The sequence below is a fragment of the Vigna unguiculata genome, chromosome 2, assembly GCF_004118075.2.
Source record: "Vigna unguiculata cultivar IT97K-499-35 chromosome 2, ASM411807v1, whole genome shotgun sequence".
In the NCBI taxonomy this organism is placed as follows: domain Eukaryota; kingdom Viridiplantae; phylum Streptophyta; class Magnoliopsida; order Fabales; family Fabaceae; genus Vigna; species Vigna unguiculata.
In genome coordinates this window covers 23,349,242-23,454,784 of record NC_040280.1, presented here as the reverse complement: position 1 = coordinate 23,454,784, position 105,543 = coordinate 23,349,242, and the positions used below count along the sequence as shown (strand labels likewise).

At 29.9% G+C, this 105,543-nt stretch overlaps 8 protein-coding genes, 1 long non-coding RNA gene and 5 other non-coding genes across 18 annotated transcripts; 8 read left to right on the top strand and 6 right to left on the bottom strand.

The window, feature by feature from the left end:
* Positions 1 to 9,875: 9,875 nt before the first annotated feature.
* LOC114174216 (ABC transporter B family member 26, chloroplastic) lies at positions 9,876 to 17,167 on the bottom strand. Of its 2 annotated transcripts, none has more exons than XM_028059007.1 (18): positions 16,588 to 17,167; positions 16,350 to 16,477; positions 15,925 to 15,967; positions 15,667 to 15,711; positions 15,448 to 15,570; positions 15,260 to 15,363; positions 14,805 to 14,859; positions 14,654 to 14,724; positions 14,458 to 14,560; positions 14,057 to 14,267; positions 13,386 to 13,459; positions 12,935 to 12,991; positions 12,772 to 12,846; positions 12,255 to 12,329; positions 11,903 to 12,181; positions 11,747 to 11,808; positions 11,602 to 11,662; positions 9,876 to 10,388 (listed from the first exon to the last, which is right to left on the bottom strand). In XM_028059007.1, exons 1-18 carry the CDS (start codon positions 17,113 to 17,115, stop codon positions 10,308 to 10,310), a joined length of 2,175 nt encoding a protein of 724 aa, XP_027914808.1. In that variant the 5' UTR covers positions 17,116 to 17,167; the 3' UTR covers positions 9,876 to 10,307. The 2 variants fall into 2 exon arrangements, with proteins under 2 accessions (XP_027914808.1, XP_027914809.1); XM_028059008.1 differs by having other exon boundaries at positions 16,339 to 16,477; positions 16,588 to 17,088.
* A 2,758-nt stretch (positions 17,168 to 19,925) lies between these two features.
* LOC114173332 (60S ribosomal protein L27a-3) lies at positions 19,926 to 20,600 on the top strand. The gene has a single exon (XM_028057642.1). The coding sequence runs from the start codon at positions 19,986 to 19,988 to the stop codon at positions 20,430 to 20,432; it is 447 nt and encodes a 148-aa protein (XP_027913443.1). The 5' UTR covers positions 19,926 to 19,985; the 3' UTR covers positions 20,433 to 20,600.
* A 769-nt stretch (positions 20,601 to 21,369) lies between these two features.
* On the bottom strand, positions 21,370 to 29,873 carry LOC114173331 (protein DETOXIFICATION 29-like). 2 transcript variants are annotated; one of them, XM_028057641.1, is made up of 9 exons: positions 29,427 to 29,873; positions 27,623 to 28,164; positions 25,104 to 25,190; positions 23,197 to 23,253; positions 22,775 to 23,013; positions 22,580 to 22,698; positions 22,387 to 22,473; positions 21,870 to 21,987; positions 21,370 to 21,749 (listed from the first exon to the last, which is right to left on the bottom strand). In XM_028057641.1, exons 1-8 carry the CDS (start codon positions 29,739 to 29,741, stop codon positions 21,904 to 21,906), a joined length of 1,530 nt encoding a protein of 509 aa, XP_027913442.1. In that variant the 5' UTR covers positions 29,742 to 29,873; the 3' UTR covers positions 21,370 to 21,749; positions 21,870 to 21,903. The 2 variants fall into 2 exon arrangements, 1 of the variants encoding a protein (XP_027913442.1); XR_003602493.1 differs by having other exon boundaries at positions 21,466 to 21,749; positions 21,833 to 21,987; positions 29,427 to 29,872.
* A 9,269-nt stretch (positions 29,874 to 39,142) lies between these two features.
* LOC114173439 (copper methylamine oxidase-like) lies at positions 39,143 to 45,492 on the top strand. The gene is made up of 12 exons (XM_028057842.1): positions 39,143 to 39,835; positions 41,563 to 41,672; positions 41,889 to 42,194; positions 42,306 to 42,418; positions 42,507 to 42,837; positions 42,935 to 43,150; positions 43,242 to 43,478; positions 43,669 to 43,854; positions 44,226 to 44,366; positions 44,445 to 44,713; positions 44,842 to 44,923; positions 45,033 to 45,492. The coding sequence occupies exons 1-12, from the start codon at positions 39,640 to 39,642 to the stop codon at positions 45,153 to 45,155; spliced, it is 2,310 nt and encodes a 769-aa protein (XP_027913643.1). The 5' UTR covers positions 39,143 to 39,639; the 3' UTR covers positions 45,156 to 45,492.
* Positions 45,493 to 49,541: 4,049 nt separating this feature from the next.
* On the top strand, positions 49,542 to 49,613 carry TRNAR-UCU. The gene has a single exon. It is a non-coding gene; the product is annotated as a tRNA-Arg (tRNA).
* A 1,212-nt stretch (positions 49,614 to 50,825) lies between these two features.
* TRNAC-GCA lies at positions 50,826 to 50,897 on the top strand. Its single transcript has one exon. It is a non-coding gene; the product is annotated as a tRNA-Cys (tRNA).
* A 2,086-nt stretch (positions 50,898 to 52,983) lies between these two features.
* Positions 52,984 to 53,055, top strand: TRNAC-GCA. Its single transcript has one exon. It is a non-coding gene; the product is annotated as a tRNA-Cys (tRNA).
* A 1,341-nt stretch (positions 53,056 to 54,396) lies between these two features.
* Positions 54,397 to 56,128, top strand: LOC114174321. Of its 2 annotated transcripts, none has more exons than XR_003602679.1 (3): positions 54,397 to 54,493; positions 54,594 to 54,650; positions 54,732 to 56,128. It is a non-coding gene; the product is annotated as an uncharacterized LOC114174321 (long non-coding RNA). The 2 variants fall into 2 exon arrangements; XR_003602678.1 differs by having other exon boundaries at positions 54,403 to 54,493; positions 54,610 to 54,650.
* A 1,524-nt stretch (positions 56,129 to 57,652) lies between these two features.
* TRNAC-GCA lies at positions 57,653 to 57,724 on the top strand. Its single transcript has one exon. It is a non-coding gene; the product is annotated as a tRNA-Cys (tRNA).
* A 1,583-nt stretch (positions 57,725 to 59,307) lies between these two features.
* Positions 59,308 to 61,793, top strand: LOC114166827. The gene has a single exon (XM_028051683.1). It carries the CDS (start codon positions 59,572 to 59,574, stop codon positions 61,402 to 61,404), a length of 1,833 nt encoding a protein of 610 aa, XP_027907484.1. The 5' UTR covers positions 59,308 to 59,571; the 3' UTR covers positions 61,405 to 61,793.
* A 1,370-nt stretch (positions 61,794 to 63,163) lies between these two features.
* Positions 63,164 to 66,278, bottom strand: LOC114166831 (F-box protein At1g70590). Its single transcript, XM_028051695.1, has 4 exons — positions 65,645 to 66,278; positions 65,147 to 65,283; positions 64,784 to 64,966; positions 63,164 to 63,759 (listed from the first exon to the last, which is right to left on the bottom strand). Exons 1-4 carry the CDS (start codon positions 66,159 to 66,161, stop codon positions 63,595 to 63,597), a joined length of 1,002 nt encoding a protein of 333 aa, XP_027907496.1. The 5' UTR covers positions 66,162 to 66,278; the 3' UTR covers positions 63,164 to 63,594.
* Positions 66,279 to 82,735: 16,457 nt separating this feature from the next.
* LOC114173034 (cyclin-dependent protein kinase inhibitor SMR6-like) lies at positions 82,736 to 83,613 on the bottom strand. Its single transcript, XM_028057229.1, has one exon. It carries the CDS (start codon positions 83,282 to 83,284, stop codon positions 82,955 to 82,957), a length of 330 nt encoding a protein of 109 aa, XP_027913030.1. The 5' UTR covers positions 83,285 to 83,613; the 3' UTR covers positions 82,736 to 82,954.
* Positions 83,614 to 90,000: 6,387 nt separating this feature from the next.
* LOC114173720 (glutamate--glyoxylate aminotransferase 2) lies at positions 90,001 to 97,342 on the bottom strand. Of its 2 annotated transcripts, none has more exons than XM_028058283.1 (14): positions 96,898 to 97,342; positions 96,150 to 96,293; positions 95,190 to 95,255; positions 94,934 to 95,051; positions 93,557 to 93,638; positions 93,356 to 93,443; positions 93,105 to 93,263; positions 92,452 to 92,625; positions 92,232 to 92,363; positions 91,428 to 91,493; positions 91,220 to 91,284; positions 90,945 to 91,036; positions 90,681 to 90,837; positions 90,001 to 90,388 (listed from the first exon to the last, which is right to left on the bottom strand). In XM_028058283.1, the coding sequence occupies exons 2-14, from the start codon at positions 96,264 to 96,266 to the stop codon at positions 90,259 to 90,261; spliced, it is 1,446 nt and encodes a 481-aa protein (XP_027914084.1). In that variant the 5' UTR covers positions 96,267 to 96,293; positions 96,898 to 97,342; the 3' UTR covers positions 90,001 to 90,258. The 2 variants fall into 2 exon arrangements, with proteins under 2 accessions (XP_027914084.1, XP_027914085.1); XM_028058284.1 differs by lacking the exon at positions 96,898 to 97,342 and adding an exon at positions 96,442 to 96,569.
* Positions 97,343 to 103,386: 6,044 nt separating this feature from the next.
* On the bottom strand, positions 103,387 to 103,460 carry TRNAI-AAU. The gene has a single exon. It is a non-coding gene; the product is annotated as a tRNA-Ile (tRNA).
* Between the last annotated feature and the right edge of the window lie 2,083 nt (positions 103,461 to 105,543).

The window sequence follows — 105,543 nt, the reverse complement described above, 5'->3', positions numbered from 1 at the left end:
GCGGCTCAACAGACCGAAAATGCTTTAAGAACACCAAACCCTCCTTAGTCACATAGGATGTTGTATTTATACCTAGGAACAACACAAACACAATAATGTCACATCATTAGAATCATTGATCAACATATACTCATATTGATGATTAAAAAGATACATGCAAGTAGAAGAAGAATCACATGCAACAAAAAATAGAAATACACCGAGAAAAAATGGTTGAAACTCAACTTATGCGAACAAAGAAACTGAAGTCCAATTTGAAAAGTTCGCTGTGAGGATGACTTTTACGGTCTTGGATCTTCGATCAAACGAACAAAGGATTAAACTCTTAGAAAATAATTAGATAACTCTAAAAAGGTGATTTCTAGAGAGATCATATATTTTTAAATAATGTAAATAATTTATAACAAATTATTTATACTAAAAAATTTTAATATTAAAATAATTTAGTCTTATTATTTTTAAACCAATATCGTTTATAAAATGTCATTTTGAAGATCTTGAAAATCTAATTCTAGATCATGATTTCTTTGATAAAAAAAATACACAAATATTTAAATTTTCATTTAAACCTTAAAAGAATTATAATAGAACAACCTGCATTTATTGTGAGGATATATAAAGTTTTCAATGTTATAATAATCATAATATGTCAGTTAGTTATTACAAAAAAAGTTAATAAATTTACAATTAGGTGACAGTAAAACAAATTATATATTACACAACTATTTTCTAAAATGTTTCCCTAACAAAAGTTTTGTCAACTTTGATTCGCAAAATTTATTTTGTCATCAAGTTTTAATGATATATACACACAAACCAGCACAAAAGTTTATTAAAAATATTCTTTGGAACAACCTAATATATATTAGGTAAACCAATGATAAACATTGTCTAGTTTATCGCTCACTCCAACGGATAAGCCTCCCATAAATATAAATATAAACATGATTATGTTTAAATTTGTTTTTATGGATAAGTGTGGATGTAAAGATAATATATTATAATTGTTTGGTTTTCTTCTTCTTTTCTTTTTTCTCGTTCGATTACTTTGTCTTGGCATGCGATCGTACGGGACGCGCGATCCTTGTAATTAGTTTTTAAGTAGAAGGTTTAGCTTTTAAACTAAATGTTGTTATAATTTTCTTATATTATAATCTACCACTATTTTAAATTTCAATTCATACTTAATTTCATAGTTAGGAGCTCAAATAAAATATGGTTAAAAAGTTAATAGTTTGATTAATATTAAAGCTTCTTATTTTATAAATACGAATATTCGCTAAAAAATTATTAAATATTTAAAATTTTATATTTTTTTAATTGAATTTTGGTTATTTATTTTTTCCGTCAATTGAGATGATTCATCCGTTACAAATGCATCGTCATTACTTACATGTATTTGTATGAAAAATTAAAAAACAACTTAATTAAATTTGAAGTCTTTTATAAATTTGATTATTTTTAATTGAATTTCTATTAAATATTTTTTCATTGAATGTTCATAAAATTTGAATACCCTTATTTGAGCGCACTATATCGGTTAAATGGTGGAACCAATAATATTATTCCTATATAACTATTGTCGTATGTCAACGAAAAATATGATTGTTGTAATTGGCATCGTATAGTTTAACTTTTAACTATTACTAAATGATAAACAATTCTAAAGCTTTTCTGTTTTATAATTTTTGGAGTCTATTTTAGTTGGTGTAGAGACTTTTATAGTCTACAAAGTAGTAATCTATATCTTCACAGTAAATCATGTGTATATTCATGAAGATAATAAAATATTTGTAATATCTAATTATATTATAATTTACATATAAAATAAAAATAAAAATAAAAAGCTTTGGGGCTAAAGTCCCCTATGAACTTTTAAGCTGGATCATTATTGGGTTATTTGTTTAGAGTTTTCTTGCACAACTTTTTCTTCACATTTAAAAAAAAAATTATAACTCTTGAATATGTCATGTTTAGAAGAAAAGAGGTAATAATTCAATACATATTTCTTAATTGTTTATTAATAGGAAAATTTTGAAATATGTGTGAAAAATGGACATAAATTGTCACAATATATTATAATATATCAAAAATTCACTTTCAACAATTTAGATTACATGGGTTAACCGATAAAAGTAACAATTTGTGGGTGTATATGTAGGTTAGTTTGGGCAATTTCAGTAAATAGGAATAATTTCATTTCTAGGTCCTCTATGAAGGATCTAGAGGAGATATTTAACTTAAGTAAAAACTTGAATTTAGATTACACATAAAGTCTTAAAAGCAAGATTTTTATACTCTGATTGATGTTTATGTCTAACTTTATGCATAAAATTTTTGGGTTGTTTTGTATGAAGGTAAATATATCAGTTATTTAAATTTAATCAAGTACTACAAATCGGCCTAATCGTTCTTTGATCGAAAGTCAAGGACTCTGATATTATAGGTTGGAGTGTTCGTTCTACACATTTTTTTTTTCTTCTTATGCATATTGTGAGAGAGAATTCATATGTATTAATATGACTAGCAACAGTTATGATATTGTTTTGTATTGAAAAGTAACTTGTTCTTATATTGAAAAGTTTTAGCGCCTATTCGTTTGCATACATTGTACTGTAGACGAGGATTTGTGAAGAGAGATTTTAAAATTTTTTATGTTCTTATTGCATGATTTGAAAAGAAAAGGGAGAGTTGATTTGCAAGTATGTTCTCAAAAATCATCTCTTCATTTTGTAAAGATTTGAGAAGATAATAAATCATTTTACATTTATACCCTCTTTAAATTTTATATAAATATATATTTATTAATTTAATTATTAATTACAATACATTATTATTATTTTATTAATTATTATATATATATATATATTATTTATTATATATATAATAAATAATAATATATATATATATATAATTAATAATAATTAAAATATTATTTAAAATATAATAATTAATATATTAATATATAATAACTAATAATATATATAATTATATATATAATTTTTTAATTTTAAAATTTTATATAATTTAAATATTTTTTTTAATTTGTATTAATTAATTATAATTATTTTTATAACATCAAATTATAAAATCATTTTCTTTTTTTATCAAGGGTATTTTGGTAACTTCTTAATTCTATCTATTTTTACAATCAATTTTATCTATCACATCAATCAAATCTTTCACTAACTTTTATAAAACTTATCTCCAAATCTACTCACTTTACTCTCTAAATCCACTCAAAAAAACACAACAAATCATCTATCCAAATCTACACAAATCCATCTTCACACTCTCCTCCATATCCACCCCTCTAAGTGAACACACTCTTAGGGCCTGTTCGCTTGCATTGATTACACTGTTCAAACAAATTAGCGAGCGTGGATTGATGAACATTGAAGTGTTCGATTGCATGGATTTAAACGGATAAGCGAGTGCGGATTTGAGGGATACCCAATTTTTTTCATCCACCATAGAATGAGCAGATTAGAGAGTGATACGAGCACATTTCCGTATTTGCCCTCGCTTTTCATTTCACATGTGGAGGATGGGAAGGCACCGGTGTTGTGAGTGGTGTTGCAAGGGGCATGGCAGGTGTTAGGGTGGTGAGTGGATGACACTGGCAGGTGAGGGTGGTGAGCGAGGCACGGTGTCTTGCAGTGGTGGTGAGGTGCTCTGGTGTTGGATGGCACCGGTGTTGAGGTGAGTGAGAGAGTGATGGCACTGGTTACGTAACCGGTGCCTTGTTTTTCAAAGGGGCGACACCGGTTACGACACTGGTGTCGTTGGTTTTTTTTTTTTTTTTTGATCTTTTTCTTAACTTCTTTTGACTTTTTTTTTAAAATTTTTTTAACTTTTTTTAACATTATTTAACTTTAGTTTAAAATTTAATTATATAATTTTTTAAAAAGTTTAATTATATATTTTTTTTACATTCATAAAAATTTAATTTTTTTTATTTTAAAATTTTATATAATTTTAATATTTTTTTAATTCGTATTAATTAATTAAAATTATTTTTATAACATCAAATTACAAAATCATTCTCCTTTTTACACAAGGGTATTATGGTAACTTAATAAATATATCTATTTTAACATATAATTTTATCTATCACATCAATCAAATCTTTCACTAACTTTCATAAAAATTATCTCCAAATTCACTCACTTTACTCTCTAAATCCACTCAAAAAAACACAAATATCCATCCACTTAAATCTACACAAATTCATCTTCACACTCTCTCCCATATCCATCTACACAAAAGAACATGCCCTTAGAGATTAGAAAAGTAGAAATTATATTGTTGTGCCTTTTATTTCTATTTTCATGTGTATACAAACTTTTTAAATGAAACATTTTATTTGTTCTAATAATATATTTTTTATTTATAATAAAAAAAATTGGTCATATTTTGAGTCACTTATTACAACAATATCTAGAAATAAATATCATGTGTGAAGGCATGAAACAGAGAAAAAGGAAGATATGACACGTTAGAAATATTGTAAGAGGAGTCCGGCAATGAAGGGAAAAGAAAACCTATGAAAAATATTGTAAGAATTTTGACCAATAATTCAGGGACGTTATTAACTTTATGAATTTTGGAGTATATAAAGGAATAATGGCACAATAATTTAGAAATAAATAAATAAATAATGCCACAATGTAAGAAGATGGGTCCCAATGCTTAACAGGTATAGTCTAAAGTTCTATTTTGTCTTATCTTTTGATCTGTGGTGGCCAAAACAAGCTCGATATGTTAAAATGAGTAATTGAGCAGGATTATGTTAAAAATTTTAACAATAACTATAAGTCTGAAGAAATGAAAAATAATGTTAAACATTAAATTTAACTTGCATAATGTAATTGTTACTACTAATTAAATGTGCTTTATGGACTACCCTAGTGATGTAGATTATAAAATGAAAATTGAATGACATTAATTTCATTTCACTTTTATCATTTTCGTGCAATTAATCGTAGATGATGATGATGATGTCCCCGGGCGCTGATAATTTTCGTCCCATCAACTCCAACATATCTTCATGGGGTCACACTGTTACGTTCCCTCACTCTCCCAATTTCTTTTTTATTTTTTATTTTATTTTCAAACGGATAATGCTTGCTATCCAGATAATTTAGAAATAAATGTTCCCTTTATTTTTGCCTAGTTCACATTGCATTAAAACAATTGTTTTATATTTCAAAATGTTAACATTTCAGAATATTCTAAACAATATGGCTAAATTTTTAATACTTCTTTTTAGAGTTAATTTTTAAGGAAAATGCGGTATATAAATTATTTGTAGAGACACAACTTTGTACGCTTGAAATAGTAATATTATTGATTTTGCAGTTACAGAGAATATGGAAACTTAAACAGTAACAAAACTTAATTGAAATTTTTTGAAGAATTAAAAGTGTCAAATTGAAAATTGAAAATATTTATTATAAAGTTAAAATTAATTAAAAAAAAATGAAATCTAACCCAAATTCTAAACTAAACATGTTATTGAGTCTGTATCCAGCTCTATATATGAATAGAATTTGTTGCAATGAAGACCACCATGTGCTTCCAGGTCTATGGGTCATCCACCCATGCACATGTGACAAATAAACTTCAATCATGCCTATCTATTCTTCCACTCCTATCTCTTTCCACATATCACCATATATATTGAAAAAAATTTCAGAAAAATCATTTTTTCCGATTATTATAAAAATCCAGAAAAGAAACTCTCAATTATAGGAGTTACAATTTACAAAATAAATGGAGTCTAATAGAAACCAATTAACCCCATTAAATAATAGTTTAACCAAAGTGATGATTAATTAAGAATATAATTAAATACGTTTCCAGATTAAAACATTAAGCGATCGATTTATTCTTTCTAATCTAACTGCAATAGAAAAAATGATGTGTTAACCGTAGTATTTTAGGACGACAAGTGATTTGTCTAAACTATGTTTCAGACTAAATTAACAAATGCAACAAAATTAAAATTATTAAATTAAAAAGATTATATTAATTTAAATATAGACAAATTTTAATTTTACTTAGTTTAAAAATTAAAATCATATTAACACTTAATAATATTTTTATACTAATAATTAATTTCAAAGACGAGGAGCCTCACTTTTATTCACTTACACTTATTGCAATGCTGACGGAGGAATGAACGTGACATTCACCATCTACTCCTACAATATTCCTCATCCTCACATATTTCAGACCACCATATCTCACAAACACATTCATTCTTCAAATCTGAACAAAGGAATGTTTCAGACTCAGACACAGTCACATAAATTGTATCTAAAAACTTTTAAGTCTCATATATATATATATATATATATATATATATATATATATATATATATTCTGGAATATACCTTGGATCTTCCTGTTGCACCACTTGGTGATCACATATGCTGCAATCCAAAAAGGATTCAATAATATTGGAATGGGATATGGATACATGCACAACTCAAACGGTATTTCAAATATATTTTTATATTTTTACAATTAAAATTTGAGTTTTATTGTATTAATACAAATTAATATTTATTAAATTATTTTATTATGTATAGTATCGAAATAAAAGTATAATTTTCAGTTTAGAAGTATTATTTAGTATATGTTTCTAGGTTGTCCTGTGATATGGGCTGTGTGATGGTCTGGGCCACACCCCTGTGGTTCGGATCCTTGATGACGTAAATGAGTGAAGTTCTTGTCTTGTGAATTGGGATCAACTTGAAGGAACGAAAGAAGATAATTTAATTTAATTAATGAGTGGAAAGAAATTATTTAGAGAAAAAAAAGATTGTGGTGGTCCAATGAGATTTGTCACATGCATAACATATATCTCTTTATATGATTGGCTTTACCTAGTCTATATAATTGTATCTCTCTTTTTATGATTGGTTTTCTGGCTTTTCATAATTTCTAAGCAATAAGTTTTTATGTTTTTATGGTATAACGTTAAATATTAAAAATTAAATATCGAAAAATATGAATAGAAAATTATTTTTATGGAGAAAAATAAATAAATATGATTTAGAAAAAATAAATATAAATTATATAAATATTAACGATATCGAAATTTCATTGGGTTGATCGAGGCTCTCAATGCTATGTGGACCACCATTCAAGCATATTATTAAATGAACCAATTGCTTGCACCATTTTAACTCCTTAGGAAGTTGCTCTTAATCTCTTACTTGAATCGTATAATATATACCAGCACGTCGTATGTTTATGTGTTTTCTAAATATATGATGGTATTATATTAGTAGGTGATAATAAGATAATGTTGTTAAGTTAATATATAAAGTAAAATTATATTTATTAAAGATAGAATAAAATGTATTAATAAAAATGAGAGAATAACTATTAATAATTAAAAAAAAAGATAATAACAGAAATAGACGATTTTACAAAAAAACTTATAAAAGTAATGGTTAATTTTTAAAAGTTTAATAAATAATTATATTTTAAAAAATAAAATTGATATTTAAAAGTATAAACAAAAAATAAAAAAACTCTTTATATATTATTATAAATAACTTCTGTTATTTACTTATTCCATTGAAAGTGCATGCTACCTAGATGGAAAGCATCAACGTTACATTCAATGTTTGTTCCTTTTACTTCACCATATGTCAACTTTGAGTTAATTAGGTGTATGGTTTATGGATACATGTATGATGTATCTAACATTATTATATACGACAATAGAATTAATCTAAAATATATTGAATGTAATAAGTACAATATCAAAAAATTAAAAAAAAAATCATAAAGTATAAAAAATGTATAAATTTAAATTTAAACTTAAAAATTAAAATTAAAAGTTTATTTCTTCAATATTATTAAAAATGAATAAATTATAAATCTTGCTCATCATAAATTTCTCTTGATTATTAAAAAATCGGTGTTAATTTCATTACTTTCTTAATCATCAAAGAATAATGGATTCTTGAAGGATTATAAAGTTTTTTTTTATAACTTTAGATATAATTTTTGGTAAAAAAAACCTTAAAACTTTATTATTTTATTCTTGTAACTTCCATAAAAAAAATAAAAAATTACTCTATTTAATAACTTTGTCAATTTTGTCAACATAATATTTATAAAAAAAAAAAAATCATTTTCTGTAACAACACTATACCAGAGGACAGAAGATGTGTTGGAATATAACATATGATGGCAACGGGAAACTACTTTTGGTCTCTGATATAACGCATAGTATTTTGATGTTCAAAATCATTTTGCATTCTTAATGTAAAATACATGCATGAAATTAACTTGGTACCAAAGTCACCATCAAAATCGTGAAATGGAGACTATTACACTACACATGTCAGTATCTCGAAGGTAAACCACAAACAACATAAGAAAAAGAAAAAAACACATTGTAGATGGCATCAATATACACGTTATTTACTTTGAGGATCTAAAATAATATCCTCTAGCATAAACCTAGGCCTATAGTCCACCAAATATCCAATGTATAAATTAGCAACATTAAAAAATGGTAAGCCTGCATAATACCTGATCACAACAGCAACAGAAGTTGTATGAGAGGAGCCATAAAAATATCACGGAGAGAGCTCTTGCACTGTGGAAAGGCTGGGTTGCCATCCCAAACTCCACTGTGATCTTCTCTTAGGAAGAGGTGGAGAAAATGGTTTCTTCATTATTATTCCTTTTTTTCTTGAATAGTTTGTTGACTTAACCTTTGCAACATAAAAATCCTTTGCAAAGCAATGAACTTCCTCCACATCCCCTCCACATAGAGACACATTCATCTCTACATCCACTTTCTTTCCTCCTTGCCCATTAGCCTCTTTAACTTCATCATTCTCATGGCCTGCTACAACATTTTTGTCATTCTCTTTCCTAATGATGTTTGGTTCCAATGTTACCACCCCATTGTGCTCTTTGGTTTCGGCTTGCTGATGACGTTTACGCTTCAGCTTCTCCACCTTTCTACATGAGATTATGACATACTTCTGACCAGGTAGTAAATGCTCTTCAGGCCTTAGAACTGAATGATGAGGAGCAGTGAAGACTTGTGCTCTTGCAACACACATTCCGGGGTATTTAGTCATCAACACAGATGCTGGAAATGCATGATGATATATCTCTTGTTGTCCACCCTCATGAACTATCCTCACATATGGATCCTTTGTTTGCAAATCAACCTCAAGAAATGTCTTGGTTCCTCTCGCTTTGTTCTTTGTTGGATTTTTATCAGTGTTCTCCACTAGGCCTAACGAATGCACAACACGCTTCAGCATAGCGTGGTGCAACTGAATGTTGTGCAGTCAAAATGCTTCATCCTCGCCACAGTATGTGGAATTATATTATGGCTTGAATGAATGAGAATAAGTGAAATACCCTTTAAATATTATGTACTATTGGCGACTTTTGTTTCTTATGGCCGGCTGTGTATTATTACTTGATATTTTCACCACACGAGAGTGATGAAAACGAGGCTTTGTATGTTCGAAATTAACTCCTGACTTGATGCTGCACTAGGCACATTCTTGTATTAGGAACTTGCTGCTGAAAACCTGGCTACCTCGACATTTTCTCATGACATAATATTCTGAGGGAGGAAGCAACATTTGAAAGTAAATAAAATAAATATCTGTCACAGAAAGACGATGCCAAGTTTGTTCAAGGTTGTTCCACAGATAAGAAATCACCAAGCTGTTGGACTCGTCGTATATATATGTAAAGGAATTTTTGTTGCTTAGATCAGCCTGAAGATTCTGCTGCCTTGTTGATTTCTCCACAGGAGACATGAAAAGCTAAAAATTGTTGCAATAATCTCTTAACATGAAAAGTTCTCCATTTTTTGAAAACTCAAATTTTATAGATTTCAATATATTATGAGTACAAAGTGTCATGAAACAGGGGCAGGTGGTATTTTTCAAAGAAAATGTCATCAAGAGTTAAATAATTAAATTACATGTATAAAATGAACAATCTATATGGTTATCGGCAGTGTCATCTGACGATTCTCAGCATCTTGACTATGAATGCCGCCAATAACATAGTTACGTTTGCCTTTGAATCTGCCTTGGAACCTGATAGGGTGAAATCTTTCAGAAGCCGCTATGGATTTTCAATAAACTTCTGCAGCTTTCTTCTTTGCTGAACTTTTCCAATTTTCTTGTATGGTACTATAAATACATTGATCAGCAACAAGGAAAAAAATAGTTGCTGTCTCACTGTACTGGCTCTAAATTGAAGCCAGAAGAAAGATAAAATATCTGCTTTTGAAACCCAAATCATGCCATGGCGTCAGCCTGTTTCCTAGTTAACCGTGCATACAAACCATCTCTTAAGAGAAGTTCCCTGTGACTTCCAATCTGCATGGACAGATGTCAATGAAAAATTCTGCTTCCAATAATGGCAAATAAAGGTTGTGAAAAAAAGAAGCATCGGCTATTATTCAAACACTTAAGTCCTAACAGTTTCAATAATGCACGGGATGTTTAAGAAGTCTTATTCTATGAATTTACAAAGAGAAACGCTGCCTATGTAAGCCATAGTACCGACAGCTGTGCCACCCTTCAGTTCAGATCATTTACCAACCAATGATGATCATCCAACACAGATCCATAATTATGAACAAATTGGTCGAAATCAGGTGATGGATCATTATTATAATTAAGATAAAAAGAAAACTTCACATCACAAAAATAAGATAATCCTTTCACTCTATGCATTTGCATCTTAGCAGGACTAACTTTTTTTACATTACCATTTCTTAGTGGTTGTTCAAAAGGAGTAGGTAGCAAGGGTGGTAACATTAATTTAACAACTTGATTGGACTGATTCTGGGAAGGAGTAAGACAGAGATGATATTGGGGAATAACATCGAATAGGTTTAACAGCAGGCGTATGTCTATCCTTGTATAATTTTGCTGAAGCCATTGCTCTCAATATTGAAGGCCACTGAAAAAGCAATTTTACGAGGCCTCATCCGTCAACCTATTTGATCTATTTAGCTAATGACATGAATTTAAGATAATACTCAGAGATTGTATCAATTTGTAGTAGTTTAAACAACTTAGTCATCAGGCAATTACAAGGGGAGGGTTTCTAAAGCTCACATTAACTTTGTCCACGAACAAACTACAAGGAGTTGTTAGGGCATCTAAAACCAAGAGAAAATGTCCTTCTCAAAATGAATTGCAACAATGTCGCTCTCTCATCATTGGGCGTATGTTGTGAATCGAAAAACTTCTCTAACTTGAAAATCCACTCTAGTCTAGGAGGTTCCGATCAAGTGGAGGCTAGGAATGGTAGATAAACAGTCTTGTCCCTATAAATGGTCTTTTTCCAGTCTTGGAAACAACCTTTCTGACAAACAATGGCTCAGCCTAAGCTAAAAAGAAGTATGGGAACAATTACTGCTTCATGGTCCTAGCCTACGATGATATCCATCACGATCTCGCACAAGAGTTTGAAGAATCAAATTCATAATCACAGTACATAACTTTCCAACCTAACCTTTTGTATGAGTTTTTCAATGTTAGAAATTTTAGAGCATTCAAAATGAATCAGTAGTTTACCAACCTCAACAATTTGACCACCATCCATCACCACAATCCTGTCAGCTGCTTGTATGGTAGAAAGCCTGTAAGGCAGTCCATACACTTCAAAACTAATAGTCGGAACACCACTTAATTCAGTTAATTGACACTGACAAGAAAATTATCACCTGTGTGCAATGACTATGACACTCCTGGTTGCAGAATCACTTCTCACAGATCGAAGTACACCCTACATATTATGGAAACTGAAGGATCAATATCTTTGCAATCTTTAGTTAAATATTTAGCATGGAATCTGGCTTCTAGTAATTTCAGTGGCCCACCTTGACATTATGCTCACTTTCAGCATCAAGTGCACTGGTGGCTTCATCAAGGATCAATATTTTTGGGTCCCTAAGAAGGGCCCTAGCAATAGCAATTCGCTGCTTTTGTCCTCCACTTAACAGATCATCATCAACAAGTGTCTCATAACCATTGGGAAGTGCTGAGATAAAGTCATGGGCATAGGCTTGCTTTGCAGCCCATTCAATATCCTCATGCTTTACATCTCTACATCCATATTTGATGTTTGAACTAATATCCATTCGGAAGAGTTTGGGTTCCTGTACAAACAAATTTTGGTAAGAGAAAGGAAATATATATTCTCTGAATTTTAACTAGGCTGGAGACATAAACCTGGCCCACAAATCCAATTTTCTCTCTCCACCACATGATGTCCAAGTCTTTAATAGGGGTATCATCTACCAAAATCTGCAACAAAACTTTGTGTCATGATTATATTAAAGGAACGTACTATCAGCTCTAAAAACACTGCCAGGCAGCCTAACTGGTAATAGGTGCTACATATATAATTCTAATTCTATGAAAGAAATCTCTAGTCAATATCCATTCTCAGAAAGCAGGAAATGAAAAAACAGTAGTTCTCTCAGAACTTCTTGTTGTCTAGAGATTAATCAAATTATGTCATGTGAACTATCAAATGAAGAGATGGTCATCTTACTAGGGCAGAGAGATAATTTCCTTTTAGCCAAATGAATAGAGGTAGAAAAAACAAAAACAGTCCCTCTTCTCTTCCATTAATAATAAAATTCAGTATCCTTTTTTCTTTTTCATATCAATTTCTGTAAATCCAATAATTTTTTAAGCCAACCATATAAGTCCACTCGATTCTAATGAGATAAACGAACTCTACCTGACCACTTGTAGGCTCATAGAGACGGAGCAAAAGATTCACCAATGTGCTTTTTCCACTACCGCTAAGTCCAACCTATGACACAAGTCAAAGGAAACGGCAGATTATCTCATCCATAGTGCATGGAAAGAATGAATTGAAGAGATGAGATGCGGTTTCTTACTATTGCAACCACCTCACCAGGATGGACTGCAAAGCTAACATGTTGCACTACAGATACCTGTTACAATATCTGCCATTACTTAAGCCAGTATACCTCACAAATAACATTGACAATCTTAATCCCACATAGATGCACAGTCAGATTAAATAATTTCAGTTTATTTTTAAAATTCAATCAGCATATTTTTCTATTGAACATGATTTTCTTAAATGTAAGTCGCTGTACAACTTCATTGCATACATGCACAAGTTCCAGTCATACACTACTATAAAGAGAACAGTTTATGCACCCACTTTGTTTAGGGGAGGGGTGTGCCTAAAATCTCAGCAGTGAACTTTTTTATTCCTATTGTAGCAGGATTCATCCTTCAGTGAAGTAACTGAGGAACACTGACGGAATCAAATAGCTTCAACTCTAAAGTAAAGTGAAGGTGTGAGAAATAAAGATCTACCGTTGGCCTCGAAGGATAGTGAAAAGATACATTTAGAAACTCAATACGCCCCATTAACCTCTGCAACTTTATACCTGAAACAAAGTTACACCCAAACTTCAATATAGTCAAATTAAAACAAACAAAAAGTTATGCAGGAATTCATTATGTTTCACTTTCTCTAGTTATTTATTCATCGATGTAATGTTGTTGGTAGAGGAATAACAATAGATGCACATGCTGTAGTTGAATAATAAATTGGGAGCGGCACATGACATAACTGCAGGAAACTGCATTTGATGACCCAGTCAGTTCACTACAGGCGTAGCTAGTTTTTCTTAACACAAAAATCCTATATTGCTTACGATGACCACCATTGTCAAGTAAGTATCACTGCAAGTATCTACAGTTTTAAAACAATTATAGTTGGTATAAGGGTGAGCATCCTTATTCCTCAGAGTAAACTACAAAGTTTGCTTATTGCATAGTTTGATGAAATCATAATTTATCTCTCACATTTCTAAGGAAAATATCCATGCTCAGTGTACAAGTAGAATAAGAATTGAACATGCAAGGACTAGCCAGTCTCTGGATAGGTGATGACTTGAAAAAACAAAAAGAAGCACAAAAAGGACTAAGCTAATATGAAAGGTGTTTATTCAAATGAAATATTTGAGTCCAAAAACACTTGCCTCTTTCCGTGAATTGGCTGCTAGGGGAGAGATCCATTAAATGGAATACTTTTTCACTAGCTCCAACTGATTGCATCAAATTGGATATATTGTCTCCTACCCACCAGGTAGAGTAGATTAACCATTCACTGTATAGAATAAACTTGGTAAGTTTCTCAGCTGTGATATGACCCGCAAGAATAGACATTCCTCCAAATAGCACAGCAATGACCTATAAGATTTTATGTTTCAATAAGAGAACAAGTCAATTATAAAGGTTAACTAAACTTCAAACGTTTATTGATTACTAATTCTAGCAAGCTTTCTTCCAACAACAAGATTGCAGGCTTAAAAGGAAAAAATAAAAATAAATAAATAAATAAAATGGATAAATATATGATTTTAGAAAACCTTAGCTATACCTGAGTTGAATGATAAAGGATGTTAAAGTTAAAATTCCAAACTCCATAAGCAGCACTTTGACGCAAGCTGATGTCAGCTAATTTCTCTAGCCACCAATTATACCTGTAGATAGAAATGGACAGCATGTGTGTGTTATGGCAGAGAAATAACTGGAATACAAAATAATAAATGACATAATTGTGATAGGATCATCACCTTCCATATTCTTCTTCTTCGGTTCCATAAACTCGTACAGTTCTAATAAGAGAGAATGTCTCTTGAGCTACCTATGAGAAAAGTTGTTACTACAATTGAATTTAGGAAATATAAAGCAAATTATAGTATAATACAAGATATCTTATTCTACATCATTTGCCGAAGCAGTGACTTCTTGGATCAACCTTGCTGCCTTTTTCTGGTAACTACACAAAAAAAAAATATGACCAAATCAATACCAGTAGGATAAAGGAAACACGAGGAGAGCGGAAGAAGCCTGCAAGGGATCTTAAAAGCATTGAAATTTCGCTTTTACAAATTTATAAATATATCAAATCCTCAATAACACCATTGTAGCAGATTTTGGGGAGAAGGCAGAGCCCTTTAGCTTTTACAGAGACATTTCTTGAGATGAGAATTATTTATTTAGAGTCTACTAATTGATTTAATTAAGAAAAATTCAACATGATTAACATTGATCCACATTCTGGTTGATATTTTCATCATCAAGCATGCTGCCTGAACTAGTCAATGGCAGGAAACTACAAATGAAAAATAAAGTGTTTTTGAAAGGATGAATTTGAAGAAAATTAACCATAAGTTTACCTTCCATAGCGTAACATAACTGCTGCTAATATGGAGCATATCACCAATGTACATAAACCAAGTGGCCAAGATAAAATCAACAAGTAGATTAATGAACCTCCACCCTAACAAGATGAGAAAAAACAATTAAAGCTTCTAATATGTGAGGTGAGTTTTACTTGCATTACATCTATCAAAACTAAATCAACCTGAAGAAAGTTGCGCAATATCAAGTTAAGATCATTTCCAATAACTCTTGACACTTGTTGACAATCAGCCCCAAGCCTACTTGTCAAATCACCTACCGTTTCATTGTCAAAAAACGATATATCCTACAATAAGGAAACTGCTGAATGAGTTAAATCATATACCAAACAAAGGAAATAAATGAATGCAGCAAGAGAATCAGTTACTAAGTGCAGGCAAACCTGCAGTAGAAGAGAAGAGTATAGAGTTTCTCTCATTCTCTTAACCTGCACATATTTCCAAGTTTGAAAGGTCACTTACACTCAAGAGTTGAAGAAAACAAAAAAGTCAAAGCATCAGGAACGGGGAAGCTACAGCATGGCCACTGCTGAAGCACATGGTCTTAATTTGATAACTGCAGTTCTTATTCCATTATGCTCTAAAGGATTTTACATGGACCACAGAATCCCCATCCCCAAATATCAGACAGATAAACTCACCAGAATCATGTTTGCAATGCCAAAACAGCAACCTCGTATCCCACTGAAGCACAGGAAAATGCTTGTTACGAATACTCATATATCGCCGGTAACATAACAAGTTTCAAATGACACAGAACTAAGAGCATCATTGAACGTAACAAAAAAAATTTCAATTTTAATAGCATGCTGTACAAGTTTATAACTACTAGCTTCTCGGTAAACCGTGAAAAGCCACTCGAATGTGGAACCAACCACACAAGCTTAAAGTCAAACATCAGCTTTATGATTGGGTTAACGATAAAAGGATTAAAGAGCAAATCCATTGCGTTTTCTTATGGAAGGTTCTTTCAGCACCAGCAGTTAAGACTCACAAATGAAAGAAAAAGAAAAATCATATCACTTTCAGCAAGTAGAAGGGAGATTCGACCATACAAGATTTTGACCTGCATATTCCCGAAGTCACGCACAACAGAACCAACAAGCGCACATTCCGATGAAAAACAGCAAGGTCCGCACCCTGTGCCGAGAAGATGGACGCCGTTAAGAAATGCGGAATAGAAATCTCCGAAACCTGAAACCCACGTAGAAAAAGCTCACAACTTTGACCCCACCTTGGAACCACGCAAAATGGGCACAAAACCGAATAAAAAAAACAGCAAAGAAAAAAAAAAAGGTACTCACAGCAGCAACAATGAGAGCAGAGAAAGCAGCGATGATGACCCATCTGTCACGCGCGACAAGCTCCCACATTTTGCCTAGCGCGCGCCACACGGTCACGGGCTGCGCCACCAGCTGAACGTCGACGTCATGAGAGAAGTCCCACCACCGCCCGCCGGGAAGTATCGACGGTAAAAAGTCGAGCCATTTACGAATCCTCTGAAGTAACTCGCCGGCGTAGACTTGTTCTGTGGAAGCTTCTGGAGTGTTATGAACGGAGACTCCGTTGATGGAGGCGCACTTGAGAGTCGGTGATGCTAGAATGCGCCGGGGAAGAAGAATTGGCCCTGCAGTGAGAGAGGCGCGCTTCTGAGAGGGTGCGATTAGAAGGTTGTTGTTGTTGTTGTAGTGGTGGCGAAGGATTGGAGGAAGTGAAGATGGTGGGGTGCGAGCGAGTAGAAGAGGCATGGTGGTGAAGAGCGTGGGAAGAGGAAGATGGGGTTGGGATAACGGTGGGAGCTTGAGAGGAGTGTGTATATTGTTGTGGACCATGTATGGAGAACAGAGAAGAGGGAAATCAAATGGTTACGGTTGCTTCAGCTTCAGTCTTGAATATACTTGTTCCTTAGCTTCACCACAAACGCACGCCATCAAACGACGCCGTTTACCATCGTGATTTTTTTTTTTTCTTGCTATGCATACAACAGTGTTTTATTCACATTTTTCTTTGATTCCTTGTTCCTGTTTTAACTGTATACGTTAAAGATGTGCACATTTTTTTATTATTATTGTTTAACATTGAAATGCAAGAAATTAGTCAAAAGAAGTGTCTACAAATAATGTTTTTACTAGCGTTCTTTGTGTTAATGAGGCGTGCACAATTCCATACCTGGTGGAGTTACCTTTGGGATTCCTTAAACATCATTCAATGGCTTACGTTACTCGGAAACAAATCACAAATCACAAGTCTCCACTTTTCTGACCATTTGGAAGTCAACAAGATCTTCTTGTCTCATTGGATTGCAATTGAGTTATATGTTATGTAATTCTTAACATTTTTATTTGGTTTAATTGTAGAGAAATTTTTTGTTTTCGTTATAAAATTTCAATTAAATCTTTAATTTCTAAATTATTTTAATTGAATCCTAATTTTTTAAAATCCCTTCTAATCTTGGAAAAGACACTTGCTCCCGCACAACACCTTGGTCTTCTTGCCTTTCACAACAATGTATCTATTCAACACTCACAATTTTCAGAGTTTACCTTTTGAATTGTTCTTGTTCTAGATACCATATAAAATCATAGAGTTGCTACACGTGGGATACAGAAAAGTTCCCCTATCTCATTGGTCGAAACCAACAAAAATACAAAGCATTTATATGAAAACATAAATTGAAAAAACTAATGAAACAACACATAACTGTCATAACAGACAACATACATTTTGACTTAACTTTAACAACTATAACCTTTTTATTTTACTTCTTTTCATGCTTTGTAATTTTCTTTTCTTTTAAATTTTATATTGATTAATTAAATTTCAAATTTATGAAAAACAACAATCGAATCTCTATTAAACATTTTTTAATATTAATTTTTTTATGATATACTACTAAGCTAAAAAATATATCTTCAATGGAGTTTTTATTATTTAAGTTTAAATATTATTTTAGTCTAATTTGTTCAATTTGATCCCCATTTTTTTATGCGTTTAATTTGGTTTTTGATTTGCTAAATTACGTTCAATTTCATCATTTTCGTTGACACCATTTTAATTGATAATGACAAAGTGCACAAGGCTGACATGATTCACGTTAAGCGAACTGCTTATAGTTGTTTGTGTTTTGTTCAAATTAGTCCAAATTTTAGTTAAATTTGTTCAATTTAATCATATCTTCCACTTCATTACCCTCAACACTACCACCACCACCATTATTGTTGTTGCCACCACCACCAACACCAAACTAAATCCACCTCTACCAGCCTACAATCACCGTCACCACAACTACAACCACCTGCACACTAGAAACAATGTCACTACCAAACCAAACCCACAACTACCACATTAAAATAACATCCATCACCACAACTACCATGCAACTACCAACACAATCACCACCACCACTACCATCACTATCGAACTTAAATCACATTCACCACTATTACACTAAACCCACTAACAATAACACTCACGGTGGTAGGGTTTTACTGTGATGGTGGTGAATGTAATTTTAGTGTGGTGATGTGGTTGTGTTGGTGGTGGTGATTGTTTTTATGTGGTGATGGTTGTAATAGTTTTAGTGTGGTGGTGGTTGTGGTTGTAAGGTAGTAGTGATGATTTTAGTTTGGTGGTGGCGATGGTGGCAACGATAATGGTGGTGGCAGTGGTAAAAGGTCATGGAGGGTGAGGGTAACGAAGGAGTGATGGTGAGGTGGTAAAGGTTGAGGATAATGAAGTGGAGGACATCACTAAATTGGATAAACTTAACTAAAATTGGAACTTATTTTAACCAAACACAAACAATCATAATTAAAGCAGTACATGTAATATGAATAGTGTCAGTCTGTACACTATGTCATTCTCAATTTAAATTACGTGAATGAAAAAAACGAAATTATACATAATTTAGTAAATCAGGGACAAATTGAAAGAAAAATTTTATCAAATTGAATAAATTAGATAATAACATAAACCAAAATAATATTTAAACCTATTATTTAATTATTTTAATATAATGTCGTGACACTTAATTTTTTGACGTGGTTATTACCGAAGCATTCGACAAATACATTACAAATTAGTTAAGAAAAATTTAAATGAAAAATACACAATTAAAAATATATATGTTGTTAGGATTTAATAAAATGTAAAAATTTAATAAAAACTCAATGAAAAATTATTAAATTTATCGGAATCTTGAAACTTAATTAAATCTTTCATATTTTACCATTTTGTTTACCTCTTTTATCTACCATTTTATTAAATTTTTAAAAAATAGCACGGCAAAAACTTATTTCTTAAGATTCTGATGTAGGTTTTTTTTTTTTTTTGTTTACATAGATAAATTGCCAAAAAACGAATAATGAGATGAACAAGAATTTTTTTTGTTAACTACAATAATACGTATTTCGTGTACTGATGTTCCACGAGCAAGGGCTAGGGCTACGATGACACATGCATTCGACAAGTTCACAGACTTATAAAACGAAAAGGGCAAAAAAATAATATTTGAAAATAAGGGGGTGAGAGTAAAATATGGCTGTAGAATGTAATAATAGCCTATTTTGTAAGGCCCACTAAGTCTTAGTAACAAAAGCCCAACAAACTCCAAACCCTAGGAGTAAAGATGTAAAGCTCCACTCAATAAATCTTGCCTATCACCAAACCCTAGCTCGTGCGGCCGAAGACAGAGAGCAGAGCAATGACGACCAGATTCAAGAAGAACAGGAAGAAGCGCGGCCACGTGAGCGCCGGTCACGGTCGTATCGGAAAGCACCGTAAGCACCCTGGTGGTCGGGGAAACGCCGGTGGCATGCACCACCATCGGATCCTGTTCGACAAGTACCATCCTGGTTACTTCGGGAAGGTGGGAATGCGATACTTCCACAAGCTCCGCAACAAGTTCCACTGCCCCATCGTCAACATTGACAAACTCTGGTCTCTCCTGCCCCAGGAGGCAAAGGAAAAAGCTCTAAAATCCAAGGACACTGCCCCTCTCATCGACGTCACACAGCATGGATACTTTAAGGTCCTTGGGAAAGGCGTCCTACCCGAAAACCAGCCCTTCGTTGTGAAAGCCAAGCTTATTTCGAAGATCGCCGAGAAGAAGATCAAGGAAGCTGGTGGCGCTGTTGTTCTCACCGCTTAGGTCTAATCAGTTTTTTAATTTTGTCATACATTGCAAGTTAATGTGTTATTTTCGTTATGTTTCGGATATTTATTTACATTATATATTGCAAGTGATATATTGTGCTTTTAATTTGGTGTTTTCGGATTTAGGTTAATTAAAGATTTGTGCCAAAAGTTTGACCTAAAATCTTATGAACTTGCTTTAGCTAATTAGAACATTTATAGAATTAATTATAGCTTGCTTTGTGGAGTTGTGATATCTGGTCTTGTTTTATCAATTGGGCTGCTCGGTTACTGTGTTCTACGTGCATAATGATTGATGGGATGAATTGCAATGTCGTTGAGCGAGTTATTTTTGTTTTATGATGTGGGATTCTGAATCGGTGTAAATGTTTGTGATACATTACTGCAGCGTGGTTAAATTTGTAATTGAATATAGTTAGTACCACTATTGTGGGCAAGGCTTTAGAGGGGTAGCAGTTGCAGTCTCTTGAATGCTGTGTGATACGGCATGCATGTGTTTGCAGAATTTGATTTTTGCAATGCTGTGATACAGATTAATTTCGCAGTTTTAGATTTAGGTTTTTGAAGTCATAGGTTTTATTCCCGTGTTTTCCAGAAACCCTTTGTAGACATTCTTTTGGTGAGGAAAACATCATTGAGAAGTCCCCCAACAAAATTGTTTAACATGTTGCAGATTTTCTGCTGGAATTGGGGTTGAAAATATGATATTTAGAAGTCCAATTTCCTTATTTTGATGAGACCTGTCCTATGTTGGTTTAGACTTCAAAATATTGGTACTGTATTGGAAGTCCAACGTTTATGAGTAATCTATCATACTCAGTCCTTTTAATAATTAATTAATTTTAGAGCTATTACAAGCATCTATCAATTTATTTTGGTTGGTTGGATCTTATGTCACTAAACCATTGTGTAGGGCAGTGTAATTCATAAACTTTGGTCAATTTGGACAGTCTTTACTAAGGAGATCATCCTCACAATTTTCCAAATGAATGATCTTTTCACTTTTCATGTCTACACATTGTTGGTTGTACTCTCGAAAGCAAACATTGAAAACATCTTCATTAACTAAATATAGTACAACCTAATAAGATAACACATATTATTGTTTTTCACATTAAAACAATATCCTTGATACTGTAATTAAATTAACTTTTAACCATACGAGAATCTTCTGCAGTGACCTCCATTCTGTTCTTGAAAGATCTTCTCCAGAATTTTTCTCCTCATAATCAACCACACGACACAAAGACGTCACTTCACTAACAGCACGTTCAAACACACTCCATATTTTGACGAAAACATAGTATTTTATCTAAATAAAACATTTGAAGAGTAAATTAATTAGAAATGCAAGAAATTCAAATTCCTAAAAGTTTGTGAATACCCTATACAAACCGGTAAATCTTTTTTGAGCCGAGTTGAAATGTCATACTTCATCTTATGGTACCAATTCTCGACTGCAATGTTCATGTTTCTTCTTCTGTGTTTTCTTTGTCGTCCCCTACTTTTTGTCCACCCCATGTCTGAACCCTATCTTCGGCACGAGAGGCCTATAATTTTGTGTTACTTCAAATTAATAACTAATTGTTTATATGCTCAAAAGCAATTTTTCATATATAATAAAAAATATTTGAATACTATGGGTTAAATATGTTTTTATCCTTCAACTTGTAGTGAAAATTGGAATTAGTCTTTTGTTAAAAACCTTGAATCAATTTAGTTACTCAATTCGTGAATATAGTCTTTTTAATTAATTTGTATTAGGTTTATTTAATGTTTCAAACACATTTTATTATAATATTTTAGTTTGTTTATAATGTTTAACACATATTCATGCATTTCTAGAAATAAAAATCTGAATTGATTAAATTTTTTTAAGAGGAACTAATTCCAATTTTCACTAAAAATATTAAAGGACAAAAATATATTTAATTGGAATAATATTTTACCTCTCTATTCCAGTTAGTTTTGTAAATCATCACCAAAATAACAATCGTTTGCAGCACAGTCCCTGATATCATTCCTTGCCAGATTCCCTAAAATCCATTCATTCACAACAATAAACAACTCAATACGATAAAAAAAATCACGCAATTATTTCAAAAAATAAATGAGTTTAATACACATAATCTCATTGTTTACCCTAATCCCTCGGTGAAACTTATAACCCAACACGAGACCAAGAGGGATTCCGAAAAGGTAGTAGCATCCGATGTTTACATAAGCAACAAAAGCTTGCCACCCTGCTCCAATGGCAACTCCTGCAAAAAATTGAAAATGTGAGACATGCAATAATCGAAAGGAAAATGGATGGTTCTGTGTTTGAACACATGTTACCTGAAAGAACAGGTTGAACATTGTTAATGACGATGCAAAAACTCAACAATGGTGTGAGCTCCTTCACTAAGTTTTGGACTTCTATGTCGTTTGAAAACAGAGAAGGATACACATCTCGTGTGACCATCAAAACAAAAGCCAGAAAAAGTCCAATCATAATGGAAGTGATCACAGCAACCACCAGAGAAAATAACGCTGTTCTTGGATGATGTGCCCCTAGTTCATTCGATATTCTCACACTGCATTAACCAATTGCATAAATCATGAAATGCATATTTATTTGAGAATTATATATATATAATTCTCAAATATAGAAATATATACTTTAATTTTATATTCACTGGAATAAACGATGAATAAATACCTCTTTAACGGAGAATAATATTTTGACTTAGTATAAAGTAAGTAGTGCGGAGTCAAACCTTGTGGAAGCGTTCATTCCGAAAGAAACCATGATGGTCCACCCTAATATATTCATGCTGCGAAATACAATATAATTAGCTCATTTACTTGGAGATTTAATCTCGTTGTTGATTTTTATAGTTATTTAGTTAAATAAAAAAAAAAATGTCATTCAAAGTAAACGAGAAGACAAGAAAATAGAACAAGCTACAAAGTCAATACATCTAATACCTTGAAAGTATAGCTAATGTTGTAGTAATTGAAAAAAAAAACTATTTAATTTGTTTTTTTTTCAATGTATTTATTTAAGTGTAATTTAATTATTATTTTTTTCAATGGAGGAATGTTATATATTTTTTAAATTCTACAAATTAAGATGCTGAAGAGTATTGATTTTTTTAAACATTTTTCTCTCTTAAGAAATTTTAAAAGTCTCCATCTTCACCAATGACATTCCATTTTCTTTTTCCTTTCATTCTACTTTGGATTGGATCTATAATCTAAAAAAGTTTATGTTTTAAAAAAATATATTTTATTTACTCTACAATAATTATTTTTGTGCATGTAATTCAATGATACACTCTTTTATTTTTTTTTTCTTTTTTTGAATTAACTCATTTTTTCACAAGTAACGATCTTAATCCATTTCTTCTTATTCTTCTTCTTCTTTATTTATGATTTCTTTTCAATGATATTATCTCTTTCGTTATTCAGATAAAATCATTTCAAAAAGTTTTGTAAGTTCTTCTTTCAATTAAAGATGGAAGATTTCTACCATGGGAAAATTTTCAATGTATATAAATGAAAATGCAGAAAATTATATATTTTACATTTTTCATTTCATTTTTAAAAGCAATGATATTTTTTTCCTATATTTTTATAGCATTTATTGCACATGATGGTTTGATTGTATGTTTATCCAACATTAAGTAGGAAAATAAGGTACTACAAAATCATACGAATAAAGAGATAGAAAAAGAAAATGACAATTATAGTTAGTGGGAAATTATCTAGTACAAAACCCTATGAATAAAGAGACAAAAAAAAAAAAAGGTGATAGTTCTATGGAAAAAAGTGATAATTGCAGTTAGTGGCAAATTATCCATTACAAAATCACATTAATAAAGAGATAGAAAAAGTGATGATTGATTATAGAAAGAGTGATAAGTATGGTTAGTGGTTCTGCCACTACTCATTAAAGTTGATAAGCTATAAAGTTTTTGTTTCAATGTTGGATTCAGAATTTGAAGTTTTCTTAATCCCATACCCTTATTTCATTTATTAACTATTCTTAACATTTGTGAAGACAGTGAGTAGGATGGCATAAAATAAAACAAAAGCCTCTTAACCATTTTGAATTAAGTTATTTTTAACATAAGTGTTATTCCAGTTTTATTTTACTTTATATGAGATGAATTATAATATTGTGTTATTTTTTAAGTATTCTGTCAAAAAAATTTATATTATTATAAACTTCATATTTTAACAAATTTTTACTTTTTATCTTATATTTTAAAATGCAAACAAAATATTTTTGTAAACTTTCATGTCACATGCTTTAATGAATATTTTGTAAATACATTTTCAATTTTAAGATTCCAACCGTACAAAATATCTTTATCGAAAATTATTGCATTTTATAAAAGTTAAGACCACTATGAATATTATTGACACCTTTAATTTTAAAAAATTTATTAATAGACTTTAAACAAATCAAATATAAATTTATAATATCATTGTCTTAAAAATTGATTAGAAAATCTTTTAACAATAACATAAAAACCAAATAAAATCAAAGAAAACCCTATAATATAATTATATTAATGATTATTATTATTATTATATTTAAAATAACCTAAAACTCATTTATTAAACTTATAATTTTAGATATAATTGTTAGACATATCCTTAATTTATAGTGACTCACCAGATAGAGAAGGCCCCTAAGTAGATTTTTGCATTTTTGAGGTATCCAGCGAACAAAAGCAGAGCCATAAAGTACCATGTTTCCAAGCTGCATGCATAAGACAAAATATACATAAAAGTAAATATATATTTTTTATAGCAAATATTTTATAACTCAAATTAAATTCTGATGTATTTGACAAAATATAGAGTTTCAGAGATTTTAAATCTATATTGTTTCATTCTCTTAAGTAAATAAAGAAAATACGAACTGAAACTCTTCTTATTGCCAACTTTACTTTTTATTAGTTTCATATCTTTCCAATTTATTTTTATTGGTTTAATATTTATATTTTTTTTAAATGAATTTTTTTTCACCTTGTATGATAAGAAAAAGTATAAAAACAATAAATAATATGATAACAAAATATAAGAGATATTGTAAATGAAATGTTATGTGCTATGATACTTTAAAATTTTCCTCTATGACATGTTTGCTTTTTAAGTTAAAACAGTATGTAGTTTGTTCGGATTAGCGACGAAGACATAATTGTGTCTTCAATTCAATTTAAGTTTAAACTTTTGCAACTAAAAATGAATATGTCTTAATCAACTTTTGTTTTGTCCGTTGTCATATCAAAACCCTTTTTTTCAATTATTCCATAGCATAAATAATAAGAGTAGTGGCATATTGAGAATCTTAATGAAGTATAAAATTATTCGACAATTTATAATGTGATATATATATATATATATATATATATATATAATAGATATTTTTTTTATTTTAATATAATCTTAATTCTCTAAATTTAGAGAATAGTCAAAATGTTATTATGCTATCAATTAGTAAGGTAAGAATTAAGTGTATCTCATTAAATTTCAGGTTAGTAGTTCAATTTTAACTAAGGATTTTATCTATTTTTTTCTCCTTTTTCAATGTTTTGTAAATGAGAGATGTTGTTAGTGCAATAGTTGATATTTAGAGTCTTATTTGAAGTTTTGTTGTTGTATTTTTTTAAGGACACAAGGAAGAAGGTTTTACTATATATGAATATTACATTTAAGTAAGAAAAGTTAGAAAAGTTCATGTTAAAATCTAATTAAGAGTATAATTGTCTAGGTTTGTAAATAATATTGTTATCAAATTAGTAATTATATAGGGGTGGATTTTCTAGTTTAGGATATAAAGTTTTTTATAAAGTTACTAGATGGTAAAGATTTTATGATCATGTAATTATATAAATAATTGAGGAACTCATATTGTTGTAGATGACATCAATGATCTTATAACAAAGGTGATGTAAATCAAGTCACAATTAAATCATGGTATCTAGATAAGTACACTCTTAAAAACAAATAATTGCATCATAACTATCGAGTATAACTCTTACTCTAACAAAAAGCGGTGTGGATAGCTTATGCTTCTATGCTTCTAAAAATACATAACATATATTTCATTGATAATCTAATCAAATAAATAGGACTTTATGGGAAACTAAAGAAAGTTTTTATTATAGCAAACTATTACAAGTGTTATGCGTTTTAATTTTGATAGACTTATTCTATATGATATTTTAAGAACTTAATGCTTAAAGTGTTTTCTATCTAAAGTATATACTTTATACACTTAGTACGTTATGTTGTATATTATTATAATATTATCATTTGGGACAGGTATAAAGTAGTATAAATGAAAAGTTGTATCATCTCTTTCGTTGTCTTATCGGTTTTTTTTTTTCATTTATTTATTAATTTAGGTTAAAACAAATAAAAATATTAAAACTAAATATAATATTATTAAAGTTGTATTTTTATATTGTTTCAGTTTCAATATAATAATAGTAGTTATAATTAATAACAACAATAATATTTTATTATTCTTACAATATTATTTTTCTTTTTTATAAATAATATTATAATTAATATATTATTATTATTACTATGAAATAGAAATGACGAAAAGAATATAATGACTTAAAAAAAGAAAAATAAAATAAATATAAAATGATTTTTCTTTTAAAATATAATATAGTATTATTATATTTGTAATAATAAAACTATTTTGTATTAAAATTTTATAATAATAATTTTTTAGATTAAATATGTTTTTAGTCTCTTAATTTTTAGTCAAAATTGAAATTAGTTATTTTTTAAAGTTTTGATGCAATTAAGTCTTTACACTTTAGAGATGTGTGAATTTAGTCCTTTCAACAATATTGCTTTTAGGTTTATTTAACATGTCAAACACATGAGTGTTTGTATTATTTACATCTTTGATATTTTTGTTAGGATAAAAAATATATTTTGTGCTTATTTATATTATTTTGTTAGAAATAGTTATTATTACAAATAATATTATTATAATACAATTAAAACAGTATGATCAAAGACTTCAATACTTACAATTAAAGTTTTAATTTACATTTTTTTAAACCTTGCTACTTTTAGTATTATGAATAAAAAAAGAAAGATAAAAAAACAAAAAAGGAAAGTGAAAGAGACAAAAGAAACAAAGGGGAAGGTTCAGGTGAGACTCACCACAACATGACAGCAGAGGCAAGAGATAGACGAAAGAATCCCCAAAGATTGCCAAAAGCTTCCCATGAAAACCCCTTCCACGCCGCCCCACACCGGCCACTCAGCACATACCCCAACTGAGCCACCACTATGAACCACCACGACCCATTCAGCACCACCGCCGCACCCACCAGACCCCACTCCGCCTTCATAATCAGTAACCAGCTCAGCAGCGGGTGCACCGCCATGGCCACCCCCGATATCGCCGCGATCACGATCACCTTGCTCTGCGTCTGCAGGAACTTCGCCACCGGAAAATTCAGCGCGTACGCAAACAGCTGCGGAAGCATCCATATGGCGAATTTTCCCGCCGCTCGAGATATCTCTGGGTCTTGCCCTATTAGAATCAGAAAAGGTCCTGCGAAGATGTACAGAAAACATAGAACACACGCCGTCATCGAGAGTAGCACCCACGATCTTTGCATGTAAACGCCTAACATGTTAAGCTTTCCTGCGCCCACCGCTTGTCCACACAGCGTTTCCAACGCGCTTCCCATCCCTAGCTGCTCCGATAAAGCGTTTTCATGTAACGTTATACTCTTTTTTCAAACACGTTATAGCATGTAATTGTAACCTAATACCTAACCAACGTAAAAGATTAAAGAGAAAAACACTACAATTTTTACTCTTACTTTTTCACTCAACATTTTTTATACAAGAGTATATACAAGTCACTGAGGTGCCTCCTTCCTTAATCATCCACCACCCAGTAAAGCAAAAGCAAAAGTTGCCCTGTGACTCAGGTTGCTCTCTTTTTATTTTTATTATTTTTTCGTTTTAATGGAAGTTGTGCATGCATGCAAACCTTCCTTTTTTGTGTTACTTTTATTTTTATTATTATGCTTTCTACTTTATTTAATCATTTTTTATTCAGATTTTTTAGATCATTTGTTAAAATATAATATATATATTTATTTTAAGAGTTGGTGCAGGTAAAATTTGACCGGTCTCATTAGAATTTTCAATTCATTAGGTTGTTCTAGTTTGTTGTATTTGTCAATTAGATATTAATTATTAATTAAAAGCTTAAAAACAAAAGTAAAACAAAAAAATCCATGAATTTTTATTTGGTTTAATATATTTCTAATTCATGAATTTTAACGTTAAATTAAAATTCATTTTTGTCTTAAATTTTGATATATTTTTATTATAAATTTTAAAAATGAATAAATATAATTTTTTTAACCCAAATAAGTTAAATTTCTTTTTTATATCAAACACATTTTTAACTAACGTTACAAAAAAACATTAAAATAGTACTCAAATATTAATATAACAACGCGTTTAACATGTTAATTGACTATATTCAAATTTATTTAAAATTTAAAAATAAAAATATATCAAAGTTGTTGGGCAGAACCAATTCCAAGTTTTACGTCGAATCCAAGATACTTACTTAATTCTTTATATTTTTTTTTCATAAAAAATGAAAGTTCAGCACAGTTCTAAAAAAAGTATTACATAAATAATGGTTTAAATTATAATTATCAGTTAAATTATTTAAAGAACATCTCAAAATCAAAATATTCTCATCTGAAGATAAACAAAGAGAAAACATAACAAAATAAGAAGTTTTGAGAGAAAGTGATGCATGCATGCACTTCCATAAGAAACAAAAAAAAAATAATTATAAACAAAGAGAGAAGTCTGTTTGAATATGCAACTTCTGAAAAGCCTTGTTATCCATTTGCCGTAAGTTTTTATTAGTAATTATTATGACTAAAACATGTAGCAGTTTGATATATATATATCTGCAGGACTTTACCAGTATGCCGTAGGAGAAGCCGGCGATGAGGGAGTTCTCGACGGAGACCGCCGTGAGGTCGATCGTGCCGATATGGCCGGCAAAAATTTGAGTGAAGGCGCCGAGGGAGTACTTTGACACAAAGGAGAAGATGGCAGGACCAGCGAGGAACCAGAGCTTCTTGGATTCCAACACGAACTCCCTATAGAAGTCGCCGGGGCCGGTTATAGGAGCCATGTCGGCGGAACCGGCTGTGAAAACGGCGGCGTTTCTTTGTTGTGAACGTGTTTGGGATTCATCGGCAGCGTGTGGTTCAGTGCCATTTGAGTGCTCCATCAATGGGGGGGAGAGAGAGAGAGAGAGAGAGAGAGAAGAGAAGAGAGAGAGATTGTTAAGGTGAAATGGAATGGTCGATAAGTGAATTAGAAAGAGATATAAAGGAAGACAAAGATATCATGTTAGGTTATGCCTATGCATGTAGCAGTGAAGGAAAGTTGTTGCAATAAGATATGATAATAGAATGCATGGAAACACTGTCAAGTCCATGAAATTCTTTTAGATATTGCTAAAACTTTATAACTCTTAATTATATAATTTATTTAAACATTTGGTGAAATAGTTCTAGATTTTTGTACTCCTGTTCCATTTAAATACATACTTCTTTTTATAAAGTTACATCTATAACAATAGTGTTGTTAACACAACTTATTATATATCGAGACGAAAGTATATATAATATCACTAAGAAATTCAAATAAATATATCATATACTAATTTCTTTTTCAACATAAATTATTTCATATTTAAAATTAGTATAATATAAACTTTTTGAACCACTTGGTGATAAAAGGTTTATATATGGTCATCCTTATCCTTATAATGAAGAACTTTTTCCGTAAAGGCAGATGATATTTATGATCACGATTTTTCTAATTAAAAGAATAAATTGCTTAGAATTACTAAATCTTTAAAATGAAACAAAAAAAGTATGTCATATCATTTTAGTCACAATTGTACAGTTGTCCAAATGTCGCCTCTCCCACTAGCTTCCAAACCTAAAACTTTAATGCCACATTTTTCCCATGAATTTCATTTTCAATTTTATTCCAATTTTACAACAATGTTAACTTCAATTTTATTCCTTCATTTTTTAATTATAGTTTAAATATTTAGAGTATTTAGCATATATCCGTTTTTACATTTATTGGAATTAAAAAGTGTGTGTATATATAAAGAGTTATTTTATATTATTAACTTGTTAAAAGCTAATTGATATACGATACAAGAAATTTTTTAAATAATAATCAATTTTAATGATAAAAAATTCTATAGTCATCAATTTACAAAATAAAAAATAATTAGTTACTAAAACAGTTATTATTATGAATAAAAAATTATAATTAATCACTAAATTGGTCACTAATTAATTAAAGACTAATTTAGTAACTAATTTTTTTGTTAGTCAAAACTTTGATAACTAATGTTTAGTGACTAATTTATAAACTAATTTCTTTAGTAGCCAAAATTATGGTAACTAAATTTAAAGAATAATTATAATTTTTTATTTGTAATATTGATTATTTTAGTAACATATAATTTTTTATTTTATGAATTGATATATAAATTTGTCACTATAATGACTAACATTTTCTGTCACTATAATGACTAACGATTTCTTGTCACTAATTAATTATTAACGAGGAATTTTTTTGTAATGTATAATATTTAAGCATATAATAAATCATTGCATTGCCATGTATATGTTTGTACGGTTTAATTGGATTCTGGTTTGTTCAATTTCTTATAAATAATATTGTTTGAAAAAAAGTGAAGTTTCGTTGATTTTATTTAGTTACTGATTAGGTGATTAAGAGAATTTGTTTGACATCAATTAATTTTGTTAATTTTGTTATAACCAAAATGAAAATTTTTTATCCATATAAAATTATGAATTTCCATATTCATTATTTATTCTGTTGGTCCTGGTATTTGTTTCAAAATCTTAGTTCGATCCTCAATTTTGATTGATTTTAATTGGGTTCCTATTGTTGAAAATGTGTAATAATTAGGTTATTTCTGGTAGTGATGTACTAACAACGTTAAATATGTGTCACATGTCAATTCATGATTATTCTGATTTTCTTTTTTAATTGTTTTGTAAATATATTGCTATGTGTCAAGTCAGCATTATGCCATGTGGCAGTGCAGTGTGACATGGTAGTGGTAGTGCCATACATCACTATAAGCACTATGTCATTAACTTAATCTCAATTTAGTCCAAATATTTGTTATTTTAATATCAATTTATTCTCTATATTTGTTATTAACTTAATCTCAATTGAGTCTCATATCTTATTAAAATGAATCAGTTTTGTTCATCTCCAAATTGAAAACAAATTTAACTTTTATATAAATATTATACTGATATTTTTATTACAATTGATACTTTTATTAAATAAGACTAAATTTATATTTTGTATTGAATTTTATTTAATTTTTGTTTTAAAATTATAAATTTAAATTTATTTGAAGTTCATTTGAAATAAATTTATTATATTATAATTTAATATTGTTTTTTATTTGAATTTTTATTTCAAATAATTCTAAATAAAATTATTTTAAATATAAATGTTTTGAAATATAAATTTCAAATATTGTTGAAATAAATATATTTGAAATAAATTTAAATTTATAATTTTAAAATAAAATTTAAATAAAGCTAAATTTAAAGTATCAATTCTAACAAAATTAATCTTGTTAGAAATGCTTTCAAATGGAGTTGGGTTATAAATAATTTCAGAGAATAATATTTATATAAAAATATTAAGTTTAATAAAAATATCAGTAAAACATTTATATAAAAATTAACTTTGTCATCAACTTGGAGAGGGACAAAATTAGTTAATTTTTTAAAAGAAATTGGCACTAATTGAGATTAACTCAATGGTAAATATAAGGACTAAGTTAAGATTAAAATAACAAGTATATGGACTAATTTGGGATTAAGTCAATGACATGGTGCTAACCGTCATAGTTGACTCTACCACTTTCACATCACACTAACATTGTTACGTGGCACAACATTGACTTGACAGATAACAACTTTTGTTTTTTTTCTTTTAAAAAAATTTAAAAATAAACAAAAATAAAATAAAAATCAGAAAAAACCACGAATTTACACATGACACATATCTAACGTTGTTAGTACAACACTAATAGAAAAGACCTAATTGTTACACATTTTTAAAAAGGGACCCAATTGAGATCAATCAAAACCTGAGAACCAAATTGAGATTTTCAAACAAATATAATGACTAACAAAATATTTTAACCTTGATAATGAGATGTCGGTCAAAATAGTAAAAATATAATTTCATATGGGGCCTAACATATTTATGTTGATGCATATTAGATTTTTCTTTAGTATTTCAGTTTACCCATTATAAAATTAACTTAATAAAATTATATAAATATAATAAAAGAAACCCACCTGTGAAGAACCTCTATGGCTGAGCACCTAAAGTCGGGTTGAGCACCACCCAATAATTCTTATAAATAAAGACCTCATGTCTTCATTCTAGGCATTGAGTGGAGAGTTAGAAATGTAGCAATAGGGTAGAAACTGGTATGTGAGACTTGAGAGAAATGCTCTTATTGTAAATCTATGTGTAGATGATGTTGGAATTACATTGTAATATTCTATGAGTAGTTGAATAATCAACTTTAATTATCTATACTCCTACTTCTTGGGTATTTAACTATACATTCATTCAATAGTTTATGATTTGATTTATGCTTAATGATGAATTGACAACTCATCTTATTTCACTAGTTTGGATTTACTTGAAAGACTAGTCTCAAACTGAGGTCCAATCAAACCATCACACTTTTTCTAGAGGCTTCCACAAGATCTAGAGGATGTGTTGGGCAAAAGAGTCTTGCATAGTAAAACAATGATATTCATTCAACCAGAAATGAAGAAATTAAACTAACTAGGTTTGAAGCTTTTTCTATGCTGCATAAATGGTCCTAGATTTATATAGAAATAGTACTCCCAAGACATTGAATGATTTGTATATTAAGTAGACAAGATAGTAGTGGTACACTAAAAGAAGATGAGATGAAATCTAAACATAGTCTCTACTCCACTCAATCTATATAATTACTCAATCAATATTTACATGTACTATTTATCAAAATCCAAAAAAATCCAAAAACTAACTATCAATATATTTACTAAATCTTTGGAAATACAACACTTATTAATACCGATACACTCACCGAAAAATGATTGTTAAGAAACAATCATAGTAGGTCAATATGCAACTTTAATTTAATCTTTTCGATTTATCTAAACTTGAGTTAGAATTGTTGCCTTCAGCTAGAGACTTGTTATGTAGAGTCTTTTGCACGTAGTAAGGGTCTTTGTTTATTGTTCGAATTTGTATTTAAATTAAAAAGTAAATTTTCTCCAAAAGTTAAATCATAGGAGTTAACATCTTTTTGTGTTGTCTGGAAGCAATAATTTAGGACAACTTTTACAGGGACTCTACCTATCATGGTCTTCCTGTTTGGTTCTCCCAGTTGAAACACTTTCGTGTTTTTACTATTTTACTATTTTTTTTCCACAACTTTTTATTGTATATAATATAATATATTATATAATGTTTGGTATTTTATATCTTCTATAACATAAATATATCAAGTTAAGATAAAAATATATTAAAAAAATTAGCTTAAAAGAAAAATAGTTCTTTTATAAAATAATTTGATCCGCTCATTACTATTATATTATAGTATTTCAAGACATTCTTAGGACAGAAATCATAATTCTTCCTTAAAGTTGCTTCAAACAACTTCATTGAAGTTTTACACAAAAAAAAAAAAAAAAAAAACTTGAGTTCATTGTTAAAGGTAAAAATTGATTCAAACTAAAACTTGCTATTTTAGTTTTCTTATGAGAAATCACGTTTTAAAACTAAAAAAAAAATAATCATTAAGAATAAGATACTATAAAACATTACAACGTAGGAAGATATTAAAAAAGAAATATAACATATAAGACGTATGAGAATATGGAAACACAAAACCCTAATGAAATGAAAATTATAAAACAAAATCATGTGGCTGTGATCTCGTCGTTAATCTCGTGCCGATGTTGTTCAAGTTTAGTGTTATTTTTAGATGACATATTTTTTTTACTCATGAGTGATGTCCCTCTTCAGCAATGTTTTTATGGAGCCACATTCATCTTAAGTAGACTCACTATTGAGAGGTACGCAGGAGGGAGAAAGGAAAGAACAAAGGTTGGGCTGACGAGAGAGAAAAGAAAATGAGAAAGGAGAAGGTTGAGTTGCACGAAGGAGCGGGGAGCGGAAGGTGATGAGAAGGGGAAAAAGGTTAGGTTGAAGAGGAGATAGGGAAGTTACAAAGAACATTTAAACAAATTGTATTTTGGGAGGAAGAACTAATGCATTTTAGACTTTTGGATTGGAAACATGTGTCGAAAAGATTGAAATAAAAGAGGTTAAATATTTCTTTCGGACCCTCAACATTAATAAAATATCGTAAATGATCACTAATCGAAACTTTGTTTATTGGTCTCCTTAACTTTTAAAGTAGTGAATTTAATATCTCTTTTTCAACGATATTAAATTTTGTCTTTATCCCACGTGATAAACAATGTTCTATGTAGGTATTTGCATTACTTATACGTAGGTGATAATACATATGTATCACGTGTTGAATTATGTTTTGTTAGTTAAAATTAAATAATTTATAATTTAACACGACATTTCTTTTTATTAAATTATTTTTTTCGTTAGGGTTTCACTTCCCCATCTCCTCATTTGTCTCTACCAAAGACTCTCATGTAGTGACCTTCATTCATTCTAATTCTATATTTATTTTTTACTCAATTTAGTCTCAATATTTATTAAATAGAGTTATCTATTTCGTTAAATTTGCATTAACATCATTTGGAAACTGAGTACGTGTCAATCCAATAAAGGTTTAATTAATAATTTGGTCTCTATATTTTTGTTTTAACTTAATTGAGTCCCTATAATTTTTACAAGGAGACAATGTTGTTCATTTTCCATTAGTGTCATCCTCCACGAATCCTAAGAAAGAACCCAAAAGTCACAACTGGATTCATGTCTCCATCCTGACAATACAGTAAACAAAAAAAAAAAAGATTGTGCATCTAAAGGAGGTGATCTCAGTGGGACTGTGTTGCTGGAGAAGAAGGGGTTGGAGAAAGAGAAGAGGGTTTGGACTCATACGTGATCAACTCCTAACGATGTTAATGTTAATTTAATGGAAGAGACCACATTGTCTCTATTTAAACAATATAGGGATTCAGTAGAGTGAGAGAAAAAATATACGAACAAAAATGAATTACAGGTCTTAATATAAGGACAAACACTACAAGAAAATTCTTGATTAATGACTAATTTTAGTGAAAAAAATAATTAGTCACTATAGTGACCAATTTATAAACTAAAAATTATTGGTAACTAAAATAATTTCAAAAAATTATAATTTGTCTCTAAATTGGTAACTAAAATAATTTCTATTATGAAATTGTCTCTAAATCAGTCACTAACATTAGCTACTTAGGTTCTTAGGTTCTGACTACCAAAAGAATTGTCTCTAAATTAGTCTCTAGTTAGGAACTTGATTTCGAAATTGATCTCTAAACTTGTTTTTTTTTTGTCATAATTAAAATTAGTCGAGGCTTAATAATTTTCTTGTAGTGCAAATTACTAATTAATCTTTCTATTAAAGTTACATGTGGTCACTTTTCAAATGATGTTAACATCAATTTAATTGGACCGACCATATTGACTTTTGTTTAACATATAGGAAACAGATTATTAATTATGCCTATTTTAAATATATCAAAATCACTATATTTTGAAGACACAACTTTAAAATGATACCCAAAGTTGACTAAAGAATCTGAACTCTTACCTTACCTCATTATAGCTTACGAGTCACTATTTAAAAATAATAAATATGTCATTAAGTTTTAAATCTCTCATAAATTTAGATATTTTTAATTGACCCTTCTTAAAATTTTAGTTATGTTAAGTGTCCAAAATATTTATGTTTTTCTGAATTGGATTATGAGACATTTGATTTTGCAATATCCTAGACAACATCACAAACTTAGACGATAATATAAAATGTTTAAAACCCTAATTATTTTTTAAAAACGATAATGTTTCATTTTAAAAAAATTAAAGATTAAAATCAATCCAACCATGTTGAGTTATTAAGATTTTTGTTTGTATTGCTCAAGTTTGAGATGTTGTGCTTGACATTTCAAAACTAAACGGTTAGATCATCTAAGTTGATCATAAAATTAATTATTAAGAACTAAATTGAAAAAATATAAAATTTTCGAATACTAAATAAAATATGAAAATTTATAATAATAACTTAATTAAAAATATTCAAAGTTAGAATGATTCTAAAACTTAATCATAACAATTTCTTTATTTTGATATAAAAATAGGTAAAGAATGATAAAATAAAAATCATATCATTTACCTGACTATGAAATTAAATAATAAAACTCAATTGAGTAATATGAAAATATTGGCTATCATATTTGTTCCTACCTAAGCTGGAACGGAGTTCACGAGACACTAAATTCAAGTTACCCTCTCCTTTTTCCTGTATTTCCTAAATTAAGCTTAAATGACGAGTACGGACCATTAATAAAATAAAAATATTAAGAACTCAATTCAAAATATAAAATTTTTTAAATACTTAGAATGAACATTTATAGTAATAAATTAAAAATTATCAAAGTTAGAACTATTTTAAAACTTAATCATAACTATTTTTTTTTCATATAAAAAATAGGTAAAGAATGATAAAATATCATTTAATTAACTAGGAAATTAAATAATAAAAAGAAATATAAAATATTGACTATCATATTAAATAATTTTTATAATAAAAACATTTAATATTTAATAAAAACTTATTATAATTTATTGAAAAATCAATCCTCCAGTATTAAATGTTCTTAAGTATTATATAAATATTTTTATTTTTTAAGATATGATCGATGAACATTAAATTTTGTAAAAAATCATAAATAATTAGAATATTAAATTAATTATAATCTTAATAATTATTAATGTATTTTTTTATTTAGGGAATAAAAGTATAGACAAAAGTATTCATCAATGTTATACATATATAATTGATAATTTATTTGATGTAAAAAAAATAGTTACAAAATAATTATATTTTAATGTTACTAAAAATTAAAATATAATTAAACTTAAAAAAATTAATTAAAAGAATAAAATATTGTTTTTTTTCTAAATAAACAATTTTAATTCAGATAATAGTATGGTAATTATTTTTTATTTTTTTTTGAAAAATATATTTTATTTTTTGTTAATTTAAATCTTTTTACATTTAGTTATATTTTAAATTTTAAAAATATTAAAATATAATTATTTTATCATTTAATATTTTTTTTTGGTGTAACAAACAAATTGTTACATAATACTTACAATCAATTCTATCCTCTCAATAAATCAAATTTATGTTAATAATTACTAAAGTCAAAATTCATTTAATATTATAAGAAGAATGTTAACTGGTGCCCTTGGGACACTGATTAAGAAATCATTAATGTGCATTGGTACTATTATTTTTACATTAAAAATTGAAATAATTAAATATATTAATTAAAATAGTATAAATGGATATTACAAATTTTTTAAACCTTTTAATTTTTAGACAATAAATTTTTGATATAAAACAAATATTTTGGAATTTTTAAAGTCTTTATTCAAATTGATAATTTAATTGTTTTTTTTATAATTTTAGATGTTCAACACAATTTTTTTTCCTGATTTTTCTGTTAATTTAAACTTTTTATGTTTACTTATATTTAATTTTTAACAACATTAAAATATATTTATTTTATTATTTTTTAATTTTTATTGATGAATATTAAATAAAATATTAAACACACATGTACCACACTTATGAGTATGTTTGTTCTTTAATTAAAATAAAATTGCATTAATTATTGTTAGGTAATATTTTAATTAATATCACAATTAATTATGTACTTTTGTAGGATTCTATATATATTAACTATCCTTAAACCAATGCTCTTAGAACACTGGTTAACAAAACCCGTATTATAGTTATTTATATATTTTTACAAATTCAATATTCATTAATTACGCACTTATTATTAAACATATACCTTTAAGTAGTTAGAGTTAACAAGGATCCATCATTTATTTAATTACTACTTTAACTTTTTAAAGTTAAGATTCTTTGAATAAATTCAGTCTTTAAAAAGATATATAAGTATTGAACCTAGGATAATAGTAAGTTATGCAAGAGTGAAATAAGAGATCACATAATAGAGTTGCAAATTTTAGAACTAAGTCAATATAATAACTTTCGATTAGTGGATTTTAAACAAGATTCTCAATTATACAAATCATTATTTTTTCTATTTTAGAAGTATTTTATCTCCAACAAGTTTAGAATAATATTAAAATAGTATCTAAATATAATAATTAAATCAAATAAATAAAGATAAAAAACTTATGTGACAGAAAAGGAAAACCTTATATTAGTATCCTTTTCATTTCTAATAAAAGGGAAAAAAAAAATAGTTGGGACATAACATAACATAATCCACATCCAGCTGTCACTGGAACTCAACTTGCACCTCATTGTTGTATGTTCCGCTTCCCTATGTTGGAGTCTGATGTGTTGGCTCACATTTGCTGGTTGCTGAATGGCCATATTGTCTGAAACAACAAACACCAGAAACGGCGAAGAGAAGGAAAAAACAATTAACTTTATCTACCAACCGCACTTTCGGCTACTTTCAATCTTCGTGGAAAAAAGCACCACCACTGGTGACCAATCTCCATACGTTCAATTACTTTCAATTTCCATGGAAAAGCAACAGTGATTCATCTCCATAATCTTCAGGGAAAAGCAACACTGCTGACGTATCCCCTTCCACATTTGTTCAATTACTTTCAATCTTCACCCAAAAGTAGCACTAGTGACGCATCCTCATACGTTCTTCAATCAATCATTCAACCACAACACCGGTGCCCACAGTTTTGAGGTTCTTATTCTTTCTGCTGCTGTCGTGTGGCCGTTGCTGTATGTCACTGGAATATTACTGCGGTGGAGTTTTCTACGCTGAGCTCGCTAACCCTTTACAATGGCCACAGCTCAGGAAAAAGCGACGCCAGATAATCTCAGTAACAACCCCACTGCTTCTAATTCCTCCGCAGTTCCCTCCTCCTGGACCCACCCCGCCGCCGATCCCTTCCGAAACAGACCCCCCGTCTCCGCCCTCATGTCCGCCGTCGATTCCTTCCCCGATCCTCCTCCCAAAACCACCTCCACCACCAAAGGTATTTATTCGCCCCTACACCTTTTTATTTCTTTTTTTTTTCTTCAAAAAATGGAGTTTCTAGGACTGTTAACATTTCAGAAAGTATTGTTTGGAAGCCAATTTATAAAAGAAGTTAACAGTTCACTCACTTTCCCTGTTCCTTGAGGAAAAATCGTTTATTTAGTGTGCCAGTTAGTCATGTCATGTCATCATCGTAGACGATTCAACTATCTCTGTTCCTTGTGGATGCAATAGTTGTCTCAATGACACCAACAGTGTGGTTTGGTTTCATTGTGAAAGAGGGTGTTTGCCTCTTTCGACATTTTTATTGCTAGTTTCCTCGCATTTCTCTTGATGGTCTTAGGTTTCCACAACTCCTGTCTGTCTCCGCATCTCCAACATTGTCCAACAACACTGTACCCTCTACATTCCTTCCTGTTGCAAGCATAGGATTCTCCCTACCAATTGCCTCTAATCCTCCCTCTTCACTATAACATCTTTCTCTTCTAAAAATTGGCTTCTGAAAATTGCTCGGAATGTGTTAAATTTTAACACTTCCGGTAAATTCCTTTATGTATTAAAGATATTTTTAGAAAAAAAAAAAAAAATTGGAAGATATGTTATTGAAAATGGAAGGGGAGTAAATAACAGTTTCCAATTTTAAAGAAAAACAAAATTTATATGTAATTCTTTTAGAAATTGGCTTGGTAAGTCTTTTATTATACGGATTACTAAGCTGAAATTTCAATGAAAATTGGAAAACAGTAGGTAAGAAAGTCTATCTATGTTCACTTGAAATCATCATTAAGTCTTGGGATGTAAGAGTGTGTAACATAACAAGGATAAATCAATGTGTAAGAATGAAAAATAAAGCATTGCATATAACATTAAATAAAAAAAGAAAGAAAGGCATTCATCGTGATTTAAATTTTTTTTATTTTAAATATTTTTTTCCTACCATTTATGCTTTTGATTGATATTGAGACATTTGCTATAATCAACCTATTAATATTGTGAGGCTTAAATGATGGGTATCTTAAAAGGTATAAAGATACGTACACAACTCAATCTGGTAGAGTAGTTTGGACTAAAATCAATTTGACTCATTTGGTGAGTCAAAGATTTCAATATTGGTTGACTATTTAAATATTTGATATTATTATGTATATAAATAAATAAAAGATCATTAATAAAAAAATAGTTAATTTTTATAATCCTTTTAAAATTTAATGAGTCAATTAATTCACTTAATCTACTGTGTGGACTTGGGTTGAAAATTTTCTAATTTCTATAAAGTAAGTAGAGGTAAATTGACTTGTTTAACACTAACTGATGTAGTGCTAACTTATATGAGCCGGATTCCCTCACTCCCACGAAAATGTGCATTGCGTGGTTTATGTATTCCCTTAGTGGGTGTAGTTGGAGAGGAACACTTTTTAAGGATGTTTCTTTGCCAAATTTTTTATCTGTGATTGAAGTCTTCGGCTTCTTTGAAATAAAAGTGTCGCTCGTATAAAACCATTCTTGTTCATTCATCTAAAAATTTAAGCTGGTAGTGTTAGGTGAAGACATGTGATTAGTTTTATATGTTGCATTCTTACTCGTTTATTTCCCCTGTTTTTCTCGGATTTTTTGTATTAGTGTTTAGTATTTTTTGATTCAAAGGATTCAGTATACTCCCTCCCTAGTTGTTCTCTTTTGTCTTCTCCTATCAAAAATATCTTCTTTGCTTACTTCCTGGCATAGGTATTCCAGTCATGATGAGAGCTCAAACCTGCCACCCTTTGGATCCACTGTCAGCTGCTGAAATATCAGTGGCTGTAGCTACAGTTCGGGCTGCTGGGGCAACCCCTGAGGTAGGTTGCTTCATATTTTTCTCTTTCGTTTTAGATTTAGCTTAAACTATTACCTAGTATGACTATGATATGTTTGACATTATGTAACTTCTCCAAACGCTCGTGTTGGAATGTTTATATTGAGAAATCATCGCTTACTTTTGCCAGCTTAATAATAACATTTGAAAGATAAACGATTGTTTCTCCAGATTTACCATTATTTGATTATTCTCTTAGGTGAGGGATAGCATGCGCTTTGTTGAAGTAGTGTTGGTAGAACCAGATAAGCAAGTTGTTGCATTAGCAGATGCATATTTCTTCCCTCCGTTCCAGCCTTCATTGCTTCCCAGGACTAAAGGAGGACCTGTGATTCCTTCTAAACTTCCCCCAAGGAAAGCACGATTGGTTGTTTACAACAAAAGGTCAAATGAGACTAGCATATGGATTGTTGAACTCAGGGAAGTGCATGCAGCAACTCGAGGTGGTCACCATAGGGGCAAAGTTATTTCTTCCAAAGTCGTTCCAAATGTTCAGCCACCAATGGTAAATAAGTTTACTTGATAAAGTTTTTCTCCTTATTAAAATTTATAGTCTTCCTTATCTCTATTAGTTTCAAAGCAGAATAGCACTGTGTAATTCATTCTATATGTACAGGATGCTGTGGAGTATGCTGAATGTGAAGCTGTTGTGAAGGACTTCCCTCCATTTCGAGAAGCAATGAAGAGAAGAGGGATTGACGACATGGATCTTGTGATGGTGGATGCATGGTTAGTTGCTAATTTGAGATGATTTCACCACACTTTATATGATGGTATTTCATTCATTTGTTCTTTCTAATGGTGCTGAAACTTTCAGGTGTGTTGGATATCATAGCGAAACAGATGCCCCTAGCCGCAGGCTTGCTAAACCACTAATCTTTTGTAGAACTGAAAGTGACTGCCCCATGGAAAATGGCTATGCTCGTCCAGTTGAAGGAATCCATATACTTGTTGACATGCAAAATATGGAAATTCTTGAGTTTGAAGATCGAAAACTGATCCCTCTTCCACCTGCTGATCCATTGAGAAATTATACTTCTGGTGAAACCAGGGGAGGAGTTGATAGAAGTGATGTAAAGCCATTACAGATTATTCAGCCTGAAGGTCCAAGTTTTCGTGTCAATGGGCACTTCATTCAATGGCAGAAGGTGATTGTCTTGTCTGTATCTTTACTTTCTCTACCGGCTAATTGATACAAACGATGTTGTAAACTTGTAAAAGTACTTGTTTTTCTTGTGTGTGCAGTGGAACTTTCGTATTGGTTTTACTCCTAGAGAGGGTTTGGTTATTTATTCTGTGGCCTATATTGATGGAAGTCGAGGAAGAAGGCCAGTGGCCCACAGATTGAGTTTTGTTGAGATGGTGGTTCCTTATGGAGATCCAAACGATCCTCACTACAGGAAGAATGCTTTTGATGCAGGAGAAGATGGTCTGGGTAAAAATGCTCATTCTCTCAAGAAGGTCAAGGCATTTTCTTCTAATCGAGTCAAATTAATCTCCTTTCTCAATGTAGATGAAATTAAAATTTGTTTTGCAAGAGGCATTATTGCAGGGTTGTGATTGTTTAGGCTATGTCAAATATTTCGATGCCCACTTCACAAACTTTACTGGAGGTGTTGAAACAATAGAGAATTGTGTCTGCTTGCATGAAGAGGATCATGGTATTTTGTGGAAGCATCAAGACTGGAGAACAGGTTTGGCTGAAGTTCGACGGTCTAGAAGGCTGACAGTATCTTTTATATGCACTGTGGCTAACTATGAGTATGGATTTTTCTGGCACTTCTATCAGGCAAGTTGTTAACTACATTCTCGTATATCATATGAGTTTGTCTGATAAGATTGGCAGAGTTTCAACCATGGTCGAGGCTTGGTGATATACACAGCATTCATATGTTTTTGTGGTGGATTTCAATATTCAAACATTCATATGAATGAATTGATTGTCTCTCTGATTTTGTATTTCTGTTTCCTTCGTTCAGGATGGAAAAATAGAAGCTGAGGTCAAGCTCACGGGAATTCTCAGTTTAGGAGCATTGCAACCGGGTGAAACTCGAAAATATGGCACAACCATTGCACCTGGATTATATGCACCTGTCCACCAACACTTTTTTGTTGCTCGTTTGGACATGGCTGTTGATTGCAAGCCTGGTGAAGCATTTAATCAGGTCAGTGTTCAACTAAAATTTTCATGGGCAAGATCTTCAATGCTGAAAGGAATATTTTTTATTTTTGAGCCAGTGTATTTCAATTATTAAATGGTGTTTTGCATGAAAATCGTCAATCATTTAGGTTGCAATCGGTAGCAGGAAAAGCATAAGAGTGAATGGTGTTCTAAATAATACCAAATATTAATAGTACATATTAGTATCCTTTTGATAATGTCACATTAACCAACCAAGTAACATGATCTTTGATATAGCCGCTCGTGTCTGTGTGAAGTTTCTGTCGTTTTTTTCTTACTTTCCTTCCTTTTCCTGTGATTGTATCATGTTTCACAAATAATACGAGTGACAAAGTTCTACTTCTCCCTCTCTAGGTTGTTGAGGTGGATGTGAAAGTTGAACAGCCAGGAGAGAATAATGTTCACAACAACGCATTTTATGCAGAGGAAAAACTGCTTAAATCAGAATTGGAAGCAATGCGTGATTGTAACCCTTTATCTGCTCGACATTGGATTGTAAGTTCCTTCCACTTGAAAGAAAAAACGAAACAAAAGATTCTACCCCATGTTGCTGACTTGAATTCCCTGTTTTAGGTGAGAAACACCAGGACCGTAAACCGAACCGGGCAGCTAACAGGATACAAGTTGGTACCAGGTTCAAATTGTTCACCCTTGGCTGGTTCAGAGGCCAAGTTTCTTAGAAGAGCAGCTTTCTTGAAGCACAATCTCTGGGTCACTCCTTATGTTCCCGAAGAAATGCAGCCTGGAGGAGAGTTCCCCAATCAGAATCCACGTGTTGGAGAGGGTTTAGCTACTTGGGTTCAGCAAAATAGATCACTGGAAGAAGCTGATATAGTTCTTTGGTGAGTTCACTTGTTTTTGTTTCACATATGATACGGAATGTTGAATGGATCAAGACATGTTTAATGTTTAGACTATGTTCTTATTCATTCTCTGTAGATGTTTTTTCTGACATGGTGAAATATTGCAGGTACGTGTTTGGAATGACACACATTCCTCGATTGGAAGACTGGCCAGTTATGCCAGTGGAACGCATTGGCTTTTTGCTTATGGTATTACACTCAAAAATAGCTTATTTTCTTGCCATTCTTTCTGTGAAAAAGAAGAATATTCTGTATTGATAGTTTTGGCATTAATTTTATTGTGCTATTGATGGTGCAGCCACATGGGTTTTTCAATTGTTCCCCAGCAGTAGATGTTCCCCCAAGTGCAAGTGATTTGGATGATAAAGATAATGGGATATCTGCCAAGCAGATTCAAAATGGGGTTATTGCCAAGCTTTAAAAGGACAAAAGCTACAAACATATGACTGTGTTTATCATCACCTAAGTGAGTGCGTCAATAAAATTTACAAATCGTCAATAACAAAGTTTATTGTGTGGTCCACTTCGATATTTAAGAATAGGAATTTTGGTGATGCATGCAATGATGTAATTAGAAAATGATCCTGCTTTATTGGTTTGTTTCTCTGGTATCTAAATTGATGCGACCCTCCCTGCGTCAGAAAGTGCTTTGGATTAAAGTAAATTCGCATATACCATACACTGTTGTACTTGGTAAGGTTCAGTTTCATATGTTTATACAAGGATAACAAAAGTATGATATGTACATTTCTTTGTCCTTTATATGTGTCACTCATGGATTCGTGTAACTTCGGTAGTACAGATTACCAAAACTCTTCACATAATTTAGTACTAAACCGTGGACCATAACACTTTAAATGGCTAACATCACTAACCTGTAAATAAAAGTAATAACAAAGATAATGGTCAGATTAAATAATACTCGTTGAAAATGACTTTACTGTTTGGAGAGATATATAAAGGATTATAATAAAAAAACAGTCTTAAAAATATTTTTTATTAAATTATTACAATATTATATTTAAGAAAAAAAGTCTGAAATTTTTTTTAATACTAATATACCTCTTTTAAATTAATTATAAAATTATGTTTAAGAATAAATACCTCAAAAAGAATGTTTTAAAACTAATATAGCTATATTAAATTAATTATAAGTTTATGTATGGAAATAAAATTTAATTAAATTATTATTAGTGTATATTAATTTTTATTGGTATTAAAATAATATTTAATGAGTTAAAAAAATTTGGTAAATTATAATCTTGTTTACGAATAAAAGAATGATTAGTTATCTTTACTTTCTTATGATGAATCTTCATTTTATTATTTTATTTTATCTCTTTTTGACTTCTCTTGTCTCTCTTTATTTTCTTCTATCCTAGAGTTTTTTTTTAACATTTTGGCATATTACATTCCTTGACTTTTATGTTGTATCAATATTTTCATCCTCATTCTTGATTAGTATGTTTTTCTTTCTATTTGTGTTTTTGTTTTTATTTTATTTGTTGGATTTGTATTAGAATTAGAAATGTGTTTCTTTTGTCTAGTTTAAGTTTAGAAGAAAAAAAATACTTACTATGGAGGTGAGAAGAATAATAATTTTTTTAATTATTTTTATTAATGATTAGTCTTTAAATAAATTCTGCATGTTGGTGAGGAAGTTGAGACTTGGGAAAGAGATAAAGACTTGAGACTTAAGACAATAGTCTACTATTGAGTTTACTTTTCTCACAATCAGAACCAGATCTTATTGTTTTACCTCATTCATTTTATTTATTTATCTTTAATAGGGTTTTATATATTATAATTTTTTATTTTACATAAAAATGTATAAATATGTCAAGTAGAAAATTTGAATCAGGCTATTCAAAAATCAATATGAGGAGAATTGATGCCTTAATTGTATCACAAAAATTATGAATAATTTATAAAAATAGATAAGAAAAATGAATTATAAAATATAGATGAGTACTCTTTGAATGAACAAGATGATAACAATATAAATATAAGTGACAACAACAATAGAGAAAGATAAGTAGTTAGGGATGATGATAATTCTAATCCTTAAACATAGGATAACGAGGAGGTAGGGCGGCTCAAGGATAAAACAAGTAAAATACTAGCTTTAGGCCTCAAGGATAAGAAGGCCTTAAAATTACTGCTAAATTAATTATAAAATCATGTTTAAGAAAAAAAGACCTCAATTTTTTTAGTAATAATTAATATACCTCTATTCAACTAATTACAAAATTATGTTTAAGATAAAAAAAGGCCTAACAAATGTTTTATTAATACTATAGCTCTATTAAATTAATTATAAGTTTATGTTTGGAAATAAAATAAAATAATTATTAGTCTATTTTATAATTTTTATTGGTAGTAAATATGATAATTAATGAGTTAAAACTTTTGTTTAGTAAATTATAATTTTGTTTAAAAAAAATGATTAACTATCTTTATTCTCTTATAATCAATTTGGATTCAATTTTCTTCTTTTTATCTCTGTATGTTTTATCTTACCTCTCATTACTTTATTTTCTTCTAATAGTCATTTTTCTATGATTTTGGCATATTGCATACCTTAAATCTCTTGAATCTCATGTTGCTTGTATGTACCAATTTTTTCATCCTCATTTTTTGTTAGTATGTTCTTTTTTTTTTATTTGTATTGTTATTTTTATTCTGTTTTGGATTTGTATTTGAATTTGGTGGATAATAAATTAATTGGAGCATAATTCAAAGTTGAGTTTTCTGTAGAAAGTTAATTCAAGTTTAGGGAAAAAAAAGAAGACTTACTATCGAGTTTATAAGCACAATATTTTTTTTAATTATTTTTATTAATGATTAATCTTAAAATAAACAACTTAGCAAGTTTTTGAACAAGCTTGAGACTTAAGAGTGAAAAAGAGACTTGAGACTTCAAGATATTGCAAGTCTACTATCGAGTTTGTTTTCTTGACAACTAAAATGAAGTTTTATTGTTTTAATTCATTCATTTTATATATTTATCTTTGATAGTGTTTTATATATTATCATTTTTTATTTTATAGAAAAATATACACTACAAGAAAATGTTTCATTAGTAACCAATTTTATTGACTAAAAATTGTTAGTCACTATAGTGACCAATTTAGATACCAATTTACAAACCAAAAAATTATTGGTTACTAAAATAGTCACTATTTTGAATAAAAATTATAATTTGTTACTAAATTGGTCTTTAAAATTAACTACCATGGTTTTGGTTACCAAAGGAAATTAGTCACTAAAAATTACCTACTTAAATTTTGGCTACCAAAATAATTTAGTCTAAATTGCTCTCTAATTAATTAATAAACAATTATAATTTTTTATTTATAATAGTGACTATTTTAGTAAACAATAATTTTTTATTTTTTAAAATGTATCTAAATTGGTCACTATAGGAAATAACAACTTTTGGTCACTAAAATTGGTTACTAATTAAGCATTTTCTAGTAGTGATATAGATATGCCAACTATAAAATTTAAATCAGGTTATTCAAAAGTTCAAAATAAAAGAATAATGAAGACTTTAATTGCATAACAAAAAGGAGCTATGAACAAAAAAGAGCAAATGTCTTATGTATTACTATGTGTAGATATTTCATTTTTGAAAGATAAATGCTTAACCCTTAAAAAAAATTTAAAACATGATAATTTGTTGGATATTGATAGATTTGATTTCATTTCAGAATTAAGGAAAATTATAGGTTTGGAAAATGATAAACCAATTGACATTCTTAATTATATAAAAAAATAAATTCTTTTCCAAATGCATATATTACTTATAAAATAATGTTAAAAATTCTAGTGTCAGTTGTTTCAGCCGAAATGAGTTTTTCACAGCTAAAGAAAACAAAAACTTACTTAAGATGAACAATGTTTCAATAAAGATTGAACAAATTAGTCCTATTATATATTGAAAAAGAAATTTTAAATAAAATTAATTATGACAATTTAATAAATTATTTTGAATAAAAAAAAACTCAAAAAATAAATTTTAAATAAAATGTCTCATTTCTTAAGTTTATTTTAGGCCTCTCAAACTGTTGAACCAAGCCCCGCGAGGAGGAGATTGAGATTAGATGATAATTCTACTCTTGATAAAAATATATATATGATCAAAGCCGATAGAAGAATATTGATACAAATTTAAGAAATTTATTGGTAAAAAAGGTTATATTAAAATTAATGATATAAATTTTTTTAAGAATATACATTCTTAATCACTTTTCTTCATCAAATTATATTGAAATGCGTTGTTTTTTTTTTATATATAAAAAACCAAAAAAATAAATTTTAAATAAAAGTATTAATCTTTCAAACTCTTAATCCGTTGCTGATTATACCATATGAACATAACATTTGTGAAGTCAAAATAATTATTTTGTCATCCATAATACAAGAATGAACAAGAAACTCAAATAAAATTATCCAATTTTAAATTCATTTTACCATGGTAGATTATATTATTAAGATCTATATTATAATAAATTTTTATTTGCATTTTTTTAAAATAATATTAAAGTAATGTATTTTACTATCAAGACTCGATATTCTTAGTTTTATACAAGAGTTATTTTTATAAGACTGGACCCTTCAAGTTAAGAACTTATACGGAAAATGTTTCCTAAATCAACTATATAGATTAAATTGCTTAATTACATAAATTTCATATTCTTGTTTTCAGTTTTATAATACAAACTAGAAATTGCTTGTACATTTTTTATTTATGTAATAGAAAATAATTTTTACCAATATACAACAAAAATTAGATATTAAAATAGGGTCCATAGCTCAGTGGCAGAGCATTTGACTTCTGATCAAGAGGTCACCCGTTCGAACCCGGTTGGGCCCTACTATTTTATTACAAGTTTTATTATTATTATGTCATTTTTGTTATATATTTAAGATGTATATTTATCTACTTTTAAATATTAAAGTATATTATCATACATAGAGAATCAAATAAAATTTTTATCGAAAAATAAATTAATATCTTAATTAAAAGTCTCATTATAAAATAAAGTGTTTAATTTTTATTTTACATTTGTAACTAATATAATATGTTATTGTCAGAAGATAATAAACTCTATGAGGAAATATTTGTTTTTTGTTTTGGTGTATGGTTACGTTTAAAAAGAAAAGGATAAGCTAAGTTAAGGAATTACAAAAGATATTTAATTAAAATTCAGATTTGAAATAGCTGAATATAAATATTTTTTATTATTATAAAACTTTTATAATGTATTAAGTTGTATATTTATTTTCTAGTCTGTATGTACATGTTTCAAATACCCTTGGTCTCACACACTTCACAGTGTAACATGTTGAATTACTAGGACGATACATATCTTATTTCATTATCCAGGACGACGAGTACTTGTTAAATATGTTTTCTTTTTTGAAATTTTAATAATTTAGTCTTTTATTTTTTGAAATATATGAATTTAATATTTTTAATCAAATTTTGTTAAGTTTGTTTGACATTTCAAACGTTTCATAATAGTATTTGACTTGACATTAAAATAAAAATATATCAAACAATATAAATAACTCAAATACAATGTTGAGATGCGTACGAAACATCAAATAAATCTAATAAAATTTGATTAAAAAGACTACATTCATGTGTTTCGAAAGATAAATGACTAAATCAGTCTAAAAATTTAAAATAAACTAATTCTAAAATTCACTTAAAGTTAAGAAATAAAAATACGTCTAATCCTTATTTAAATAATATTCGTTGGAGATGAGTTTACTGTTTAGAAATAATTATAAAGTTTTACTTTTAAAATAATATTAAAGTATTTTATTTTATTATCAAAACTCAATATTCTTAATTTTACCAAACTAGCTATTTTTATAACAGTGTACCCTTAAAATTGAACGTATACGGAAAATGTTTCTAAATATCAATTATATAGATTAAATTGTAGAATGACATAAATTTCATATTTTCCTCAGTTTTCTTATTGAAATATATACTACAGACTATAATGGCTTGTATTTCAGTTATGTAATATAAATACATTTTAGAAATATACAATAAAATTTACATAATAAAATAGCGTCCATAGTTCAGTGGTAGAGCATTTGACTGCAGATCAAGAGGTCATCGGTTCGAACTCGGTTGGGTCCTTTCTTCTTATTTTTAACATTTTTAAATAATATAATATTTTTATTTATTTATTTATTTCTAAAATATTAAGTTTATTAACATTCATATAGAATCAACTATTAATTTTAATTGAGAAATAAATCGATATCTGCTTTAATGATATCACTGTAAAAAAAGTTTTAAATATATTATTATGAGAATTGTATATTGCACACTAAAAAAGTACTTCACATCATATAAACAAGATTGATCATGTTTTTATAATGTTTTTTATTTGTCTTGTCTCAATTTGCACCACCCCACCTAGTATTACATACTTGGTAAAAAACATAAAACAACGTATAAGTATATAAAAATGTATTTACAATCAGAAAAACTTAATTTAAATTTCAATTTTATAAATAACACTTTATAATTAGGAGGATTTGTACAATACAAAAATTATATATCTAAAGGATATTAAGACTCTCTTTAAGAACCATCAACAAATCTATTATTTCACAAATTTTTCATTTACGCTATCATTACGTATAACATGTGATCATTATAAGTAGACAAAAACACAACATAACAAACAACCAAGTAAGTTAATGTAATTATAACAATTCATATTACTTAAACAAAACATGGTATAATTAAATTATTTTCCTTCAAACCAATCATCAATAAAATGTCAACAAAGCATGCCCATAATGACTCATGCAAAATTGACATTTGACTCTTTTTTCGGAAGACAGGTGTATTGAGTAGACTCAGAGATCCTGCACCGTTTATCCCTTACCCATGTCTCAGAGAAGCTATAGTATATAATGCAAAGTTTAACTAAGGATGTTAACGAGGCGGGTAGGGTACGAGTAGTAGTTCTCCTGTACCCCATGCCAGATAAATATTTGTTTCGTACTCGTACCGGTATCCGTGCGGGTACCCATTATGTGGGTACTCGCATGTTTGTTTAATATCCACGGATATCCACATGCATCCGCAAATATTTACAAAAAAAAAAGTTTCAATTATTTAACAACATATTTTAACTATAAATTCAAATAAAATATAATATATAAATAGCCATTTAAATAGTGTTGAATGACAGTTTACAAAGAAATTGAGATTTTTTAAAACCAATTGATAAAAAATAACTAATTCAAAATCAATGTGTTAATATTTTAATATTTTTTATTTGGTATTTTTAAATTTAATTAGAATATAACGGGTATGGATATCTATGATTACAAATACTATGATATTATGATACTTGTACCGTCCCGTTAACATACAGTTATAAAAAATACCCGTATTCATCACCCATATATATATATATATATATATATATATATATATATATATATTATATCCATTTACAATATTTATTTTAGTTTGTGTCTACAGATTTTATATGCAAATATTCATGTATACAAATTTTTTTGACATCCTAAAGTTAAACAATCTATTTTCCACAAAACATGACAAAGTAAATTACATGTTTGCAAGTTTGGTTGATCACCAAAAATTATAATTATAGAACTTTCATTAAATTTTACAATTAGATATCTTACTGTTTATAGATAATTAAAAAGGTTTAAAACCAATGAAAATAAAATTTGTGAAAAAGAATTGCTATATCTTTCACGAAGCAAGAATGAACAAAACTCAAATAGAATCATTCAATTTCAAATTAATTTTATCATACTAGATTATATTATTAAGATGTATATTATAATATTTTTTTATGTATTTTTATTTTTAAAATAATAATAAAGTGTTATATTTTATTAGGATAATGATATTTTAATTTATTTTTTTATTATTTTTAATTTATCACTCATATTTTTAGATAATTTATTTTTATTTTTTTAGTGATGTAATGTAATAATTTAAGAGTAATAGAATGGTGAATTATAAATGGATAAAAAAAATGAATTAAAATATTATTATATATTTTATTATCAAGATCCGACGTTCTTAATTTTATACAAGTTATTTTTATAAGACTGGACTCTTATTTTTTTTTTTCAGTTTTATAATAAAGTCTATAAATTGCTTGGACATTCTTTTAATGTAAAAGAAAATAGATTTGAAAAATATACAGCAAAAATTATATAATAAAATGGGGTCCATAGCTCAGTGGTAGAGCATTTGACTGCAGATCAAGAGGTCACCGGTTCGAACCCGGTTGGGCCCTTTTTGTTTTACTTTTTTACATTTTTAAATACTGTACTTTTGTCGTTTCTTGTAATGTTAGTCTTTCTTCCAAGGATAAGAGAAAGACTTACAAATATTATTTAAATAGAAATCAGGCTTGAAATGGGGCTAAATATAATTTTTTGTTTTAGTTTTATTATTATGTCAATTTTGTTATGTATTTAATATGTATATTTTATCTACTTTTAAATATTAAGCATATTAGCATACCAATAGGATCAAAATTTTTTTTATCGAAAAATAAATTACTATCTTATTTAAAGTTTTCGTTATAAATAAAGTGTTTAATTTTTATTTTAACTTTTAAATAATATCATATGTTTTTTTTTTTGTTTATTTATGGTTAGATTTAAAAAGAAAAGAATAAGCCAAGTTAAAAAGTTACAAAAGATATTTAATTAAAAATCAGGCTTCAAATACCTAAATATAAAGGTTGTTTTGTTGTTATTATTATTATTATATGATTTTTATAATGTATTAAGTTGTATATTTATTTATTTTTAAAATATTAACTACATTGACATTCATATAGAATCAAATAAATTTTTTTATTGAAAAACAAATTAATATATTATGCAATGATCTCACTGTGAAATAAAGTTTTGAATATATTATCACGAGAATTGCATTGCACATTAAAATTAACTTTATATCATATAAACAAGTTAGATTGTACTTTTATAATATATTTTTTTCTTTATATTGTCTCGGTCTCTTAGAATAATAATTATTTTAAGGACTGTGATTTTTGACAAATTTTTATTTTGACAAAGTTTATTTTTTAATACACATCAAATATCTTTTTCTTTTTTCAAGTCGTATCAAATTTTTATGTTATTCATTAAAATATTGTCACATGTATTTTATTAAAAATTTGTTAATAAAAAAATTTTGTTGAAACATAATTTTCCTTATTTTAATGTTCATAATTTATATTTTGTTATTGACCTATCAGTGTATTAGCTTGTTTCTAAATTACTTGTTCACTATTTGAAGACGTTAGTATTAAATAGGTTTTTTAGTATATCAGGAGTGTATACAGATAAAATTTAGGCTCAACATAATTACTATTTATCTCAATCAGATAAATAGTAGTTATAAAACTTACAAAACAATTAACAGAGTATTAATAATCACACTTAAATTATAAATCTTATACGGATAAAATGCAAAAATAAAATTTATCTAAATTTATTACTAAATATTTATTTCTTCACTCAACTATATATTTACTAATCCGAATCATATCACATGTAATGTAATATATGAAACAGAAGCATAGAATAATCTAACTGTTTAATAGACTTTTACATTAATCATTTAAATGTAATCATATAAAGTAATGTGAAACCATTATGGATTATTCAGTCTGAAGGTCCTAGTTTTCGTCTCAACCACACTTAATTCAATGGCAGAAGGTGAATGTTTGTATATATACTTTTCTAGAAACTAATTCATGAGTAAACTTGTAATAGTGTTTTGTGTATGTGAAGTTGAACTAATTCTCACTGTACGAAGAATGCTTTTGTTGCAGGAGAAGATGGTCTGGGTAAAAATGCTCATTTTCTCAACCAGGTGAACCCATTTTCTTCGAATCTAGTCTCAATTTATTTGCATCCTTGAGTTTGAGAAGTTTTTGAGGATTTTTTTTTTCAGTGATGGAATCCACAGTCCCATTTCATTCTTGAATCTGAGTGAAAAAACTTATTATAAGTAGTTCAGATCGTTGATAATTGTACTCTCTCGGCTTTTCTCATGCTCAATTCATCATACATGTTATAGGCATGGTGGAATATTCCAGGTACGTATTTGGCGCGACACATTTCACTCAAAATTAATGCATTATTTAATTGCAAATTTAGAGTGACATTGATACATTGAACTACAAAAGCATACTTATACGGTGTTATAACATAATCTCCTATGTTCTGAGTGCAATGTAGTTCTTGAAATCTCCTAATCCAAAACTGAAGTTTTGGAATTTGTTAAACGATGCTATGTTATTAGGGAGTCAGCACTGAGTCTCTGGGACCAATTTTCAGTAGCATCTGTGGTACCAATGGAGTTTTTTATACTTATTTTTTTTTTTTGTTTTAAAGAAAACAGAACAATTTCTGTTGTTAGTGTTGAAACTCAGTTCCTTCATTCACAACTGCTAGGCCAATCCAAATCCAGAATGGGGTGCATACCAAACTCTATAAAATGACCAAAAGTAGAGACCTGATTATGTGTAGTGCATCAATTTAATTTAGAAATCGTCAATAACAAAGTTTCTTGTGGTCCACGGGGTATTTTGGTGATGCATGTGATGATGTAATTGGAAAATGATACTCTGCTTTATTGATTTCTCTAACATCTAAATTGATGATACCTTCCCCTGTACAGAAAATGAAGTGCGTTGGATTAAACTAATTTCCTGTGTGTATATTTAATGATTCACTGAGTAAAATATTTTTACCCAAAGGAATAACTTGACTAGTATGAAAAATCCATTTCAATGTCATGGATTGGTAGAATTGGCCAATACAGAATGGCAAAACTCTTCACATAATTAATGCAGTATCATACCAAACCAAGCAAATGATGGGCCATAACATGAAAATTCGCAATATTCCTTACCAATCACTAGTTGGTGTGATTATGATGCCTCAAGAATCATCGAATTAGGGAACAGACGTGTAGTTTAAGGCACACTTAGTAGCCAAGTGAATTGATATTGCAGATATTTAAATATGACCTTCGCAGGTGCATTAATATAATCATATATAAATGTCAGTTACCCGACAGAAACATTATCCTGCTCAAAATAATGTGGTTTCAACCAAATGGCATTTCTGATCTTAATCAAATATTTTAATGCTGTATCAACTGTGAATATTTAGTTAATGGAAGAGATGTCCAAATTATCAAACTCAACAAAAGTGAAATGAGATTTGAATGCAAATAGAAAATTTCTTTGTTCAACAAAAGCAGGCGAAAAAAAAATTCCTGGATACGTATTTGGGTCGTCCTTAAATGATGCCAAGTAACACTGCATTTGTCTCGGGCCATTGTGTCTCTATAGTTAGTTATTATTAGGTTAATAGTTTCCTATAAGGTATTATCCGTTTTAAAATCTAAAATCTTGTCACAATTTAATTTTTAAAAATATTTTAAAAATTTTAAAAAAAATATTTAAATATTTTTTTATCTTCACAACTAAACGATATTGGACAAATGGATGTTCCAGAACAATTATTATTATTATTATAAATTTGATTTTATGTTCTCGAATCACATAAAATGACAAATACAAGTTATGCTTAAAATTAATTTGACTCGTTCCAACCCAAACCCAAAAGATAGTCTCTTCAGTTCACTTTTATAGCTTTGGACATATCAAATTGGTTAGGTAATTAAGACTTTATATACATATATGCCTTAGCTTATACGCAGCTTACATTTTAAACCACATGCCTGTTTTTTAGTGAAAAAAAAAAATAGTTTGCAACTTATTAATTGAAGGATATATTTTCTTTAATTATGCAATTGTGTGTGCAAGGAAGCATGAAGATATTGATAATGATAATAAGAAGCAATGACTTGTATTTGTCTATTTGAAGAACGTGGATTGAGGGTTTGACATTGAACAATACTTGCCACGAAAGTGCAAAATTGAGTATGACCTTCGAAACTACTCATTCTATGTATTTGTTAGAAGTGTGACTTTAAGTTATCATTCGACTTCTAAGTCCAGTTACATTACAATCTTAAATATTAAGTTAATTTATAATTTATTTAGAAGTTTTAAATTTTTATATTGTATATTAAATATTTGTTAGTATAGTTTTACTTTATTGTAATAGGATTTATATAAATGAATGAGACATATTGTCTAAAAAGTAGAAAAAGAAAAGTTGATTCTACATGTAGTACAGTTCATATAATATGTACAAATTTTTTCTGTGGTCCTGGTTATACAAAATTGGAATATTTGATTTTTCATTAGGATAATGGAATTAGGAGGTGGAAATTCAAACTCTAGAGTAAGTTTTTTATTTGGACTAATATTTTGTGTGTGTTCATTGTTCAACGTGTCCAATTGCACGTTTGGTATTGTCTGGAAATTTCTGCAGGGCCCTTAATATTAATTCCACACTCAATTTTAAATGTCAAACATGTCAATAGAAACAGCGAAGATTATGGTCAGTTTAAACATGACTCATTGGAAATGAGTTAAATGTTTAAAGATAATTATAAAAGTTTACAAGTGGTGTAAATAAATTTTGTGAAGATGAAGTAACTGTTAGAGAAGAAAATGTTACAGAACTTGTACAAGAATTGTGTTTCATAATATCAAGATTAAGAAAGATTACACTGTTTAATGGGATACATATTACGAAGAATTTTCATATCTTGAACGTTTTTTTAGTGATATATATATATATATATATATATATATATATATATATATTAATACAAATTATAGGAAATTATTCAGGTACACAATGGTTAGTTTTAAAATCCAAGCTTAATTTTAATTAAATTATTAGTATCTATCGAATATCATCGTAAAATTGTATGAAACCCTCAGCAAAGGGTCCATAGCTCAGTGGTAGAGCATTTGACTGCAGATCAAGAGGTCACCGGTTCGAATCCGGTTGGGCCCTTTACTTTTTGAATTTTTCAAAATTACTATACAGTTAATTATAATATAAGTATATATATTATATATAACTAGTGTAAACACAGGCGCTATCGCGCCTGTGTGTACGCATTTTTTGAATTATATTAAAAATTGATGATATTGTAATGTTATTGTAATGTTATTAATTTAATAAACAAAATAAAAGTATATTTATAAAAAATAAAATAAAATGTACGAAGAAAATAAGAGAAAAATAACTATTGATGAATAGTAAGAGAAAAAAAGAAAAAAGAGATAAGTAAATAATTTTATAAAAACTTATAAAAATAACCGTTAATTTTTAAAAATTTAATAAATAATTAAATTATAAAGGGTAAAGTTGGAATTATGAAATGTGGACACAAAAGAGGGAATCCCCTTTATATATAGTTATAGATAATAAGGATTTTTAGGTTTTAGCAGATCGTGTGTGAGTCTATTATGAAAAGAAAAATCAAATTTTAAGTTTTTCAAATAATATATAAGTTTATTGGATTAACTTATTTAGTTAAATATAATTATTAAGTTTACTAGTATTATTATTACATTAATTTTTTAAATATTTATTTATCATTTCAATTATTAATATGCTGATATATATATATATATATATATATATATATATATATATATATATATATATATATATATATATATATATATATATATATATATATATATATATATATATATATATATATATATATATATATATAGGAGAGATACAGAGAGAGAGAGAGAAATCTTACATTTATTAAATAATAAATTTATATCTCGGATAATTTATTGTGAAATAATTGTTAAATTAGATTAAATAAAAATAAGCTTATATCCTAAAAAAACTGTTATGTAAATTAAATTATCTCAATTCTTATATGTATATATTTTGTTGACTGACTTTTCTTTTCATGGTATCTGTGATTTCAATTTTCATAATTATAATTTATTCCATATAAAATTTATTTTATTAGTTGCTTTGTTTGGGAATACATCGTACGTATCTTAAAACATTAAATAAATTTTCAAAGAAATTAATAAAGATTTGTTTATACAAACTTATGTGTAATGATTTAAAATAAGTAAATATATTATTCATAAAATACATCGTAGCAGTAACTTAAGAATAACTAATTTATAAAGTTTTATTTCTTATATAGGTTTATTTGAAGTTATAGAAAAAATTAATTTATTTTATTTAAAAATTTAGGCATAAGAACCTTAGAAAAATAAGAAAATGAAATAAAATATATTTATTGAACAAGAGAAACTACACGTGTATGTTAGAAAAGTCTCGAAAAGCACGCTCCACGGAAGCGAGTGCGAAATGTAGTCTTCGACAGAAAAAATAAACAACCAGAACTAATTGTTAGCAGAGGTTACGTCACGTACTAGTCAATTTGACTCCACTGTTCTTTCCAAATCCCTAATTAGCATAATAAAACCCTTTTAGATACACTAATTGAAGAAATAAAATAATAAAATTAATTAATAAAAATTTGAAGTCGAATAGTATAAACTAATAAAAATCGTAAATTAATCAATTAATTAACTAGCGAAGAAGGGAGAAAGAAGTTACTGGTGTGATGTGTGTAGGTAACGTTTGGAGTTAGGACAAACAAAAACATAAAGACATGCGTGGCAGAACAACAAGAAGTGTCAAATGAACAACACCAACATAAACGCCCGTTCCAATTCCCGACTCGGATTCTATCAGACTCAGCGTAGACTCGGTTGACTCGGTCTCACACAGCACACACAGCACACACCATCCCCAGAAAAAACCTTTGATTATTTATCGACTGACTCGGTGGCAGACTCGGCGCGGCGGAGATGGCGTTGTTGGAGGAGAAGCGAGTGGAGGAAGAGTTATCGTACCCGATTATGGTGGCGGAGCGAGTTCGCTCGGCGGTGGACGAGGCCGACTCGTTCAAAGTTGAGTGCTCGGAGGTGTGGAAGCAGGTCGATCGCCTCCTCCAAATGCTCCGAACCCTCGTCCGCTTCGCCACGGCCACCAACACCTCCGCCGCGTCGCCGTCGCTCTACGAACGTCCCATCCGCCGCGTCGCTGCCGAGACGGCGAAGAATCTGGACCGCGCTCTCGCCCTCGTGCGCAAGTGCAAGCGCCGGAGCATCCTCCACCGTGTCGTCTCCATCGTTAGCGCCGCCGATTTCCGGAAAGTCCTGGCACACCTGGACGCCTCCGTGGGTGATATGAAGTGGCTCCTCAGCATCTTCGACGCTGACGGCGGCATTGTCCTCTCGCTCCCTCCGATAGCCAGCAACGACCCCATTCTATCTTGGGTATGGTCTTTCATCGCTTCCCTTCAAATGGGTCAATTAAACGATAGAATCGAGGCTGCGAATGAACTTGCTTCTTTAGCTCAAGATAACGATAGGAATAAGAAGATCATAGTTGAGGAATGTGGGGTGCCTCCTTTGTTGAAGCTTTTCAAGGAAGGCACTTCCCCTCTTGCTCAAATTGCTGCTGCAGGTGCTTTGTGTCATTTGGCTAATGATTTGGAGAGGGTTAGAGTGATTGTGAGTGAGCATGGTGTGCCTGCTGTTGTGCAGGTTCTCAGTGACTCCCCCGTGAGGGTTCAGACCCTGGCTGCCAATTTGGTTGCCAGGATGGCCAAGCATGACCCTGTGGCTCAGGAGGATTTCGCCCGGGAGAACGTGATTAGACCGCTTGTGACACTCTTGTCGTTTGACACCTTTGTGGATGATCAATGGGGTCATTTGGGGAAGCAAAGCATTCATTCCATTGTTCAGATTAATAAGGAGTTGGGAAAGGGTACCCGGGGTGGTCGCCATTTTTCGAATTCCTACTCGAATTCGTATTTGTTTGCGGAGGGAAGTAGCAGGGGAGGGAATCATAGGAAGGAGAGGGAGAATGAGGATCCTGAGGTGAAGCTTCAGCTGAAGGTTAGTTGCGCTGAGGCGTTGTGGATGCTTGCGCGAGGGAGTGTGACCAACAGTAGGAAGATAACTGAGACCAAAGGGATGCTTTGTTTGGCTAAGATTGTTCAGAATGAGCAAGGAGAGCTGCAGTTTAATTGCTTGATGACGATAATGGAGGTAGCCGTAGCTGCTGAATCCAATGCTGACCTTCGTCGAGCAGCGTTTAAGACCAATTCTCCGGCTGCTAAGATTGTTGTGGAACAGCTGCTGAGGATAATTAAAGAGGTGGATAGCCCTGCATTGCAAATTCCAGCTATGAAGTCCATTGGTGCGTTGGCTAGGACGTTTCCCGCTAGAGAGACTCGGGTAATTCAACCTCTAGTTGCACAGATGAGTAATAGAAATGCAGAAGTAGCAGATGAGGCAGCAGTTGCTCTTTCCAAATTTGCTTCTCCAGATAATTTCCTACATGTTGAGCATTCTAAGACGATAATTGAATTCAATGGCATCCCGGCATTGATGAGACTGCTCAGGAGTAATGAAGTTACCCAGATGCATGACGGGCTAACTCTTCTTTGCTACCTTGCACTTCATGCTGGCAACAGTGAGTCCTTGGAGCAAGCAAGGGTGTTGACAGTGCTTGAAGGTGCAGACAGAACAGTTCTTCCTCAGCATCTAAAGGAATTGGTCTCCAGGGCAATAATCCACCTCAATTTGTATCATGCAGGAATGAATTCTCAAAGGATGTCATATTTGCCTTGACCACAAATTTAGCTTGTTTGAAGACCCTGCGTTTTTGTGGGTTCATCGGTATAGTGTTGAGTAAGGTGCATCTGGCCAACTCTTTGGGAATAAGGGGGATTTATAGGACAAAGCACACATAAAAAAATACACTAGTTCTTCAGCTTAGACTGTTTTTTGTTTTCCTTTTTCTCCCCATAAAACTAGTCAGTGGGGTGGCAGTTGTGCAGAGATTTATATTGTATAATTAAATGTTGATCATTCTATTTTAGTACTTGTGTACTCATTTGTTCATTAAGTATGTTTTCTACATTGCCTTTGTGATAATACAAATTCTTATAGTGGGATATAACTGTAGGAGGTTTGATTTCTTCAGGAATTGAAAGTGGCTTTACTGTTGGAAGTCTGTTCATCAGTTTACATCTGATCTCATTCATGTCTTTGACCAATGATCAAGACTTCATTCAATTGCACATTTTTTTAACTGAAATGTGCTTTGTTCATTAGCGTTTGGAATTTTTACTTTAACAGAAGAAACTCAATTTGTGAGAGCTTATCAAATCAGTGACTCTGATAATGTGTAAGCATCCTTCTTATATGCCAAATTGCCCCTTATGTCCACTTTTTGTATGGTGCTATATCACATGGGTTTTTATGCAGACTGAACAGTGAAAGAGATACACGGTGGAGGGTTTGTGTCCATGAGATATGCTATTATGGTGGAGGAATGCTGGATACTAGCAAGGCATTCTCTAAATTATCTATTTTTCCATGTTACTTGGTGAAATCTATGTAGGACTTGTTAAATAGGAGGTAAGTTTCACATTATTTGGTATAATTTTATTGAGTTTCACTTAATAATAATGAGTGTGTAATAAAGGTTGCAGTTAAGGAGGATGTGCTATTAGTATGTCATGTAATTGTGCTTCTTGAAAAGCAACACTGAAGGAGCATCTACGGTTTTTTTTTTTTTTTTGTATGCATGTGTTTGTAATAAGCATCGTGGAAAAAGTTTCTAACACCTCAATTTACCAAATTCCTACCTTTTGGATCAATCCCCTGTTCTTGCTGGAACGACCTACAAAAGATTGAGTTTGAAAACTGATGGTCGGATTATCTTTTGCGCTGTGTACTATTTGTAAATGGGAGGTCTGTTGTGATACAAAAGTGTTCTTCTGCGCTTGCTTATTCTGTCTTTCCTTCATAAAAAACTCTGAATCTAATGCATGTTATGGTCTATGCAACTAAACATTATTCTAAAATTAGACAGCAAAATATGCACAACTTTAGAGATTTGGCGACTGAACAAGACACTGTTTGCTACTCTCGGAAAAGCCGATTGCCTTCGGGATATGTTGGGTTGGGAAATGTTATTTGATTCATGCTCTCCCTCTGAGAATATGCATGCCAAATTCAAGATATTTCATCTTGAAGAAGCAAATGTCATCTAAAGGGCAAAATGAACTGAGTATTTTTCTATTTTTCTTCACATCCTTAACTCATTAGTCACAGAAGCATCTTTCTATTTTTCTTCACATCCTTAACCATTAGTCACAGAAACATCTGTCTACACGAAACTCGTGACTAAACAACAGACCTCAAACCTTCAAAAGAATTGAGCATTCAAGGCAAATTTGATCCACAAAGCTCCATGAAAGATTACACACTAGGGATTGTCCATGACCTAGTATTTTATGTATAATTGGGTGCATATGCATGCTAATTGTCATGTCGGGAAATAAAAAATAAAAGTAAAAATTGAAAGTTGGCTAAGTGGATGATATATGTATAAACCAAAGTAGTGGTTAAACTGAATCACGTGTAAAGTCAGACAGACAGCTTGATACTACGTTATATTCCATCCGTACAACATATAATATGGAGTAATATGAATTTTCACTTCTCTAGATGGCCATTTATGACAAAAAATGCCCACCACAATCTAATTGCACAGTTCTGAAGGGAACTGAAGAGGAAGTTTCAAATAGTTTAGAGGATTTTACAAAGTCCACTAGTTTTACAAACGCCCACCAACAAGTTTTGTTTATACATAGGAAAAAACCACTATAGTCAGGATTGGTAGGCAAAGTCAGTTTCTTAGCAGCTCCTCCCTGCTTTCCTTGTTTCATGCTTAGGCCTTCTTTGTTGACTACACTCTCACTGATCAAGGCCATGCAACTTCTTTTTCACAAACCAACTTAAGGATTTGGCTCAAACTGATGGCAAGGCACGCCAACTGTCAGCTAGATGCATTGCATGATCACGTGAAGCTGATGAAAGCCGATGAAGAACTGCATTTTTTACATGAGCTGCACGTTTTTCACCAGCTCGAGTAGCAAGTTCCAAGTACACCACAGCCTTCATCATGTCTCCCTCCTGAACAAATATTGTCCACCAACCGTTTAGTTTTGAATTACCAGGACCATAATCCTACTAATATTTCTAGTCATAGTTGACTATTATTCGAATGTATAAACATATTCCAGACAAGAACATTAGAATGAAACCACAAATTTAAATAATGAAGCCATTGATAAAACATTTGGAACCCCGACAGAAATAGCAAATGTCAGAATGCCGGGTAGAAACAAAAACCTCAAACAAAATAATAATCACTATGCAGGTGAAAAATCACATTTTACATTATGTGTATGTCTATATCTATGGTCACGAACTAAAAAAACTAACAGAACACAGGTCTACAACATAGAGGAATTAACCATGCGATGACAACAACCAAAGTCATAGATAAAACATCGAAGAAATTGATGTTGTTAAAGAGAATAATTCTTTTTTTTTGGGAGAATTGAAAATGTTTTGCAGAGAGAGACACAGTTTGAACAGAGAATTCACACAGAAATTGAAATTCTAAAAATTTTGTAGAATTATTTTGATTACTAGAAATTAATTTCAAATTCTACCAAAATAGTAAGAATTTTGAAATTTCCCATGTTCTCTTTTCTCTGCTCTTTCTGTGTTTGTTGCTGTCCTCTTTCTCTTCTATATCCTTTTTTGTCTCTTTCCTCTCCCTCTCTTCTCTTCCATCTATCTCTTTGCTCTCTCCCTCTGTTCCCCTATATCCCTTCTCTCTCTTTTGCCCCCACTTTCTGCTCTATTTCTCGTATCTTAATCAATAATGACGTAAAATGCGACAATACTTTTGTTTTAGAATTATTAGATATTATGTAATTAAAAATATTAAACATTTAATAATAGCCTTTTTCATAAAGTTCAGCATTAAAATTTCAATTTTAATTTCCTTGTATATAAATTAAATTATCCTATCCATTCTAAGAAATTGAAATTTAAAAAACTTGAACTTCTTTCGGACAAAAGTGTTTCATTTACTCTCTCAAATGTTTGACGCACAGAAGAGTAAGTGAAAGGGATAAAAACTCACAGAAAAGAGAGTAAGTCCATGCTCAAACTGAGCTTTGCTGTGACCACGATCTGCAGCCCGCTTCATCCATTTTCTAGCAAGTTGATGATTACGTGACAGTCCTTCCCCAATGGACAAGCACAAGGAGATATTGTACATAGCACGGACATACCCACCCTCTGCAGCTTTCATATACCATTTAGCCTGTAAAAGCAAAGATCCTAATACGTTACGTCACATCACGATAACAAAGAACCAGAAACACCCAACATTACAAGTCAATTCAATTCCCAAACAGATTTCCCAGAACTCTCCCAGAAAGAACATGTGCATTCATGAATCATAATTACAAGTAAGAGGGAAGAAAAAGAATAGAGCACCAACAGCTTCTTTCATGTTGCTACAGACCCTTCCACCACCACTGTGCAGCCAAAGCGCAAGCTGGTACTGAGCACGAACATTCCCACACACAGAAGCTTTATATAACCATTTGACAGCTTGTTCAGTGTTCGGAGGTTCAGCTGCACAGCATAGATAAACCTTTTTCAGAACTCGAATCATCAGCATAATGTATATATATTCATTAAAATTCACAAAGAAATACCTGCAAATATGCAAATACAGACCTTCTATATTTTTTTTTCCAAATTAATATTACAAAACATTTCTTGCCACAAATCTCGCAGACGAAAGAATAAAATTAGTTTTTGGTCATACAGTTATTAAACATGAAAGATAAAATACGGGTTTCTAACTCAGCACGGCTCGTAAGATGAGTATTACTACTATCTTCATTATATACATTACTTTGGTCATACAGTTATTAAACATGGAGTTTCCAAAACTAACAGTCGAAAATTAGGGTAATGATGAAATGAAAACCTTGGAGATAGGAAATTCCCAAATTGCACTGCGCAGAAGGGTTTCCAAGTTCCGCGGCCCTGAGATACAATTCCATGGCCTTGAGCTTCTCCCCTCTCTCCCAGTAAATGAGGCCGGCGTCAACCATGGCGAGGGCGGAGCCGCGAGCGGCAGCTTTCATGAACGAATCGAGCGCCTTGTCGGCGTTGGGGCGGACATCGCGGCGACCATGCTTGAAGCGCTTCCCCCAGCGTAGCAGCACCATGGCCTCCCGTAGCGGCCGCAGCGCCTCACACCACGCGCGGCACACGAGAGACGCCGCGCAGAGGTTGGGGTGGTCGAAGGAGGCGGCGATCCTCACCATCACATCGTAGGGTAGTGCCGTGAAGTCGGCGCCGGGAGGTGACGGAGGAGGGCCCGCGCAGAGGCGCGTGGAGCGGGCGGAATGGGCGGCGGAGTATCGGGGAGCGGTTGCGTTGGAGAAATTGAGGGAGGAGAAAGGCGAAGAAGAAACACGAGGCCATGTTCGGTGCTTCATCTGCTACGGTGAATCGATGAGAGTGTGTGTCTGAGAGAAAGCGAGTGAGAAGAAATCAGTGGATGGAGGGTGTCGGTAATTCCTTTGTTCACGCGTTTCATTTTGCATAATATCTTCTTCTTTCAGTAAAGTCTATTAGTCCCTTTCAGACCACACTTAATTAACATATCAATTACTAATTTAAATGTTTTTATATTCATTTTTTTATAATAGTGACGAAAATCCTATTACTAATGTTTTAGACAGATTAATAATAAAAGCTAAAAAGAATTTATTAGAAAATAAATGTATAGATCGTAACCGTCCTATATTTTATGACGAACTTTCTAGGGTTTATTAATGACTGAATAAATAATAAAAACAAAAGAATTTATTAGAAAATAAATGTATATATTGTAACAAGACATACAATAATAAAAACAAAAGAATTTATTAGAAAATAAATGTATATATTGTAACAAGACATACAATTTCATGGATATTACACCATTGTTATTAACAAGTTCGAAATTATTATATTTTGTTTAAAGCAAAGACATTGTCATAATTTTTTTCTTATAACTCCGTAACATAAGAAATAGTATGTGTATAACACTTCATAAATATATTATGAAATATGAAATTTAAAATAATTCCAAATTATTTAGTTTCAAACTGTCCGAAATAATTATATCTCACATTACCCAATTTAAAATTATATTTTAAATTGTGTAATCTAAAATTATATTCTAAATCTCATTACTTTACTAAAAAAATATCTTATTAATAACTAATTTTAGTGATCAAAAATTGCTAGTCACAATAATAATAGGTCACTGTAATAAAATAGTTACTATTATGAATACAAATTATAATAGGTCATTAAATTAGTTTTTAAAATTAGCTACCATGATTTTGGCTACCAAAACAATTGGTCACTAAAATTTAGATACCTAGGTTTTGACTACCAAAATAACTTAGTTACTAAATTAGTCTCTAATTAATTAGTAAATAATTTAGTGACCAATTATAATTTTTGATTTATAATATTGACTATTTTAGTAACCAATAATTTTTAATTTTGTAAATTGGTATCTAAATTGGTCACTACAGTGACTAATAACTTTTTGTCATTAAAATTGGTTACTAATGAGACATTTTCTTGTAGTGCTTAAATATTTTAGAGCATAATCTAAAGTGTGAGACATTGGTCAATTTTTCATATTACAACAAATGTGAGAAAAAAAGTACGAAGACAGGAAGGTTAACTTTTATCGGTTAAATTTCGTGAATAAAATTAATTTCTCTATATTTTTTATCTCGTTTAATTTTTAAGTTTATGTTATTTTTTGCATTATTTTGTATTTTAGTTGTTTTATGTCTTTTTACTCTTAATCTTTAGGTTTAATTACTAGGATGATATCCACTTTATGTTTATTTGAATTTGGATGTATGTTTCAAGTATTATCAATTTGAATTTATGTTTTAAACATATTTAGTTGTCCCAAGACTACTAGTAGAATTTATTTTGATCTCAATTAAAAACTAATAAAATATTTTTTTAAATATTTGCGGGTATCCATGTTAGGTATCTGTGGGTTTTTTATAGGCGGGTATTCGGCGGGTAGCGGGGCGGGTTTCAGATAGGATCTTTTTGTGCGGGTCGGTTGCGGATAGACACTATCTGCGCCCAACCCAACTTGTTGTCATTCTTAGGCATGTCAATTTGGTACCCCTTATTTAAAAAAATTCAATTTTGTCCCTCTTTTTGAAAAGTGTTTCAATTAGGTTCATTTTAGACAAAAATAATTAATGTTGTCACTCTTTTTTTTAAAATATTTTTTTTTGTAAACATTTTTTGTTGTCACGTGTCAAGTCCTCATTATGACACGTGGCAATGTTAGTGCCATGTGGCAGGATAATGTCACATGTGCCAAATGTCATTATCCTAATTTCAATTTAGTCCACATATATATTTCATTGTTTCAATTTAGTTTCCACTTTTGTGTATTTAATTCAATTTTGTCCCAATTTTTTTAATAATTAAAATATATTTTTATAATCCATTTTTTATAAGATTAAAAATAATTAAGTATAAATATTTTTACAAAATTAAGTACTTATATTTATATTAAAATTTAGTGGTCAAATAATACATTGACAAAATATGGGTTAATAATATACAATAACGTAATATGTTAAAAAGTCATCACTACAAAAAAACATAATTTTACTTGGGGTTTTTTAGTTGGGGGTATAACAAACTCCAATAAAAAATGATATACTTGAGGTTTTAAAAACCCTTGATAAGTGCTAGAGGTTTTTAAACAACCTCCGTTGAGTACTTGGGGTTTTTCCAAAAAACCCCCGTAGAGTTTAAATCTTAATTTTAATGTTTATCATTTTAATAGACAAACCTCTTCCTTTTTTTTCTTTCGCGTTGCATATTAATCCAGAAGAAATCGAAACAGAGTAATACATTTGCCACCACCGTTTGTCTCCACCATTATCTTCTCCACTGTTCGTCTCCACCGTTCGTCTCCACCATTATCTTCTCCACCGTTCTTAAGGTAACAAATATCAATCTTCGTCCTTCCAATATCGTCTCCCTATTTCGTCTCCATCAATCTCCCTATTTCGATTTCGATTTCATCTTCATATTTCTTCAATTTCGATTTCGATTTCAGTTTCGTTTCGATTTTGTTTTCCTTCGTCACTAATTGCGATTCTCTTTTCCTAACTCTGTGGAAAGTGAAGTTATAACCACTTGGATATGATTATTATGAGCAAGAACAAGTGAATTTGGGGTTCAGAGCTGTTAGAAATTTTGGCAATAGAAATTAAATGAGCTTTGCTTTAGTGTTCTTTTTAGGTATAGCTTTTCATTCTTCTTAATTATGGTAACCCAAATATCATGAGGTTTAAAGTTATAGTACTGATTAGCATCATGATTAAAAACTAAATTTTGCTAATAAAGATTGTAGTTTATTATTGTTCCTAATTATTACGTACCCCGATGGCAATAAATAGATCCGAAAATAGTTTAGTTTCATTGAATTGAACATCGAAGTGGAGTTGGTGATATGTGGTGAGGCTACTGCACAACAAACTCCTTGATTTGAGGTTTTAGAAATTAAGATTAGGATAAAAAAACACTTGATTGTTTGTTCGTTAGGAATAATAATGATTTTGCATATGTTATTCCTACGACAGAAAGGAAGTATACATTGCAATATCAATGAACTTACTAAAAAACTACGACCAAACAAACTCTGGTATGGTTTTAACAGATAGAAACTTCCAAGTTCCAATGTTATATCTAGCACTAAATGGAAATTACTTAATTTGATAGGTCACAACTAGCATCAACTAACGTATCATTGAGAAAAAGAGTAATATAAAGAGAATGAAAAATAGAATCTTGCTACATATGCTTTTGGCTTGAAGAATTATGTTTCTTCAGAACTAGAAGTATTTCGTTTTCTGGATGCGATGACCCAATTTTCAAAGTCTTCTTGATTTTGTTTCACTATACAATTCCCACATTTATTGTTTGACGTGATGATTGCTTCAGTCTTTTTCTCCAAGTTCTTTTAACTTACATAAAATTATTATATAGAATCATGTTCACATAAAATAGTATAAACATAATTTACACTCTTGGATTGAGTTTCTTGGTTGATTGGTTGAGCTTGATACTTGTAATATTTTTTAAGAGTTGTTTTTCTGCTTTTCCCTTTTGAAATGAGAACAAAAGGTGATTAGTCCTCTGAAGCAAAATTATGAATGCATAAGTTCAGTAGTTTCAATCACCTTATAAACTGGTCTGAAACCTCCCTGTTAAATATTGGCTTAGTTATGGAAACAAATTACTTGATGGCTTCAATTTCTGGGATTTAGACATGGAAGGAAAATATTTATATTATTTGAGAGATTTATATATACAAGAGGTTGTACTTATTTATAATTCTAATGATGTTGATAACTCTAAATATGTAACTGCATTAATTATCATTAAAATAAACATAATATCTATTTGTTGACAAATATTTGTAGACAACATTTTCACCCTGAGACAATGGTGTTCGAACAATTTCCCCGAGGCTAAGGAACAACTTGAAAATTTGTACAAGGAGGTTAGTCATTTCAGTTAAATGCCTCAATAATCAACTAAAGTGTCATTTGCCAGGACTGCTTTTAGCTATAAAATAGATACACGAAAGGAATGAATGTAACTTAGAAAACATGGCCTTAATTTAGGTCATTAAATTTGACTATCCTCGTCTCTTTGTTTCTTTGTTTCATATATGGCTTGCTCCTTTTGTCTCCGTGCAGGTTGGTCTAAAAGATGAATTTGACTATTTGGAGTTAGTACCACATGTCCCACTCAAAGCAGTTGCTGAATAATTACTTAGCCTATCAATGACCAATTGCTTGTTGTCGTGCTGCTCTCAAATACTGACAATAAAATGCAAAGTTGAGCATTATCAATGACATCCTCTAAGATGGTAGGTTATTTTCTATTCCTCTCTTTCTGTATTGATCATGAAGTTTGAGAAGCACTTTGCTTCCTGTGGCAAAATATATTGCATTACAGATTATGTATTCTGCCTCTATCCAAGTATTTTGGTCCCCATTTTGAGTTAGGTTGGCGTTACTTGCCTTAAGGAGGCTACAATCCTCAGTATGATAGATATATAGATCCTTTCATTTTTTATGTTTGTTTTTATGGATAGAGGAAAAAGAGGTTGGTGTATGACATAAACTAAGAACTGCTTTATTTATTAGGGAACCATTTTAAATCCTCGAGCCACAAGAACTTCGTTGCTTGATATTATTCTTTTTTAATCCTCTCAGTTCACTTATATTATCATGGAACAGAGTTCTTTTAGCCTTTAAAGGTCAAATACTAAAAAAGCTTAATCCCTTGAAGTGACCTATCAAAATATATAAGTAAAGGGTTGAGTTTTGTTCCTAAATGTAACTTAACAATTACATTTTATGATGGCTCTGTGAAACCAAGTAAATGTAGTAGCTATGGGGACCACATCATGAATGGCATTTCTTTCCTTCTCTTCTCTTTTGTCAAAGTACATCTTGCTTAAGTCCTCTTTTGTCAGGTGTTGAAGAACTGGAGCAGCAAGGGGACCCTGCTACAAAAGAAATATTGGTTATTTGTAAATTTTTAAGTGAAGAATAGTTCACTAATTCAAAACACTGACATAAAACAGACTAAGATTTTCTTAGACTAGATAACATGTATAATCTATAGTTTTTCTGTCAAACATTGTAGAAGAAAATTGAGGGTATTTATATGTGTGTGTGGTGTATGATGAAATAAAAGAAATGATTGATTTTATGATTTGTTGATACGAAGGAAATGATTCTGCTATAATTGATAGATAGAAGTCAACTATAATTGGTATTGTAAGAAGCATTATAAAATGTAGAATATATGTGTATGTATGACTAGAAATGAGAACAAAATGCAGGCATTATATGCAGATAATAAGGTAATTATTAAAAGAGATAGCAACTTTGTCTTTCGGCATATTATTATCACTCAGTAGCTTGCTTCGTTTCAAGTTGCATTTTATATTAGCAAAAAATATGTATTTTAGGAGATTTTCTATCATTACTAGAAATAATTTTGCACTAATTGTCTTACATCATATTCTAATGCATTCATTGTAAATTCTTAGTAGCTATGGCAGCAAGCTCTATGTAATAATAGCACCAACGAAACAAAGTTCTGCATACAAACATTTTGGATATTTAGCTTCTCAAAAAGTCATTTGCCACCATGCTGTGATTTAGTTCATGATGCTTAAAATAACTTTTTGCAACATGATCAACATTTGTGATAGAGTTAAGAGAGCTAAACATTGTCCAATATTGCAACAGAGCTTATCCATACAAATAAGCCATGCCCGAATGCAGAAAAATCTACTTTTCATCTTTTGCATTCATTACAACTACTCTTGATTATTAATGAGTTTACTATTCATGTATACTTTTCTTTGAGTCATTTTATTTAATCATAAACAAAATCTATGTAATTTCATTCTTCAAATACCGATTTTTGAGTTGTGAAAGAGAGATCACATTTAGTAATTTTGGAACCCCGGGCATTAACGGGGTTTTTGAAACCCAGACATTACCGGGGGTTTTTGGAACCTCAGGCATTACCGGGAGTTTTCGAAACCCCAGGCATTATCGAGGGTTTTCGAAACCCCATGCATTACTGGGGGTTTTCAGAACCCCAGACATTAATGGGGGTTTTTAGAACCCCAGGCATTAACGGGGGTTTTCAGAACCCCAAGCATTAACGGGGGTTTTCGAAACCTCCGGTAAGTTGCGCTACTTCCAGGGGTTGCTAAAAACCCCCGGTAATCCGTTAGCCACGCTTGCTTTTCTGGGGGAATTTCAAACTCCTGGTAAAACCATTAGTGGGGGTTAAAACCCCCAGAAACGCCAAATATAACCCCTATTAAAAACAATTATTTTTGTAGTGCATTGTTAATAAAAAAATATTATTATAACATTTATACAAATAATATATTTGATCTTGAATTGGAGAGAGACAATATTGCTTTATTTTGAAGAAAAAAAAGTTGGTGACTATATTGTTCTATTAGTATAATATTTTTTTACCACTAAATTTTAATGTAAATATCAGTACTTAATTTTGTAAAAATATTTATACTTAATTAGTTTTAATCTTATAAAAAAGAATTAAAAAATATACTTCAATTATTAAAAAAATTGAGACACAATCGAACAAAAACACAAAAGCGGAGACTAAATTGAAATAATGAAATATATATGGGGACTAAATTAAAATCAGTACAATAAAATTTGCACACGTGACATTATCCTATCACATGACACTGACATTGTCGCGTGTCACAATAGAGACTTGACACATGGCAAAATAAAAATTTTGCAAAAAAAAAATTAAAAAAATTAAAAATTAAAAAAAAAACTAGAGAGTGACACATGGCACACCGTTAATTATTATTTTCTTAAAGGGACCTAATTGAGGCATTTTTCAAAAGTGAAACTAGGGACGCAATTGACACTTTTTTAACCACGGGTACCAAATTGACAAACCTCTACGAAAGTGGGTACCATCCGAGTAATCAAACCTATTTTATATTATGAGTGTGTGAAATAAGTCATAGGAAACAATTTTGGTGGACGAAAACAAAGATTCATTTTAGACAAATACTCATGTCGGGGGCACCGGGATCACACTTAACACTACAAACATGGAGAAAGGACTCACCTATAGCTATATACTGCCTTGGAGCCTTGGACCACCCCCAAAAGGCCAAAAAACCACCATTGGGCACCAGGCTAACTCGTTGGACGAAAATATGACTCGTCCAACGAGTTACAAGTCAGAGAGTGTCGATTTTAGGTCTCGCTGGGCGAGAATGAAGCCGCTGGGCGAGAATGTCGACTCTTATACGCGAATATGTTTATTTAATCATGTTTCTACGAGAATTTTGGGCCTTCCTCCTTTTTCACTAATAGAAACATCTTGGGTGCTTGGAAAAGTCTCTTGGAGGCTGCTAGGAGTGTTGGAAACTCTCCCTTCTCCTTCTTGGGTCTCCTTCTTCCCTTTTCTTCAATTTTGTAAAACCCTAGGTTCTCCATCATGGACAACAATTTTTATTTGTTGAGATTATATGTAAAATACTAAATTATTTTGTAAAACTATGTTGTTAAAATATATATGCTTTTCCAATTCAAGTTAGTGTTTGATTTCCATGCTTCATGCTTGATGTGGATTGTTTCCATGCTTGATTTATGATTCTTAAGGTGTTGGGAAATTAGAATCTAGACTTGAAATTGAATACCTAATGGATGCTTGTGTCTAGGAATAGAACTTGGTTCATTAGTAATCTTGGGCTCTTAACACTAGTGCATGATTTCACTTGTTGAGGATTCAAGGGATTGGAACTTGATGAGTGATCATAGACTCAAAGGCTCTAGGAATAGGATTTGTGTATTCCTGTGAGTTTATTTTAACATGAATATGGAATTGAGATAATTTAGAAAGCATGAGAATGAAGTGGTTGAAGTCTAATCTTGACAAATTATAAATACACTAAATTAATTTCTTGTTGCGCACCAACAATTTGATAAAATACAAAAAAGAGTTTCTTAGTATTTTTTTGAGCTTTGTGTTTAATTGAGTCGTGAATTGCTAGAGTTGTCACTAGAGATGTCAAAAATATTCGTACTCGTGGGTATTCGCGGATAAAACCCACAACGGGTAGAAAATGAATATTGTAAATGGATACCCACGGGTAATGGGTACGAGTTTTTTTTATACCAGCGTGTTAACAGGGCGGGTACGGGTATTATAGTATTCGTACCCGCGAATATCCCTACCTGCTATACTCTAATTTAAATAACAAAAAATTTTAAAAAAATGACTAAAACATTAACATATCGATCTTGAATGGGTTATTTTTTGTTAATTGGTTTTAAAAAGTCTCAATTTCTTTGCAAATTATCATATTACACTATTTAAATGGGTTATTTGCACTTTGTTTGAAATTTATGAATGTTATGCACTTTATTTTTATTTGAATTTATGGTTAAAATATATTGTTAAATATTAAAATTTTCTTTTGTAAATACTCGTGGGTACCCGTGGATATCCATAAATATTAAAAAAATATGTGGGTACCCGCATAACAGATACCTGCACGAATATAGGTACGGGTACGATGCAGATATTTATCCCGCGGGTAGGGTACGGGGGAGCTACTACTCGTATCCTACCCGTCCTGTTGACATTCCTAGTTTTCATGCGTTGCATAAATCCCTTGTGAAAGAGCAATAAAATACTCATTACTTAATATGTGCTACAGGTGCACTTACCGTTTTTCACTAACAAAGGGTTGCTTCTTCCACCTCCTTTTTTTTCCTTCTTACACCCTCATAAGTTATAATATTATCATTTAACCTTTTATTAAAAATCATTAAAATCATAAAACCCTATTTTCACATTCTTTTCTCTTTCTTGTGTCACGAAATGTCTTGCAACTTCCTCCTCCCTTTTCATTTTCTTCTTTTACACAAAAGTCGTGCAGGACTGAAGGAGAAATCTCCCCTCAACGTGTGATGGGAGGTGAAAGGTCAAAGAGAAAGGGATTTTGGAAAACGATGACCATAGGAAAGTAGGTGCTTGGATTATTTGAAAAAAAACATCTAGAATGGATGTTATCCCTCTTGCTTCATTTTCTTCTTTTACACAAAGTCGTGTAGGATTGAAGGATAAATCTCCCCTCAACGTGTGATGGGAGGTGAAAGGTTGAAGAGAAAGGGAGTTTGGAAAACAATTACCATAGGAAAGTAGGTGTTTGGGTTATTTGAAAAAAAAAACATCTAGAATGGATGTTCCAGAAGGTAATTCCAAATTCAGAAATACATTCTAAAACATTCATTCTGAAATATAATATTTTTAATATTCAGATGTGGAATATAAAAATGATTTTCAGAATGAGTGTTTCAAAAGGTATTATCAAATTCAAGAAATGCCTTCTGAAAATCTTGTTCGTAAATTTCTTTTATATTTCAGAAGGGCCATTGGAAATACTTTCTATAATAGTGATTTCGGAATATTAAAAAAATGGTTAAATATGTTTTTTATATCTTAATTTCAGTAAAAAGTAGAATTAGTCAATTTTTGAAACTTTAGATCAATTTAGTTCCTGTTTTAGCAATACTTTGATTTAGTCATTTAAATCAAATTTTGTTAAGTTTATTTGATTTTTTTGCTTCAATGTTAATTGAGAAAAACGTTTAAAACATCAAGTAAACCTACAAAAGTTAATTTAAAAGAACTAAATCCATATATTTTTAAAATTGAAAGACTAACTTGGATCAAAGTTTACAAATTTAACCATAAAAAAATTATATTCCGAATGAATTTTTCAGAAGGCTTTTTTTTTTAATAACTCAAACAACTTCTCCCCATGATTATTTTTCTTCAAATTTCCTTTCTCCTTCGGTCTTTCACCTCCCATCACATGTCAAGTGGGGATTTCAACTTCAATCCTCCACGACTTTGTAAGGAAAAAGAAAATGAAGCAATAGTTAGGAAGGTGCATAGCATCTCGTGGCGCAAGAAAGGAAAGGAAATATGAAGTTATGATTTTAGGATTTTTAATACTTTTTAATAAAGGATAAAATAGGAATATCATAACTTATGGGGTGCATGAAAAAAAAGAAAGGTGCAATAAGTAGCAGCCATGGGAGATTAAACAACCAATGCTATTGATCTGGTCCAGAATATTTTTGTAAGCCCATAAAAACTGAAGTTCTTTTTTTTTTTTGTCAATAACACGGGTTATGTGGTAGACTGAAGTCTACGTTTATATTACAAGTAAAAATTTCTGAGAAAATGTAAAACGTGATTTGAATTCATTACGAAATTCAAATTGAATATTTTATTATTGCCATTAATACTATTCATCATCTACGAATACAAAACTACAAAGCAAAAATCCTATAACAATCTAGTTCAAGCATTTAAAATAATATAACTATAAATAGTAACCAATGTTTTATTAGATTTTGAAATAACAAACAAAAGTGAATGTTAGAGGATATATTACAAACTTTTTTTCGTACTACAATTAACCAATTGTTATCTAATCAATGACATATTAGGAATTGGATCAAATCTTTGTACCATGGACAGCCCAATCGTGGATCATAATTTTAAGCCATATATGGGCTTAGGCCTCAAGGAAATGGACCTTACGCAACACTGATACTGAGGCAAAATTCTTCTTACACTCCTGTAATTTCAAACTATATTTTCGCAAATTTCAAATTTTCAAATTTATCCTTTAATTTAAAACAATTCAAAATACATTTGAAAATTTTCAATTTAGAATATGAATTTTATATTTCGAATGATACATTTTAGAATATAAAATAAAAAATACATTCAAATTGTATAAACAAAAACGTATTTTTTTTAAAAAATAATACATGAAAAGGTGCTTTTTAACATTTCTCGCAGCTTATGATACAATGAAAGTGTAGGAAGAAAGAGTTCGATCTTAAACAAAACAATCATTAACTTGGCAATATATGACAGTTAGACTTAGCAAAACTACAACTATTGGGTTCATGAGTAAATCCTTTATTCAAAGCATAACAAACTAATTCGTTGTTGGCAACAACTCAAATTAGGGATTATGGAATTCACTTAACTAATGACTCGACATGTCAAATTGAGTTAACCTGGTTTACACGGGTTACGAGTTGGGTTGAAAATGAGTGAACTCAACCCGACTCATTTTACAGTGAACCAAAAATTTTGTAAGTGGATTGACTCACCAACCCACATAAAAAAATTATTTATAATTAAATAATTTTTTAAGCAATCCATGAGATGACAATCACAATAAAATCAAGAACCAATGTCTTTATCATGCTCACCACCAATGTATGATGAATTATTTTCAAGAAAGTGTTCATATAGTCCAAGAAAACATGACTAATATTACACATTTTTTGTGATGTTATTCAACAAAATATAAATAAAAAAATTACACATTTTTATCATGCTAATTTATAAAAATTTGTTTATAAGACAGTTGATTGAGTAATTTACTATTAAAATTATAATTCAAAATTAAAGTATCAACGTATATAACTTGACAATCAAAGTAATTAAACATTTAAAGTATTCAAATATTATTGAGCAACATTCTAACATTTAAAAATATGAAATTGTGAACCTATATAATTAGGGGTAGTAAATAATTAAAAAAATTTTAAAAAATTGTAAAAAATGTTGGTGGGAAGTGAACCAGGTTAAGTTCAACCCACTTTCAACTGATTTTTTCTTAACCAAACCCAACTCAAACCCGTGATGAGCCAACGGGTTAAAATCTATTTTTACATCTCTACTCAACTCAATCTTTAGATTTTATTTATGATTTGGCCCAACTGAAAAAAGTAACTTATTTTTTTTTTTATAAATAGTGTGATGAGTTTTGTACGAGTGATTTCATAATTATCTTGAAATTCACTTTTTTTTTTAATATGGACAAACTGTGTTGTGTTTTACTTTTATGTCTTCAAATATTTTAGATAAATTTATTATGACTTTGACTTATTAATTTACTTGAAATTTTGGATTACTTTTTATAAAATTTGTATTATTATTTCAATTAAGTTAATACTTAAAAATTTTAACTTAAAAACAAAAAAGTTTTTCAAAATGTTGATCAATTGACACAATACAATGGAACATGATTAATAGTTCGTTTGATTGGATTGAGTTTAACATAAAATGTTAAAACCCAACCAAATATAATTTTTTAGTAACTTGGTAATGAATATGTGTAGATCTTATCCTATCCAACAGTAAGTAATAGAGAAAATCCTATATATACTTAATCATCTTATGTTTAAACAACGACATAATAATGACCGAAAGAAATAGTAAAAAAATTAGGAACCAAATGTTGTAAAAATAAATTAGAAGACTAAATTATAATTATAAAATATGAGACTATATTGTATTTAAGTGAAATTATAATTTAATATTTAATATATTTTTGTTTCCTTTTTTATTCTTGTGACACCTCAATATATCTTTATTTTGATATTTTCTAAAATAAATTAATATTTTAAAGTGAGTTATTATATTTTAGTTTTGGCTAAATAGTCAATTTAATGTAAGAAGTATTATAATATTTTATTTTTAATACGATAACAAAAATTATAGTCTCAGTTTAACAAATTTGATTATATTAGTTTTATTTCAATTTTGTTAATAATTAATATTTAAGCACATATTTCTTCTCTAGTAATTATCGTATATTTTTTATTAAAAGGAAAATCATAGTAATATGCAGTTAACGTTCTAAAATCAACCAGAGATCTTAAATTTACAAAACGAAAGATAAAGGATAAAAAAGGGTTCCTTCAACGTTATTTACATATTAAAGTCATTTTTTTCTATAATAAAAATTATATTAATCATTATCAGAATTCAAATCAAATTAAAAAAATTAAAATTTTAATACTAAAATTATAATTTTTTTCTTATTATTCTTAAAAATAAATATATAAATAGTTATTATATTCAACCGATCATTTACCCTTTAATTGTTTTACTTTTAAATTTCCCTGTTTCCATACTTTTTTTTTATGGCTTTTAGCCTTTTCACGTCCAAAATACTACCTCTTTCTTTATTTAAAATACATGTTTAAGTTTCCAATTAACCTGCATGCAAGTCCAACATTAATGTTGTTGATGTCCCATTATTATTGTCCATCTCTCATCTATCTACATTACCAATTACTCCTCACTCTGATCAACGTCCGAGAGTTGTCAAATATCCATTGCTTTTCACCAAGTTCATTTTGGAAGAATAATACTATTATGGAAGCTCCTTTCTTTCATATCGTTTTATGAAATCAACTGCTATTGCACAAAACATCACAAATCTTTTTTAGCATGTTTTGTACGCTGACCTCACCCATTTAAGTCTGTCCCGCACTTAATTTATAAAATGCGAACTGAGCTAGTTTGTCCCGCATTGAAGATGTGAGTTGAAAAATTAAAAAATACATAACACTTATTTTTTTCATATAAAGGATTTGGAATGTTCATGCAGAAGTCTAGAAAAAAATAATTAATATACACAAGTGAAAGTTTTTTTTTGTACGAACTGTGGGCCAATTCGGATAGTCTGCAGGTTATGTTCTTGCAGGCCGGCGAGCTCAATCTCTGAATCCGTCCCACGTTTTTTTGACAGAACGAGTCAAGTTGTCACTCCTAATATAAATATTTAATAAACAAATTACGATATCACAACATTTAAATTACTTTTATTGATCCTAAAGGACTATCCTATTAATAAATATAATGAATTTAGATAATTAAGAAAATATTCATATCAGAATAATTCAAATAAGGGTAATAATGAAAGAAAGAACAATTATATTTCTTGGTTAGACTAATACTTTTATTTTTTAATAGTTTAATATCGTTACGAGTTAAGGTAAAGACAAATTTAAACACACATTTCCCTTCAATTTTTAGAATCTTTTGAAGAAAAAATCACGAGTTTTAGTTTCCAAAGCTGACCATTCTTTGAAAACGGTATCTGTTCGTAAAAAGGCGACAATAAGGTTCTATTTTAATTTTCTTTAAATTTTATATTTTGGAACTAATATTGTTATATATTTATTATTAAATATTTTAGAACTATATCTGTATTCTTTCTTAATCACATATATTTGCCCACATTTTCTTTTACGTAAAACCGCCCTTATGTTGTCGGTCCTGAGCCCCAAGACTTTGGTGGTATGCAACATTAAATGACACACATGGGCGCAACAATTAATCTACAAGAATCCTAGACAATGCATTCAAATTTCGATTCAATTACATAACAACTACGTCACTGTGCTGTCATTTTATGTTTGCATCCTCCAATTACACATAACTGTCACCACTTTTGTTTTTATACCATCTAACCAATTAGTTAACAAATATTTTGTTTTTCCTTTTACAAAAGATGAAAGTTTATTAAAGAAAGTACAAGGAAAACTATATAAGTCACGAATATACAACGAATGAAGTGTGCACTACATGTTATTCCAGCCACTGAAGTTCTCATACTAAATAATATCAGAAAGAATCCACACCTCTATAGCCTACAGAGAGATTACATTTATAGTTCGGGTGTAAAGTTAAATCTTGGTCCATGGTTGTAAGACCGGTTAAAATGTAAATTTTAAATTTAACTTAATTTCACAAAATTAATTTATAAGATGATATTTGTATTTCTGTATTATGAAATTGTTTTATACGTAGTTGACGTGGAACTTTGATGACCGACCACTGCAGATTTGAATTTTTTCTGGAACACTTTGAAAAAAGAAATAATATACTAAGAAATTGTTTGGTGATTCCTTGTTTCCCTAGGTAGAAAAATAAACTGATTGCTAAAACTAATACACATATGCGGGAATATGCCAAACAACTTTGTTCCTCTGCATGTGGTCTCCAATAATTATGAGACTGAATTAACTAAGGATTAGAAGCATAAAGTATAGTGAGTGACTGCAATGCAAGCAAATTGTTGTGTTCGTGTTTGTTTTTGGTACATATGTTGAGTGTTGTTAAGACGTGTTGGAATGGCATTCCCCGAATAAGAGGCTCCGATCCCGAGAACAATTTTTTAATGCACGATGGCAGATGAAGTCCCCCTGACCACTATTGTAACATTTGCTTTGCCTTTTCTTGTATCTTCCACTATTGGAGTTTTGATGTGTCTGTATAAAGATTCATTATTTGAAAGTACTATAACAGGATATTATTAGGATAAGATAACAAAACAATGACTACTATATATATTACTGCACCAACCTTCATTCGCTCCATTATTGACCTTTACAAACTCAAGAATGAGAGCCATTCAACCAGCATAGGATTCTAATCTTCATCTCCACGTGATTTGTCGCTTTACACCACATGACTCCATCACTTAATATCACACAAGAATTTACACAGAACCTTCCCACTCTCAGCATTATAATCTGAGGTTGGTGGGGGTCATCTTCTCTTGTGTCACTTCTCACTATTTTTTGGAATTTTCTTTGTCATGTCTATTTTCTTCTTACCCTTATACGTTACGTGCTCGTGCTGTCACACCCCTTCAGGAAAATTTCATTTCAATTTCTGTTTTCTACCAACACAGCGAGTGTACAAGTTAAAGGGTAAATTTATAACATTTCAGATTCTTAATTAACCATTAAATACACGTCCCTAATCTAAAATGTTAGACTTTATGTAGTAGTTGGCGCACTAAATGTGGAGGAAAAGGTTATTCAATGGCGATGTGGGACAGTATTGTAAGACCCTGAAACTCTAAAAGAAGAAGATGACAGAAGACTATGAAGCTAAAACTGGGTCTATGGCTAGAGAACCTATTAAGTGGGGCTTTTCTCTCAGTCAATCAACAATAAGAAGCATCTGTCTGTAGCATCTCCATACCCCATTGAAAGGGATTTCACTCCCACTTTGCATTTTGAAACTCCCACGTTTAGATGCTTAGCTTATCTTCACTTTATTACCACCTAGATTTTCTCATTCTTGCGCATGGTCATGAACAGGGCACATAAACATATAGGCCCGCATTCATACAGGAATTCATTAAACTAGTTCAGTTATGTGTTTTTCACTGTTCTTAGGTGAATTAAATCCCAAAAAATCATCTAACAAAAGTTGTTTCATTGGTATACTTTAGTACCCAGATTTAAACGCAGTAACATGAGATACAAGTCCTATATAACCAACTTAACCTACCTTGGTCGGCTTTCTGTACATTTACAAGACTCAATATAGATAGATAGAGTGCATTACTTTATAAATTTACAGATAAGGGAACATGTTTTCTTATGCAATACCAAACAAATCAGATAAACATGCAGCAACAATGTCAATTCTATTTGACTCTCTTCTTTCAGAGAGACAGAGTAAAAATGAAACGAGATTAACACTGGTTGCAGCTAAAACTGGATGAACATCACGCATGCAATGCAAGCAAATAGGTCATCTTTATTCAGATCTTTTTACAAATACCGTAGTCTCTAAACTCCTGAATTTAAGGTCTAGCTAGCTAGATTAATAACACAGACATGAAACGACTTGATAGAATATTATAGTAAGAAGTTACACAAAACTAAATTAATTAGTTCTAGCTAGCTCTAAACTAGCCAATTAAGGTTGGTGAAGGTTACTGTTCCCACCTCTACGATCAATTAGCCCTTTCAACATGGCGTATAAACACAGTTTCTAAGTCCGGTGGAGTGAAGAATTCTCTAGCTCCGCCACGATAGTTGCACTTCAAAGAAGGTTTTCTCTTCCTAGGCGCTGGTGGACACTTCAACGCCGTTGGAATCCTTGCTTCTTCCCCCTTTGGTGTGGTTGAAGAGTCTGCCACGTCACCTTCATCTTCTTCTTCTACCTCTTTCTCCACAGTGGTGGTGTATATTGGCTTCAATGGCGCTCGCAAAGAGATTCCAGCGATGACCCATTTTCTAGTACTATCTGACTCTTCCACTTGTGGCTTCTCCGAGAACCCCATATTTAACCACCAAAAGGGTAATATGAATATGTATGTATAGAAGGGAATAAGCGAAAAAAGATGGTTCTTTACTATATATTTTTTTTTTCCTTTTCTTGTTCACTACTCTTTTGGGTGTAAACTGGTAGAGGAATAATAAAGAGGAATCGGATGAAACCAGTAGGAAAGTGTTGACTAGGAAAAAGCGAGTGGAAAAGAGAGTGAGATGAGGAATAAAGAGGGAAACTAAGAAAAGTTTGCACTGAGAAAGATGGAGAAACTGATTAAAAGAAAAAGGAGGTTTTGGTTAAGGTTGAAAGGAAGTGCTTCTTTGAAGATTGCTGAGAGTGAGGGAACAAAGGAAAAGCCATGTTTAAGAGTTTAAAGACTTTTATAAGGCTTTTGATGCGCCCACGTGTAAGATCATTATTGGTATATGCAAACTTATTACTCACCATAAAACTTCCAAGCACGTAGTTGTATTGTAATTGGTACAATAATTATAATTAAAAATATTCTGATAATAAAATGACAAGAACTCTAGTAATTACAGTGTTAAATTGCAAAAATCACATAAACTGTCAACACTTTATTATTTCTTGCATGTCAAATAGCTCATAAAATTGTTTTTATTTATTAACAACCAAAATTGTTAAAAATATTGTATTATCAATATTATATTATTAAATAACCATGCATATGTTTATTGTCGTTGCACTTGTTTGCCGGTATGATGTGACATAGTCATCTAATGTTATTAATTATTAGATTTACACATAAAATTTAAAATTATTTTTAACCTATTTGTGTGGTAAAATAAATTATTTTTAACCTAAATTATAATAAATGTAAAATGATTTTTTTTTAAAGAAGTAAGGAGATAAACCAAATTAAACTAATAAAAAAATCGGAAGAGTGTAAAATTAGACAAGGTATATAAGGAATAGGTTTGACTAGACTTTTGTAAGACCTATATTCTATTAAGATTTAGAGTTCAAACAAATATGAATCTAGAAAAAAGTAGAAAACTTTAAGAAAAAAAAAAAAAACTATAATATTGTGTATCATTTGCCATATTAGCAATCCGAAAGCAAGCTATGAATGTCCAAAATCAACGTGGCATTTCCATGTTCGTGAGGTTTCATGTTTGCCCGCAACATCCGATATTCTCATAACATGTTTGGTGAAGTGTTTGAGTACCAAAATTCATGTTACATGTTTGGTGAAGTGTTCTGCAATAACTTATATAAGTACCATTCTCACATTTTGTGCTCAACTAAAACTTTTATATTCACTTTTTTCATAACTACCTTTAGCTTTTTCCAAACATGCTAGAAGAATAGTATATTATATTCATTTTTCTAAAAAGCGTTGTATTTTATTTTTCATGTATATTTCTTAATCCTTTTATGGTGCAGACTTTTTTAAAATAAAAAAAAATCATTTTAATTTGATTTAATTAATTTGTAAGATTGTGAAAAATTTTGAATATTTTCAATTGAGTTTTTATTAAAAAATATTTTATTATTTTTTTTCATATTTTTAATTGAATATTTACTATTTGATTTTATCGTTTTTCATAATTTTGTTTATTTTTAAATAATTGCATTAAAAAATTATTATATTAATTATACAACAGCTTTATATATTCTTAATTGAATCTTTATCATAAATGAAATGACGTAATTGTTCAATTTTACGATCTCTAACAAAACATATCCGGTTTAGATAATGAAAAACTAAAATTCTTAAATTATTATTATTTTTATAAACAAAATTGTTAATTAAATCATATTTTTATTTTCCATAAAAACACACTTAAATAATTACATTACAAAGTAATTTTCGATATCACATTTCAATTCATAATAAACTATTTAATCTAATAGAAACAAATTTGTCACATGCTGACCCAGACATACATTGTTAACCAACACCTCCCGACAACAGAGAAGAGAAAGGTGCATAACTTCAACGCAGAACTGTAGAAATTAATAACATTAAATGCAAATTGTTTTAACGTTAAAGCAATATTTTGATATTTTCCACATAAAGAAGTAATATTTTTATAAGTTAAAATCAATTTATATTTTATTTTTATCACTGAATTTTTATTCAAAAGTTTAGATCTATAACAAATTTAATGATTATATTAGGAAAAGTTATTCTTAAAACAAATTTAAGAAAAAGTTATTCTTAAACCAAATTTAATGATTATATTAGGTTTTCGTAAAGCATCTTTTACAATTACGCGGACTGATTATCTCTGAAATTTGATTATTGGACCGTAAGCAGTACTTTTTGATGACTAAACTTTAATATTAAAAGGGATCACTTCACTTAATTAAAGCAAAACAAAAAAAACATTGAATAACAGCTGACCGAGAGATCAGTAAAAATAGAGAGATGTGGGTGCCCGTGTGATAATAGCTGACCGTCGGGCAGGACATAACAGAGAATACTGATTAGGTTTTGGCGCCAACTTTAATCACCAAAACTAATACTAATATTAATAATAATAATAATAATAATAATAATAATAATAATAAATTCTATGTTACCATCCTTGTGCTTAAAAGTGCTTAAAAAAGCTTCATGCGATTCAAAGCACTTTTCTTTTTTCTGTATAATTTTTCATTCGGGGGCCCTTTCTGAACACTTGCTTTTGATTTTGAAAATCAAAGGAAAAGTTTTCTAAAGAAATTCCGTATGCAACCAAAACCTTGTATTATTGACTGATGTTTCATTTCAGCATATTCCTTACAAGTTACAATTTAAGATTATATTTTGACACGTTGATATTAATAAATGCTAAATTTCTTTTATTATATTATTTTTAAATATTTTTATATCACATTTTGTGCTGAAAATATATGAAAATATAGATTAGTTTAAGAGGTGGTTAAATTTAACTATGAAGTATTTAGAAAAAGCACGAAAGAAGACAAAAAAAATTATTTATTCACTTTATTGAAAGAGTCAAATTTACTTCGCAACAAAATCTTGAATACTATTATATTTTTTCTTTTTACTAAGACGAAAAGAAAAGATGCAAAGTGATGAAAGTGATTTATTTAGTTTATGATTTTGAACTATTAAAATAACTCTAAAAGGTGTTTTTCTAATTTGTAGTTTTCTATGATTTTTTCCTTTGGATTTGATTCATTAAAGATTGATTGTGATACCTTAGACATAAAGTCATCAGTTTAATGAATTAAAATTTTAATCCAATATAACACATTTTTAATTTATTAATTTATGATTTTAATTGATTAAAATGTTCTTTCTTATAAAATCAACTAGGTTAATAACATTTTATCAAATTAAAATATTGTTTAAGAAGTTGATACTGGAAAGATATTAATAACCAATAAAAGAAGCTAACAATAGCATATCTTTCAAGTATCAACTTTTTAAGATAAGAAAACACAATATAAGAAGGCATTTTACTCTAACATTTTTGTTTCTTAAGTCATATTTGAATCGACATAAAAATAAAAGAAGTATAAGAATGTAGGCCAAAATTATTCATATTCAAACTCAAAACAGCAAAGACCAGTAAAACCAAATTGAACAAGGTAAGAATGTTAAGTGTCATGAAAAAAATATGAAATAGGAAATAAGGTTTATAGAGAAAGTTATTGAATTCGATAAAGCAAAAGAAAAATGATTTCATTTTGAAAGAAAAAATTAACAAAAGACTAGCTTAAGTGATTAAAAAAATCAAAAGAACAAATTAACACAAAGCAAAAAAAAATCAAGTTAAATGATCTTAATCCCATAAAATTAGATTATAATAAGTTAAAAGTAATAGAAAAATAACTTGAAATTCAAATCGATTGTTTTCATTTATTAGAAATAAAAATAAAATCATTCGAATACAATGCATTTTAATAAATTAAAATGATTTTTTCGTCAATTAAAATTATTAAACCACTTGTTGCAAGTTATTTTAATTCATTAAAATAAGTTTTTAAATTTAACTGAACGTGAGACTTCTCACACCTGAATCTCCAAAAAAAAAAATTGAAACTCAAATTGATAGTTTTTGTTTATTAAAAATAAGAATAAAATCATTCGAATATAATGCATTTTAATAAATTAAAATGACTTTTTCGTCAATTAAAGTTATTAAATCACTTGTTGCAAACTATTTTAATTCATTAAAATGAGTTTTTATTAGATTAAATAAAGAGAAAAAAGTCTATTATACTCGTAAAAATCAAGTAAAAAAACTCATTATGTAAAATTCAAATATTCTGAACTTTAATTTAAAATCAACACATGTAAACTCCAATCAACCCAAAATTTGATTAAAATATACAATGATCAAAGAGCGAAAGAGTTGATTTTAAAGCATAATTGTAAAACAAATTTTAAAAATTTAATTATGTTTTAAGTTTGTGTTAAGTTTGAGAACTTTCAACTAAGTTCTAATAAATTTGGTGATTAATTAAGTCCTTAAAATTTAAAATTTTTCAATTAAGTCATTTCTATTAACCATGTTGTATGACGGTTATCATATTTAAATGTCGTCACATGATATTTTAAAAACCAATCAGAAAATTTAATTAAATTTAAAATTAAAATTGTTATTAAAATTAGAAAAATATAAATTATAGAATTAAAAAAAATATATAAAACATAAAATATATAACTATAAAATTATAATATTATAAAATTTAAATTTAAGAATTATATAATTATAACATCACAAAATTGCAAAGTTAATAAATTACCAACTTACAAAACTATAAAATTATAAAATACTAAAATATAAGGTTATAAAATTACAAAATAAAAAATTACGAATCTATAAAGTTTTGAATTATAAAATTAGATAATTAAAAAAGTTAAAAAATCATGAATTATAATTTATATTTTTATAATTATCTAATTTTATATTTTAATTATGAAATTGTAAAATTAAAAATTATAAAATATAAAAAATAAAAAATAATTTAATTATTTAATTTTATAGAAACAACATTAAAAGTTCATCATAAAAAATCTTAACTCATCTTTTAGGTTGTGTTCACTTTTGCTTAATTATTATGTCAGACGAATATGAAAGTGATATTTGTATTCATTTCAGATGATTTGAAGTTAATTAAGAGAGTTAATTTGTGGGACTAACCACTCTTACCGTCCTCCTCGCATGAGCGATGGAATTTGAAATTGATTAATGTTCATCCTTTGTTGTTTTACTGAATCATCTATAATAATATATAAAGAGGATTTATTCTTTTGTATCCACATTTTATAATGTCAGTTTTACCCTTAATTAGTTTAAAAAATAATTATTTTATAAATAATTTACTTTTAACCGTTCTAAAAATCTTCTTTGTCTTAAACTATTATTTTAAAAACTTTTTTTTATATATCTTATTTTTTTAATTAACAACTATTTTAAAAATAATTATATATTTGTTATTGATCTTAACTTAAATTTCTTAAAAATTAAAAAATACTTCGCTAATTTTCTTTTGATTTTAATTTTTAAATTTTGTGATTTATCTAGTGATCATACCGGTAGTCACATATAAATGAATAGCTTTTAGATTTAATTCTACTAGACATTTATTTTGTTTTGCTTTTATTTTTATAATTAATAATGATAATAATATATTAATTTTAATTATAAAAATCAATAATAATCTTAAATTCTAATTTATTAAAATATTTCTTTTATATTATTGTATCTATCAAATTTTTCACAAATTTATCCTCAAATTTCTTTATCCTCACCTTTAAATCTATTAAAATAAATGACATAAACATTTTCTTCAAATTCTTTGAATATACTTGTTGAGTGTCTCTCAAATCTATACTTTAAACACACCCTTAGTTTTATGCATATAAAGTGAACACTGTATTTATTACTATTCCAAAATATTCATTTTCTTACATTTCTACTTACTCACCCTCGTAGCTTGTCTTATCACTAGGGAATCCTAAAAATAATATCTAATAAAAGAAAAGATAGATACTAGATGAATCTATCGAATCAAGTATCACCTTTGCTTACGTCAATAAAAGATTACCTATTTTGTTGCTTCTAGACGTCGCCATTCTCAATGGTGCAAAGCAGCAATATTCTGCAAGTAGATGATAACTACATCCATTGTTTAAGAATCTTTAAATATTTGAAAACATCATATTATTATATTAACAATAGTTATAGTAAATGTATCAGGAATAGTTAAGTAAATGTACTGTGAATGGTGTGTTTCACCACAAGAGATTAAATATAATTTTAGTTTTTAAAATGTGAAATTAAAAATTTATCTTTCTTTCACACTATGATATATTTTTGTTTTCAATTCTGGTTAACTTTTTTTTTTCCGTATTAAACAATGTTTTAAACTAAAATTTATTTAAACTAGAACATCTCAAATTATATAAATAATTCAAACATCACTCTGAAACACCTTTAACACATCAAAATAGTTTTATAGAGTTGAATTACAAAAATTATATTTATTTATTTTTAAAATTTTAAAATCAAACACTATTAAAATTTGGAACAAAAACAAATTTTAATTTTATGTGTCCCGATTTAGGGACTAAAAGATATTTACCCTCAACAATATATAATGTTCCTCTTTTGGGTGGAGTTTCAATTTCAAAAGGGACATTTTGTAATATCAACGTTTTGGTTCCAGTTTCAGATCAGAAGGGGCATTTTGTAACGCCTATGATATCTATTTATGTTGAACCTTTCTTCTTAGAACATCTAAAACACATGACAGGGAGAACCATCAAATTTAAGACTTTAGTTACATTGTCATGCCACAAGGTAATAAAGGTGTAAGAGAGATTAAATATACACCAGAAATATTGTCAGTTGAGACATGATAGAAAAGAAAATGAAAGGTTTAAGGATTATATCCAACGAAGGACAAATAGTAGAAACGAGGTTATGTTTTTCTTTAAGAGATGGATTGAAATGCTTCCAAAAGCACGAGTATAATGCAACTTTCAGGAGGGTTTTCTTACAACCTTGAATAACCTCTATTGTCTTCGTATTGCTCCATGAATTCATCATTGAACTTCTTGAAACTATCCATAATAGCAGGCATGTCTTCCTCAGCTGGTAAAATAGTTGTCCTCAAATGGAAAACCCTATCAGCAAAAGTTTGACATAATCATTAGACAGTAGCTAAAGAAAACAAGTGGAATGATTATTTTCTGTAGGTTCACTTCAAAAATATATTATCAAGTACATACTTATATATATATATATGTTCATGGACAAAAAACAATATCTCTATAATTACTGCATAACTGACAGAAAAATAATTCGTATATGGCCCAGTTAAAGCAGATTCTCCTTCCATGACAACCATGGGACCAAGCATGTGATCATTCTAAAGGAAAAGGGATAGAACTTCAAAGTAGAGGGATAAGTATTTACCCTTCTTTCTGTCCAAATCCTGAACCAGGAACTGTGGATATGCCAGTAGCTTCCAAAAGCTTAAGGCAGTAGAAAACATCTGCAACCTTTCCAGCCTGTTTAGCAGCCTCTATAGCTCTAGGTGGCAAGCGTATTTGAGGGAAAGAGTACATAGCACCTGAACAAAATTTTAGGAATTACTAATGTTTTACAAGGCATGAGACAAACCAAGATTGAAATTGAAGCATAAGAATTCAAGCTGTTTTGGAATACTATTGTTTATACCTTCAGTAAAATTACAAACCACATTTCTGCAACTGTTGAATCCATCAGTCATTATCCTTGCTCTTCTTCTCAGTGATTCAAGTATTCCATTGCTGCATGTTATAGGTAACAGTCAACTCTACATAATAACCCATTTTTTTCTAATGATTTCAGATCTTTTGAAGGTATGGGAGAAAGGACGAATTTATCATGCTCGAATATAACCTTATATGGAAAATCAAAGTTAACCGGAAAAATTTTTGACCTATACCATACTAGTCTTTTAGCATGATTACCTCTCCCTAACAAACTGGTCATAAGAAATATCTCCAGGTTTAAGTGGATTGATCATAACTCCCATCTGTAGAACAAGGTAAAAAATGAGAAGAATGATGAAGAAATGCCCAAGGAAAGAGAGACTACTCACTAAAGTAACACTTTGATCAACTATATTAAGACTAAATTAAAATATCAAAGAGAAACATTCAGTCTGATTCAACTCACAAATATTTGTGCTGGAACATTCGGACTAAGTGATATTGATGCAACCTTGTAGATCTCATCAACTGTCTGCAAAAGAAAATCAGGATAAAAGAAAAGCATCATCAGGGTAGCTATAGAAAAAATTGAAGAGCTCACAATTTGTTTGAACACCTTACATGTAGAGTCAGAAGGTCCTACATCCAGAAAACAGGTACCGAGTGCAAAAAGTATTTTGTAACAGAAGTTATTCATTTCACCATATTACATTTGGCACTCTTAACCCATTGGTTAATGTATAAAAATGTTATGTTTAGAGCATTTTAGTCAACAACATTTATTCATGTATTTTGTTAGTATTCTTTGTTCATGTAAATTTTCAGAGCATTAAAAACTGAGTGGCTTGACATACTAAATATGATTCACGCAATCAATCTTGATAGATATAAAATCATTTATGGGCTTTCATCTAAGAGCTTGGGACAGTTGATTCATGATTTAGTATGACCAAATGACCATAATGGTCTCACTTAAAGTTAAAGCTCACCACAAGGTTGGGTGAACCTGAGCATTTTTCATGCTTCAAGTGGAGACTAAAGGGCAAGTCTAAGCATTATTCATGCTTCCAGCAAAGTCTAAAGGGCTTGTGCATGAGGGTGTCTGATACATAAAGCAATTAATGTGTTTTCAGCTCACAATTTTAAGTTTCTGGAATAGTCTATTCATGACAATTTTGTACAGAATTTTTTACATACCACAAGCATAGCAAGAAATACCAGTTTGGAACTTAGAAAGAGATTCAGCAACACAAGATATGAAAAGGCAAACCTCTGGGGGAATGTTGGTCATTTCAAAATATCCACCACGCTGTCCACATTCACCATAATAACCTTTTGATACAGAGTGAAAAGAAATAAGCTGAACTTCCTTGCTTATAGGCGGTCCAAAGTCCATCAAAACCTTCCCATATACAAAACTATATATTAGTTCGTGTTAACATCTGAAGCAAAATATTAGTTTTGCTACAGCTGCAGCACAAAATGCATACCTTTTTAGAACTAATGAAGGGTCGTTCATCCTGATATATATTCTGCTGGTAAACCTCATCTCCAAGCAAGGCTAAATTTTCTTGATAACAGAATTTCAAAATCTCTCTTAGATTAGCTTCACTAAGGCACTGACCGGTAGGATTTCCAGGATTTATGATGACCATTGCTTTAACCTAACCAAAAGTCAATTTATAGTTTTGATGCTTCATTCAAATAAAGCATTCCATAAACACCTAAGAACAGATTTTCGTAAGTGAAAATAACATATAAGAAGGGTATTCTTTTTGCAATTCAAAGTTTAGCATAATAAAAATAATTCACCTTTAGATGATTTCTTCACCGGTAGAACATACTATACAAGAAAAAAGCCAAGATATTTTAAATTTTCATATGGGGATATTGTTCACCAATCAGCCATGTACCATTTTGTTTCTTTTTCCCTTGAATGTTGCACCAAGCAACCAGGAAAGTCATTTCTAAAAGTCAACTTGGAAGAAACAGGGAGAAAAGTATAAACACCAAATGGTTTCAATATGAGAAGATTCATGCCCTTCGCATTGATTGAGCATCTTTCAAACATTGGAGCATTTAGGCTTTTTAGTTTAATCTAGAAACAAGTGGAAACTTAACATTGTACGGACAAAACACATACAGTTATTCCTTTAAAGCGAGCTTGTTCAACTGATTGACGAAGTTCATTAACATCAAGACCCCAATTTGCTGTCTCTTCAAGGTAGTATGGAACAAGGGTACCACCAAGCAGAGCAATTGTTGCTGAGTAGAGAGGGTATTGTGGGACTGGAACCAAAATCTGGCAATAAGAAGTGTTGGGTAATTCTTTCAATAGCACTGTAAATATAGAAAACTGAAGTGGCAATAATAAGAAAACAAAAGCTACATTACCCCATCGTCTTGACCTCTGATGATAGTATTTAATATCTGCATCACCCCCTTGCTGGCACCATCAGTGAGATATATGAGCTCTGGGTCACTGCAAATGGAGCAAGAAGCAATTAGCCTATGTATGTGCCTAAGAAGAGCCCCTTTAGAAGAATTTTACAACATAAATTATAAAACAGAATGGACTGTATGGAGCATAATTACCTTGGATACCCATCACGCTTGAGTATGAACTCTGCCACTTCCTTCCTTACTCCTGGAATGCCTCGTGAGTCACTATAAGCACCTGCATCACCATAAGTTGCAATAGATTCTCTTGTCAAATAAAAGTACTGACTCATGTATCAGTTGTAAGTAAAAGAATTTGTAAAACTCCCAATGGTATAATAGTAATACTAAGATGTAAACTTTAGATGGTGCTGACGGAAAGAAATATTTGCAAACTAAGGAAAATTCTGCTAGGTCCAAAAACTCTCATGTTAGCAATGCAAAGCAATTAATTTGGTTTAGACTTTGAAGCAAAAAGAAATCTAGAGCTAAAAGTCCTTCAGAGCCACTAGAAGAGCATTGGTTTTGCTTGTTGTGTACGAAAATTAGTTCGAACAAGGACACTCACAATACTAGGAGTGAAATTAGTTTTTAGCCCAGTGGGTTGGAGATACCCAGGACAAGACAAAAAAAACAGCATTTTTTGCTTGTGCTGTTGTTTTACCAAAATAAAGTATTTGATTCCATGCATATTTCCATGTCATAGATTGAAAGTGGAAGGCCGCTAATGATATATAAAAACTTGCTGACAGTTAAACATCAAATCAATCATGATTCTTCGCCCAACAGTTTCAACCTTTGGGGATAGTTTATTTATGACAAGGTATCAGAATCTCTATGACTCTTGTCATGAGTTTGATCCCTGCCTCACCATTTTCTAGCACATGGTAGAGTAGGCATGTGCATTTATCCATGGCTCCATGCTTCAAGCCCAAAAAGTGCACTTGGGTGTGAGGGGGGTATGTGATATATAACCATTCATGATCCTTCACCTAACATTTAAACTTTTCAGAAAGTTGATTTATAACATAAACTATTCACTAATATCCTTATCTGCAACCATCCTTTGGGGCAATTTCCTCTCTGATTAGCTAAAATTTGATCTGAGATTTTTATATGAGAAAAATAAAGGATAATTAAATTGAGTCAGCAAACAAATATAAAACCACCTTAAATTTTATGATCACATTCAGGCATTTTATCAATAATCTGAAATTAAAGCAAAAGTACTAAAACCTTGACTAGTGTACTTATTTAATGGAAATATGTCCCAGAAAATTATTTTCCACGTTCTCTAGGAATTTTGAATGACAGGTTTTACACACTAAACATATAAGAGTAAAAGGATTTCCAATGAATAAGACTAGCAGGCTCAACCGCTGCTAAGATATAAGACTTACTAGCATATATAGCTAGTTTCAGCGACAGAATCAGAGACAAGGATAGGATAGGGTCACAGAGCAGTACTTCAAAAGCATATCAAAATATGTAAAATTCTACCATTTTATAAAAAGATCGTTGACATATGAATACCTAGACCACCCGAGGTCAATGAGAGATAGTGTTTAGCTCTTGCAATTGCATCAGCAGGGAATAGCAGTCCAACATTTGGATCATCAAGCAGGAAGGGGGCTTGGCACAGAGCAACAACCTGCAACAGAAAAGTTGTTGTAGGTTAGCATAATCAACAAATAAAATAGTTTATCACTATTTAGTTATGTTTAGTTGTTGAAATTATAAAATTACAACGAGACTCAGTAAAAGTGGAAATATGGTAGTTATGCTAAACCTGGCGAGGGAAAGTCAGTGGTCTCTGTCCCAAAGCATGTGGGTTGCCAACATTAGTAAATATAATCTGCCAATGATTGAAAATGAGTTAGTGTAAATATAACTACCACTAAAATGAGAAAATGTTTTAAGTAAGAAAGTGAGAATGCATTCACTGTTGATTTATTTAAAATTAGTCAAAATTACATGTTCGTTTAATTCAAAGTAACAGTGCATATACTCTTTCTTTTTCAATTTACAAATTTGTTCACTTTACTAGAGGAGCTAAATCCAACACTGATTGCAGGAACACAAATGTTCAGATGCTGACGAGAATATAAATATAATCCATATGAGCAATCAAGCCTGAAGTCAATATAAGCTGACAGCATTCATAATAAGACTATGTTGCATAGAAATCATGTTGATGCTCACATTTTTTATGCAAATCCACTTATAGGATATGCGAATGCAAGTTGACAATAATACAAATATAAATAGGTTCAATTTCAAGCACCAAAATAGCTTGCGAGTAACTGATTTGCTTTAGAAACTTTACATGTAAAGATATTAGAACAATACTTTGCAAACAAGTCATTAAGAAGAATAACCTGATATTTTGAAGTGGTTACATTTAACTTTCAAACGGAAAACAAGTAACAACAAGTACCATACTACCATTACATATTTCCATGTGATAAAGGTCCTGGACAAAACAACAACTTCATCAACCATGATGCATGATTATGTACGCCTCTAAAACCATATCGAAATCTTCAAATAATTTGCAATAGCAGGCTCCGAGTTACTTTATAACTTGCATACATTCTCTAAAAGCCCAGATCTTTAAAATACCAATACAAAGACAAATTCAATGAAAGGGATTTTATGATGAGGTCCAATATAATCCTCCAACCTAAGGGTGCAATTCAAAACAAATATATCATTTTGTATCTGGCCTGGAAAAGAAATCATAACCTACCTTTTTGCCCTCTTTCTGAAGCTCGGAAGCCCGAAGGTATAATTCACCTCTGACAGCATATTGACTCTTCTTCACGTTTTCATTTATTGACACGTAGTCTAAGGGCTTTGGTGGCATGGTGAAGCAGAAAGCTTGCAGATGTCACTGAATAAAAAAGGCAAAACAACCAACAAATCAAATCAAATCAAATCAAGTGCCAGCCAGAACAGTTCACTGAGGAAAAGTGAAAAAAAGAAGAAGAGAGAACTGTCACTCAGTCATGCATCGTGAAACAAAAGCACCATAAAATTACCCTACTCTCCTGCACGTCAAGTGTTCTAATCAAGGAACTACTTTTGTTTACAATTTTAATCAAGGAACTTCGATTTCTTCATCAACAGAATTCAAGCTCACTAGTGAAGTAAAGGCTAAGACGCTACACTGCACGTTTAGCCCCATAATTAGACTTGTCTATTCCAATCATATATTCACAATATCTCATGCAGTAGACTCATAATACTTTAGGGAACATAGCATATATTCTGAAATGACACGATGAAAAAGAAACCAGATAGATTCCTGAAAGAAACCCTTCAAGTTTGCGACCAAAAGGTCAAAAAGAAAACAAATTTTCCAGACAGACAATAACAAGAATCTGACACAAACACAGTCGACACGAAATGCAAAAGATTCGATTTTTAGTTTTTTATTGCCAGTGGGACTCTCGTGCTGCGTAAATAGATCGAGCAGAGTTGAGAGAGGGCGTTACCTGTGGAACTGGGTAAAAGGGTGTGGGGTGGATCACTGGCAGTGGAGTCAAGCGACGACCTTCGCTTGATTGAAGAAGTGGTGTGTGAGGTAAACACCGAGTAGTTTTAGTTTGGAAAGTTATATGCGAGACAAAGGAGTGTGAGTTTTATTTGTCTGTAGTGAAGCGAATTTGTGTGGGTGGAACACAATGGCAGCACCAGAGCCACTGAAAAAGAGGATTGAGATGATGACTATATTAAACCCAAAGGGATAATGGTAGTGCTTGAATTGTGGCCAAGCTTTGTACTACAAGGGTCTCTACGCAGATAACAGGGTTCTGGCCTTTGGCATCTGCTTGTGTTGGATTGGAAAATTTGTGAATGTGTCATTGTCCATTGGGGAGTGGTTCTTGTTGGTTTCGTTTTGTTCTTTGGATACGTGGCATATTCGCAATTCTACTTCTCTTCTTCCTCTTCAATGCTTTTGCCAAATCATGTATATTTTCGAGATGGATTTTGATAAACAACATAGCAGAATAGGATTGTGTTTTAAAATTTAGTAGTTTTTTATTTATGACATTTGAAGATATTTGGTAAAACTATTTGTATATATATATCATAAAATATAACAAACATTTTCATAAAGTTTTAAATATTCATTTTAATATTGGTTCGTCTAATGTTCAGTTCTTGGTAATCAAATCAAGTTTCACTATGCATATTATAATGACAAAGTTCAATCAAAATCAAATACTCTTGCGGCAAAATTCTTTTAACTTAACCAAATATTTAAACTACAATGTTCCAACCAAAAGCTCTTGTTAAGTATTGGAAACTTGGTAGCATTACTTATAAATTATAAATTAGTTATGTGTATCTTTCAAACCAACTTTATTTTTCTACAATAATCACTTAACCCGTATTAGTTGAAATTCCGAGCGCATTAATATTAATTATAGCATGAAAGATTACTCTTTTTAAGACTTAACTTGGCTTAACTTAACATCTTTCTATTTCTTCAGCCAATTAACTTGTCCATATATTTATTCATGTTTTACATTCTTCTCATTTCATATTTACATCTATAAGTAGGAATGTCAAACACACTTTCCTCAATTGAGAAGTTGTTCTTATAAATATATACTTAGTTACACATACATGTTTATATATATTTGACCTAAATTTATTTATAGAAATTTTACTTTTTATTATAATTTGTTCCTAATAGAACAATATCCAATTGTTAAAATTATCTCCTTTATCAATTTAGCTCATGTTACTCAGTAAGAATTGTATGAGATTTTTACTGATATATAAGTGTGGAAAGCAAAAAAAACAACAACACAAGAATGGAAGATTGAATTATATTTTAAAAAATTCATAGTTTTTTTTCTTAAATTGCCTAAAGACGAGTTTTAATTATTCTTTCTTCTTTTAATTAGTTTGACAAATATAAAAAATTAAGGAAAAAATAGATACTTAGCGTTTTTATACTAGTTTGTATGATAACAAAAATTATGTATAATTCTTGCAAACTAGTCAAGTTTTATTAAGCAAACTATCGTTACGAAGTATAATTAAGTATTCTTTTGACTCTCAACCACTTATAGTTAAACCCATTTCAAGTATTATTTTCACAAGACACTTCCAACTTAACTAAATATTCTTTCAAAAAGCCGATCTTGTTTTAACCAAGTATTATTTTCACAAGACACTATTGACTCAATCAAGTATTCTTTCACAAGTCATTTCTATCTCAGTCCAAGTATTCTTTCAACAAGTTACTTGTAGATTAAGGTGAGTATTCTTTAAATAATAAGTCACTCCCGACTTAAGACAAATACAATGTTTTTATGGTCAAAAAATCACTATTTGTGCTTAATAGAGATAATTATGTCTTTCAATATATACAAAGTTTAAACTCTTTCAACTTGTTCCTTAGAACTATCACAAACAATGTTCCTACAAAACTCACAATTTTGTCACTTGCAAAATAGAACTATATATTCTTATTTTCTTATTCAATGAATGCCTTTAAATATGCATTGCAATCATTTTTCGGTTTGTTGAGTAACTTTGAATTCAAATGAATTTCTTATTCTTTTACTATCGTCTATCAAACTTAAATGTTAAGAAGCATTGAATGTGTTTTATGCAACATTACTTCATCTTTTCTTATTTGTGCAAATTATCTTATAGCTATCTTATAGCTGTCAATACTTATCTTCCTATATTGCATAGTTTTTTACTTTAAATAATGATAAAAGCGAGCATTGTATTGGACAAAGGACAAATAGTTGGGTTAAATTGACATATCCTGTTGTCAAGATAGATATCAGACAATGCAATTTTAACTCAAATCTCAAGAGACATTTGAATAAAAGTTGCATTTGATGCAGATTTTTGTGATGACAAATGTTCAGAACGTTTCATGCATCATAGACTTAAGCTTTATAAATATTCTTTTATGTTCATGTCAACTTAAAATCTTAATCTTACTTACTATCTAATTATTGTTGTAAAAGCTGACCAAAACACGAACTATAAGGACTTCCTAAGTCATATAGATTCACTTTCCTTACAGACTTATCCATAATGTGTTGCACAAGTCTTTTAGGATACAAGAGGAACTTCTTTTAAATTGTCTGAGAATCTCGGTACTAGTAAAAAATACTCTTTAAGTAACCTAGGATAATAAAAGAAAAAATAGAATGAGAAAAAAAATAAAGCTTGAAGAGAGAAGAGGAAGTAATATGAGAGGTGTGTTTTGAAGAAAGCAAAGACACCTACTACTTATAAATGGAAAGAGAGCTTGAAATAGGTTAAAGTTTCCATAGTCTGCGGTAGATAATTAGTAATAACATACCAACGGTCAAATCTTGGTAATGATAATCAAAACAAAACTCTACCACCACAACTTTAATAACAATTAATTTTTATTTTTATTTTTTTCAACAATTGTTATTCAATTGTTAGACGTATTGTACATCTCTGCGATGATTCATCATGTGTAAGACAAAATGCATACATTAATAATTTGTATAATATCTATCAAATGCAACCTCTTTACAATTTAAGCTTTCACTTAATTAAAATAACATAATACTAGATTCATTATTGTTTTATACGAGGATGTTTAATAAGTTTTCTATAATATTTTTATTGAAGGTTTAAAAACATATTTTTTTATAAATTAAAATTAATTTATGTACAAGTTATAAGTAAAAGGTGTAAAAAATTTATATAACCTTTTTTTTATAAATTATAAAAGTGCCGATGCGAAAAAAAATTAACATTTTCAGAAGGACCGTGTGGTGGACAATTGTTTTCAAGAAATAATATTTTGAAAACCTGTAATTATACATTTATATATATATATATATATATATATATATATATATATATAATTATTTAATGACTTTGTTATAAAAATGTTATAGTTATGATAATACAATTAATAACTATATTATTATATTGGCAATGTTTTCGGTTGCTGAGTTTTTAATGGAAGATGCAGAAATAGAAATCGCAGTTCATTTATTTTTATTTATTTATTTATTTTATTATATTAGTATTTTTACTCCTGGGAAGCACGGGATTTTTTTTAAAAATATAATATATTTATATATTTATTATATACATATCAATTTAAAAATATAACTAGATTTTAATATAAATATTTTATTTTGTAAAATTGAATAGAAATACTTTATTATTTTTAGTGAAATTTATTTAAGTTATTAATATATTTTCTTAATAAAAGGCATTCTATTATATAATTATTTCTTTCAAACAATAAGTGATAAATCTAAATATAAATGAAGTAATGATTAATAATTTTGTGAGATCTCTTTTATTTTTATACTTTGTTCTACTGAGGGGTTAGGGCCTAACTTTTTCAAGGATCCATGTTCAGTCCACTTTGGATCCCAAGACCCCCTCACACTCATTCACTCTTCATTATGTCACTTTTTACAGAAAACAATCTCTCCCTCTCCCTGGTAGTGCTGCAAGAGCTCTGCTAGGGCACCAACCTTTGCACCTTGAGCTAGTGAACCGTCCTTGTTCGGAGCTGCCTGAGGTTATATCTCCATGTAAGTTACATTAAAACTTTGTTTCCTTCCCGCTTGTCTTTGTTCCTAAGTCCTGGTCTCACGAAGTCTTTGTCAAGGTCTCATTTTCATTCTTGTACGTCCTTCTTTTTCAGCTTCTTACGCTATTGTTGTGCTATAGTGAGCCTTGTTAGAGCTCTCTTACGCTGTAGTCTTCTTTTTCCATGTAAGGGAAGCTAAAACTTCTTATTTTTCTTTGAATTAGTGCGTACTTATTTTCGTTTTGGAACGTGCTGAGTATGTTTGATTGATGATTGCATTGAATTGGGATGAATTTCATGTTTAGGTATCAATGGGTTAGAGAAATTTATGTAGTTTGGATTGCAATTGGAATGAGAGATATTGATTATTGCAATTGTTCAGTTTGGTATCATCTATAAACCACTTTGAAATGATTTTGAGAAGATAAAAGTGCATGATACCAAATTGTGCAGTGGAACAAGTCAAAATCTCACAAACAATAAGCATATGGTGTGGTGCTACCCATTTTCCTACATTGTACACTTTTCGTAAAAAGAGGGTTCCTATTTTGTTAACCGTTGGATCGAGCTGAAATTTAAGAGTTGATCCTTAACACCTAGTTCTTGACTTTGAATGGTTGGATCTTGAATAGGAGCTCTATAATGAGAGCAGTTTTTATCACAAAGTTCCTATAGTTTGGTTGTTGATAGCATTGACCTTCGTTGCTTGTTTGGTGCATAACTTTCTCTATAGTTATTCAATTAAGTTAGTTCTTGTTGCATTTGGTTCTTGATTCAATTATCTTTAATTTTAATATAAATACAAAATTTTTGGAGCTTTACACAAGCTGCAGTTTTATTTCTAAAATCCCAAATCGTTTGCATAATGTGTTGTCATGTAATGAGCCATGACTTGGTTGGGTTGGACATTGGTATGCATTTATAAAGCATGAGATTGAATGGGATCTTGTTATGTTGTGTATGAAATGGAAAACATGACTGTATTGTTGGTGGTGGTTTGGCATGAGAATTGAATGCTTGATATGTCATGTGGATTTTGTTGGTAAAAAAGTTTAAAGGGAAACTCTTGGTGATGGTGGTTAGTGTATAATTATTCACGCTCACATAGAGTAGAATAATTTATGTGGTGAGAGTGGCAAGAGGTCCTAGTCTTTGGACATATTGGGCCCAAGACATTAGAGGATTAACCATGTGTGGTTGGGTGATAACCTCTTGCGTCTATACTCTGCAGAGTTTAGAGACTAGCACATGTGCATACTTCCTTTAGAATTTTATATTAAGAGTATGATCCGAATATTGAGTTAGAGAGTCCTTCAATTGTTTGCTTTCACATGTTTTGGGTGTTTACTGCTTTGCTTGTCTATAACCTGTTTTATAATATGCTTGCTCAATAACATGTTAAATATTTTATCTCTAGCTTACCCTTTTGCTTGTGTTTGTTTTCTTGTGTGGTGTTTCTTTTTGCGATGATCACCAAATCCTTGGTGTGAGCAGACGTGGAGATTCCTGGGATCGTTCAGATGATAGTGATGTTGTTGTCTTGTTTTGGGCATGGTAGTTAATGCTCTTTTGAGCAACTTTTGTCATACTGTTTTATTTTTATTTTTTTGCAACTATTTGCATTGTGAACACTCTCAAGTTAAGCTTATGGTCAATGTTATGTGCCTAGTACTCTTCCTCTAATAATATTATGGATAACATTAGAAGGTTATTCTTATATGTTTTCTATTGGTGCTCCATTTTATACTATAACTCTGTAACGTTTTAATTTATTAGAATTATTCTACTAAATTGGGACGTTACAAATTTCACATAAGAACAATTAGTTAAATATTCTATGTTCTTCAAACATAAATTTAATAATAAACTAAAAAGTATATATATATATATATATATATATATAAAAAAGAAAAGTTGCATTAATAATCAATTTTAGTGACCAAAAGTTATTAATTCCTATAATGACCAATTTAGATAACAATTTACAAAATAAAAAAAATTGATTACTAAAATAGTCAATATTATGAATAAAAAATTATAATTAGTCGTTAAATCAATCACTAATTAATTAGAGACTAATCTAGAAAAAAATTCCTTTGATAGCAAAAATCTTTGTAGTTAGTATATTAGTAACCAATTTGATAGCTAAAAAATTGGTAGCTAATTGGTACCTACAAGAAAATCTTTTAATAATGACAAATTTTAGTGACAAGAAATAATTAGTCACTATATAGTGCCCAATTTAGGTACCAATTTAAAAACTAAAAATTATTGACAACTAAAACAATTCCAAAAAATTATAATTGGTCTCTAAATTGATAATTAAAACAGTTTCTATTATGAATTGATTTCTAAATTGGTCACTAACATCAACTACCAAGGTTTTGACTACCAAAATAATTGACACAAAAACAAATGGCCTATACAGGTCTCGAACCTGTGACCTTCGCGTTATTAGCACGACGTTCTAACCAACTGAGCTAATAGGTCATGCATTTTTCTACTCTAAATACAGGTTAAACTTTTTTATTGAAAAAAAAAATCCGATAAACTTTTTTATTGAAAAAATAATTGGATATTGACTAATTATAAAAGGAAAAAAACAAATAATTGTATATTGACTAATCTATTACATATTAAGAAAATACGATCTTACCAAAATTATTATATTACCCATTATCTTTTATTCTACGATGCAGCGATATTTCGATTTGGGTCATGTATCTGTGTCTGACACGTATCGTGTCTGATATTTTAGGATATTTTATCAATACTTATCAATGAAGTATCTAATTTATAAAGTTGTAGTATACTACAAAAAAGTATTTGAAATAATGACCAAATTTAGTGACAAAAAATAATTAATCATTATATAGTGACCAAATTGACAACTAAAATAGTTTCAAAAAATTATAATTGGTCTTTAAATTAATATTTAGAATAGTTTCAATTATGAATTAGTTTATAAGTTGGTCACTATCATTAGCTATAAGGTTTTGACTCTAATTAGGGAATTTGGATTCACACAATAACAATCATATAATTGTTATATTTTTTTAAAAAATTATTGTACATTTTTCAATATTTATATATGACGTATCATATCTTATTATTTTGAAAATAAACGTATTGACATATCGGATACGTGTCGTATCCGATACACGTATCGTATTTGTGCATCGTAGGTGGTATATATACACGTGTTGTGGTGGGGTATGTGTTCAAAAGTATTGTTTGTAATAGTGGTTGTTTCTTTGGTACATAAATAAATAAATAATTGAAATAACCGAATGACTTTAATTATTATCATTTTCTAATTCTTTCTTAGTATAAAGGATTAGAACAAACTCACACTACAATAAAATTATTAAATAATAATTAAGTTTAGTAACAAAAAAGTTAGTCACTATAGTGATAAATTTAAATACTAATTGAAAAAATAAAAATTATTGGTTATTGTCATTATTGTAAATAAAAAATTATGATTCATCGTTAAATTGATCACTAATTAATTACAGATTAATATAGAAAGTAATTCCCCTGGTACCCAAAACCTTAATAGTTAATGTTTAGTGATTAATTTATTAATTTATAAACTAATTCTTTTTGTAGTCAAAATCTTGGTATGTAAATTTGAGAGACCAATAATAATTTTTTATTTATAATAGTCACTATTTTAATAACTAATTATTTTTTATTTTGTAAATTAGTATCTAAATTGGTCACTATAATGACTAGCAATTTTGACTCATTAAAATGTGTTGTTAATGTATATTTCTTTTGTTGTGTCAAATTATAACTGAATGGACTATAGGTGGATCTTGTGACAAAATTTAGGGGGTGTCGAAATAAATGATTAAGTATATTTTTAGTCTTAAACTTTGACACCCAAATTGAAAATTGTCACCATCCGAAATTTTAATACAATTTAATTCACAAATTTTATAAATGAATGGATATAATCTTCTTAATTATTGTGTTAAAATTTGTTTATGTATGAAACGCTTTACTAGCAAATATTAAAGTCGGGACGTATTAGAGAGTATAAACAATTCAAATGATAATATGAAATGCATTTGACACTTAAAGAAAACAATGTAATTAGGTTAAAATAATTATATCAATTCATTTTTAAAATTTATGGACAAAAATATATTAAAGTTTTTTATGTGTCAAATGTATTTTCTAACGTATATTAAAGTTAAAATATGATAAACATGACAAACAATTCAAATAATAACATGAAACATTTAAACAAATTGATGTAATTAGGTTAAAGGATTATATCCATTATTTTTAAAATTTGGAAAAAAATATATAAAAATTTTAGACATAGACGAATTTTAATTTTGTATTAAAACTTTGATACTAAAAACATATTAAAATACAAGATAAATATATAAAAGTTTTGAAAGTATCAAATACATAAAATATATTAAAATTAAAAGAATTATATATATATATATATATATATATATATATATATATATATATATATATATATATATATATATATAAAAGAAAAGAAAAATTGGAAGGGGCCATGGCCCCCTGTCATTGCATTCTATACACA

Bases quoted from the DNA above. Each gene is read 5' to 3' on its own strand.
- LOC114174216 (XM_028059007.1), bottom strand. From the start codon at position 17,115: ATGGTCCACAACAATATACACACTCCTCTCAAGCTCCCACCGTTATCC. The intron at 13,460-14,056 runs GCAAGTGTTTTT...ACTTTGTTTCAG, and splicing joins CAGCCAATTCACGGAAAGAG to GTATAAAGTTGCAGAGGTTA. The intron at 11,809-11,902 runs GTGGGCCACTGA...CATAATATGTAG, and splicing joins AAAGTGAGCATAATGTCAAG to GGTGTACTTCGATCTGTGAG.
- LOC114173332 (XM_028057642.1), top strand. From the start codon at position 19,986: ATGACGACCAGATTCAAGAAGAACAGGAAGAAGCGCGGCCACGTGAGC.
- LOC114173331 (XM_028057641.1), bottom strand. From the start codon at position 29,741: ATGGAGCACTCAAATGGCACTGAACCACACGCTGCCGATGAATCCCAA. The intron at 22,699-22,774 runs GTAACATGTGTT...AATTTTTTGCAG, and splicing joins TGTTCAACCTGTTCTTTCAG to GAGTTGCCATTGGAGCAGGG. The intron at 22,474-22,579 runs GTAAACAATGAG...AATGGATTTTAG, and splicing joins AGTTTCACCGAGGGATTAGG to GGAATCTGGCAAGGAATGAT.
- LOC114173439 (XM_028057842.1), top strand. From the start codon at position 39,640: ATGGCCACAGCTCAGGAAAAAGCGACGCCAGATAATCTCAGTAACAAC. The intron at 39,836-41,562 runs GTATTTATTCGC...TTCCTGGCATAG, and splicing joins AACCACCTCCACCACCAAAG to GTATTCCAGTCATGATGAGA. The intron at 43,855-44,225 runs GTCAGTGTTCAA...CTCCCTCTCTAG, and splicing joins CTGGTGAAGCATTTAATCAG to GTTGTTGAGGTGGATGTGAA.
- LOC114166827 (XM_028051683.1), top strand. From the start codon at position 59,572: ATGGCGTTGTTGGAGGAGAAGCGAGTGGAGGAAGAGTTATCGTACCCG.
- LOC114166831 (XM_028051695.1), bottom strand. From the start codon at position 66,161: ATGAAGCACCGAACATGGCCTCGTGTTTCTTCTTCGCCTTTCTCCTCC. The intron at 64,967-65,146 runs GTTGGTGCTCTA...TTGCTTTTACAG, and splicing joins GTAGCAACATGAAAGAAGCT to GCTAAATGGTATATGAAAGC. The intron at 63,760-64,783 runs GTGAGTTTTTAT...ATATTTGTTCAG, and splicing joins ATGGACTTACTCTCTTTTCT to GAGGGAGACATGATGAAGGC.
- LOC114173034 (XM_028057229.1), bottom strand. From the start codon at position 83,284: ATGGGGTTCTCGGAGAAGCCACAAGTGGAAGAGTCAGATAGTACTAGA.
- LOC114173720 (XM_028058283.1), bottom strand. From the start codon at position 96,266: ATGCCACCAAAGCCCTTAGACTACGTGTCAATAAATGAAAACGTGAAG. The intron at 93,444-93,556 runs GTAATTATGCTC...CTCCATTTGCAG, and splicing joins AAGCGTGATGGGTATCCAAG to TGACCCAGAGCTCATATATC. The intron at 92,364-92,451 runs GTATGCATTTTG...GTATATGGGAAG, and splicing joins CCTTCATTAGTTCTAAAAAG to GTTTTGATGGACTTTGGACC.